The sequence below is a fragment of the Apteryx mantelli genome, chromosome 3 (genome assembly GCF_036417845.1).
Source record: "Apteryx mantelli isolate bAptMan1 chromosome 3, bAptMan1.hap1, whole genome shotgun sequence".
NCBI lineage: Eukaryota > Metazoa > Chordata > Aves > Apterygiformes > Apterygidae > Apteryx > Apteryx mantelli.
The window spans coordinates 70,508,281-70,651,134 of record NC_089980.1 but is presented as its reverse complement, the minus strand read 5'-3'; the positions used below and the strand labels follow the sequence as shown (position 1 = coordinate 70,651,134).

The 142,854-nt window shown below is 39.6% G+C and overlaps 2 protein-coding genes across 6 annotated transcripts; one reads left to right on the top strand and one right to left on the bottom strand.

Moving 5' to 3' along the window:
• Positions 1-21,823: 21,823 nt before the first annotated feature.
• Positions 21,824-56,321, top strand: SERAC1 (serine active site containing 1). 5 transcript variants are annotated; one of them, XM_067293608.1, is made up of 18 exons: positions 21,824-21,875; positions 24,058-24,242; positions 25,734-25,825; positions 27,370-27,406; positions 27,741-27,877; positions 29,548-29,637; positions 30,586-30,717; positions 33,024-33,145; positions 35,196-35,324; positions 37,176-37,289; positions 42,139-42,301; positions 46,191-46,341; positions 47,906-48,047; positions 49,221-49,321; positions 50,339-50,436; positions 51,001-51,183; positions 51,657-51,800; positions 53,805-56,321. In XM_067293608.1, exons 3-18 carry the CDS (start codon positions 25,735-25,737, stop codon positions 53,939-53,941), a joined length of 1,971 nt encoding a protein of 656 aa, XP_067149709.1. In that variant the 5' UTR covers positions 21,824-21,875; positions 24,058-24,242; position 25,734; the 3' UTR covers positions 53,942-56,321. The 5 variants fall into 5 exon arrangements, 4 of the variants coding, with proteins under 4 accessions (XP_067149709.1, XP_067149710.1, XP_067149708.1 ...); XM_067293609.1 differs by lacking the exon at positions 24,058-24,242 and having other exon boundaries at positions 21,850-21,875; XR_001294893.2 differs by lacking the exons at positions 21,824-21,875; positions 24,058-24,242 and having other exon boundaries at positions 25,714-25,825; positions 53,805-54,015; positions 54,609-56,321.
• Positions 56,322-61,102: 4,781 nt separating this feature from the next.
• On the bottom strand, positions 61,103-133,751 carry SYNJ2 (synaptojanin 2). Its single transcript, XM_067293606.1, has 27 exons — positions 133,141-133,751; positions 122,001-122,087; positions 112,800-113,070; positions 110,326-110,551; positions 101,263-101,346; positions 99,425-99,486; positions 96,512-96,608; positions 92,890-93,062; positions 92,418-92,499; positions 92,056-92,205; positions 91,787-91,952; positions 90,165-90,356; positions 87,887-87,971; positions 86,557-86,697; positions 83,436-83,628; positions 81,644-81,802; positions 81,244-81,400; positions 79,329-79,446; positions 77,047-77,265; positions 75,730-75,808; positions 74,294-74,462; positions 72,943-73,107; positions 70,169-70,303; positions 68,824-68,936; positions 67,961-68,069; positions 66,373-66,575; positions 61,103-63,061 (listed from the first exon to the last, which is right to left on the bottom strand). The coding sequence occupies exons 1-27, from the start codon at positions 133,259-133,261 to the stop codon at positions 62,246-62,248; spliced, it is 4,572 nt and encodes a 1,523-aa protein (XP_067149707.1). The 5' UTR covers positions 133,262-133,751; the 3' UTR covers positions 61,103-62,245.
• Positions 133,752-142,854: the final 9,103 nt, after the last annotated feature.

Below are 142,854 nucleotides of genomic sequence, written 5' to 3'. Positions count from 1 at the left end.
TATTGGAATATTCTGAATTTAAGGTCAAAGGCAATAAGACACATGCCTTTTCAAAAGGAACTCAGCTCTGTTCAGTTAAGTCATAGCCAGGGCTATGGCTGTATGTCTCATCCAGCTGCTACAGTAAGTAGCTCCTCCCAAATCTGTCCATTTCTATAAACCATTAATCCCATATTCACAGCCCTTCCTTCTAAGGAGTCACAGGCTGGCCTCTTTTCCAGGAAGATTTTCTTATAATACCTCACACTCTTTAAAGGCAGACACCTTTAAAGTAACTATGATGATTCAGGAAGGCAGATGATAAATCTCACTTGCCTATCGGCAATTACATGAACTATTTTTGAATGTGAAAATTTATTTCAAAAAAAAAAAAAAAATACAAGGAAACAATGTCCTCAACTCACCTTCCCTAGTCTGCCCAACCAGAACATCTATTTTTTTTTTCTGTCAGATAAGATATTCACTTTCTCTCTCTCGTTAAATATTCTCATTTCAGACACGGATTTTCTTTTCCATCTCATTTAACTTTTCTTAATTTCTTCCCTATTCACAAGCTCACTTTCTTCATGCTCTTTGATGCTCATTTATAGAACTTGGGTATCTTGAGGCAGAAACTAAAGCACAGGACCTTTACAGTATATGTAAAGTCAAGGGTTGTTTTTTTTTAATCATACAATCTCTTCCTAAAAGTGTTCTATATGCTCCACCAGAAAGGGGAAGCATACCCTGAAAATCAGTTGTAGCCATTAAGTTCCTTTTCAGTTCCTTAATTTAACTCAAAGCTCTTTTTTTTTTTTTTTTTTTTTAATATCTCTTTCCAGGATGTAGCTCTTCATGTTCAAACTCATCCCAAGGATAGTTTCGTTCAAAGGTGGAGATCTAGTAAATCCAGATACCTAAGGGTGGAAAAAAGCAAAACAAAACAAAGTTCTTGAGTTATCCAAGGGAAAAAAGTGACCCATTTCTACAGTAAAAAGTATTCCTACTTCTTGCAGCTGTAACTCAAAAGCAGGTAAGGGAAATAAGTTCAACATTGGCATGCAGTTAAGCCCACGCTCGCGCCTTGTTGTTATAAAAACTTATCAATAACTTTGAGTTGAACAAAATAACATGCCTAATTATTTGCAAGATTAAGGTCTTTGCCTTAAAAGTTTGATATGGCTTTCTGTAAATAGGATTAAAATGATGCATTTGTTAATAGGCAACACAAAAAATGACTTGACACTGTTTCAGTCTCGAACAGAGCTGCAAAGAGAAATTGTATTTGTACTTCTCATTGCTTTGATGCAATGCTTAAGACCTGCCTCCATCAGATCATGACAGCATTTTTTTTGTTGTTGGCCAATGACCTTTGGGAGAACTGCACTGATATTGCAGTTTTACAGCTCATGAGCTGGACTACCCAGTCCTTAGTAGAAAGGATATGGAAGGATGACTGAGCTTGGGGTAAGATTTTGATACGAGTTACTTGGAAACATAGGCCAAACACTGTAGAAAGTCAATTAATAATTACAGATTTCTGAGGGGGCAAAATTATCCTCTTTCGGCTGCCTAACCTGAAATGTCTCTGACAGGCAGTACTGGATGGGTTTCCTCTAATGTCCCACCCCTCCTAGCCATAGGGTCCAGGAGGAAATTCTGCTATGTTTGGGTAGAAATAGATTCCTTTTGAACTCGGAGTCCCTTCAGCGGTACTATTCTTCAAGGCATTGAAACTTAGCCTTTTCATTCAGTTTATTTCCATTACAAGCTGTTAAAATTAGTTAAATGGAACTAATAAAAATAATCAAGTAAAAATTTTTAAAGGCTTCCCAGTTCCACTAATCTGCTACGCTAACAACCAAGAAACCTTCACCTCAAGTTAAGGTACGCAATGATTCCACTATAGTTTTCCAGTCCTACAGAGGGTTTTTCAGCAAAGACAGTGAAACTGAGAAATACCAAGAATACCCCAAATTAAAAAAAAAAAAAAAAAAAAATTTCTAGATCATCTTTATAAAAGTAAGAAAGAACAAAAACAGTTCACTTCGCAGAACACTACCTCACAGGCCCTAAACTAGAATAGCCTATTTAAGTCTTGTGTCATTATAGGAAATCTGTTCTCATACATGCGTCCCTTATTCTATCTTCTTTCTTCATCTCTGTCTGCATTTCCAACAGACGACTGTCCTATTTTTAATGCACTGGAGAGTTTCACATGCAAACTTACTTTTTTTTATTTTTATTTTACGCATTCGTCCATTTTACTTCTGATGTACCTAACTCACAATTTTCCTCCACCACACAGAAATACATCAGAGGATGAGAAACAAGTCAGCCTGCCTGGCCTGATTCCCCAGAAGAGCAAAGACTTCCGCAGTAGCTGAGGAGACTAGCCAGGCTGAACAACACTTAACTGGGCCCTCAAGCTGACTGGCTGTTTGCTTCAGTGTCCTCCTGCCTCATTTTCTTTGTGAAAGCAGCTCCTATGTTCCACATACATCTTCCTTGTTCAAGGTGCTTAACGTATCCCGAACGGGGATCACAAAATGTCATCCCAGGTTACTGAAAGAACTGGCATGTTAGAAGCAGCAACTTTTTTTTTTTTTTTAATAAGTCCGCCAAACCTAAAATATATAAGAGAAGACATTGCACCTGTATTTAAGAATGGGGACAAAATAATGAGGGCATGTTCAGAGTTATTAATCTGTTGTGAATGGCACATAAGAAATTGAAAAAACATTTTGTAGGAAAGAACAAAGACACTGAGGTAAATGGGAAAATGGGTCAATATGCACTGCAAGCTGAATAGAAATGTATTAATTATTTGTATCTTTTCTTCATCAGATAACTGATCTGCTAAACAAGGGAAATATATTCAGTTATTCTTTTTTTGGACTTAGCACTTGAAATGGTGCCACATGAGAGATTAATTAAACTGAAGAGACGGAGATTAGTACAGATGGCAAGGGAAAGGAACTAATAAGGATGGCAGTGGATTGTGCTCAGAAGAAGATTATTAGACTAAAGAAATGTTATAAATCAGTCATGATACTGACCTTTTTTATATTTTTGTGAGTTGACCTTAGAACAAAAATATGAGTGTGCTAATAAAACTTGCTGATGACACAAACTTGAGAAGCAACAACACAGAGTAGAATCGTAATATCCATCATTCAGAAAAAAGTGGATGACCCACAGAAACAGATTCATAAAAAATGGGATGAACTATTATAGTATAAAGTTCAAGGTCATGAACTTAACAGCTTATAGATGTTCATTTAAAAATGGGGGCATCAATTGAAAAGAGAGGAGAAACATCTGGATCTGCCAGTCAAGAACAGAGTATCTATGAGTCATCAGGCTGATGAGATCATGAAAAAGGCCTAGGCAACCCAGGAGTTTTTTTCCCGATAGAGATCCGGAATATAAATACTGTTGCATTAGTACTGTGAAGATTGCACCTGGGATACTGTGTACAGTTGTGATCATTTACATTAAAAATGATAAATTCAACCTGAAACAGGCACAGAGAAGGGCCAGAAGAGACGGACATGATTCTGTCCTGATAGTTTTGCTACTCTGGAAAACCTATTCATGTAGGGTTTTGTTTTGTTTTGTTTTTCAATTTCATTTGCTAGATCAGGTTAGGTCCACTTCTTATATATGAGAAGTTTAGCATTATGAAATCCTAGTTCAAAGTGAGACCTTTGAATATGTCTACAATACAAAAAAAAGTAATTAATACAACTTTCTCCACAAAACCCACGGTATAATATTAAAAAAAATAGCAGCTGGTGAAAATACTTCCAAGATCCCTAGGCTTTTCAGACAAGTGCCTTAATGGCTGAGATAAAAATTTATCTTTTTTAGCTTAAATCTACAGAGACCCATGCCATATTTACAGATTCTTCAAAACCTCTTATCATTTCAAAGTGCAGTCTCAAGAGCAGTTCAAGCAAGAGGGCAGCATAGTAAAGCTCAAGCAATCCTTTTTTCCCCAAAATTCAATGGAGATAACACTCAAACACAAAAATAAATACAGAGCTGCTGAAAAATATGAAAGAATAAGAGATGAACCATCAAGTTATTCAAAGTTTTAAGCACCAGAATTGTAACGGCAGTTACAACCAGGGCCCCAAATGGGTGGGTTTTGTATTATCACTCTACATACTAGAAAATATAACAAAAATAAAGAGACTGTTGCAAATTCAAACATCTTCTATCAATCATCCAGAAATAAGTCTTAAGAAATAACATAATTACAGCATGACACCTGCATTTGCTGTGGATAGTCCTATAAAGGTACATGGTCAAATATTTAAGTCCTTTAACTGTACTGATAAAATAACTGTAACCTGTAGATCTAAAAGTAGGAAAATATACTCCATAAGATGTAAGGAATATGCTGAATCTGTTGCCTGATTTTTCTGTTTTTAGCAAAATACAATACAATGATAAAAATGCAGTTGTATGTACAAAGCAAGGAACTTCTTTTTTATGTATGCCTGATTAAGCATATCACTGATCATTTGTATCCTGTTTTTAGAGGGACACAATTTCTAAATGTGAAAGTTCTGGGTATCCTTTAGCACCCAATCTCCTATATTTGTTCCCTCTTGAGAACCCCACTGTCAGCTTGAAGCTTATTGGTGACTACTCAGCTGCAAGGATTGCAAAATCATTGCTTTCCTTCTGCAATTGTAAAGAAACATTATTGAGCAAGAAAGAGTATCCTTCTCCCAGGAGGTGAGCATACTGTATTTGTAGTGATTTTATACACACATGCACACAGTGTATTCAGTATATACTGTGTATACACTGTATGTGTATCCACACACCCAGTGGTGTTTATATAGGCATGCGCATATACACCCAGTGGTATTTATACACGTGTGCATGTGTGTATATACACATGCATAGTGTTTCTTATACATGGGTGTGTATCTATGTATGTTTTTATATACGTGTGTGTATAAACACACACAGAAAAATCACTGTATTCCTAAACTGTTACTCAGAATCATGGTTAGGTCAGAATGCGATGCTATGAATACCTAAGAATATCAGATTGACAACAATATTTATTATGCATGCATGTGAACTAGCATATTGGCATAGTAAGATCTCCTGCAACTGAATTCATATTGTCTTATGTATGTTAGAAAGTACCCCAACATTTATTTTTACCATGAGAAAGCTTTTATTTTAATAAGAACAGTGAGCAGGACAGACTTGCATAGTGCATTTTCTCTGTTTAGATAGAATACAAAAAAGGCCATGGTCCTGCTTTATCAAAGCAGGAGTAGGATCAGACTCAAAGATCCATATAGCACAGAAACAACCCACAGATAATCTCATTTGGGGGAGGGGGGGGAGAAAAACACTTAGGAAATACTTCAGTGATTTTCAATTCTTCAATTTTTCGCCCTCCAAAGGATTAAGACCCTTCTGAATAAGCAGCCTGTTTTTGTAAGTCTTAATGTACTTTGAGTATCCTTTTCAGTTCTTTTAATTACACTTGTGAGAAATGCTATTCATCAGCTAGATCCCAAACTACTTAACAAATAAGTACTCTTATCCCCATTTTACAGATGGGGAAATCTACACTATAGCAAAGTAAAGGTACCTGCTGAAGATCATAGAGCAAGGTAAGACTTTTCACTTCTCCACGAGATTATACCAGTTCACTTAAAGGTGAACCATTTTTTTATGTGGCAAAATATTCTCACCAAAATAATGTTGTTGACATCTTCCCCTCTCAAGAGAGGATTAATTTTCACAGCGCTAAAAGACACACAGACGTAAAAAAAGTTACCATTAAATGTAGTGCTGAGTATCACATATAATCAGGTCCTGAAAGCTAACAGAACAATTCAGAGTAGTAAGTTCACTGCACTTAGTAATAATTTCATATTTGCATGAACAAACCCTTAATTACTTTGCTAATAATATTTGTTTTGTATATTTATTAGACTGTTTAATGATTTTTCTTACCAACATCTGCAAGAGATTCGAACTAATGACTTGGTATTTTGTCTATGCTCTCAAAACTTGTTACATAATTTACATATTTTTAAATGGATGCATCATTAAAAAAGATCAATCATTTAGCACCAGAGATCATACTGAAAAGGAATTGCATTCAATACTTATTGATGCACACACAAGCTATTCTCATTTGTATTTTTACTTCTATAACATTTTTAGAAAGGAAGAAAATCAAATCTGTACATAACCCTTTTAACATAATTGTACACAATACATCATCATTATTTTACATAACACACCATCACAAGCATTACAAGTATGTGTGATTGTCATTATTACATACTGAGTGCCAAGCCAAAGCAGAAATGAAATCCTGTTAAGTATTTGTCATGTTTGGGTGTAGCAGTTTTGGGGACTGATTCTTGAAACATCCACAACCTGATGTCCCCTCTTCTCAGGAGGGTCAAATTTGCAGCAAATCTAGTTTATCATTATGCCCCATATGTCCCACGGCACCTGAGTAGCAGAAACTTGTAAGTTTTGGCACAAGTGATTAATCTCAAGCTGGAGCAAGGATGAAGCATTGCCAAAGTCTGACTACTAGTCTTGAACTCAGGACAATTTATATCACTCTTCTCACTTTGTTTCTACAGCTTGATTTGGTTATGTACTTCAAGTAACTATGACAATCATGGAAAATTCCAGTAGATTAAATCCTACTTTACTGCTTTCAATTTGAGAGGTGTAGTGGGCTGCTTCTTATACTTAGCAATTTGAATAATGTGGTTCTCTCCAGTCCTTTCATAGTTCCTTCTGTTATGTAGTACATTTAAAGAAATAAAGAAATAAGCTATAGTAACTCTGCATATTGAAAAGGCAGTTTCAGCCTGGTCTAGTTTTTAATAGCGGCATCAAACAACTTCAGCAACCCACTTTCTGAAACGGATACACTACACCCTCAGAATCCCTTTTTCTCACTCCTTACAGCTTCTTCTGACTCCTGCTGTCACTCTGCAGACTAAGCAGGCATAAATGGCTGTAAATGACAGAAAAAAGCTATGCAAAGCAGAAAAGGGAAACATTTACTAGTTCTCAGACTTTAGGTTCCCTCATCCTCCTGACAGATTTGTTCAAATGCTTAGTTTTGCCCTCTCCTCACCCTACCCTCCTGCTCCTCTCAACATCCGGATGCACATACCTTTGCCCAATGGCAACCTGGACAGCCACAAGATGCTCTCATAGTCCTCACCCATGCTGACCTTCCCATGGCTGTGCTTGACAATATTCATTTCAAATAGCCCTTGAGGAACCAGGCCTCTTTTTTTCATAAAATTTACACTGACTTCATAACTTTCCTGAAATTAAAAGATATAATTAGTCTCAACTTAGACCATCAGTAAGGAAGAATCAAATGCAGGGATCATGCTTCACATGACAGCTAAAGAGAGGTCTTTCTTTCACATCCTAATTCAAGCTGGTTGATGATACAAAAGGCTGTCATTATTTGAGGGTTATTCATCACTTCTGAATCTCTAAGCTTCTGCAATACCTATATACCCAATAATATACATACCACACACATACAAATCACATTTTATGCTCAATAAAACAGCCAATGTAGGAGAATCCAGAGATTAAAAGGAAGCAAAACTACACTATTGTTCCACATGGAAGAGCAGTCCCATCCAGGACAGAAGCAAAGTAAAATAATGGGCATAATTTTAAGAAAACTTGCTCTCCCAGTCCTTGCGACGTATTGACTCTGATGATAAACACAGGACGCAGTAAGCCAATGAAAGTCTAGTTAAATAAAGCTTTTTTTTCCTGGATGCAAAACTAAAATTAATTTTTGAATGCAATCTCTATCTTAACTTTGTTCTTATCCTCCTGGCAATCTTGTTCCTTAATTTCAGAATTAATAGGAAATGCTAGTTACAAGCCTTAAATACTCTTCCCCCTTTTTCCTACCCTTTCTCTTTCATCCTTCTCTCTCCCTCCCCCCCCCACCTATAGCTTCAAAACAGTGGGAAAACAACCAACAAAGTATTAAGAGATTAGAGAGGTTTGCTTAATATGTTTACCTGTCACTACTGGCAGGATAGCAGCTATGCCAATATTGCACAAATACGTAACATTTTCTTATCTGCAAGTGGTCTCTCCACAGCCTCAAAGGCACATATCATTCAGTGTGGCCTGTAATTTACAACGAGGCCCATCTTTCTTGTAATGAAAAAGTGCACAACTGCATAGCTCTGACAGCCAACTCCTTCAGATCTACAATCATCCAGCAACTTTGCTTTTTGTTCCTATCTTGAGACTAGTTTTAGGGCTAATCAATTGTCTGGGAGAGGTTTAGGTATTGTGTGGATTTTCTCTCCTGTGTTTGAGCATGTTCCTGCATATGTATTATAAATGTGCTTTTCTTTTAATAAAAGAATTATAATAATTTGAAAATGACTTTTCTTCCAGGAATCTTATATTTTCTGTTGTTACAGCAACACCTAGAATTGCTCAAGGGAAAAAGCTAAAAGGTAACAATATTCTAAATACTTTCATTTTTAAATTTGCTCATTGGACAGCACTTTTTAGTCTATTTCTATTCTGCAGTTAATCTGCTTTATTACTGTTACACAAAACCAGGAAAGAGGAAAAAAAAATTTTTTTTTGTATGGAAAACACAACTACTAAGGTTCAAGGTATTATTTTTTCCTCAGATTAAAATTTAGCTGAAAGATGTTGCTGTTAGAAGTTTCCTGTTTAGAGAACATGCTTAATTTTATCTTTATATACGGGTAAACCGGTAAAATTGTTCGCTTTTGGGGAGTAATCAGGGTAACATTTTTGGTGTCCCATTTCTGTGTACGACTAGCAACACTCCAGGAATACAGGTGCAGAAATCCCCAGTGCAGACTGAAATACAATAAAGTTGAACACAGCTCCTGCACATGCACTCCATACAGTACGGTACACATGCACAGAGGAACAGCTACCCTAAAACTGCATGTGTTCTATATGATCAAGAAATAACATGAAAAAAACCTTCATAGGAGTTATTTCTGACTGGAGCAACGTCTTCCTGTGATTTATTCTCACTAAAGAGGACACAACTAATTACAGAGCAACTCTTAAAGCAGGCAGTTGGTGTGGAGATGCTCAGACCTAGCAGTACCATCCAAAGGGAAGACCAAATTACACACACATCAATGTAACATAATAGGACTGTGCACCTAAACTTAGAAAGAAAACTCTGAATAACTAAACATCTAATAAATTTCAGAGTCAAAGATACTGCATTCTGAAATTTACTACTACAAATATCTTTCTAGAAGGATCATTTGAAGTAAAATTGTTCATCTCCAGATTAAAGCATATTCAGAAAGAAAGATATGAATGCTCCAAAGCCTGTTAAATCTGTGATCCACCATTGCCTATGTTGTAGCAATTTTTAAAAAGCAGTTTAAAATATTGGTAAGAGCTCCCCTTACTGGTTTGCCTTCAAATTGTTATGCCTTCAGTCCTGAATCTGTTCTGAAGTGAAAGATGGATAAAATATTAATTCTATTCCACATGAAAAGAAGAGCTCCACATCATATTTGAGGAGACCCTACATTTTAAATTTCTCAAAGGATATGCCTCATTTGTTGCTAAGTCATAAAACCAAAGATAATGACTCAGTTCAGGAGGGATTTGCTCTTCCATCATTATGAACTTCACCAACTTACCTGAATCCTTAATTTTGTAAAGCACATGTAAGCCTTGCCAAAGTCTGAATTATAAAACAGACTTGGAGACTCAATTCTGACACACTGAGTAACGCCTCATTTCACAGTAAGCCCCATTAGCTTTAACGAGATCATTTGTGGGATAATGAACTAGTCAGTATGGAAGGGGATCAGAATCTGCTGTGGACTGGTAAACGCAAAAAGATTTGCTATGAAAACTTACTATTTTTCTTTAATGACCTACGTCCTGGTTGGAAAAGCAAAATTCACCTCTCAACCTCTGTTGGTTTGTATGATTGAAGACTTGCTGATTATACCAGTACATTTATCTACCTACAAGATATTTGAAGCCCTATTTCTACAAGCTCAGCCCAGGGGCTGACTGAATTTGGACACTTTTTTGGCTGGCATCATCACCACAAAAGGTAAAATAGGCCATTTCAGTGACACAAGGAAATCCCATTACCTTCGGCTCACAGTAAACAAACCTGTTAATGCATAAAATACATTATTCTCTCATTTGTTCTTTCCTAGGTGAGGTGGCCCTGCAGAGTTAACATGAGCAAGAGGAAACAGTAATAGCTGTTGTTATGCCACATTAAAAAAAAGATTCAGAAGATATGCCCTGCAATTCTGGGAAGAAATTTTAAAATGGTGTCTCTTAATGTAGAGCAGCACTTAGAGAAGTTTTTGTCTATCACATCACATTGCAGCCTTCTAACTCTCTCAGTACTGTTCTATATGGGAGAAAAAAAAAAAACCCTATCATTATATGTGGAAGCACATTAAATCTCTAATAAAAGGTTTATAATTTTCCATTTCACACAGAGTCAGATGCATATAGTTTCTTGAAACAACACTGGCAGTTTAGCTACAAAGCCAAATCTGCTCAGGCAGGATACTCTCAGGTAAAATGGTGTCATTCCCAGAAGTATTCTCTCAGTTTTCTTTCAACATAGATTTGAGGCCACATCCATTCTCTCTGCTGGTTGTTGATTATCCCCTCCTTTCCTGCACTGGACAATTATTGTCCCTTAGCTAACTGTTGTATTAGAGAAAAGGGAAGGAGACTTATACATCAGTAACAAGCCAAGAAATTCATTACTATCCCTATGAGTTTACATGAAAGAGGAAACTCTGGGCCTTCTTCATTGTACAGCCAACCCCTACACTGAGGAAAAAAGGAAAAAAAAAATTACTCAGAGTCTCCAGAATAACCCCATCCCACAAACTCTGAAAGTATCTAAATACGTAATAGCATTTGAGGGGTATTGCTTTTGTGGTACAATGATCATATTACATAATTTTTCTTTGAAGACCATTAATAAACAAACTTGTTTTGAAAACAAGAGCTGAGGTTTGAACAAAAAATGTAACACCAAATAGTGTCATATTTTCAATAAAAATGATCAGGGGCTATTGCTTTATTTTAACAGGAAGCTCATTTTCGATTTCTGTCCCTCTTTTGCCGTATATAGAATACCATTGCTGGTATTGTTCAACTTTTTTTATATTGCTTTAGCTCTCATCTTTCTGTTGAGTATTACTGACTTCTGCATTTGGGTTAATGAAAGTCATATTTATAAACCTGTCCAAAGTTACAGTAACTACTCAAAAGCAACTGTTTACATCACAAGACGCAATCAAATGAGCTTAGAAGTTTATTTAGAGCTAAAAAGTACAAATAAATAGCAATAAAGAAGAATGAAGTTCAAACAAAAGTACTTCAGATGATTACTCTATCATGCTCTTCCTTCAGTGGGCTGGATGCTTTCAGCTCAGACTGAAAGCAAAAAATTAAGCAACAGCTCGACCCCTAACAGCAGAACACCATCAAGATAAAATTCGCTGCTTTACCCAAAGTAAGAGAAAAGTCTACCATTCAAGCTCTATTTTCAAGGTTCAAGCACAACCTGAGCAGAGTATAGTTCCTATCCTAGATACCAGCACAAAAGTGTCACCAGCTACAGTTCTAACCACAGTAACTCTATCAGGAAAACACATTTAAACACATTTATTAGCAAAACATATTTAAAGTTGACATTGATGTTTACTCTACACAATGACCTATTTAATGTAATTTAATGTCATTTAGTCCTTAGCCTTTTATTCTCAATTTCAAATCTGTTTCCAACTACTAAAGTTAAGAGATAACTCAATGTTCATTTATCAAGCTCTGTCCACTGACAATACTTCACTCCCAAATGAAAGCCAGCAAAAACACGCACAATCTGCAATTGTAAATGATAAGTTTCTCAAAGTGTTTTGAAAACACATTTTTAAAGCTAGCATCTATTTTTCCTCCCTCTGGACAATTTATACATTTTAAAAGCATACAACTTCCAGGATTATATATAAAAAGCCCAACAACCCACAGAAGAGTTTCTGGGGTCCAAGTTTATTCAGTCCCAGAGCCTTTTTTTTTTTTAATGCATTGCACATATATACATATATATAAGAGTTCTGAAGACTTATGGGACTTCCTTTACCATACCACATGAATTACTGGATCACATGAAAATGCTTATACAACCTAGAAAAAAAAAAGACTGCTCTTCCCCTTCCAAAGTATGTTTATATATATGTGTATATACCTACATGCATGCTAGCAAAATATATGATATAAAGACTTTACCAGTATAAGTTGAAGGGAAAACCCAAAGGGCAGGATTTAGTCCAAGATACCTAAATTAAGGTATCTACATGCAGGTTTTTACATATGCTCTAAGTGTCTTAAGCTCTCACTACAGTCATTGGAGATCTAGACCTCAATTCAGTTTTGCACACACAGGCACCTAGTAACATCTGAGATGCCACAGGATATCCAACATATCCACATGGGTTTCAGACATGGCATGACATACGACAGATCTGTGTCCTACAGAAGCAGAAGCTGAAAGCTGGACAGGATACCCCATGGCATCTCAAAGAGCATTAGACACCCATGTGGGGGCAACTAAATTGAGTCCTTAATCAATATAATCAATTGAAAGTGATTCAGCTGATCAGTCACTAGGCTGGTCTACATTAGGATAAGCTGAACATCTTTCTTCAGCTCCAGTGACCATAACAGGAACATAAACCCCTAGCTTCGGGGGTCTTAAATCTTGAATCTTGCCCCAAATAAGATCATTGCAAAGGAATGCTGAGAAGCTTTTATATTGTATATCATCGTGTGCTATATTTTAAAGGAAATTAATTTTGGCTTGGTTAGCACATATATAAAGTATATATCATCCTATGACCTACATTTGTATCATTCTATCTGTAAGACCAAGTGCTTTAGAGCTACATGCAACAGTACTTGAAGTCAGCAGTTTTTTCCACAGTTGAAAACATGCACCACGAAAACTGGTGAATTTATAAAAATCTAGCGTGTGATAAAAGAAAGAATACATATACCTGCATGTAGAAATTTGCTTTGCCAATAGGAAATGTAAAACAAAACAAGCTTCCCAGCTCAGATGCACAGCATGCCCCATGACTTCTGCAGTGAGAAGGAAAACTTTACCTGGTGAGAACAAAAACTAGCTGATGTCTCCATGATGTACATCTCTAATTACCTGCTTCCTAATTTTGAAGTAGTAAGTTTGATGGTACTCCTGACCACTATAAATTGGATAAAATAATTTGGCTGTTTCATCTCTTTGAAAACAAAAGCCAAAACCCTTTAGAACTTTACCACTCAAAAAAAACCTGCAAGCATTTGCAGTGAGCAAACTGATTGTGCACCTATGCAGCTGTACAATTCAGGATTGCAATGCCAGTTTGTAATGCAATACGTGGCACAACAGGGACAGAAATAATCTTACAGAATCCATTCTTAAGAACTCTTCCACCAAAGAACAGGGAAAGCTGTAACAGTATTCCTTTATCCGAATACTGCTGAAAATATCTTTTACTAGAGATTGCATTCTTTTTCAGTAGCTTATTACAAAAATGACAAAGAAATGATGAAGTAATTTTGGAATGTACAGGAATATCATGCATGAACATAGAAGCCAAGCCAAACTCTCCTTCCCTACATTTGGCAGGGGATATGAACTGGTGGAGGAGAGGGAGAGAAAATATAGAATTCTTTAAGAATATAGAAATCACAGCTGAAAATACTCTCACCAAAACACAGTCTTTCAATTATATTCATAAAGGAAAAGCTAATCACTTGTCCGCTGCATTCACCAAGAAAATACAGAAAGAAATTAACTTAATGTGCAGCATGGGAAACTTTAATTAGATATACCATTAGAAACATTAAAATTAACATAGCTAACTAGGGAGGTTGTGAAATCTCCTTTTACTGAAGGTTTTTAAGAACAGGCTAGATGTGCATCTCACAGGAAAATGCTGTTTCATGCCAGAAGAAGAAAAACCTATATAGTCACTTGGGGTCTTTTCAAACATTCTAAGTTTCTGTAATTAAAAAAAAAAAAAAAAGTATTTCACCCAGAAAGTATTACTAGCTCCACCAGTTAGGATGAGATGTCTCTGTGCAAGCCCAGTACTGACATCCTGAACAACTTCCATTATTCTGCTGAAAGAGCAATATAAAGAAAGGACAGATTAAAAAAAATAAAAAATGGAGAAAGTAGAAGCATACATGAAATATGACTGAGACAGAATGGAGGGGAATGACATAAGGAAAGAGCAATGGAAAGAGAAACAAGCAGAAAACAGTAAAGATGGGATTTACAATAGTAAAGATGGGATTAAAGAAAAAAAATCCTAACTTTCTTTTCCCCTGGTTTCCCCTGGTTGTAGGGTTGGTTTTTTTTTTTTTTGACAAAACAACAGGAATTTCTTCTAACAGTAACACAATGCTATCAATGTTTGATTCAAATGTGTACTTGTGTCCATGTCAAACCATATAAAGTCATAAGTGGACTCATAACAGCTCACAAAGGAGTAGTATATCAGGCTTCTCTATGTGAAATCAAACAGCACCCATCTAATTAGCATTCAATAACAAAAGCAGACTTTCCTATGTGTTTGTTCAGCATTTGCTTGGAAGCAAACACACGCTATCGTGCTGACAACAGCACCACAGGCAGAATACCTAGAAAACTTAAACAGAGTAGCCCTTAAATGTATACACCAGTTTTGTTCAGTTTATAAGCTGTTAACAAACATTACACTAAACATCAGAGTGACTTCCTTCTTTTCCCTGTAAAACACTATGTACTTCCACTGAGGCTGACATCAGATTACTACTAGGACTTACAAGTCAGAGTAGTCAAAGTATAAAATATCTGTCTTTACAAAACTAACAGATGCAACTATACCTGTTCCTGTGAGCTTTTAGCAGCAATATCAATAAGCATTCCTGCCAATAGTCTCTATCTACAATTTATTAGAGCTTTATCTTTACTGTATCTCTAAGTGGAATTTTTGTAACAGAGAAACTTGCATTTAAAAAAAAATCTTTGCTCAATTTAAACTCAAGAAAGCGTGCAGTATAGTATTTCAGTGCCATCACAAATTGCCTTAAATTCTTGCTAGCGTCTCTGCCCAAGTTCAAAAATTAATATATTTGCATATTGAGAGAGACTCCCAAGCAGAATGAAAAAAATCCAATAAAGCACAGAAGTGTGCAAACTACTGTCAGCTGTTTTCGTACGCTCAAATGTTCATTGTTCCCCAATAGCGGTGGCAAGAGCATAATAAAGTACCTGAGTATCCTGTAACGTTCATTAGTGAATTTATCAGCAACTCCTTTTCATCATAGACCAGTGATTCCCAAGCTCTTAGGATAATGCCAGTTATCTCTTCACTCTGCCTCTGTTGGGGTAGATTAGGTCTCAGGCCTAGATTTAGTTACTTATGGGTATCATCTCTATGACCGAGGTGTCTCACACAGAAAGAACTAGCAGTTCTGCTGCAATGAATGAAGGGTAATAAATACAAATTTACACTTAAAGCACATCTAGGAAACGTGTTCCATATGACTTTTTACTGGGCAAATTATGGGTCATAATCAAAAATCTTGTGCTATATGGTTGCTTCCTTGCATGCTGCCCTGCAAGAAACAGCCATATTAGTTTCTAGAACCTAACTCAGGTATTGGAAGTAGACTTTAACAAAGCAGACCTAAGATATGATTAAAGAGGCCTTTTCCCTAGAAACTACACTGGATTCAACTCCTTAGACCTCATGAAGAAAAAAGATGAATAAAAAAACAACTGAACAAGTTAACAACTTGTTTATCCTTCCAGTATAGAATGAGGTAAGCCTGGTCAGGTTGCAGGGAGGATCTTAGGCTTGACAGGCTTAGATTCAAATCCATAAATACTTGCTCTGCAAAGATTGAAGGCAGAAAGTATAATAAGGATGCACATATAACTGCTTAGTTTACAGTTTAGAGCTTCTATCCCTCTGTATTACATGAGTCATATATCACTGTAAATATATATGGAAATACTCTCTTAAACCCAGGTAATGCAACAATAAGGCTGTAGAATTACCCAGGAGAAAAAGATGAAAACTACAAAAAAATTTTCAAAGACTCAAAAGGAAAAAAAAAAAATCACAATGCACCTGTAACATTAGATCCACTAAACAGAGAAGGTGCAATTCTAACATGCCTTTCCAGAGACCACCACTTGAAGAGAGAGGGGAATTATTTACTTTTCAAAGTTCGGATGAAAAATACACTAGGATTACAAAGAAAGAATATAAGCCACTTAAATGAACTGCCTTCATCCATCACATAATTTTAAAATACATTACTTATCTCTTCATTAAAAGAACATCCAATAATCTCCTGCAAGATTACAGTTGCAAAGTCAATGTTTGAACATCTCAGTAAAGAGGTAAGAAACCAAAAATCATTATTACTCTCTATTCAATGGGACTTTCTCATTTACATAGGTACCAAAAGATTTCAACAGTTTATTTCAAATGAAGATGTGTGGCTGGATCTTGAGCTATGTGATTGTGGAAACATCCACTTGCAGAACTAAGGGACCAAACTATTTGGACCAAAGTATTTGTTCTGTACAAGCAGAGAGAAGCAGGGGGGAAGAAAACCTTCGAAAAAAACAAAACAAACAAAGAACTCCCCCCCCCCCCCAAACACACACAACTAAATTCCAAAGGATTATTTACTGATCCAGAAATTTATAAGCTTGAATACATGCAATTCTGCAGGACTTTTTTTTTTTGTTTGTTTGGGAAACAGCTACTCTTCAGGAGAAAATTTCACATTTCGGATCAAAAAGCTAACAAATAAAGTTAACTTGACATTTACTGACCAAGCAAGAAAGCAATGGTGGGAGAGTCAGTTAAAGGAAAACTGTTTCTTATAAAGCCATTTTTTATCTATTTACAATTGTTTTTCTAAAGATAAAAAGATGCCATCTCTCTGATGTCCGTTGGGGAAGAACTTTGGATAACAAAGAAAGAAAGGTTAATACATGTTATTTTTGTTTCTGTATTCTATATCTGCCATGTTTTTAAGATGGAAATCTTCACAAGTCTTGTCATTATATACTAGTGTACTTATTGCCCCAATGTGAGACAGTGAGTTACAAATGGAGAACTTTTCTTTATAAAGGGCAATAGGGGAGAAAGAGTTAAGCTGAAATAACAACAACAAAAATAAAAAGACAGCTTTCTTTTTCATAGGCAGAGCAAGCAGTCTTTCCCCCTTCCTGTTCACATACCTTATTGTGACTAGCTATTACCTGGCAGGGTGGGGGGGAAGAGGGAACATGACAAGCGGTCGTGTTTAAAGGATTAGTCTCCCATTAATGTTCTCCCTTTAATTTGCTACTGTTGATACTCAGACACATAGGTAAGTATTAAGGGGCATCTATAAAATGCTTGACCAAAGAAAAAAAAACTTTCATTATGGCGTATAAAAACAATTATGTTAAAGCGGCATCTGATTTCATCAGATCATGCTTTCAACTTACAGGGATGTTTCATCAAGCACAGACCATACTCTAACAGACATTCTTTACATTCTGTCAGTCACACGATAACCAGATTTAATCAATTCCACAGGAATATAACATGTCAGTAGAGTTCATATAGCATTCCAATACAGAAATACCACTCTAATTTTTGGGTCATACCATTTCACAAGAAAGATAAAAATCCTAAAGGAACACAGCATGCATCAAAAATCTTCTTGATGTATCATTTTAATAAAGATATAATCTTTCAAAGAGAATTAGAATCCAATTCAAGAACATTTCATCTATGAAAATGATCCATTTTCTAAAGTAGTCATTTTCACACAGAACTTGCTAACCACAGTATATCTATTAGAACAGTAACAACCCAATCTATTGAAATTCACTATTCCAAAACTCGCAGTCATCTCATTTCTCTAGTCTTTACTTCTGAGTAATAGGAAAGGAGTTCTGGTCCATTAACTCGCCCACTCTCTCCTGGAGGAAGTTAACCAACTCAGCTAATACAAAGACATGAGTTTCATCCAGGTCTTGTATGATGAACTTCTTCCCCAAGGCATTTGACTCATCCAAGTAGAGCAGAAACTGCTTCATAGCTGGGTCACTGTAGAAACAAATACGCATCAGATCCCACCTCATTGTAATACAATAAATTTAAGAACAAGTAAGCAAGCAAATAAGCAAACAAAAAAGTCTTTAAGGACATTTTCAATGTTGTTTGGGAAATAACATTAATTTCAAGAATGGCTTATAGTTCACAATCTAACAAAAGTTTATGAAGCTTTTTCAAAAGCTTCTCTTTAGAAATAATGACCCCTTGGAATAATTCACAGATTAAAATATAACTGATAAGAAAGTCCAAACAGAAGAGCTGGTTGCTTGATAGGCAGAGAAGTGCCAGTGTGCTGCTGTTAAAGAAGTAGCTTAAAGAATTTACTTTAACAAGGTGAGTTTAAACTTCCATTTCTATTTTCAGAAATGGCACCAAAAAAACATGTTTTCTTAAAGCATATTTTTGTTTAAGGGTAACCAAAACCCAAGAGAGCACACCCCTCGCTTGAAGTTATATAGCACAGGAAAAAAAATGGTCTTTTATGAACTGTACATTTTTCACATCATAACTGAATAGTCGCTTCTTTTTCATGTCAGCATGTAAATTAGAAGTAGAAACATTTTGAAGTATATAAATTACAGCATAACAGAAATGGCTGCATTCTATTAAGCAGCTAGATAGAGAGAGAGTAGTTTAAAAAATAGAAGCAGAGAACTCTGATTCACTGTAATTTTGAAGAAGTCAATATCAGTCCAACAACACTAGTTTTCACAAAACAGGAAAAGCAGGCTCTTTGGCAAAACTGAGTATTTGATTATGGCCACTGATGCAAGAATACATGCAGAAAATTGGAACTAGATGGCTCAAAATACTTTCAAAATGATGAATGCAGCTGGTTTGCCAACGTAGTAATCAGCAATAACATCTTAAAAAGAATTCTTGGAGTAATTCCTTTTAAATGATGCACAAGGACCAATTCTCCATTACCTAAAAGTACATATGGTGCAAAGGCACTCACTGTGAAACAAATCCCTTCTGCATACTCGCCCTGCAGGCGACACAAAAGTAATCCTTAATATTAGCCTCAAACCTGTAGAAGCATAACTGGAACAAGAAGATAAGTTTGCAAAGCACAAAATAATTTTGAGGCAAGAAGAATGGGAAAGCCTGTAAGCTATATCTTCTTCAGAGAAGCCATAGTTTACGTTCACATCAAGAGAGAAACAGACCACAAGAAGAGTTCGGAAAAAATCAGATACCAGAAATATGTGGTTCCCAACTCCTCCACATCCTGCTTTCCTTAGGGGCAGGGAAAAGTTCATTTTGGCTTGTTTCATTCAGCTGTACATTACTGACCCAAAGTAGTAGTACCAGATGGTATGATATATGGCCTAGCTGGTATGAGCAGCCTGTGTGATGTTAGGCATTACTCACAGACTAGTTTTCACACAGCTAGGATAACAGTGTCTCTGTACCCTTTCTTCTAGTATCATAACTGCTAGGAGCCTAGGAGAGTGAAACACAGGTGAGTGGAAGAACTGCAAATGTCTGCATGCAAACATCTATAAAGTACTCTGTTAATACTGAGTGGGATGTGGCCATGGAGCTGAAGGAGAAGAACACACAGATCTTGAGCAATTTACTTGCATATATGCAAGAAAATGTAAAATAAGTAGTTAAATAAGATGCAAAACACAACATTTTCCTAACTACCTGAGATTTCAGAACTTTCTACACTGTCAGTCACCAATTCTGTTCTCAATATGTTTAAATAATCACCTGCATCCAGACACTTTCTCATGCTTCAGAAGGTTTGTTAACATACCAGCAAGGAGCCAAAATTAAGTAGATAAGTTTTTGTTATAGCAGAATTCAGAGTCTGAGCTGCTCACGCATGGCTGTTAGACATCCGTACTTGAGCTGGCTCACATTCAGTCATCTCAGAACGCAGCCGTAGCAAGCACACAGCTGTATGCACTAAACAGACATGTCAATAAGAGGTTTAGGGTTTTTATGTTTGTGCAGTTATAATCTATGTTAGTAGGTTTACAATGTAAATGTACAGCAGAAAGCATATGCCATATAATGCCAGGCGATGACTCCACAAATCCTGACTGATGCTTCTCTTTACTTTGGAGTAACCAATTACTCCATCCTTAGTCTAGAGATTTCAGACTACATGTAAAAATGTCTACTACACATACACAAATAGCTTAGTTCTACAAATTGCAAGCACATTCTTTTTAGAGTATGAACTGCAAACAGACACATATGTCAGCCTTAACCAGAATTTGGACTGAAACTAATTAAAAAAAAAAAAAAAACTCATTTCCCTCTAGAACTAGTAAAGAAACATATTGCTCATGAACAACAAGAATTTGCAAACAATATAGATAACAAGAGGAAACATCTAACGGTTAAACATAAGTGGAAAGCAACAATATCTCGGAAGGGAAAAAGTGGTTTGGAATTAGGATTACCTAAAACTGCCTCTCTTTCTCCCCAAACCACGTAATGCTTTTCTTTGGTCTGGTTGTTTGGTTATGTATCACTGCTTCTCAGAGCAATTCCAGTTTTTGGTCTAAGCTCTTAAAGTACCTAGAATGTTTCTACCACTAAAGAAATCACCAGGGAGCCATGACGAATGATGTTACAATACTGACCATTCAATCAGAACACCTTTCAGAACATTCACCATCTTTTCGGTCTCTTACAAAGGCCAAAAAGAACAGGTAATAAGAAGTAGTCCTGATTTGGGTTACACCCGCAAACAGAGGAAATCTGGAAGAAAAACAAACAAAGCCTTGGTTGAACTGAGCGATCCTTCAAAACGACGCCAAGAAAAGCAAACAGAGGCCTAGAAACACTTAAACCTCACCATCAGAAAAGGCCTACCTTAGGGCCAGGTTTTAGACAGACCCCCACACCCAGACACCGGTACCACAGCCACGGGCCGGGGACCCTCTCCTCCCCCCCCCGCCCCGCAGGGCCCAACGACTCGCGCGGGGCAGCGGCAACAGCTGTCGAGGGCCGCGCGCAGGCGCCCGCGGCGCGCAGCCCCCGCCCCGTCGCGGCGGCCGGCGAGAAGCCAGGGCTGCCCGAGGCGGGCAGGGGGGGCCGCGGGCCGCACGAGCCGCTCTCCTCTCCCCCGGGCCCGCAGCGCTGCCCGGTTACCGGGCCAGCCGGCCGGAAGGGGCGCCCGGAGACGGGCGCGCAGGACCAGGCCAGGCAGCGGAGATTAAAGGCGCCTCCCTTCGCCGCACGCAGCGGCCAGGGCAGCCTCAGCCCACCCTCTGCCGGCCGCCGGAGCCGCCCAGCTCCCGCTGAGCTCCGCCACGGGCTGCAGCCGACCGGGGGCGAGCCGCGGCCTTGCGAAAGGCGGCCGAGGCGGGGGGCGGGAAACAAGCCCCAACCTGCGCCCGGGACGGCGAGCAGGCGGCTCCCGCCCAGCACGTCCCTCCGCGCGCGCCCGCCCGCCACCAACCAGCCGTTTCCCGGACGACGAACGCACTCCGCCCGCCGGCCACGCAGCCGCCGCCGCACCTGCCGCCGCCCGGGCCTCGCGCAGAGCGCATGCGCGGCCACCCTCCCTCTCGGCCCCGCCTCCTTGCCCTCGCCTCTGGATTGGCCGAGCCGCGTGAAGTGTGCCGGCGTCACGGGGGCGCGCTGGTGCCGGGCGCGGGGAGGCGAGGCGAGGCGAGGCGAGACGAGACGGAGGTGGGGAAGGTAGCGGCGGCGCGGCGCGGCGGCGGTAACGGCCGGGCGGGGGTCGCTCCGGCAGGCCGGCCTCAGCGGAGCGGAGGGGACGGGACGGGACCCCCAGCTCCGCCGTCACTGCGTGCTGAGGGGCGGCGTGTGCTTGTTTATGTCGAAGGGGCTTTTCCTGTTTTAACGCTGTTACTGTTATTAAGACTTTTTTAAGGCCTCGGCCGAGGAGCTCGGGGCCGGGCGCCCGCAGCGGCGGTGCGCTGCCGCCCCGGCTCGGCCCCCGGGCCTGGAGAGCCCCCCCGGGGGCGGCCAGCCCTCAGTGAAAAAAAATCCAGAAACAAAAACGGTGTTTGAGACGCTGCTTGCTCTGTGCGAGCGTATAAGAGGCAGCGAGCCCGGTTTTCCCTTTGGAAGGAAGCACAGGGTTATCCCCGCTTTGCCCTTTGGCCATTTAGATGTTGCATTGCAAAAGAACAGCCTATTTTTTTTTTGTTTTTTTTTATGGACACAAGTTGCGACGTAGCAGTATTTCTGCATCTATCCTTTCTGTTAGGGCCCTGCGCTGCTGTAGGGAAGGAAGCGTTAATACCGCGGTGTAGCCCAGTGCAGGAGTTTGTTGCAGACTTCAGCAGCTTGTTGAAGCAGTTGTGGAGTAGGGTGGAAAATGGGGCTTTTTGCGTTAGACTTGCATATACCTAAGCGTACTTGTTCTCAGGTCAGACCTGAACCGAGGTGTCTGATAACAAAGAAATGCTACTCACTTTGGCCCCTTGTGTTTTTGCATGGATGTTTTGAATTCAGGGAGTTGTGGTACTGCTGTTACTGTGTTACATGTTTACTAAAATTTTAGACTGTGGTTAAGCAGAATAAAAATCTTTTCGTAAGGAAGATTTGGCTGTATAATTATTTTCTAGGGATGAAAAAAGCAGGTGTTTTTATGCTGCAAAGCACTTTTGTCTGTGGTTATTACCTTTTTCTGAATGAAGATATTAAAGAAAAGACTGTGGGCTAAACAGGTTTTCCCATTTTTTTGAGCTTCTCAAGAGGGCTGATGATTAGTTTTAAGCATATTTCATTGTGTTGTATACTCTATTGAAATGAATGGATAATCACAATGCTGAAATCTCGGATGCCAAAAAGTTACATTAGTGGCAGTGCTGAGTTAATGCTGATATTTTTTCCAAAATCTCCTGACCACAAGCAGGAAAGCAGGAGAAATCAAAACTTTGGGGGAAAGAGGAAAAGCAAGAAGGCATATTAATGGAAGGAAGCAAAAACATATCCCCTGTCTGAGGAACTGGACACTGACAGTAACAGCAATATATGGTCCTTTTCTTTTCTTTTCTTTTCTTTTCTTTTCTTTTCTTTTCTTTTCTTTTCTTTTCTTTTCTTTTCTTTTCTTTTCTTTTCTTTTCTTTTCAAGAGATCACCTTAAATTCAAGGAGAATACTGGGGACTCCGTATTTCAAAATCAATCACTTTCAGAGTATATATCTATTTTGTATTTACACACAGGATATTTTATGATTTGGAATTAATTGTCATTGTGGTGATATGGTGACGTAATTTGACATTTTTAATTAAAAATGACTGTTTCCAGTACAATCATTTGTTAAATGTGATGGTGATGTATTTTTAAATATATTTAAATAAATTAACTTAAGTAACTCAATATTTCTGTCAGCATAGCTGCACACATTGAAACTTCAGCTATCATAAAATATGAATTTCATGTTACTTCTACAATGTATGCAGCAACAGATTTTTGTGTGTATTTTACGATTGTTATAAATGTGTAATATTCTTTCTGGGATGGATTCAGCATAATCATTGCACTTAAAATACTGCATGTATCTATTAAGAATTGAGGTGAAGCCTTCAGCAGAAGGAATGGTCATAATTGACTGTTCATGTGGGTTGCCAGAGTTGCATTATATATTTTCCTAACTTTAGGTAAGTTTTTTTTAAAAATATAAATAAAAGGTAAAGGGAATAACATCTGCTAATATGTAAATGCCTTGTGAGTTAAGTGGAGAAATGAGTAGGGAGAATGTAAACAAATTCTTTCAAAATGTAGTGGTTTTGGCATAACTTATTTAGTGTAGCATCCTGAAGCTTGTGCACATTTCTCACCCCATCAGTTACATGCAGCTGTGCTTGCAGTTTGTTACCATCTTTTTTTCCCCAATAGTGTTTTAAGAGCAATGGAGCTGGGGAGCAGCTGCTCATCTACTGGTGAATTTCCATGTAGGGATGTGGCCGTAGATTAACTCTGCTATAAGTGGTGTTACATTTCCTGTGCAACTTGTGTATATCAAGAAAGCAGAAGTGTTCATAACGATTCAACAAAGAGGAAAAGAAAATTATTGCTGGGAGGTAAAAGAATTTAGTAATTTTTAAAAGCAATGTATAGATTGCATGCATGGAAAAATGGTGTTTTTATACTAAATAAACTAGTCTGGGCCAGAGAAGATGCATGGTTCTGGATGTACATCTCTTGTTATCCTGCACAAATAGCTTACAATACATCTGTGCAGCATGATGTAGTGGTTTGAATGAGCTAGTGTGAGCAGTAGAAACAGGAATTGGTGTTTTGCCTGGCCTAAAGAGCCTGGGGTTTTCAGGCTTGACTAATTCAGCTGTACTTTCTTTGAACCTTGTTGTGCAGAGATTAAGATGCAGCCTTAATCAGTGAGGTATAGAATATGATGCCTTTACAGTCCTTCCTGAAGAGTCTCAGTTAATGTTAAAAGATGCAAGGTAATACCTAGACTGTATAAGGAAGTTGCAGCATGTCTTCTTTCAACTCAGTTTCCCATCCCTAAAATGGAGAAAAGTCACTGCCTTGCATCATAGGTATATCAGAAAAATAAATGCTTTAATATTTCTGAAGCACTCTGATACTACCATCATGGAAACCATATTGCTGTTGAGAAGACTAGTAATTGTCTTAGGTTGCAAATTTGCCTACATGTTCAAAACTTTGATAGTTCTAAAATATGTGTTGTGGGTTTGTTTGTGACTGCGTTTTGAACAATTTTCTATTTTTCCTCATGTTTGATTTCAGTGTTTGATTAATGCAGTGCAATTAAGTCTGCCAATATACTGCCTTTGTAATGTTGAATTGCTCTGGTCTTAATTTTAGAAAATTTTCTCCTCTTAATGGCTATTTCTAGGTTTCTCTTCTACACATTTAAGAATTTTTCTAGGATGATATGTGCCCTTTATGTGTAAGCATGCCCTATGAGTTTCACCAGCCCGTGGAGTCGGAGCATTTTAGAACAATACTTATTAACTGTAGAGTTTTTTGCATTCTTGAATTTTAACTCTTTCAGCAGAAGAAACTTACAAATGTTAGTCTGATTTGCTTTTAAAAGATAAAAATATGTATTAGTTCTTGGAGCCCAGTTAATCAAAATAACAGGCTTATTTCATAACACAGAATCAATTATGAACTTTCAAAGTAGTTGGTTACTAAGCTGTACTAAAGCATGTGTGATATTGAGTGACGTCTTGATGAAGATGTGACCACGTCTGATATTTAAGGGAGAATTACCAAGAAATGAGAAAGGGGACTTAAAAGCAGAGAAGTTAATTGGAGGTACATACTCACTGAAAATCAACAGTAACATGTAACTGTATGAAACACTGCTTTAAACTTTTGTTGTAATTGAAATGTAGACTATTGTGTTCAGTAGTTGACAGACTTTTTGAAGTAGAGCTTTAATATAGAATATTAAAATGATACAAAAAGTGTTTATCATGACCTTTGTTGTGAAAAGACAGGGGGAAAAAAACCTGCTACAGGTTATCTGTTATCTTTTGCAAATCAATAATTAACTTTTTCTTTTTTCTTTGAATGTACAGAATGTCAGTGGCTGCTTACTGTATATTTTGCTGTAGAAAAATAGGAACCTCTGGTCCAGCCACAAAAAGCCACCTACCCTGGAATGATATCAGTAAGTGTAGTTCTTGTAGTTCCATAAAGATCAATCTGAGGTCTTAATAAAAAAAAAATTATTGGTATGACACCTTGCATAATTAACTGATACAAAAAGATCCAAGTCCCTGAATATTTTCTGATCGAAAGCTTTTATATTTTCCTGCAGTGTATGCCTGTCTCTGACCATGCTTAGCATAGTGAAAAGTAAGATGACCTTAGCAGGTTTCATTGTCAACATGTCACTGTTGTGAACTGGGTATTTCACATCTCTCGGATGAATACCCTCGCACTGATTTACAGTTGGTTCATGTTCTGGAGTTTATGTTCATGCCTGTTGGAGACTTGCTTCTGGGAAAAAGGGGCGGATAAAAATACAAGATAAGAATCCCCCCAAAGTACAATCTCATTAAGCTATCATAAACTCAGTCAATTTTGTAACTTTTTCCCCCCTACAGCCATAAATGAATTGCACCCATAAAACCTTAATGCCCAGGACAGCTCTTTATTAAACTTCGTTTTTATTGTTTCTTCCTCCTTGTTTACTGTTTGTAGTTCTGCCATCTTCCCTGCTTAGTTTCTGCTTTCCTTGGCTCCTTCTGTATAGAATGAATATTCTTAGGATTCTAAGGTTTAATTTCCAGCATTAAAAGACAGGATATTTCCATTTCTGCTATGCAGTGAGCATTGCATTTCTTGCCTTTTTACCTTCTCTGCAAGTTATTTCTTCAGCATGTAGCTGCCTCTTGTCTCCATGCCAGAATTCTTCAAGTCCCGCAAAGGCAGAACTAGTGGCAGTGGGTGTGAGGCAAATCTCCAATTCTTGCTGAGAAAAAGGAATTATTCATGGTAGAGTGAGATGCGTTCCGTTGGGTTTGCTGCTACTAGTAATAACAGACTTTCTCTGTGTTGAGATCTTTACATCCAGGTGATCATCTCAACTTTGTCCAGGCAAAAAAGCTCAAATCTGACAAAAATCCTTAGACTTAAAAGGGGAAGCAGTATATGTAATGTGTTATTCCAGATATTTGCCTTAACAAATTAGATTTGATAGAATTACTTTAAAAAAAAAAAGTATTTTCTTAAGGACCTCCTGCAGGACTTGACAAAGAACATATATTCTGCTGTGTGTGTTCATATACCTTGAAGAAATATCCAAGTCATATAAGAAAAAGTTAACTCCTTAAAATAGTATGGAGTTCCAAGTGAATGCTAATGATATAGACAGAATAAGTGATTCTTGCTGCTGAGCAATGAATATAATTGATAGCATAGCAATATTACCCCTGCCTCCCCAAAAAGAAAAAAAGTATCACTGGCAGGATAATGTTTTATTGTCTTGCTTAGGAGAGCAGGAAATTATGATTGAATGCCATTTTCTCTGTTGGAAATCTAGGTTTTGATTTCCTGAAAATCAAAGAGTAGTAGAAAAATAAATGCTAAAAGGCTTAATTTTAATTGCTGAAATTCTTATTATCTTTGGTAATCAAATGCTAACTCTGTTTATATTGAGATGATGCGCACAACCTTTTTTTTTTTTGATTTTTTTTTTTTTTTTTAAAGGAAAAATTGCAAAAGTAACTGGATCACTCGTATTAGGGTAAGTTGTAACTAAGAAGCATACATATAACTTACATATACAGTTAAAATTTTAAGTCATGTAACTTTCCAAAGATGTGATGACATTAAGGGACCTTTAGACATGATAGAACATACTTTTGAAGCATATTTTCTTGTAGTTATTACTTATTTTAACTATTTTAAATTCTTTTCTTTGCTGTGCTAAATTGAAAGAATCTGCAGGCTATTATATATTTGGTAAAATCTGGTATTTACAAACAAAGGCTGATTTATACCAAAATGATTGTTAACAAATATTTGTCATCTTCTTTATATTTTAATGATATTCATGCACAATTTTCTTTTATTTAAAGAGGTTTTGTATTCATTACATATGAAGTTCTGTCCTTAAAGAAGTTACTGAAAATTGATACTCAAGCTATACATCAAGAAAAGCTTAAATCCTATGTGTATGTACGTACAACTTCTCTGGATCCAAGTGAATATCAAGGTAAGATGTATAATTCTTCTGATGCTAAAAATAAAAGCTTAAGAAAACAGCGTTTCAAATATATTGGGAGGATAAAAAAGAACCAGATAATATCAGTAGCAAACATACTAGTTTACCAGACATAGCTGGATATTCTCCCAGTGGTGTGCAGCTCCCTTTCTGTCATGCTAGGCACTTTAATCCACCCTCTGCCATTTCCATTGCAGGCTTGTTTGGAAACTCAGGTAATTTGACGGCCTTGTGACCTGCGTGACTTGCAGCATTCTCTGTAATCAAATTCCCGGGCCCTAGTGCAGTGTGGGATCTCGGCATCCAGCCACACTGCAATTCTGCCCTTCCACACTTCTCCCTATGGTGTGCCCCTGCACGGTCCTCTATCCCTTAACGCCATGAGTGGTCCTTAGAGGAGAACCTTGTCTCTGTCTGCCATAATGTCTTCACCAGAATATTGCTCCTCTGCTTCAATGCAATACTTTCAAGTTATGCTGCTTTAGCTTTTGTACTTTGCATGGCCTGGAGTGACATGAAATTTTTGTCCTTTTTTTGAAATGCAACTATTAGACTTGAGTAGCATAAAGTATGTGTAGTACACTTTCAACTTTCCATCCTTCAAAAGCAAATGGTAAAGGAAATACTGATTTTTATTATATTTTGTTTTAAAGTAATATGAGATGTGAGGTAATTGATTATCGTGTAAACTACTTGTTTCATGAATCCTTGCATACAATCCCATTTTATCGTTCTCACTTGGCAACATGACTAGATTTGACATTTGTTTACAGGGTTGCTTCATCTGTCACTAGTCTCAGCAAACCTGTATGGATCAAGAAGCATAACAAACCCTTTTTATTTCATTAGCCTTGCACCCAAATTTATCTGCCAGTACATGTCTAATGCTTCATTAGAAACGCACTGAAGTTAGATTATTACAACATTTTATATGTTAATTTAGCTTTCAGTTTACTTTCATCTAATAGATGAAATAATGTATAAAGACCCAAATCAAAACTGTGCATCTTTAAAGGAAGCATTTTTCTTATATTAACAGCTTATGAGACTTACTGTTTCTGAATACATAGACCATGATGTGAACAATTGTTTAGGATGGTCCCCTATTATCTGACATTATAGTTTGTGAAAATACTTCCTGAGAAGGGGAAAAAAACCACAATATGTTCTCTTTAGAGTTATATTTCTAGAATTATAGTTTATTATTCTTTTACAAATGTGTGTAGCCCTTGTCTTCTCAATGAATACCAAAACCTTTTACAGTTTGCATAGTCATAGCAGTGCTGTTTAATAGGCAACTTGAGCATTGTCTGCCTCCAAGCAATATATATCATGCAGTGTATAGGGGCAGTATAGAGAAAATCCTGGTTAGAAACCCCTCGTCTCATGAAAAGTGTCAGAAAGTCTGTGGCATATAGGTTGGCCTGCAAATCCGCATTTAAGACCTCTCCTAAGTTTGCACAAATATTTTGATGTTTCTTGAAGTTACTCTTATATCAAGAAAGATGTATTTCCTGAGCTCTATTCGGAAAAAAAAGTACTCAACACTGTTGCAGAATTTATTTTAAGATGGTGGCCTTTTGTTGTTTAAGCCATTCTAGGATGTAATAATGTAAGAACTTGTCCTTCAAACTTTAAATTATCTAAAAATACTCTTTTAGGGATCACATACCAAGCTAGAAGAGAAATCCATAGAGTGGTGAGGAAAATTCTAGAAACAGAAGCTAAAATTCTCTGGAGGCCTTTTAATGGTAGGTAAAAGCATGGCTTTATCTGTGATTAATATTTTGAATAGTAAAATATTAGTCTTTTAGGAAGTAAAATTTTTTCTTACAAACTTAATATCTTCTTTTTTGTTTCAAACAGTGGTGGGAATATTACTTAGTAGCATTTCATGGAATCTTCTGTACTAATACAGAATATTAATATATTTTCTGTGTATGAAACACATTTCTTAAAGTAAGTAGTAGAAGTAATGCTTAAGTATGAGTGTGTGAGTGGAATCTGTGTTTCCTTTCAGAAGAGGTTTGGAGATTCATATATGAAGTTAGAATTTGATACCAAAGTTAAAATTTGATACCCAGCATTTGGTATACCAAAGCTGTTTTTTGGAATGAAATACTAAAAAAAAAATCATTTTAGAAAGTATGTTGTGCTTTCATCAGAATTGCCCATATTAACTGAAAGCAGCCTGGTCTTTTTGAGTGTCACTGCTTTTTAGACTAATTTAAAATAAGAATTTGAATTCATATTAAGAGACTGCATTCCCTGATGTAATGTTTGAGGCAAATTACTATCTGTTCTCATCTAACTATCAGTTAAATGTTTATAACAATATGTACCTTCACAGAAGAGCTATGAAATTAGTTGTTCAATGTCTGAGCCTCAAAGTTGCTAATCATTTCTAGCTCTTGGTGAAACCTGGCAATTCTGGTTGGTAAGTACCAGCCAGTATATGTGTAATGCAAATAACAAAACCCTCAATATATGGGATATTGACTTGGTGCCACTGAAATGAATCAAAAAATTCCTATTAATTTAAGGACCAGCATTTTACTAATGTCATTTTTTCATTGCTTATTCTACTAATTTAATATTAAAATACTACAGTCCAAATTGCTATTAACAGCTAATATTGCTGTAATAATGTTAAAATGCACCTTAATTTTAACTTGAGTTTTATTTCTTTTCTGGTAAAGAACACTTCAGCACATTTGATGGAGAAGATCATGAATGTGCCTTATGGCTCCTTTTAAAGAGAAGCCAGTCAGAGGACAAAGAGGTCCGACTGCAGGCTGTCCAAGACCTCGCAAAGAACAGTCACTGGCATGGTAATGTATGCTGGTGTATCCCAATTCATCTCAAATGCGACAAGGTCTCAGTTAGTTGCTGCAAATCTGCTAACATGGAAAAATGCTAATTGCTGCAAGGAGTGTAAATACAGTCTGAAATTTGGTCTAAAATCTCTTTTTAATTGCATCTCAAGCAACTATTTGCTCATAATACCCTGATACAGAGTGTGTGTCTGCAGTGTTTGCCCACCTCTCTACTTCCCCACCGGCGAATCACAACCACCAGTTAGAATGACATTGCCTCAGTGGAGGAGAGCACTTCATATTCATTAGTTCCTTGGCCTTACTGTTGTGTCTGCCAACAGGATCACCAGTTCTGGCAATGATTTTTGTAAGGCTCTGTAAGAATAGGATTATGGCCATGATTCAGTTAATAAAAATTGGTTAGGAGCTGATAAGTAGTAACAGCTTAAAGTTCCTACCAATTTGAAATAACAAACTAGAGGTAGAGCACTTATATTTGGAAGTATTATTTGTAAGCCATTTTTCCATCCTAGTTATTACTTATATAAAATTACTTATATATTGGATATATGTGTATTACTTATATAAAATAAATTTAAAAAAATGCCTTTCTTTTCTATCCTTTTCCCCCCTGTTATCCACCTTCCTATCATGTAAACCACCCTCTAAAGCCTGGTGTCAAACTTAAGGTTCTTGAGTCTCCCTATTCCAATATCCATGAAACACCAGGTAAAGGCATGTGTGCCTGTGTGTAGTGCGTGTATGTGCCTCATCCCCACCTCCATTATTAGTCTATATAAACCAGATGACATTCTAATCTTGACCCTGGTTATTCTGGTAGTCCAATCGGTTGAGGAGCTCTTACTCTTCCAGTGCAATTCCACATGATGGGATTTATGTTGTTTCAGATTTTCCTCTTTAAAATTCTAATAAATTACCCCAACCAGTTTACATCAAAAAGCATGTTTGAAAACATTGGAAAGCTAGGATATAACAAAACTGAAGTTATGTGTACTAATTTAGTGTAACCTCCTTGTGTTCATGAGAGACTGCTGCCTGTTAGCAGATGATCTCAGGATCCTTTCTCTAGAGGTCTTCTGTCTCATTTCAGCGCATAGGATGAGCAGTCCTCAGGAAGCAAGTTGCTCTTTGTTTTCTCCTTTTCTCTGTATTCTGTTCACTATGGTGCTCATTGTTGTTGTATTTGGGTGCTTTACAAACATTAATTTTTTTTGCCAACAACCTCATAAGGGAAATGGGCTTTTTTTTTTTTTTTTTTTTTTTTTTTTTTTTTTTAATCCTGTTTTCCCCAAACTGAGCCCTAGGAAGATTAAGGCTGAAAGTACGTTCTAGCTTTTGACAGCTAGGAGTGAATTGTTAAGCATAAATGTTATCATAAATATAATATTTTGCTTGTCCAAAGTACAGCTTCACTGACTTCAGTTTGCAGCTGTCATCTGCACCAAAGAAAGATACCCAATCTGTGAATGTTGGTGAAAAGTGTGTTTTAAACGGCTTAACAGTTTTGTTTGACAATTATGTTACAGTAACAAGGCTAGAAAATATTAAACTTTTTCTAAAAAAAAAAAAAAAAAAAAAAATTGTTTATTATCTCTTCCTCCAGTTTCCCACTTGATTTTTACTACGTACCTTTCAATTTCTTCAGCTAAAAAGTAGGGGCGTTTTGGAAAGGAACAGCAGTCACTATTTAAGCCTGACTTCCCTTCAGTTGGGTGACTGAAGGTCTATCCTGTATGTTCAGTAAGGAAGGGCTACTTAACTGTGCTGTGATGCAATCCTGCCTTTTCTAAGGTTACTTGGTTTTATGACTTTAATAACATTATTGAAACATAGCTTTCTGTATCATTTAAAATTAGGTGTCTATGCAAGTCTTGGCAACATTTGGATTTAAGGCTCAAGTTTTTTTAATACTGTACATAGAAAAACATTTTTAGATGTCTTCCAAATTTCGACTCAAGCCCAGGGGGTTAAGCTTGGTTTTGCAGTCCTTGTTTTCCTTTCACAGTGGCAGTACTGAATGTTTGCTTTCATATGTTTTCAGCTGATATCTGAGGCTGTTTATCAAACTGATCTATGATGAACAATTAGTGCCCTGCAGGTATATTTCATTTCAGTGTAGTGCTGGTCTAACAACTGCTGTTTTTCCCTTTTGGAATTTGAGACTACAAATTCAGAGCTAATTTTGGAGAGATTTTTCTGTGTTCAAGTGCATTTATGGAGTAGATCAGAAACTACGTTTAAGACCAATTTAAATACTTAAGATTAGTTTTAACCCTAACACTAAAGTTCTTGTGCTGCAGATTATCAATACAGTACAGTTGCTCAAGCCTGTGATCAAAGAACTGCTATAGGTTTGGCTCGGTCCAAAGATATCGACCTTCGATTTTTCCTGCCTCCACCACCGTTGCCAAAAATAATGGATGTAAGTAAATGAAAAATAGGTATTAGCTGATTGTTGCTTGTTTATTTTTTTTAGTACTTTCATTGTTAGTAACCACACTAAACTGGAGTTCTAAAGCAACTAATGAGTTGTAAAATAAAGACCAAAATATGAAACTTTATTATAGCAATACAGCCATGGGGTACATCTGCAGTGGTGAATAGCATATTGCAAACAAGTAAGGACTGGGGTTTAATACACTATTGTTCTAGGATTAGAACAGTAGTGTCCACGTTACATGATTACCAACATTGCTGTTTGTGCCCATCGCTGGTCTGAATTACACACTGCCTGTCTGTACCTAATAGGTAATGCAAAGCAGATTTACATACAGTCATCCTAGTTTGCCTTCTCATTATTGACAGAATCCCACAAGTAGAGAGCACTGCTGGAGGATGTTGCAACCACACTGCTAGTGTGGTGCCATAGATAAAAGCTGGCACAAAGCTTTTATCTTGATTATATACATAGGGAAGACAATTTGAGTGTGCCATAGGACTCCCAACTGTAGATGCAAGGCAAATTTTAGCTGCTTGGAAAAACTCCAATGTGCTGAATCACTAATGTAGACACACACACACTGTCTTTCAGAGTTTGTGATGTAGTACCACAAATTCTGCTGTCCTACTTTTGACATCTTTATCTGCTTATTTTTGATTTTAGCAGGCATAGAAAGGGTTTGGAGATGAGCTTTACTGTTATTACTATAAACTAAATTTTAATTTACTTCAGTTACAACAGTACTTCTTAGATTTAATTGAATAATATTCCAATGGAAACTTCATTAAGTGGGATTTTAGCTGCTGAAATGCATTACACCTTGATGCAGTGACTAAGAATTAATCAGATAAGCAAATATTTAACATCTAGAACAGCTTCAAGTACTATGTCTTAAATTCCTAAATGCCTTCAGAGATTCTGAAGGTGAGATGTGGCTCTCCCCATCCTTTCTACTTACAGTAAAATTTACCAGCCTGGTTTTCTCAATGTCTAGGCATGCTGTATGACCATCTCTTTATCCCAGGCTTTTGGGTAAGAACAAATATCTGTTGGATAGATTTGACTTTGCTTTGTTTTTGTATTAAATAAGTATCTATACATGACAGTGTGAGCAATCCTTTCATCGTATCAGTTTCTTTGATACACAGAATTGGCGCTCAAAGCATAATATATGACTTTCATAATGCTGACAGCATAAATGCTGGAAGAAGACCCTGTCATAGAATACGTGTACATTTTGGCCAACAAAACTTTGAAATCCAGCTTTTATTGGTAGTTATCACTTTTGGGTTTCTCATCTTTGTAACATTATCTTCTACCTGTCAGCCTGGAGGTATTCAGGTTATACTAGTGTGTGGTTATGCATATATTTTACTATTACAGCAATATGATTGCTGGATATTTGAAGCTAAGAGTTTCCAGTCTGCTACTTAGAAAGTTGAAGCAAATCATCCTAACAGCAACTGTTGCTCTGCACATCAGATACATCTCTATCTGCCTATAGCAAGGATTACAACAACTGCAAGCTCTATGATTGTGGGCAAATAACACGACTTTGTTGAATCTGTTTTCCTGTCACCTACCTTGGATTTTTAAATGAACATCTATATGAATACTTTGAGGATAAAAATCTAAAGGAAATGTCTGTATTTTTTACTAGTAATTTATAGGTTCGTTTTAATGCTGCTGCACTAAAATTATCATGTAGCTGAGGGTGAACTTTTAAGCTTCATGTTCCAAGAGGAACCTTTCTTTTGCCATTCTAGACTTGTTGGAATAAGGCTACTAAAGCAAGAAGTTTAAAGCCTACTTTTCATCATTCTACTGGCTGATTTTAGAATTTTACATGCCCAAAGTCTTTACAGGAGTTACTATTAAAGTTACGTTTCAGAGCACTAAAGTCCAGACTTTCTGTTTTACAACTTTATTAATGTAGCTGCTTCCATTGCTTCAGATGTTCCTTTTCTTTTATATTGTGTTTTGCTTCATGCTGTGGACTGAATTAAGAGTTATTTGTGCTCGCTTGTCGCAGGATTATCCCATAGAAGATGAACTTCGTTTGTTGTTAGTATCCTTACCTCAGACCGGTCTTGATCCATGTGTCCAGTACTTTACATCTCTCGCATTACGTGAAAGTAGTCAGACTCTCGCTGCAAAAAGGGTGAGTTCCCACCTGCAGAATAGAGGTATTTGGGTTCTTTGTTCCTGCAGAGCTCAAAGATAAAAATCTATTTCCTATATATCCAAAGATATAAATCTATTTATGAGCATTCTAAGAGTGAGAGAAATACAGAGACTTTGGAGCCTTACAACTTAAGTAAAATCACTTCTACATACAGTCTGTGTGCTTAAAATCTTTTTTTGTCTTTCCCAGCTGCACTAGATAGTGAGAGATAATATTTCCACTTACAAGCCTTCCCATAAACCTGGTATTTCAACATTTTACCCAGAACCATAAAGTGATTTGTCACATTTCATCTTACTGATGTTTGTTTTTTACTGCTCAAATGATTAAAACTCTGTTAAGTCTTACTAACAAACTAAGTGACAAGTTGTTTGCACCTCTGAAAAAGTAAGCTCTGTTTAGATATCACATGGAAATGCCTGCCTGTAACAGGCCAGTACTGCCAAAACGGGATTTGGAATAGTCTAGTGGTCTGTATGGCCTTGGAAGCTAGGAATTCTTCGACTCTGCCTGCCCAATGACTTCTTAAGCAACTTTGGGGATGTCATTTGAAGTGCCATTATTTCTAGAAAAAATTTGTAATGCTAGTTAAAAAATGTATGTATGCATATGAGCCATATACCCTGAAATCAGTAATAAAAGGAAGTGTTTACTGATTTTTTACTTCAATATAGTACTATAGAATTAAAATAATTAAAGGAGATCCAATTGTGTCCATAGTCCATGGTACATAGTTTCTTCAGTAGAACTTCTAACTCATTTCCAGTTTTGCAAACTTACTATACAATAGGTATACATTGTATTTTATAATCCAGAAAGAACATGATTTGATCCCTGCCTCCAGGGTGCATTTTTAGGAGTAAATGTACAAGAGATTGGAGGTTAAAAGGGAATGAACTATATACAACCAAGTGTGTTTAAATTAAAGTGACTGAAAGAGAATAATATGAAACTGTTAGGGACAGCTTTCAGAGTAAGAACCACACTTCTAACATGTTTGTCACAGTTTTCTTCTCTATAAATTGGGATAATACTTACCTGGATAGTAGTATTGCTAATGCAGAATGTTGTCCACTCTCTTGTGCATTTTATTTTTTTTTTATAAAAAAGTTGTGACTTTTGTAATGAGATATAATGATAAAAATGACTGTCTTTTAACTATGATACCTAACAGGCTTTATTTAGAGATTTCAGAGTGCAAGAGCCCTTTATTGCCTATGATACAATTATGTATAATATTTTTACTCAAGGACTCTATTTCCACAGCCGGAGCTCTTGCTACAGAAGGAGCTGTAGTAAGACACCACACTTGGAAGCATTTTGACTAATCACAGTATTCTAGAAAACTCTTCTTTCTCCAGGTTATGTCGGTCTTTCTCCTGCATGACTGAGACAGACTGGTCTTCAGAGACTATGCTAAGTGCTGAAAGCCTTGTTTTCTCCTCTCTCATTTTTGAGACTATATAAGTCTAGAAGCAATCTGATTATCGCTTTCTTATGCTTAGGCAAACAATTTTAAAATAAAACACATATTAACCTAAATGAAAATCCTACATTTCCCCCCACACACCCTTTATTGTATGTTTTGAAGTTAATAGACTATGAAGACTACTGATCCAAAATGCTATTTAATATTTTCGGTTAAGAATGGTGGATATTTTTATGGTGTACTGTTATGTAATTTGTACAATTTAAAAAGCATATACATACTGAGCACTGTCTATAGCAACTTCTACAGATCGGTACACACTTAAAATAAGCATTTCTAAATCAAAGTGTTATGTAGCCATTTGGAATGTGGTATAATTTTGTTGATTCTCATTTCAGGGAGGCTTATGGTGTTTTGGAGGAAATGGGCTTCCATATTGTGAGACACTGAGTAAAATTCCTTCAGAGACAGTAGAACTCTTCTGCTTGCAAGCATTAGTGCAACATTCTAAGGTAATCTGTCTTTTAAACTGTAATTAAAAAGCTGCATTTTTAAGCATTTCTTTCTAATGCTCTCTCATATATTGGGAAGGAGTTACCATTTCCTTGTCTCCTACCCCACACCCCTTTTGTAAGAATGTCAAGACAACTGAGACTCGTGTGAATGGGAGGACAGCAGTAACAAATTCATTTTTCTGGTGGAAGCGTCCATAAGATCTATTGTTAGGTATTGTAGGTATTGTTTCTAATTAGCCCGTGTAAGTTCCCCTGTAATGTATCTGCTTGTGTCTTTTAAGAAGTTGCCCAGGGCAACTCTGGCAGAGGCAAGCGGGAGGGAGTGACTGAAGTCAGGGTGGCTTTACCAAGTTAATCTGTGCAGGGCCACTTCCCACTAGCATGGCCAAATGGTGAGAGATAGATTTTTATGAGGAGATGCTTAGTGTTTCCACTCTGCAGCTTCTCAGTAAGCAAGATACTGATGACATGAAATTCTCAGTGCAAAGTGTGTGTGGATTTGTGTGAGTTTGTGTACATCAGTCCAGAAAGCTTACAAGTGGTCTCTTGTTATGGCTCTTAATCTAACTCTACAGCCAGGTTGCTAGCGAGCAAAGTAGCCTCTTGAATTCACTCTAATCAGAAGTCAAGACAGATTATAGACTTACAGCTATCCACAAAAGTCCCTCTCTAAGGATCACTGCCTTTGGGCAGAGCATTGCACAGCACACAGCTAATACAGTGCGTCTTCCCAGGACCAGTCTGTTCTTTGCAGACACAGATGAGGAACATGAAAGACTTTGTGTAGCAGTGATATGTTGTGATTCCTATTGCTGCACTCTTCTGTGTGCAATTATTGGTCAGAAGCCTTGAACATTGAGAAATAGCATTGAGAATACCAAATTATTATTGGTAATAGGGATGGATAAAGTTCAGTTTGCCAGTACTCTTTTCACAGAATCACAGAATGGTTGAGGTTGGAAGGGACCTCTGGAGATCATCTAGTCCAACCCCCCTGCTCAAGCAGGGTCACCTAGAGCATATTGCACAGGATCGCGTCCAGGTGGGTTTTGAATATCTCCAGAGAAGGAGACTCCGCAACCTCTCTGGGCAACCTGTTCCAGTGCACTGTCACCCTCACAAGTAAAGAAGTTTTTCCTCATGTTCAGGTGGAACTGTCTGTGTTTCAGTTTGTGCCCGTTGCCTCACGTCCTGTCGCTGGGCACCACTGAAAAGAGTCTGGTCCCATCCTCTTGACACCCTCCCTTAAGATACTTGTACACATTAATAAGATCCCCTCTCAGCCTTCTCTTCTCTAGGCTAAACAGGCCCAGCTCTCTCAGTCTTTCCTCATAAGAGAGATGCTCCAGTCCCCTAATCATCTTTGTAGCCCTTTGCTGGACTTGCTCCAGTAGTGCCACATCCCTCTTGTACTGGGGAGCCCAGAACTGGGCACAGTACTCCAGATGTGGCCTCACCAGGGCTGAGTAGAGGGGGAGGATCACCTCCCTCGACCTGCTGGCAACACTCTTCCTGATGCACCCCAGGATCCCATTGGCCTTCTTGGCCACAAGGGCACATTGCTGCCTCATGGTCAACTTGGTGTCCACCAGCACTCCCAGGTCCTTCTCAGCAGAGCTGCTTTCCAGCAGGTCAGCCCCCAACCTGTACTGGTGCATGGGGTTATTCCTCCCCAGGTGCAGGACCCTGCACTTGCCTTTGCTGAATTTCATGAGGTTCCTCTCCGCCCACCTCTCCAGCCTGTCCAGGTCTCTCTGAATGGCAGCACAGCCCTCTGGTGTATCAGCCACTCCTCCCAGTTTTGTATCCTCAGCAAACTTGCTGAGGGTGCCCTCTGTCCCTTCATCCAGGTCATTGATGAAGAAGTTGAACAAGACTGGACCCAGTACTGACCCCTGGGGGACACCGCTAGCTACAGGCCTCCAACTAGACTCTGCGCCGCTGATCACAACCCTCTGAGCTCTGCCATTCAGCCAGTTCTCAATCCACTTCACTGTCCACTCATCTAACCCACACTTCCTGAGCTCGTCTATGACGATGTTATGGGAGACAGTGTCAAAAGCCTTGCTGAAGTCAAGGTAGACAACATCCACTGCTCTCCCCTCAACTACCTAGCCAGTCATTCCATCATAGAAGGCTATCAGATTGGTTAAGCATGACTTCCCCTTGGTGAAGCCATGCTGGCTACTCCTGATCACCTTCTTGTCCTCCACATGCTTGGAGATGGCCTCCAGGATGAGCTGCTCCATCACCTTTCCAGGGATGGTGGTGAGGCTGACTGGCCTGTAGTTCCCCGGGTCCTCCTTCTTGCCCTTTTTGAAGACTGGGGTGACATTGGCTTTCTTCCAGTCTTCAGGCACCTCTCCTGTTCTCCATGACCTTTCCAAGATGATGGAGAGTGGCTTAGCAATAACATCTGCCAGCTCCCTCAGCACTCGTGGGTGCATCCCATCGGGGCCCATGGATTTGTGGGTGTCAAGTTTGCTTAAATGATCTCTAACCCGATCCTCCTCGACCAAGGGAAAGTCTTCCTTTCTCCAGACTTTCTCTCTTGCCTCCAGGGTCTGGGGTTCCTGAGGGCTGGCCTGAGCAGTGAAGACTGAAGCAAAGAAGGCATTCAGTAACTCTGCCTTCTCTGCATCCTTTGTCACCAGGGCACCCACCCCATTCAGCAAAGGGCCCACATTTTCCCTAGTCTTCCTCTTGCTACTGATGTATTTGAAGAAGCCCTTCTTGTTGTCCTTGACATCTCTTGCCAGATTTAATTCCAAACGGGCCTTAGCCTTCCTCGTCGCATCCTGCATACTCTGACAACGTTCCTATATTCCTCCCAAGTGGCCTGTCCCCCTTTCCTCTTTCTGTGTACTTTCTTCTTCTGGTTGAGTTTTGCCAGGAGCTCCTTGCTCATCCATGCAGGTCTCCTATCTCCTTTGCTTGACTTCCTACTCATAGGGATGCACCGCTCTTGAGCCTGGAGGAGGTGATGTTTGAATATTAGCCAGCTCTCTTGAACACCCCTTCCTTCTAGGGCCCTAACCCATGGGATTCCTCCAAGTAGGTCCCTGAAGAGGCCAAAGTTTGCTCTCCTGAAGTCCAGGGTTGTGATCCTATTCAGTGCCCTGCCTCCTCCTCGCAGGATCCTGAACTCCACCATCTCGTGGTCACTGCAGCCAAGGCTGCCCTCCGACCTTCACATCTTCAGCCAGTCCTTCTTTGTTTGTTAGTACGAGGTCCAGCAGCACACCTCTCCTCGTTGGCTCCTCCGCCACCTGTGTCAAAAAGTTATCATCAATGCTCTGCAGGAACCTCCGGGACTGTTTGTGCCTAGCTGTGTTGTCTCTCCAGCAGATATCAGGGTGGTTAAAGTCTCCCATGAGAATCATGGGCCTGAGATCGTGAGGCTACTTCCAGCTGTCTGTAGAAGGCCTCATCGACTTCCTCTTCCTGACTGGCCTGTAGTAAACATCCACAGCAGTGTCACCCATGTTAACCTGCCCTTTAATCCTTACCCATAAGCTCTCGACTTGCTCTTCATCCACCCCTAGGCAGAGCTCGATACATTCCAGTTGTTCTCTCACACAAAAAGCAACTCCACCACCTCGCTTTCCTGGCCTGTCTTTCCTAAAAAGCACATAGCCATCCATGACAGCATTCCAGTCATGCAAGCTATCCTGCCACGTCTCTGTAATTGCAATGAGATCATGGCCCTGTGACTGCACACACATCTCTAATTCTTCCTGTTTATTCCCCATGTTGTATGCATTGGTGTACAGGCATTTGAGAGAGGTGATAGAGCCTGCAGATTTCCCAAGAGGGGTAAAAGAGGATCCTCCATAGCCACATCCCATGCGCACTTCCCTGGCTGCATTCACCTGCTGGAGGCATCCCGACTTGAGCTGTCTTTTGCCAACTACCCTGGCACTATAACTCTCCCCTTCCCCCGTCTTTCCTAGTTTAAAGCCCTCCTTACCAAGTTGGCCAACCTGTTGGCAAAGACACATGTGCCCTGCTTCGTGAGGTGGATCCCATCTCTCCCCAGCAGTTGTCGATCTTCAAACAGGGTCCCATGGTCGTAGAAACCAAAACCCTGTTGCCAACACCAGCGGCGCAGCCTCCTTATACATAGAAATACTGACTTAGTCTAGAGTTTGTTATATTCAAGATTTTCCATTTGAACAAGTTATGACTGTACTCATACAGAATGTGTGTCTGTCTATGTTGAAAGCCAAAAACTTGAGGACATCAGCAATTCCACACCTACAATACATCCTTAAGCAGTGTATATTAAATGTTCAAGTCACAAGCATTTGCCCAGAATCCATGGTTGACACTACAGCTGGACCAGATTCTGCTTGGACTAGATTCTGTTGTTGCCCTTAAGATCAATAATGATTGCAGTACTGTTTGGAAAGTAGAAATACCCTTGTGCTTCAAAGAAAGGGATTATAACAGTTGAATTTTAAGTGGTGGACAGGAAGACAAGTAGCTCCATGCTTTCACAAATACAGACAATTGTCCTGTTCAGACTCTTGAACTTCACTTGAAATTTGATCATGCCGAGTGGAGAACAATCGCACCTCCCACAGACATGGATGAGAGTGAAGTGAAGATACTCAACGTCTTTTCAGTTGTCAATCCATAGGAATCGACTATTTAATATATTAAATTATTTATTCCCTTTCCAATTGTATGGCATAACAAATTCTAGATGAAGTAAGAATTTATATGTAGTAGGTGCTTTTGTATCGTATCAGCTCCTTAAAGTTCCCTACTCTGTGCATTAACAGCATCTCAAAGAACCTTCTGCAGAACATCAACTTACATTGTATTTTCTGTATAATGCTAGGTTTCTTCTCACTGTGATAAAATTGAAGCAAAAGGAGGCCTGCAGCTACTACAGAGGATATACCAGCTACGTAAAGATTCTGCAAAAATACAAAGGAATATAATTCGCATTATTGGAAATATGGCTTTGGATGAACGTCTTCATTCATCCATAGTACGTGCAGGTAAAAGGAAAGCAAGTGAAAGTAGTCTGAGTGCCAGATTTCTATTCAAAAATTTTCAGTGGATTTGGTGCTTTTGTAAAATGTATAGAGGTAGAGGTGTATCTTTTTTTTAAGTACAAAAAATATAGACAGTTTAGACAGTGGTGGTTTAAAAACTTCTGTATTCTGTCTAGCCGATATATGTCAATGCCTCAGAGGCACTGTAAGTCTTTAATGGATGGTGAGAATTTGGCCATGATTAGTGTCCGGTTCAGGTTACTGGAAAAGATTTTTTTGAGTTTCCTTTTCTCACAGATAGGCTGCCTTGTAGATTAGAATTTTTCTTATTGACTGTATTTTAGTCTTGTAAAGGAACAGAGCAGCTTGCAGTCCTTACCTTTCAAAATAAACTGAAACATACCCTCATACCCTCCTTTGTTTCATATGAAGCTAGGAACTTCTGTTAAGCCTTCCTCTGCTGCACCTTTTTTCATATCCCTTAAAGACCACTGTTAAATTCTTCCTTCTAGTTTTAGTGACAAACAAATAATTCCCAATGTTTTATTAGGAAACGAATAAAGGCCAAAATAGGAAATACCAATGTGCTATTGTATACCTCCATGGTGGTGTTTACCTCTTAAATACTGTGTGCATTTTTAATCTTCCCATCTCACAAAGGAGAAATAACAAAGGTACAGAGAAAGACCATGAGGGTGATTAAGGCTTGAAATGGCTCTGGTACAAACAAACTAAACTAAGACTTTTCCTGGAAAAAGCAACTAAAGGAAAATATGATGGAGATCTATAAAATCATCACTGACCTGGAGAAGGGGAGGAGACTATCTGCTGTTTCTTTATAATACCAGATCAAAGGTTCTTGTACATTAAATTATCAAGAGGCAGAACAAAAAAAAATACAATGCATAACTAAAGTAAAACTTGCTAGAGAATATTGTGAACGTTGAAGTCTTTAAGTTCAAAAAGTGATTAGACGTATTCATGGAAAGAAAAATCCATAAAGCTGTATGCACAGATGCCATCTCTTTCTCAGAAAATCCCAAATTGATTGCAGGAAGCTGAGAGGGTGGAGGGGGGAAACAGCACTACATACTTGCCCTTCGTTCTTTTATTGTTCTCCAGTTTTCCTTACTGCCCACTTCTGGAGAAAGACTGCTAGACAGCAAAGGCCTTTGGTCTGAGTTCCAGGACCGTTCTTTCATTCTTGTGACTGCTAAAACCACACATATGGAGGAAGAGATTGTAAAAGAAGAGTTAGCAGCTCTTTAAGGCAAAGCTGATCAAGAGTTGATGAGCAGCTGGATTCTGCTGATCAAGAGTTGATGAGAACAGTTCCCTTCTGTTACTGGAAGATGCACATAAGAAGGAACCTCTGAGGCTCTTTTGCAACATCTGCTGGCACAGGAAGAGAAAGAATGAATGATAAACCGTGTAGCGGCTGTGATGTGGTGTCTAGGGGCAGAAGGATTCTCAACGCATTGTTTTTGGCCCTTTATCTTGATTCATTTGAGAGAGGAAAAAGAACATAGACCCCGCTACTTTTAATCATGCTAGTTTGGCATTGTATTTGGAGAACTGAAAATAAATTTTTAATAGTGTTCTTCTTAAGAAGTTGGACATTGGTTAACATGTATTCTACTTAGAAATATAATTTGAGTTAATCATTCTTAAAAAATGTCACTTTTCCAGTTATCAAAGGTACTTACATTTAAACAAAAACCACATCAATCCATTCTTTTCATTACTCTGCAGTGAGCTATCTTGAATTAGCAACTTACTCGTTATACTAGTAGCAAAGTACTATGAAATCACAACTCTTGTGATGAGGACTTAACTACCAAATCTAGTAGAAAGGAAAAGTTTGGTTGGTCAGAACAACATCTATTTTCAAATTCCAATAAAACTGAAAAAGATTTTGGAACAGTGCTCACTAATTAAATTCTGTTTCTTCTTTTTCAAATCAGCCTCAATTTGAAAATCTTCAGTCATTCCAGGTTCTGTTTATGAAATTGATTTTAACATGCTTGTGATTTATAGACCATTGTAGCTAGCAGCAACATGGATTATGCAGAATTTTAAAGAAATAACACACATAATAATAATCTCCTGAGAGGACTTTTTAATCTTTTCTGTTTGGAGTTTGCTTATTTTTCTATTCCATTTAAGTACACTTTTCTTTTTTTGGCTTGTGTGAACCAAAATACTAGTGATTTGAAAAGTCTTGAGAAGTTTGGGAGGTTCAAATCCTCATTGTTTGGGGGAGGTGGAGACGTCTGGTACAAAACAGATAATGTGTAAGCAATGTGTAGATCTGCTTTAAAAATACTGGAAGTTTGAAACTGTATCATGGACACTCTCGGTGTATTCTGGTGTTCATTCTTAAACTTTTCTTTTTGAATACGTTCGCTTGTGATATGCTCTAGAAAACGAATTCTCAAACATTTTAAATGTATTTTCTGCTCCTTTCCTCTCCTTAGTTGAACGGTTTCTGCAGAAGGTCTCACAATGGCCAGGGCATCTCAGAACACCTTGCCAGGAGCATGAGCTGGGTAGGGCCTGGCGTGGTGCTAAGAGGGCACCAGCATGGGGAGAGAGCACAGAGAGCAAGAGCAGAGGAACCCAGGGGCAGCCAGGAGCCGTGTTGCTCTTCTTCTGCAAGTTAGTTGGAGCCTCAGAAACCAGGACAGTCGCGGTGACGGGAGACGCAGAGGAGCATGTGTAACTCCTGGTGGCTGAGGACTCCCTGGCGTCCCACTGTGCGTTGCTCAGGCATCACATTCTCACTGCTCTTCTGTCCAGCCTGACCCCTCCCTAGCCATCTCCTCCTGAGGGCGTTTCCCACCCAATCCTTAGCAACGCTTAAAATATTTCTCAGTCCACTCTGAGATCAAGCTTATGTTTGATTTGAGAAGTTTTTCTGCATGAAAGATTTTTACTTCAAAGTCACCGTGTGTGTGTGCGCGCGCGCATGTGTGTGTGCGTGCATGCTTGTGCCCACCCACTCTAAATGCCCTTTTGGTTTTTATCTGCTTGAATTTTAGTGAGGGATTTTTTTAATCGTCACAGACTCATGCAGTCTGACTTAGTTTTCTTTAAAGCATTTAAAGGCCATGTTTGTGTGTATGTGGTTAAAAAAAAGTACTCCTTTGTGTTTCTTGGTAGTCTACACAGATCCCCATTGATGTCTAGTAAGTTAGATTTTACATTTTAGGCAAGGTATTATAAAGCGTCTGTTTTTTCTTGAGGTAGCTATGACTTAAAATTGAAGAGTATTTTAAAGAGGCTTCCATTATTAATTCTGTTATATTTCTTAAGTATAAATAGCATATTATTTTTAGAATAATGAGGACATTTTAATTTCTTAAAGTTTTTCACATGCTAGATTTTAAAATTAGAAATGGTTGTATTCTTACAAGCATCAATTTTCCCACCTGTCATTACTGCTGCTTTTTTAACTTTTGTATACCCTTCCTATGCTAGAAGCCTTGCTTCCTTTCCTGCATACTGTAATGAGGACGTTGCTCTTTGTCTTTCTAATGACTTGCCTGCAGAAACAGACTGGACATCTGTTCCCTCTCTGACCACTGCAGTGACCTATGGATACACTTTCTCTTCCCTCTGAGAAGGGGTCCTCCTTCAGATCATAAGTTGAATAATAGCAAAATACATTGCCTTCTCACCATTCTGGATTTTTCGTTTTCAGTTTTGGAGATTCCTCTCTTCTACCATTGGCTTTCCTTGGGTAAAGAGAAGTGGATCTGTTTTGATGTCACCATTTTATGTTCTAACATTTATTTTCACAAGTATCACTTTGAAAGATGGTGTTTCTGAATTCTCTCGTTTGGATGATATTCCTAATTACTTAATTAGCCACTTTATTTTTGCAATGTAGGTTGGGTTTCTGTACTTGCTGAAGTAATGAAATCTCCACATGTCATTCAGTCTTCTCACGCATCCAGAGCTTTGGCTAACCTGGACAGGGACACAGTGCATGAGAAGTATCCAGATGGTGTTTATGTTTTGCATCCACAGTATCGTAGCAGGTAAAGCAGAAGGATCACACCATACTTTGTGCTACTGGCTATACTGTTCACTTAAAAACTACATAAAAGTGAAGTCTGGGTGCTGCTGTACTCATGTAACCTGCTTTTCCTATTCTTTGATGGGTTGAAGGGACGGGGTTTAGATTCTTAAATATGAGAACAACAGAAATGCTCAGAGCAGTCCATAGCCATGAAAGGAATACTACTGTATTGTATGGAAAAATCCAAATATAAACTGTGAAATGAATTATTGCTTTGCATACATTGCAACCATGTAGCATTTGCACCAGCTCTTGTAGGATACAGTGCCTTGTAATCATTCTGTTGGGAGCAGCACATGTTGGTCTAAGCTGCGGTTAATTTATGGTTGAGAAATCCCATTAAACCCTGTCAGCTTCTTTTAATTGTGATTGTATATCTGGGAATGAAGCAGTTTCCGGTGTGATGTCATTTAGTAGCAGCTATATTCCTTGGCTTACTGGTGTTAGTCAGGTTACAGCAAAGGTTTAATTTGATGATATAGCTGGAATCATCAGACTGTATTAATAGTAGGTGGAGAGAGTGGTATTTTTCATTATAGAAGAATATGACGTATGACTTCCAGTACTTCCAATACAAACCCTTCCAATACAGGGTTTCACCTAAAGTTGGTTGTGCTGCATTTGAAACAGCACTGTGCCTGTGCACTTCCTATTTTCAGCTTCTCTTGCAAAATCTTGACAAACCTTCGTACTGAAAACGTGCAGGTTTCTCTCTCTGACCCATCTAGCTTCACTTCTTCTGCATAGCAGTAAAATTTTCTCACTGAATTATCTTTGAAATATATTCAGTAATTATTCCTACAATAATTCCTGTTGTCATCTGGTTAGTGCCAGCATCTCTTACCCTGTGTTAATACAGTAACAGGACCACCTTTTTCTGTAGAGGTGGATTGCATACAAAATCAGCCAAATATTAACTTGAATGACTAAAAAGAAATGTTATCACTGGAGGGGTCGGGTTCAGTGACAGGATCTAGGATCTTTTCTCATTATCTGTGGGGTCTTTCTTCAATGTTTCTTACATGTTAGTAGTGTTGTTGGGAACTTCTGGACAAATCAATATGCTTTTCAGTGTTTTGGGATAGTGAATGTCTCATGAAAATACCAGCCTTCCTTCCTTTGAATGTAGCAGGAGTGGGATGGTTGGTCTAGTTTCCAAGCCATTTTATAAGTTAAAAATGTATCTTTTTCACAAATCGTATTACTATTAACTTCTTTGATCTACACATTTCAAATCACAGCAGTTGCTGCCAAAAAGTTGGGGTGCATATGTAGTTGCCCTACCGGTAGTACTTAGGCCCCCATGTCCTTTTTCTCTGCCTCTCTCTCTGCTGGATGGATCCCTGATTCTCATCTTGATACGAGTGTCCTCTTTGCAATATCTTGTCCTCCATAAGATAAGGAATCACATATAGTGTTAAAACTAGCATTTTGGCATCCCTTACGGTGAAAGTTCTATGTAAACTGTAATTTGCTAAAAAAATATGTACCATTCATCTCTCAAAAATTCCTTTCTGTATCAGTCAGCCCATCAAAGCAGACATCCTTTTTGTTCATGGTCTTTTGGGAGCAGCATTTAAAACCTGGCGACAACAAGATATAGACCGGCCTTTGGATCAAAAGGCTTCAGAAGGGGAAGAGAACTACAGCCAATGCTGGCCAAAGGTAAGAAGACAATAACATTTTCGCTCAAGACTGCTGTTTTCTCATTAAAGACAGCTGTCCAGAGGTTCTAGAATTAAGCTGTTTGGAAGTTGCCTATTTGGAATCTAAATACCTTTTAATCTGATTATACAAGTAGCACTTTCTGAGTTTCTGGTACACTTTTGTTAGCAAGTTGAAATTTTGAGCAGGCTGTTCTTGCAAAGTAACATCCCTGCTAAATTTAATGCTCTCACACCATTCTTCTACTAGTAAAAGAGGAGGCAATGTCTGCTTTCCCCTTAAACTTTTTGATGGAATGCGATAGCTTAGAAAAAGTAACTAAAACTACGTTTTATAAAAGTTAAGTATATTTTCATACATGGGTGTCTGAGTACCTGAGTTCTTGCAGATTTCTGCACAAATATTATTGGTAAATAAGTAATTACTGCTTTAATCAAGTTGTATTTGTATAACCAGTAAAGTACCTCTTTAAAAATATATAATATATGTAAAAATACTGATCGGTCCCCATTGGTAATCTTAGTAATCCTCCTATCACCCAGGAGAGGGAGCCAGGAATGCATGAGTGATTAATCCATCTCCAGCTTTTGCCTGCTTTGTGGCTGGGGAAGAGGCTAAAGAGTTTGCTGACATGTAATACAAGAATAATAGTCTAGGTGTAAGATGTATTTGGGGATTAACTAAAGAGCAGAAATCTTCCTTGTTCCCAGAATAACAGCTTTGCTTCATTGCTGGTAAAGTGCTTGCAAGAATTTAAGTACTTCAATTATAAGCTCAAAAGGTAGATTCTCTAATTGCCAATCTAATGTATTTAAAATCAGGTTTTAAGTCATTACCAGTAATAAAATTCTTAAAATCAGAATTTAGCAGTTTATTTCTCTATAACTTTGTCCACAGTATAATATGCTGACAGTAGTGGAAAAGATTTGGTGGGGGGAGGATCATTTTCAAGAAAGCACCTGCTTTAAAGACACACTAGGAACATGCTTTTGGAAAAGGCATCATTTCTTACATAGCTCATTTGAACAGTCTGTAAAATGTAAGGTGGAATTATTTTCCAAAAAAATTAGTATCAAGCTTAAAAGTATATTACTAGTCTTGAGTATGATGTCTGAGAACAAATGGCTGTGGATCAAATTCACTTACACTTTTTTTTTTTTTTAATTAATTTAGACATGGTTGGCGTCAGACTGCCCTGCCCTTAGAATTATATCTGTGGAGTATGACACCCATCTAAGTGACTGGAAAGCAAAATGTCCTGTTGAGGCTCACAGGTAGCAAATGAAGTGCAATCTGGGGAGAGGGGCAGAAGGAGGGAGACCTGTAAAGCTAATCCTTCAGGTTACTTGGTGTGAAACAGTCAACTTACTTTTCTTGCTGCATATGAAAATCAAGTTTAGAAAAACCTTGGATACAATCATGGTATGCTTGAGGAACCAATAGTGATAAAGTAAATTAGACTTTTGCACAGTGGTTGCCTGTTTCCATTGATCATTTAATTCTACAAATTGTTACATTATCCAGGGGTCTTCTATGTTTAATTCTTGTTACATTGCAAAGAGTAATGATGTTGAGCTTTCAAGCTTAGACTGGGAACTGGCATCAGTTTTGTGTTTGGTTCTACCACAGATTCATTTTCGGCCTTTAACATGTAGCTCATCCTTTCTGGACCTCAGTCTCTTCATTTAGAAAATGAAAACTGTTATGATTTTATACTGTTCTCGTGCAAAGTATTTGGAGATTATTGTTTGGAAAGTATAACAGAAGAGAAAAAATTATCTTTTGTTTTTGAATGTATTGGTTGATCATGCACTTAGTTATTCGTTTCCTGTGCCTTGCTGCACAATTTGAGCGTTGTTTAGCAAAGCACATGTTTGTCAGACTTTAGGTATATTCTTGTTTCAGGGTACAGAGTTCATTATGCATTGATGACACTTCCCAAAATAAAAAGATAGTTTTTTAACAATATGTAAATTAAGTTATTCAAAAACCCATAAAGAGATGTGCAGAACTAATGCTAAAGGAAATGACTGGTGAGTGAAATTGAAAGATCACTTTCTAGCAAGACTGAGAAACTGAATTTAGTTCAGTTCCTATTGTCCTTGTGAACCCAAAATTACAAAAGTTTTTGAGATCTTCAATTTTCAGTGTACTAACAGTAATTAAGCATGGTCAGAAGATACATGTACCTAATTCCCTTTCATAAACACTCAGCACTGAAAATTCATTCTGTTTTAACACTGTCATTTAACCTGTCATGATTCATCTTGCTTGTGTTTGTTCTTTTACAGAAAGTCTATTGCTTATAGGAGCAATGAGCTTCTTGACAAGCTCAGAGCTGCTGGCATTGGAGATAGACCTCTAGTGTGGGTCTCGCATAGCATGGGTGGTAAGCAAATTGCCTGTTTGATATAACGTATTTATCTGCTGTTGTATTTCGGAGTAAGCTGTTAATCAAATTCAGTCTGAAATGCTATTATTCAGCATAGTTTATCTCAAAAATTTAGAGAGATCTAAAAATGCAAAATATATTTCTGCTTTTTTAATGCATTATATTCAATAGTGCATACATTTTGAAAGGATTTTTATTGCTGATTTTTATTTTTGTTTGTACTGTGTTGATTAAAAACACAAAATCAATGAGTTGAAATTCACACAATTGGGAATCCAGGGGCTAAATTTTCTTCATGACTGGACATATAGTAAGTGTCATTAGAAGTACTTAAGGCAAACGGAATAAGTTTGGAGAATTGGATTTGCACCATTCATTGACATTTTATTTTAATGGCTCCTCTTTTTTTTTTTTTTTTTCAACTTAATCTTACATATTTGACAAAACAAAGGCTAATTGACCAAAGCAAGAATATGGTTTAGTTGCTTCATGGATAATATAGCATGATGATTATTTTCACAGTGGTTTAAATCCCTGTATTAATTCAGTTTCTGCTGCCAGGTCTTCTCGTCAAAAAGATGCTTGTGGATGCTTCCAAGAATCCAGAAATGGATAAAATTGTAAACAACACCAGAGGAATCATATTTTATAGCGTACCTCACCATGGTTCCCAGCTGGCTGAATATTCTATAAATGCCAGATATCTTCTCTTTCCATCTGTGGAGGTTAAAGAACTCAGCAAGGGTATGCTCGCTTTGTAACCATTTAGCAGCAGGAATCTGTCTGTTCTTTTTGATTTGTTTTTTTTTTTTAATCATGATCTCAGAAAATGCTTGATAAAAAACAACAACCCTCCTTTTATGTTTAGGGTTGTGTGTTGAATTGACAGAATAAATATTATGTTTGACTGCAGAGGGAGAAAAAAGAGTGAGACTGAGTTTATAAAAGAATAGTTTGGGCCATTTAGCAGTGTAATAACTCAACGTGTGCTGAAATTCACAAACTGAATCTTGCAATTAAATTCCATGCTATACAGAAAGAAATGTTGAAGTGTTGCTTACGATTACCTGAAGAAAGGGACTACAAACAAAATATTACTCCTCTTGCTGGGGTTTCTAATTATTCCAAAACATTTCTTTGGGAATGCAATCTTTCAGATAAATTCTATAATCTATGTTTCAAGATAACACTGCAAAAATTATGTTACTCTTTCTCAGATTCTCCAGCCCTTAAAGAGCTGAATGATGACTTTCTGTCTTTTGCCAAAGAAAAGAAATTTCCAGTGCTGAGTTTTGCAGAAACCTTACCAACACACATAGGCAGCATGATAAAACTGCACGTCGTACCTCTGGAATCAGCAAGTATGTCAAATAGCCATTTATTTTTATTTAATTTTGCAAATATTCATGTAGGCATTGACAGAGGGGGAAGGGTTGTGAAAACTATGGTAGAAAGACCTAGAAAAATACATCTGTGTTTTTTCTTTTGTTTAAACTTTTGACTGAGTTTAAACTACAGTCTTCCTGCTGAGATCAGAGGGAGCTATGTTTATATCTTAGTACAGCAATTGTTTGTTTTGATTTTTCCAAATGCCAGTATTATTCACTTATTAAAAAGAACAGGGTAGGCCCAGATCTAATGTTGTGTTGTTGTAGTCCTTTTGTTTGTAATTATGAGTAACTGTCCTCCATCTGTGTGTAGGTATGCTGAACAGTGTTTCAGAAGCTCCCACAAATGCCAGCTATTTCCTCCTTTTAAAAAGAAGAAAGAAAATTAGTGAGCTGCTTAGTAAAAATAATGGATCACAAAACTATTTTTCAGTGTTAAGAATCCTTTATCTTTCATATCTCAGGCAGTCAAGAAACTTAAATTCAAGCAATACATTTTAAAAGAGAGTTCACCTCCTGAAGAGTTCTCTTGATCTTTTTGCCTTTTGTAGGAGAAGAGAAAAACAGGCAGTTCTTTCTCTTGCTTTGTTTATGGGTATTCAGCTTAGAATTTTTTTTTTTTTTAAGTCTGATATTCTCAGGTTTTACCTGAGCCAGACCCTCTTCTGCACTGCCCAAGGTTCCTGTAAAGCCTCAAACAGAAACCATTGCTTCATTGGGCTTTAGATCAGGTTTTCTGCCAGCTAAATCTGCTGGGTTAAATGCAAGGTTGGCTACTCTGAAGAAGGCTGACTATACATTCCTGTTTTCCTTGAGTGAATAATTAGTGGTATTTTTCAGTCTCTCTTCTCAAGAAGCAGATTTTTGTCAAAATGTTACTGATGCAATTTTATTGGTGAGGACTGAAAAACTAGGTACTAATTTTTGCTGGTTTAGCAACACACACACACACACATGCACACACACAAAAAAAAGACTGGATAACTGAGTGCACAAATAAGCATCATGCACTTAAAATTTTATAGTATAGTCCTCTTCTCTTCTAGAGATGATATGCAATGCAGCATGTGAGTGTTTTCAGTATGGTTCACCTATGGTTCAGTGACACCCCACCCATTTTGCTCAAATGTCAGGCTGACAAGCAGTGCACTCGCTCTTTCTTACACATTTGTTTGCACACATGATGCAAGCCTTCATCCTGCTCTAGTGTCATTTTATGTGGCTAAAGATACAAAGTTCCAAGCAGAATGCGTGATTTCACAGGATGCCGAGTGAATGCATAATAATTGGAACGCGGCAGTCACAGCATAACCTAAACTGGAATGTTCAGTAGTAGTAATAGCTGTCAGGAAAATGTAAATGCTGTGGTGTGTCCTCAAATCAGTAGCTGAAAACAGAACACCTGTATTCTGCAAATACGCAATGGATTCTTTTTCATTTACCAGGAAAGGTGTTTAGTGATTTGTTGTATATTTAAGGTCCACGTTAGTCTGTTTTTTAATCTCCACTTCAAAGTATTTTATAAGGAATATGAACAATTAATAGTGGTGTGAAAACCCTACATACATTTAGACTTTTTCAGAATGCAGATACCTTGGATTAAACCATGTCCCTGTTCAAGTCAATGCTTAAACTTCAGTACAGTCAGGACTTTGCTCTCAGTTGGGTGCCTGTAAATGAAGTTCTGATTATTCAAAGGAATCTGTATGGAGAAATGTACATTTGTGAATGCCCAACTAAGACAGTTAGAACTCTAGGCCTAAGGGTTTACCAAGGTGAGTTCTGCAACAATATGTAGCTCTGAGTGTTAGTAGAATGTATTGGTCACAGCTTAGCACATTAAAAAAATTACCTGATGTAAGACGAAATAACTGAACAGAAGACAGGAAATGAGTGAAAAATTGCTAATGCTAGATGTGCATCTCATCTTACTTTACTGAACTTTGGTATTTTTTTCTTCTTCTTTCCTTTTCCCAGATTTGGGTATTGGAGACCTTATTCCAGTGGATGTTAATCATCTAAATATTTGTAAGCCAAAGAAGAAGGATGCTTTCCTGTACCAACATACGTTGAAGTTCATTCAGGAGGTTTTAGCCAGAGAACTTGGAAATTGAGTTTTTGCCACCATTGCTTGCTTATTTCATCCTTGCGGTGTAACACAGAAGAGTTCTTCCCCGAAACTTAAGAGGTCTGCAGAACTGCAAAGATGCTATGTGAATAGTATCTGCTGCTAAAATAGTGTTCAGTACTCCAACTCGGAGAACTCCATATCTTATTTCTGAAATGCATTCAAAATAAGTACAGACTGAAACACAGTACTGTAACTTGGTAAAAAGAAAAAGAATGTTGGCTTCAAGTGACAAAGGTTTATTGACAAAGTGTGTGTAATTTCTCCAGCAATTTGGCAGGGAGGGGATGGGGATTCAGTTGAACAGCAGCTTCACTTGGTAGTCTACAGGAATCCCATTGGAGCAGCACCGCTAGGCTATGGAGGGTGCCCAGTGCATCTCCTTTTTAGCCTAGAAAGGTTCCTGTGAAGGTAGTTGTTTTCATTAAGGTGGAACTAAAGTCTTACAGGGAGGATTAGAAACAGCTAACTGAGATGATTATCTGTTGTGTCAAAGGGGAAAAGAAGCGTGTGGCTGTCCTAAAGCATTGGTTTCTGCCCATGCTAGGGAGTCTGACAGAAGCCTGAGGGAATTTATCCAAGTGACTGAAGATAGCATTTGGATCAGTGGCCTTGTTGCAGGAGTTTTTGTAATTTGCCTTTTTGTTTAACAGATCCACCCAGACTTGTTAGCAAATGCAACATCTGTTTTCTGCTTGAGAAGGAGGTAACAGCTTTGCTGAGTTCTGATAGGATGTCTTGTGTAAACAACTGTAGTTGTTTTAACCTGTTTGTACATATTAAAAAAAAAAAACAGAAAAAAAACTTTCATGTTTTTGTACATTTCTGTTTTAATCCTACCAACTTTTGAGATTGCTTTCTTTGAGACAGTTTGTGTCTGGTCAGACTCAGGACAGTTCTGTGCACTATCACATGGAAGATACAGAACAGAGGCCTCACTGTTAATGTTCATGTTCAGCTTCACTCTTGGGACATACTGAGAAGATGGTACACTTCATTCCCTGGCTCATATTACTCATTTAAAAGCTCGTTAGCTGATTTAAAGAATAGCATTGAAAATGTCCAAATGGAATAAGACATCTGCAGGTCCTGACAAGAAAGCTGATGCTTAGAGTGTGAAGCTCAGGGAGAAAATAAGCAAAGCAGGAGAAAATGCAGGTTGCATAAGGTCTCACGAGAAATGCAGAAGATCCCAGGCATTTTGGTTTCTTGAGGCCCAAGTGTACTTATTCGTGTAGGTAAAGAGGAAAAACAGCACTTTTGTCTTACGTAAGTTTTATCATTATGTCTCTTTTGCTAGAGGTCATAAGGACACCTTAACAGTACTGATGAGAAATAAGTATTCTTCAGAAAAAATGGCAGTTTTCAGACTTTTTTTAAAGTCTTAAATAATTTGCAGCATAGTTCAGGGCAGCCTAGTTACAGTCTTACTGTGGTCTCTTTCCTTTCTTTCCGCCTCCAACTCTCTCTGAAGACAAATATAGGCTATGGTTAGGCTGTACTTCCCTATCCGACTATTTGTCAAATAAGGCTTTTATTGATGACAGGAAAATCAGTAGAGAAGGCTTAAGAGGTCTCTCACCGTTGCTTATGTGAACTGGATCTAGTATTACTGGCCTTAAAATTATGGCTATAAAAGCCACCAAACAGGTGGGATGCACCTTGCAGTTCTGCGTGGGCTCAGTGCAGATGTCAGTGGTGGCTGCAGTCCTGCTGGCTCTTGAGGCCACCTCAACTGTTCCTGCCTTAGAGCACTCCAGTCCAGGAGGAAACTTAAGTCTGAAAAAGCACTTTTGGAAGTTCAGCCTCAACCTTGCACGTTAAAATTCACAACCCACAGCAGTACAGAGAATGTACAGCACTACACAAACAGAGCGTTTTTTTTTTCCTCTGTAACCAAGATGTAGGTAAGAATATTGGATGCCACTATTCCAGATAGAAAATGTAACAGAACCTTTAAAGGAGTTTATCCTGTTTACACTGTGCTTAAACTTCAGAGTGTAAATATTTTAGAATACTTTGTATTCACAGAGAAGAGGGTATGTGGAATTCAGTTTGAATAGATAAGACTTCCAATAATGGAATATGTGTAGTGTGACAAAGCCCATATTGACTTTAATAGACTAAAAGGATTCAGATCAATGACATTACACTGTAATCTTATTCAGTAAATGCTTCTATGTTTTCTTGCTATAACTGGAGCTCTTGAGGCAACTTTCTCCTTTTTGTAACTGTATGTATACATGGTGTAGCTTTTAAAACTAATATTTTGAGTTGTATGTATTTTTTTTGTTTGGAAGATAGTGTATTTTTAAAAATGTATTAGATATGTCACAAAATGTATTAAAGGTGAATGATCTGCTAAATGAATGTACTTGATCATATTCTCTTTTGTTAAAGACCTGTGGGATTTTTAGTGATTGTCTTATGCTGGAAGAAAGCAATGTTTAACCTTCACCTGAAGTAAGAATAACAGGCACTTGTAAGCACCAGAGGCACCGTACTGGGAGCATGGCTGGTCATCAGTGTTTTGCCAAACCAAACAATCACCAGTTGTGCTTTTTAGGTTTTGTTTTCTCTAAAAGTGTCTCCTAAACCATGTACAGACATTGGTTCTAGGGCCAAAGGGTGTGTCGTGTGGTATAAATGTCTGCTTCCCATTAAAAACTTTTAAACTCTTGTGCTTCCCTGGTGTCCCATTAATCCAGAACAGAGCCTTTATGTAAAATTGTTAGGACTCAAACTATGTCCTTAATTCACTAATCCCATCTAGCTATGAACCCAGCCACAGATGTGGCTAGTAGGTGTGTTGTACTTGTGCTGTGCATCTGAGAAGATGGTGTTTCATCTGCATTGTGGCATCCAAGAGTAACATAGCCAGGCACAAAGGGAACACTAATAGGAATTTGTCAATCATCATCTTCCCTGTGATTGTCCAGCCCTCTTGTGCAACTAGATTGGTATTTCTGGTAGCTATGGTCATCAAGCCTTTAACTAACTGCTGTGATTACAGTAGTGCAGACAGGCTTTCACTGTGATTCGTATTTCACTGTGCTAAGCACTGTAGCTAGCTAGAGAGCAGAAATTTTCATTCTGGTGAAAATGTTGGTATCTTTCTTTTCAAACTTTCGATTTTTGGACAAAAACGTGAAAGCCAAAATTTTGGGGGGCAGAATAGAAATTATGGAATATATTGATTTTCATTCTCTTTTTTGTTTCAGTGATTACCCACCTAGAAAAACTGATCAGTCTATAGGGAGGAATTGATGCAACTGGCAAGCTGCAATTTGATTTTTTTGAAGGGAAGTTGTGAAAGGTGGGTTTTTTTTCATTAAAAATATGCTAAAGGAAAATTCTGTTCCCACCTCATCTTATTAGTGTACTATTGGATAGTAAAACACTGCTCTTGCTGCAAAGTATATGATGTCTAAATAGTCAAGACAGACCAACAGTGTAACAAGCTCAAGTACATCTCTGCAGGTTGCAGTCAGAGCAGTGATTGTAGTTCATTGTATATCATGATAGTTACTGAAAATGTCACAAGTAACATCAGTGAGCTTTAGTCAGGTTTTTTTTGTTGTTGTTGTTGTTGTTCTCCATCTCCTGCTTCCCTTTACCTTCCTAAACTTTCTGTGCATGGCTGTGCTGTTGGAGATTTTTTTATTCTTCATATCTTTTATAAAAATCATCTTTCTTATTGTACTGCCTACACAAAAGGAGTTATTTCTCAGAAATCACTAGCCCTATGGAAGTAGCACTTCTGTAGTGTGACGTGAGCAGGAAGTTGACGAAAACCAATCTTGACAGAAGAAAAGAGGAAAAGATACAGAACTGCCACAATGTCCTATTCTTTAATTGTAGTTTGCTTTCGGGAACCTGCTTTAAAGTGCCAAGTGGTGGTGTTTATTTAGGTTAATCTAAATGAGTGATACCGAACAGTCAGAAAGTAGGGTTTTTTTGTCTTTCTCCTATAGAGCCCCTTCAGACACTTGCAGCTCCCTGGCCTGAAATGATGCTTGTGTAGCTTCATACAGCAATGGGTGAAGGAGAACTGGCATCCTCCTTTGGCCCTGCTCTGCCTGGCCCCAGGACCGCCTGCCATGGGTTACGCTTGTCACCCCAAGAGCCATCAAGGAGGTGCCCCAGGCCTGCCAGTGAATTGTGGAATGCTGTGTGAGGCCCACCAAAAAAAAAAAAAAAAAAAAAAAAAAAAAAAAGTCAAAAGAGATAATATGCTGAAGTGTTATAGTTCTTTCTTGCTTTGTTGTGGGAATTGATGGGAGAGGGGTGTGCAAATGCCAGAAGGTAACTAACTGGGGTCCAGCTGGTGCTTTGGAAGCAGAGGTCTGTTGTGAGTCTATGGGAGGAAAGTAAGAGAGGCTGACCTCCTCTCCTGTCTTCCCTTCTCATCAGCATGCATGAAGGAAGGACAGAGAAAGCTGGAGGGAGGTTTCCTGACTGGCTGGGCTCTGCTCTTTTGGGGAAACGGTGGAAGAGGAGGGGAAATTCCAGGAATGAGTTTATTTTTTGGCTAGTTGTAAGAAGAAGAAGAGGGCAAGTCCTCCATCTGCAAGCACAGCAAGACAGGGGAGGAATGGGAGGTTATGAAGAGTAGCTGTGCTTTGCCTAGTGATCAAATGAGGATGAAGGTGATACTGAGAAATTTTTCCCTAGGAGAGTTTCAAAGTATTGCTCTGATTTACCTCTGCAGTCAGGCAGTTGAGGAGAACCACTTACCAGAAGGTCCCCCCCCAGCAAACATGAACACAGCTGAGCAACTGAGTGTCTGTAGCAACTTGAAGTTGATAACTTCTGGGTCTTGGGCAGACTCACACAGTATTACTCTGTTGCAGCAGTCTCTCCCATTAAATAAACACACAGACACATATATAGTTGCAGCTGGTAAATCATTCATACCTGGGTTTACAGCCAGGGTCAAAGAACAATTTTGAGATTTCCAGTTGCTGGATTCCCAACCTGACATATCTAAAGAGCAGGGGAGGAGCCTCCACGATGTTTTCCAAGTTGGACACTTGGGGATTTGAGGCCCTCAAGATTGACAGTCATCACCGAGAATGTTGTTTCCATTGATGGTACATCAGTGAGACTGGGCAGAAGAGCTGTAGGGAGGTCAAGGCCACGCTGTGGGTTCCTGTTTTGGACATCACCTGAATGATGGTTCTGGTTACTTAGCTTCTCTTCGCATTGTGGTGGGGGCCTGGCTTAATCCTGAGCAAGAAGGACCAAATCACCACTTCTTGCAGTCTGAATTTTCTGTAATGGTTCCCCAAGCACAGAGCAGGTCTGGCTGTGCTTAGCTTGTACTGGACAATAAAACTAATACCCAGGTCACAGAGCATGTCTTTGAAAAACACTAGCTGGGGTATTAGACCCAACTATGAAGGATAATAAATTGAGACAGCAGATTCCTCATTCTTTGCTGTAACCTTTTCAGCTGGACTGTCATCTGTTCCTTCCCTTGATTTGTTGGGCTTGAACAGTATATGCTGTCACTGATGGTATAAAGCAGCTGGCTGCAGGGATTCAAACTTTAATGGGTAGCTTGCCACACTAGGCCAGATACTTCTCTTTCTTATTCAAGTAGAGTAATGAGGCAACTTTTATTTGACTTATATAAATCCATTTTAATTGGCTTTCCTGATAACAGTTTAATTAACATGTAAATTAGCTGTCCTAGAGCTGTTAATCATCTTTGCACAGAATGCTGGATATGGTCATATAACATACTCTCTTTTTCCTGCTCTTAATGCTTTATACTGAAATGTGCCCATAAATATCCACTATTTTATATATTTTATATATTTTATTATTTAAGAGGAACAAGATGAGGCTCTGTGTCATCCTGTAGGGAAACAACTATCTTGCTTCAGCATGATTCACCAGTCTTCTATCATGTTAAACTGCTACGCACATAACAAACAAGCTTAGCACTGGGTTTTATTGGTTTGGCTTTTGAGTTGGGTTTTTTTTTCTTTCTTTTTTTTTAAGACTATCTGCAAAACAAGGGAGCAGAGGAGGATGGCAGGTGCTCAGATAACAGCAGTAGCCTCTCTTACAGAATGTCTTGTGTCCAAAATTTGGTAACGACAATGAGAGCGCTAGGTAGTAATAGTAAGAAAGTGACTGAATTTCCACTTTCTAAGCAGTTGAGAATAAAGCAATTATTAGTTTTCCTAGGGAAAAGAATGAACTTGCCACATTTATCACTACAGATATCCTTACCTTAATCTTGGGCTTTTGAGAAGCAGGACTGCTGGCTTGCTAATAGATGAGAGGACTTCATTGTGAAGGCCAAGTCTGCTTGAGCGGAGCAGCAATATTTCATGAGCGCTCCATGGTAAGTAAGTAAAAGTGACCTATAATCTTGCCTTAAACAGTTGCCCTATAGACTCTGATGGACTACTTGGTAAATATAAGGGGAAAGCAAAGCAGGCAGGCAGGAATATTTGCCTGCAGTTTCTATAGTTGTAACTGGGGGGGGGGGGGGGGTGCTCCCCTCCTGCTATTATTTTGAGCCCTAAAGCATGATCTTTTTAACCCTTTTGTTTGCAAGAACCTGCACAGAGCAGATTATTGCTGTTGCTTCCCTGTTAGTGGGTGCATTGTTATTGCCTCCTACATGTGCTCCCTGGACTGAGGCACAGAGCACCTGCGCAACAGCTTTATTTATGTAAGTCCACATGCTTTGTAAATTTGTCTGTAGTTGTAAATGTGGTTGCCCAAATTTCCAGCTCCATTTCTAGGCTTCCCAGCCCATGTTCAGTTACTGCATTGTTCCTCAGGTCTACCTGGCCCTCTGCTGCAGCATGACCTTAACACCTCGTCTGAGGTTAATGGGAAGCACAAAGCAGAGCCTTCCCTGGTACAAAATGAATAGTCTGGGTGGTTGATGATTAGCAGAAATTAACAGCAAACGCAAATGCTCTACTTCCTCCCTCCCTCCGCCTGACCAGTTCTGTGCCCAAGCTGATCTTTACAGGGAGTGGGTAAACTCGTTGGTAAGCTGTAAGCGACCATCCCTTTCTGCAGGATGGGTCTGCCATCCCCAGTCATGCTCCTGAGTCTTAGTTTCAGGACATATCAGCCTTCATTCCACTTGTGTAAAGGTAAGTTTCAAGACCAGCTCTTTCCTCATCTGCATTTAATACACGTGAGCATCATATGGCATTTTCTTACCAAGAAGCAGAATGGGAACAGAGATACAGCTAATGAATTATTAAATTTCCTTTAGCATAATGCATTAATATGCTAATGTCCTCTATAATGAGCTGGCCTCAACTAATCACCATATTTCCAAAGTATTTGCATACACACAGCATGTACAAGCCAACTGCACAGTCTCTTCCAAAAGGGACTGTCATGGTCAACGTGCTCTGTGATTGGAGAGCGCGATGTTTAGAGAAGAATGGCCCTGAACAAAACCAAGATGTTGTTTGGAAAGGTGGCAGAGAACCAACTAGAGATGCCTTTGATCTCCGTGCAAAGCAGAATCATATTTTGAGACAATACCTAATCCTTTAGAATAACTGTCTTAGACACGTTGCCAGTAACAGCATAGCACTTAGAATGGGGTCTGTTGTAATATGGGGGTTCACTTGCCTGGTCTGGAGTAAAAACAGGTATTTCTTACAAAATGGGCAATACCCAATTCCTAATGTTTCTGCTTTACATCCTCACAGTACACACCTTTTATTTTACTTTATAGACAGAGATGACAGTTTAACAACACAAATAATAGGGATCTCCAGGCCTGCAGCTATGTTAAGAGTTAAAAGAAGATTTGTTTATTTCCACAGTGGAAACTTACTTGCAGAACCTTAACACCATAATGATACTGCTGCAGTTATACTGGTATATATTCCCTTTATGGGTGTTTTAAGATAAGGGTGCTTTAAGATAAGGATGCTTTATTTTAAATGACAGAAATTGGTTGATAAGCAATTTTCACAGGAAAATGTTTTTCTTAAGTTTTTTTTTCCATACATTACATGCTCTTACATATGATTTGTACCTGAAATAAAACATTTTAAGACAGATTAATCAAAAGAAATAATTTAAAATAGAGAACTTTTCAAACAAGCTGTAGACAATGTTAGATTGTATATATTCAGTATACTTCCCTCCAGGGGCAGTACCTTTGTTTTTAAACATGAAAATGAAATGTAGTGTTACCTGATGATACACTTCCTGAAATACAGGTCTTTGTGCAAAAAAATTATTATAATTTGCATCCTAATTATGATTTCTACAGGAACACTAAGGAGGAATTTTACAGTTCTGAATTAGCATTTGTGTTCATCAAGGTATTTTTGTTTTGTTCTAAGACAAGCAGTTTGTTGAACCCCTCTGACAATGCACCATTGTCTTCATCATCACTAAATGTAACCCAGTGACTGAAATCTTTTGAGCTGAGGAGTTTTAAATCTTCTGGAGTGTGTGCTGGAGAAGTAGTTGATGCTGCCTCTATGGAAAGAGGGCAGGAAAAATCTGTGTCCAGGTCCAAAAGACTGGTGTTCCCTGCAAAGGAGCTGGTATCTGAGAGCTGTGGGTGCTGGTCCTCACGTGCAGGAGGGCCCTGAAGGTTAGCAATCAAGTCCAAGGCATTTGGAGCCAGCTGCTTAGCTGTGTTATTCTCTGGGCTGGCAGAAGATGTAGGAGCTAAGAGAGTAGACTGGGGGGGGGGACCAGGAAGGCCATCAGAGTCCTGAGTCTGGGCGCAGAGCCCAGGATTGTTGTTGTTGTTGGAGTTGAACATTAACCCTCTAAAAAGTGGGTTGTCACTGCTCTGGAGAACTTGAAGATGAAGAGCTGCAGGAGCTGACTTCTTTCTTCGTGGTGGCACCTTTGGGGCAAAGGAAGTATTCTGGGGAGGCAGCGCGCTGGCCTCAGCCATGCTGAGTGATGGGGGCTGCCTTTCACTGCTTCTTCTGCTCTCCTGAGGCTTCCCAGGCTGTGATGTTCTGGGTTTAGGGAGTGGAGTAATCCTGGTGGGACTAAGAATAGCTCTGGCTTCTGGCCAGAGTTCTGGCAAGCCAAAAGGAGAATGCACTGTCTGCTGGTCAAACTGCTCTTCTGTAGACATGGCCTGAGGGGGAAAAGGAACGAGAGATGAAAACAAAAATGGTACCTTAAACTAAGAGTCAGTTCTAGTGTGAATTTTATTGATGGCATTATTGAGAAAAGCTGAAAGTACCAGAAGAAAAATAAAGCAGCAAAAAGAGGAGACTTGACAGCATGGTTTTAAACCACACCTGCTTAGTTCTGTTTTTAGACATCATGCCTTGGACCAGTGTTCATTTACAGGGTGTAGTATAGGGACAAGGATCCTAGAGGCTGTTCACTCCCTGCGTGAAAAATGCATCTCTTTCTGACCATCTCTCTTTCATATTAGGATTTTGCTCAGGGCCAAATCAACATAGTTCTGAAGAGTTATTTATTTGTTACATCTCTCTGCTGACTGTAATATAATTTAAGCAAGAAGGCATAGGGAAGGCTAAATTAATGGGGCCATTAGCACGTGCCTTTGGGTATCTTGTGATATGTAAGGTTGAAGGACAATTAGATTAAGCTAAACCCAAGAAATGTATTAATGGCTCTGTCCTGTCTCACTGATGCTAGGGATTGAAGCTAAAAAATAATTTCTAAGTGGAATTCAGCATATATCAGCATATATATAGCATATATAAAAATACATAAATAACTGGAGCCCAGATTAGTCCAAGAGGGTAGGGACTGCTTCAGATTTTTCACTCTGAGTTGCTGAATGAAAGCATTTTAATTCTTATTGGTCTGCTGTAGTATTAAAGGATAATATACAGCCTTCTAAATTTAGTTAATATTTCATAATAACATATCCTCTGCTGTTTCTGTCTATATGCTGTTCTTAAGTTGCCTAAATTTGATTGCATGCCTTTTTCAAGGAGAGAGGTGGATTGGATAGAGGTTTTGAAGTACACAACTCCCATCTAAACTCACTCAGATGGAGGAAGGAGTGGAAGACTGAAAGAGTCAAACTGAAATAGATAAATTTGTGCAGATGATTTCATATAGCTGACACCCAAATGTCAGTCCCTCTCAGCAACTTCCAGGAGTGCCCTGGGCATGGATACATGATAAAAATGAAATAAACTGACCATTTCTTGTTATTGAAAGTTTAAGGAAAGGGCACACACTGTATTGTTTGTTATTTTTTCTTTTGTGATTCTGCTAAGTAGAGATTGCACAGACTCCAGGATAGAGAGGGTGAATGCCTTTACAGAGCAAGGTAAAACAGTAGTCCTAATGACTTAGAGGAGAGCTTTCTAGAAGAAGTTCTAACAAAGGAAGAATTTAAAAGGTTGTATTTGCCCCTCTCATACTTAAAACTGCTTCCACCATTAAATCATCATTTCAGCAGCTCTAGGAAGTGAAGAGTTATTATCTCCATGGTAGAAACCTGACGCAGAGACAGATTAAAAATACAACACCTACAGGTTGGTATTTTTAAGCACTTGCACTTGAGTAGAATCCAAAGCCCTAAGTGAAAGGTAGAATCCCATTATAAAGTGCATGAAAAAAGTTAGATGTCTCTGAACAGGACCCAAATCAGCATACCAATCAAGAAGCTGCCTCAAATCAATAGAGCAAAGTACTCATCATGTGGACAAAAGAAAACATTGTGGTGAAAAAGGGATGAATCTTAAATCCTGAACATCAGATGCCCCTGTCTACCTGGGATTAATGGCAGAACTCTTTCCTGAAGAGGTGCACCTCTGCTCAGCCTTTTAGATAAAGCAGCTGGGCTCAGTACATCAATACTCAGGCAGTCAAGGAGTGCTGGTGGTGACAAAGTCAGGGGTTTAAACAGTCAGTGCATTCTCTTGAGAAGCTGAACAAATTTGATTTCCTCCTTAGCATGACACCTCACACTTTGAACCTACATGACAACACGTGTGCCTCCCCTCTCCTTGAAGCTATAGGCTATGCTAGGTGGCTGATGCTCTCCATCTTTCCAGGTGAAGTTGGATCACTGTTCAGATAATAAATTCAGAACTGAGCCACAGAGAACACACAAGAAGGAACTCTTTTCTGCAAGTTAGTGGTTCAGGCACTTGTGTTTGGAAAGGTGTTTTCATGGGTCCTTATTTGAGAATATTGGTGTATTTGACTTTGTGACCATTTAATTTTAAAAGGTGACGAGTACCTCCACTGGTCATGGAAGTCAAATTACAAGCTGAGAGAAGGTGAAGGTCAAACTCTGAGGCCTGTGGAGTTTGGATATCTTTGAAGTAGGGGGCAGCTGAATGGAGATTTACAGCATTGCAGTTTAGGACTCAAGCCTAAAAGCATAAAAAGAAAGGCTTAGGCAGCATTAGATACATGTGTGACTGACTTACCCCTGGCCAGCACAAATATCTGTGGCTGAGAAGGAAGCTGAACCTGCATTTCCAATTAAAATCATAATGGGTAGTACAGTCTTCCTCTCTGGAAAGCCTTTTCTAGTCTGTGTTATTATTTTGGAAGCAAGTAGTATTTTGTTTTGGTTTTCAGATCTCTCGCCCATCAGTATTATAAATTTGTAATTTAAATGGTGAATTGTGCATGAAGAGTCTATATCTCAGGCTTTGGTGGGTCAGGAACTCTCCTCTGAATTAGCAAAATCATTCCATTTTGACTCATGTAGATTTTTGATTTTAAGAGAAGTATTTTTTTAAGATAGAAATTTTGTTGCAACTGATTTTGTTTCTAAGTAATTTTGTCTCCAGGTTGAACTACAGCTTTTGGATAGATGTAAGACCAAAAAAAGAAAAACAAAACCGTTGAGCTTGACTGAAACACTAATTTTTTGTCTAGCAAGAGAAAGTCTTTCTTCTTGATTTTCCTAAGAAAATCTAGATATTGCTGATGTGGAGATGGTTCTGATGCTTCATAGTCAACAGAGCAGAAATACAGAAAGATGAAAAGCAGTGGGGAGGGTGGCTCCCAAATGAGACAGCAATTTATGGCGACTTCCTCCTAGGTGAAATTGATTCAGAGATACAGAAGCAGCAGAATATCAGAGACAAGACAGTTCCACATATCTTGACAAGGTTTAGACAAACCAGAAGAGCAGCAACAAAACCTAAGAGGATGGATGGACAAACAGAAAAGCTAAATAAGGGTGACTCAATTTAGTGACAACTTTGTTGAAGTACATAATAATGATGTACAAACCATTTGCTTTCCTTTTCTGGTTTCTTAGTATGTTTTTATGCCTTGATGACTGCAATACAAAAAACCATTTCAGTGCCTGTTGATTAAGAACTAGGTAGAGTGTAAGTGATAGGACTTCACATGAACTGTTTAACAGCCCACCCCTTTTGCCAGTGTTCACACAGTGTAGTGAGGTCTGGATGCATTTTGCTGCAACTATCTTACGTTTTCCACCTTGATTCCAGTCCTTTGCAGGGGTACTGGCTTCTTTGTAGTTGGAACTTTGGGTGGCGGGCGATGGGGCACAAGCACTGGTCCTACCTGCAGCCCTTGGCAGGATGGTGATTTTGTGATGCTGGGAAGAGGTTCAGGTTTAGTGAACATTTGGTTTCTGGCTGGAGCAGGCTTTAGTGCATCTTCCTGTAATCCTGAAAAGTAAAAACAATCAGTGTCTCATCTTGATTAGAAATGTAGCAAAGACCAATTTCTTTTATGATCGTGTTTTCCAAAATGTGCATGCCTAAAGGGAATACTGTTCAGGCCAGGAATGCAGGTTTTAGAAATAACCACAGATCTCTGCTATCCTGTCACCAGAATGTTTACATTTCTAAAAGGCAGTTAGTGAAAAATTTCCCTGTCTGAAGTACTACATACTAAAACAGCAATGTGCCACCATTTGACCCAGTGAATAAAACACTGACTGGGGGTACAGGAGTACTGGACTCAAGTCCGGAGTCTCCTTTTGCCCTGGTTGCCTCATCTGGATAAAGCAAATAATGATACTAAGCTCCTTCTGCAGGGTAGTTTGGAAAGAACTGTAAATGCCAACTGGTAGTATAGTGTAAGGGTTTGAAAGTGAACCTGACCAGACTAATTTCCTTACCCAAACTGAGTGAAATGCGTAATGTGGGTTTCAAAATTAAGGGAAAGTATATCTGATTTCAAAAATAAGTGTACTATGCTCTCTGAGGAACAAACGTCAATCAAAATGTTTTAAATGATATTTTATGATATTTACCTTACCTATTCCAGACTACATTTGCTCTATTTACAAATGAAAAGAGATGTTTTTCTCCTGAACTGAGAGGCTTGCAAACTCAGGAAGGAATCTGAGTCTTACTGCATTCTCTCTCATTTACACAGCATCAGCGAAAGACTACCTGCAACCCTGGAGGGTATATTCACACTGCCTAAGTTTCAGTACCTAAGCTAGTTTCCTGCTCTAACCTGTCCTTGCAAGAACCCCTCCTCTCCAGGGACTAGATGGAGAGCCTATGCAGGGAGTAGCCTTTTAGCTTAGATATTTAAGGTTAAGTGGTCTGAACTCCTATCTAAGTAACAACTGTAGTTGCTGTATAAATCTGAACAGAATCCAGGTTATTTTCCCCACAGCTGTATGGCTCTGCAGTTCTGCTTGGAGTAGTGAGCATTCACTAAACAGAGCAGAAAATATCCTTTACGCAAATGTAAGCAGATACAACTCTGAGGTAACACAGACAATATCAGTTGAGGAAGACCCCATCTGTATCTTGTAATTTTTCAGACTAAATCTGGACATAAATAACCCAAGGTGCTCCTAGTAACTGGTTCTACAGCAAAATATACAACTAAAGTCATCTTGAAACAAAAAGGCTAATATTATCAAAACTGACAGAAAACACTAAGTATAATCTTGCAAGAATGTGCACGTCAGTGTTTAGCTGAGCTTTTGAATAGAAATAAGTGCATCTGGGCTATGACAGGGGAAGGATGAATACACCAGCAGTTTTCTTTAAATAAAGATTTTAAAAGTCCATTAGAAAGCTATGCTCACCTCCTTTAGCTTCCATAAGACATCTAATAGCTTCTTCTGCTTCCTCAGCTGTGGTGGTTTTGATCTGCTTGACATTATAAGGTTTACTTATTCCAGTTCGGACTTTAGGCTTTAAAAAAAAAAGTATGAGAATGAGTAATCTTGAGACAACTTTTCTCTTGTATACCTATAATCTTACAGCTAAGCTCACACACCATTCAAGTAATATTCCGGTTTTGTTGGTGGCTATTCAACAATCTACAAATAATGCAGAAACGGTGGTGAGGAGAGACTTTTGGCAGCTATTAGATCTTTGCTTCCAGCTGAGACAACAAGCCAATGGCTCACTGCCATGGCTGGGCCCTTAGCCATCCCCCTTCGTTCAATACATTAGAGATCTCATCTAAGAAGACAGGAGAGGGGGAGATATTTCCATGTTCAGGTCTTTGTTTCCCAGCTGAGATGGCTGGTAGCCTTACTAGCAATGTTCAAGACCTTTCCTGTATGCTGGGCACTGGTGTGGCCATGAAGAAAAGTAGAGAAAAGAATTAAACCACTTTCTCACAGTTCTGAAAATTCAAGTTAGCATCCATCAAAAAGCAACACATGAAATAAACCAATAATGTCTTGGTCTTGCTGCATTCTTTCTCTGCCTCTTTGGCCTTTCTAGTTCCTGGCAATTTAGTACTAAGTTTTCTGGAGCCCAGCTCGCCCTACAGTCTACTATTACAGCACAATGCATTGAGCTTAGCATTTTCAGCTCAGGCATGTAGCAGGCTTCCTTCCTTGAATGATGGGCACATCACATACATGATGTTCAGAGCCTATGTGGGTGGGGGAGGCCAGGAATATACCAAGTGACCACACTGAGCAGCAGGACTCACTGGTTGCTGAGGGGCTCCGGGTAGCAGCTTTGCTGTTGCCAGGATGGAGCAGGCAGGCTGGCTTCCTGGAGAGAGGGAACCATCTGAAGGGGACTTTTTGCCCGATGTTCCAGCTGAAAGGGAAACAAAACCGGCTTTTTACCTTAAAGAGCTGGTATAACATTTTACCTACAATGGAGCAAAACTGATACCCTGTGAAAGTGCTTGTGATTAACAAAAGAGGCAGTCTCACCCTCTCTGCTCCTCAGGGGGATGGGCACATTATACAGGACCTTCCTGTGGGACGCCAGGGATCCTGAGTCCCCTCTGCCTGGGTGCTGAGGACAAGGCAATTGGATTTAGGTGTGTTGGAGTGGACTGTTACTGGTCTGGTCTAAGGTCCCCCCTTTTTGGTGACAAAATCTCAGTGCAGAATAAAATGATGAAACTGTTTCAGGAAGCAGTTTCCTAGTTTGTCTTTTTAAATTAATGTAATAATCTCAGCTGAGTATTAACATTGCATTCCAGGCACAGAAATACAGATGTCAGGGTTGTCGTTTCTGGGCAACAGACTCAAAAATGAGTGGGAATAATGCTGAAGAGCTCATCTTCCAGCAGTGAGTCTGATGGAACCTTTAAGTTATGACTGGAAAATATATAGACAAGAGATATTTTTGCCTGTGACAAAAATGTGCTGCATGGCTTGTGTCATACAGAAGGCCAAAATGATTATGCTGGTCTAGCAAACACCATTAGTCCAGAAGTAGCCATAAAAATAGGAGCAGAAGAGCACTGATGGCCTCTCAGGTGAGTAGAGCTTAAGTAAACAGCATCACTTCCCCTTGGTACCTCACTGAAAATCATAAGCCACTTTGCAGTTCTTTCCTAAACACAGAAGCAAGCAAGAATTGCTTACAAAGTAGAAAAGCACAAACGACTGTCCAGAACAAGTATTTTGTCAAAGCTTTTAAAAGGAAGATTACAATTAAGTCAGAAACAAAGAAACCATAAGCAACGCTCAGTGACTTTGAAAGTCAACAGGCATAAACATGGGTAATTTATTTTTCATTGTCACATTGCTAGCCTGAGCGATGAGTAGAAACATATGGACCATTACATCCTCACGAAAGCACAGGGCATTCCTTCATGAAGTACCTGTCACCCTAAAGACAAACTTCCCCCATGGCTAACTGCAGCCACAGTCAGACTGAAACAGGCTGGGAAGCGAATACAAATACATCAATAGCCTGACATTTCAGAGCAAGGTACTACTTTCTTTGTCACCTAGAAACAGGGGGGCAAAGGAGAACAGTGGAAAACTATGTTCAGCTGGGGCCAACACAACATTAAAGAAAGTTAAACTCACCAGGAGGAGGAGGCCTCTGTGGAGGCTGGAGTGGCCGAGGTCTATTAGGAATGGACAGAGATCTGCTTGGAGACCGCCGGTGGCATTCCCTGCTTGCTTCCAGCTCCCGCTTCAAATCAGCCAGGTCTGTGTCATCTAGAGGAATTTTAGAAAGTATCTGTATTAGGTAATCACTGAAGGAGATGGCGTGAAGCTGGGCAGTCAGGAGAGAGGCAACTATGAATGGTAAACCTGAACCAGACGTCTCAGAGCAATGACATGTGGTTCCTTTCATACTGTTTGCTCTCACTGAATGTCTCCCTGTTACCACTCCAGGAAACATCTGCCCTCTTGTCAAACACCACTCTCTCTCCTTTTCCAGCATTTATTAATTGTTCATGAAACACAGACTGCCTGCATCTGATTCCAGGGTTACTAGTCACCTTGTTAGACTATGAACTTTGCACAGAGAGACGTGGCAGCAACCTGTTATCAATCAAACTATGACGTGACAACCACAAGGAGGCTAATCATGGTCAATCCCTTGTTCTTCCTTCCTGAACACAGAAATTGCCTCAGAGGATTAGCCAATTTTCCTTGCTCACAAGGACTGTTTTTATGCTGGGAGTCTAGCTGAATAGCTCACTCATCACATCTCTGCTTTCCAGTGATGCCTTTAATCTGGTAGTCCTGGGCTGCACCTTAAAAGAGTAGACTATACCATCTTTCACTCTGTCTAACCTTCTCTGACAGTTGCAGAGGTGAGGAGCGGGGATTGCTTTAGTCTCCCAGGGAACAATCTGCTAAGGTGAGGGCTTTCACTTCAGTTCTCTCACTTCCCTGCACTGCCCAGCCACGCAGCTATGTTCTTCTAGACTTCAAATCCATTCGATTTAGTCTTGTCCTTGTGATTTGGAGAGGATGGGGAAGGAATTAAGTAGCAGCGGTCTCTCATATTTTAGGCATTTTTACACAAGTTCCTGCTTTCCTGAAAGCTGTGCTCTGCAGGGAAGACTGAGCTGCCTTGCAATTTCCTACTCCCACTCAGCACCGGAGGGTAGCCTCAAAGAGACAGACTGCGATCTACCCAGTCCTCCCCACCCTTCTCTCTGCATTTTCAGTACTTCTAAGCTATAGATATGGCTCATCAGTAGGAAACAGGGAGTCACACAGGCACCCAAAGACATGGCTTGAACTTCTGGCAGCAGCACTGAAGACAAGACAAAAATCAACCACCACCCTCTATCCATTCTCCTAACAGACTGCTCGTTTTTGGCAATGGCTCCCAGGGACATCAGTTTTACAAGGACTATGCCCTTCTGTGATCTCAAAAACACCATTGTGCTCCCGTCCTTGGTTTCCATCTGTGTCCAACACCAGCCATACAATCATACCCTCAATTAGGAGTTACTCAGGCAGAATTGAAAGCTTATGGAAGCATCTGAAATTGCAGGGACTTTCAAGATGGGCTGAATATATCATATTTTGGCTTGTGGGAGATCATGACCCCACCTTGACCTACTCCAAACTATACTTTATAGCCTCTATTTACTGTATGATTTTTTTGCGGAGAAGAGTTAGTGTGGGTGAAAAGAATCACTGCAATTCTCTGTAGCTTAATGAATCATCACATAGTAGGCCAGAGGTGTTTGGAGAGCAAGACATCCTATAATACAAAGTGATTGGTTTCACAGTATTTAATAATGACAGACTACTCTGTGGCTCAGGGCTAGTTTTCTAGGTCTGGCCAAGCTGCACTCAGCATGGGACTTAAGGTAGGTAAGAAAGCTGTATATCACAATGGTTGTTTGGAAAATCTGTCTGCGTAACTTATGAATTTCATTTAATCTTTATGAACTCAACTTCTGACTCAACCTTTGAAGGTATTAAAGTTTTCATTTTTATGCCAGAAGACAAAGCACTTCTGAGAGAGTACCATCAACAAATGAATAGCAGAAAGACAGCTACTGAATCACTTGCTGTGACAATGAAGTTTTTAATACATGACCCAGCCTGTCTATGCTTGGTCACTGAAGCATGTCCTGATCATATCCCATCCCATATAATAAGACCACAGGCTTGGTTAGTTTATGATATAGTTTATATCATATTATGTTCACAGCTTTATCTTCTGTTTACAGAGTCATTTCACAATAATGTGCAAACATGCCAGGTGACCAGGAAAATGGTAACACATTTACGAAGCACTAAAAGAATGAATATATATCTAGTGTGACCCTCAACTTCTTCAGAAATAGATAGAATAGAAGCAAAGGAGATACTTCAGGCTTCGTTTGAATTCTTTTGAATCCAACTTCCTGGACAGTCCACCTTACTCCACACTGCCACAACTATTGCTTAAAGGGCAAGAACCAAGTCCATCACTGAATCAATGGGAATCCTTCAGTTTAATTTTCACTCTGGCCCTCACTGGTAAGAAAATTAAGTGAGGACAATTTTTTGTTTTATGCCTTTGTGCTGAACAAATGGATAAAAAGACTTAATTTCTCACAACTATAAAAGGAAACGAGCATTTCTAAGCAGCACCCTGCCCTGGGCTGAAGACAAGAAAAGGAAGATCTAAGTTTTATTATTTGTATTGCTATTGTGCCTGAGGGCCTCAGTTATAGTCACAGACTCAATAGGAGTTGAGCACTGTATGAACATGTATCCAAAAGACGATCCCTATCTTTGAAGGACCCACAATCAAAATATAAACAAACAAGGAAATACAGACAAAGGGAGAACAAACAAAAAGCCTTCAAGTCTTACTTTAAGAAATGTACACGATCTACCTTTATACTGCCGTGGTTTTTGTCCAGTAAGCAATGGAGATTTGTTTGAAGGTGTTATGGATGGAAAACGCCCAGAGTCCTCAGGCAAATCGTCTGTTGTGTTTGCTACTAGGTGCTGACACAAAGCATCATCTAAATAGTCATCCTCATCCTCCATTATATCACCTGAAATAAAATATTAGATAACAAAGACTTTGTGAGCAAATGCATTCTCTTCATTTTCACAGAATCACACAGAATCACAGAATGGTTGAGATTGGAAGGGACCTCTGGAGATCATCTAGTCCAACCCCCCTGCTCAAGCAGGGTCACCTAGAGCACGTTGCAGGGTCACCTAGAGCACGTTGCACAGGATTGCATCCAGGAGGGTTTTGAATATCTCCAGAGAAGGAGACTCCACAACCTCTCTGGGCAACCTGTTCCAGTGTTCGGTCACCCTCACAGTGAAGAAGTTTTTCCTCATGTTCAGGTGGAACTGTCTGTGTTTCAGTTTGTGCCCGTTGCCTCACGTCCTGTCACTGGGCACCACTGAAAAGAGTCTGGCTCCATCCTCTTGACACCCTCCCTTAAGATACTTGTACACATTAATAAGATCCCCTCTCAGCCTTCTCTTCTCTAGGCTAAACAGGCCCAGCTCTCAGTCTTTCCTCATAAGAGAGATGCTCCAGTCCCCTAATCATCTTTGTAGCCCTTCACTGGACTTGCTCCAGTAGTGCCACATCCCTCTTGTACTGGGGAGCCCAGAACTGGACACAGTACTCCAGATGTGGCCTCACCAGGGCTGAGTAGAGGGGCAGGATCACCTCCCTCGACCTGCTGGCAACACTCTTCCTGATGCACCCCAGGATCCCATTGGCCTTCTTGGCCACAAGGGCACACTGCTGCCTCATGGTCAACTTGGTGTCCACCAGCACTCCCAGGTCCTTCTCAGCAGAGCTGCTTTCCAGCAGGTCAGCCCCCAACCTGTACTGGTGCATGGGGTTATGCCTCCCTAGGTGCAGGACCCTGCACTCTGCACTTTTCCTACAACCAGTGAAAGAATGTACTATACAGGCTGGGCAAGCTTCTTGTGTAATCTGTGTTTTCATTACGGTTTGTATATATACAGATAACTGTAACATGCATTGGATTTGCTAACATATTTTGTAACTCTAAATTGATATAATAATCTAATCAATAGTTCTCTGCACAGGCACAGTACTGGGTCAGGGCTTTAGTTACAATCCTCTTTCTAAGAAGTGTGGTTTCATTATAAACTAAGGTATGAATCACACTCATATTGTGCCTTCTCTGTGCAACCAAAGTCAGCGAAGCAATTTCTCACAGCTTGGCTTAGAAACCTGCTGCTCACCTTCTGAGTCATAGTCCAAACTTGAGAAGTCAAAATTTTCTTCCAGCAGACAGGAGTTTGCTGTGGGTGACATGGGGGCAATGCTATCCCGTTTTCGAGCAATTTCCTCCTGAAGGCCCTTCAGCCAGTCCTTGGTCTTGGGACGGATCTTCACTGTTCTGCCTCTGACCTAACACCAAGAAAGAATTATTTTCCCTTTGCCAAGCAACTTCATCAAAATGAGAATACCTCAGCAGAATAAGCAAGTGCTGCCAGTCTACAGTGCAACTGCTTCAGAAACTGATGTAACTAAAGCTTCATTTCAGAAGTTAAAGGAAAAGGAAGCACACTTCCTACCTCCACAACCTAAATCAGAATCAAGTCTTCAGATTGTAACAATATTCTGGAAAGAAAGTTAGCTTCACAGCTCAGAAGCCCTGCTGCTACATTTAGGAATTACTTGAGAAGTATGCTGAAACATTAAATATCATCAAAATGATATTGTGATCGTAACAATGGGGTGAGAAGGGCCCAGTATGAGTCAGAGGCTTTTTTAAAAACACACAGGAACTTACTACTTGCTGCCATCTGTAAGGAAGCCCTCTGCTCAGATAATCCCAATCAAATATGATTGTTGATCTATATGAGAAGTATATTATTGAACAGATTAGGACCACTGCTGCTTATATATGTTGCTCTGTGACATTTCAGGTGAGATGTATGAAAGACAGCAGCTTTGGCAATAAAGTCAGAGTTCCTGACCCTAGTTCCCAGTCCCTTCAATTGTGCCCATACAACTGTGCTTGGGTCTGTGCTAAAATTAGATCAATGAAATGAGGCAAACTAAAAGATAAAACTCCAAACACAAAAGAAGTGCAGGGGTTTAATCCTTTACTCCTGTGTTGTTTACAGTGCAGCCGCACAAACAGTTTTGTCAGCATAAATGAGGAGGTTGATGAATTGTAGTGTATGTGTGTGGGAAAGAGAAACAGGGGAGGGGAAGGCAAAAGCCTACTTCTAATGCTGAGTTTGCCATGGAAGCCAATGAATCATGCTGTTCCAGCTTGGTAGAAGGAGTTTATTTGGTACATTTAAGAAAAACAAAAAACTCTAAACAACAATTGTGAGGATGCTTTGGCAACAGTATAAAGTCATGCATAGTCTCTAGAGAACCGCTTGAAGTGTCAGGACAATGACCAAGCGTGTGTATCCTGCAGTGATATCTCAAGGCCAGGTCCTGAGCACTGCCTAGTAGCTCCAAGAAAAGTCAGCTCCTGCCCTCCTGAAACTGAAAAACATTAAAAGCCGCAAAGGTTGTGAGAGCTAAGGACTTTGTGAGCAGACTTTCTTTGAAATAATGCTACTGATTTAGCTAGAAACTTGAGTATCCCATTTTAAGGAACCACTTTTGAGAAATTCGGTATGAAATTACTAAAATAGATTTGAAATAGTCTTACCTTGATACCATCTATATCCATAACACGAAGAGCTGACTTGCTGTCTGCAAATGTCACCAGCATTTGACCTCCACTGATCCTAGTAAAAACAGGCAGAGGAAAGAAAACTTCATTTTACTCTGCAAGTGAATAAAAGGCCTAAAGGTGACCACAGTAGTTTTGTACAGCTCCATATTTGGTTTTCTGTGTTTTTCTCACAACTGTATATTCTGGGGAGGAACAGGTGGTCTAAGAATCGCAGCTGGGCTCTCCTTCTCCACCTATCCCCCTTTATGTGACTCCAGCACCATGCCCATTAATGGGTTGTCCCCAAAGCCCCAGTACAAACATCTCAGCAGTGCTTTACAGGATATCTAGTCTGTCATCCATACTCCCTCTGCACTGATTTCCTTGACTATGCATATCCCCTGCCTCAAAGGACAGCAAACCTCCCGAAAGATTATGATACCATTGAGCTCAATACAAAAAAACAAACAAACAACAAAAAAAAACACCCACAAAGCATCTTCTTTTCTTGCTCCTTTGCTTCACATGCGAGGTGGTACTAGTGTTCCTGTAGGGCTGCTTTTGAACCCTTGACTTGCATTTGGTACTTCATAATACCACACAACAACAGGTCATCTGCTTTCCTCATCAATAGATGCATTAAATACAACATAATCAATCTTCTGGTCTTGTTTCCCAGGTCGCAAGTGTTGTCATCAGTCAGGCCTTGCCCAGTTTTCCCTGTATTTCTCAAAACAGAAGTCTCATAGCTATGCTGGAGCCCCCTACAGAATCAACCAGAAAGAAACTGAACTGCTCTGCCAGAAAATATAATCACACCCTCCCTCTCAAACTCAGTAGGTGTTTGAACTGCAGGAAGTCATATTCTTCAAAAATAAGCAAAAGGATTCCCAAAAGAAATGAGAGCCAGACAGGAAATCCTACTGAGTGTGAAAGAGCATTGGAAGAGAGCAGACCTCCTCAGAGGAAGTGAAGCAGGGCCTGAGGAACTGCCAGCAGAAGCAATACACATAAATGAGGCCTGAATCTAAAGATGATGATTTACCCTGAAACCTCTGCTCTCTGGTCCTGGACTGAATAAAATTCTCCTCCACTCAGCCTGGAGAGCTGTTAGACTGTTTCTTTAATGAGGTGATAAGAGGTAAAAGATATTCAAAACACATGTATTCAATTTCTAATGAAGAATTCAACATGCAATAGAGGCATTCAACATACTACTTTCAAATATAAAATTAACTCTGTGGGTACAAAAAGGGAATCTCTAGTCCATATTTGTAAACAGATGACATGCATCTCAGATTCCACATTTACCTGACCAGAACAACAGTGCCATAATCCTCAAACATTTGCATAAGCTCTGTACGCAAGTCCTCAGGAAATTCATTTTTCTCTTCAGGCACGGGTGACAGCAGATTTACCACTACTGTGGCATCAAGTGGTCCCTGGAAAGATGACACTTCCTGGAAAACACTCTCACGGGCAGCTTCATCGACTTCCTGAACCTCTACTTCTACAATAGCTAACACAGGTCTGCATAAAACAAAGGAGAAATGCTTATTTAAAATAAAAAATAACATCATGCAATAGGAAATGCTTATTTAAAACTAAAATCAATGTCAAACAATAGGATAGGTAAGAATTTAGTTCTATGAGGGACAAACATTATATTGTTAAACTCTGTATATCTGTAGTCACTTTTAACTCCATGATGTCAAAGCTCATTGCAAATGTTTTAATTAAGCCTGATACACCTTAGAAGGAGGTGATTATTATACATTCTATGTAGAAAGAGAAGTTGAGCAAATTGCTTAAGGTCTCACAGCAAGGAAGCACTGTGGCTGGTAATACAACTCAGAAGTTCTCACTCTGATGGATTGTTTCATTTTTCCTGCAGTGGAAGATCATGCCTTGAGCACTATCAATTATATTTACCACTCCTGCACTAGCTGGATGTAACAGTGAGGACACACCATAGAGGAATTCAAATAACAATTGTGTGTAGCACTTCTGACAAAACTGCAATCTAAAGGTACCAGAATGCTTCACTCATTATTAAACAGCTGTCTCCCAAATCTCCTATACAGCAGGAAGGCACTATATTATTTTCTGTTAGATGTAATTCAAGGCTACATAAGATGTCTTTCTTCCAAACACTAAGGACAAACACTAAGGTGTTCTAAGTGCATAATGTAGTTAGGTAGCAAACATACATCAATCCGTAACATTATAAGCAACATTGAAAACCTGCTTCTTGAGCCATTTCTTACAGATTACCTCCTTGTGTGTTAGATCTAAATACAACTGGGAAAGCTGTCTGAAAGAGCAAAGCTTGTATTGTCTCTGTGGATGCAATCTACATGCTCAGAATTCTACCTGCAAATATATGCAGAGCAGTAACTGGGATGGCTGCTCTGCTAACTACTTCAAAATTGCTGCCTCCCACTTGCAATAGAGCAGGCTTTGGAATATGCATTACCAGAAGATATTAATGCAACAACAGCTAAACTAGAAAGGAACAGTAGGAAAAAAAAGACCAAAAACAACTTCGTATAGGAAATGTTAACTATTTCTACAAGCACTGTAAATCATAATGCATTTCCATGTCAGAAAAATCCAGCTAAGCCCCTTTTCCAGCACAAACCTTGGGAAAGCAAACCCACTGACTGTAATTAAAAAGCAGTTTTTGCAGTCGAGTTTGCTGAAATTGAAAACCAATGTACAACAGCCATGTTTCACAGGCTGCATCCTCAGGGTCCTTTATATAATGAGTACGCTTTGTGGAACACAGCAATGTCAAAGCCTTGACACAGAGAAATTGCTTGCAAGAGGCATGTTCTTCTATTGCTGGAGGACTACAGAACAGTTCTTATGTGTACGAGTACCATGAGAAGCACAGGGCCAGCTGCTGTGATTCACTGAGCTCTGCTATGAGGAACAATACTGTAGCATTTCCAGAGGGCATGCAAGGGGTGTGACAAAGAATTCTAAATGCAAGGGAGCTTCCATGGGGTATTTATTACAGAATTTGTTTCAGAGAAGTGAGACAGTGACAAAAACTTAACAAAGAAAAGTCACTCATATCCCCTAAAGAGAAGTTAATGATATAGACCAGCCAGAGGCACTGGTCTTTGTTTTTTCTTCCTCCTCCCACCTTTGTTTCTAAGAAAAGCCTAGCAGCTTAACACTTTACTACTCTGAAGAGGTCACATCTGGCCCTATGTACATGATTTACTCCTCTTCAAGCCACATAGTCCCTCCTTCCTCCTCTCTCACAGCAAGCTGAGTGGGAGTCTGTCAGAGCAGCTTGTTTGGGTACCAGAGCTTTCCAAAAACAAGCAACAGAAAGCTCTCAGTTTGCTGCAACTTATCCGACCCTTGCTGAGGTCACAGTGCAGCAGAAATCTGTACAGGACTATAGATGCTTGCCACCCTGATATAAAACCCATTATGAAAGAAACACCAAGAAACTGAATGGAGAATTAGCCCATAATGCTTGTTACTATCAGACTCAATTTCTCACTCTGAAGGTGCAGTTCTGTTTGACACATTCTAACCTAGAGGTAATTTCTCTGATTATTTGCTTAGGACTTTACCTGTGGTCAGATGCCTGCAGCTCTGCTCTCCCGTAATACATCAGGGCTCCAGGGGTCCAGGTGTGCCTGACTTTAGTTTCGGCATTCAGATCACTGTCTAGAAGATTGATCTCTCCAGCTATGCAGTACAAAACATCATTTAAAACTCACTCTTACTAATAGTTAAAAGCTATTTTATTATGATGCAGTTCACAGAACGCTACTAGTGAGAGGAGGTTTTTTAAATTGTTCCCGTCTATACCATTTAAAGAACAGCTTGTATCCTAAAACATGTAGGAGTTAGGGGACAGGAAACAAAACATGGAGTGTGGGAGAACAACAGACACAGCTGATCACTAGAATAAGACAGATGCAAAATGGTAACCTGAAGGTCACTCAATCAATGATCTACACAGTCTGGGGTGAGAGTCATATTAATATTTTTTCTCCTGCCTCATTACTCAGACACAGTACTTGTGAAATAAATTGCATTTCTGAATAAAACACAGGGAGTGAAGAAATAAAAAAAAGGCAGTCCCATGCAACTCCAACCTCCAAATGCTTTCTTTGCAATACATTAAGGTAACAGTAATCAATCCAGACTTTATGCTAGAGTAAGATATTATATTGCCATCAGTATCAGGAAAATTTCTAGGCCACTGTCTGGGCTAACGAATAATACAATTTCTTGCCCATGGAGTTGAAAATGAGTTAACACGGAATACAGCATTTCTCCCTAAACACTCACACTGGGGCTACACTTTCTTCTTAGAAAGCAAATGGTCCTCTAGCCTATACCTGCAAAAAAGGAGCAAGGGAAAAGAGTTAGAGCTGAGAGGCTGAAAAGCTTTGCTGTCAGCAGAAAAGGAGAGAAACTCTGGTGGCATTAGAAAACCTCTGCAGTGTTGGGAAGGTAGGTGGACAGACAAGTGGTCAGTCATATACCCACATGGACTAGCTGTGGGAGGCGCAGAATGCTAAATAAAGGAACCTGCCTACAGAGAGTGGGCTCTTGCAGGTCAGCTAGATGGGCGCTACATTCTGTGTGTGCTCCATCAACTAAAGTCTTCCCAGGGGCTAAGCCTTGCCATTTGAAATAAGGAATATGCTGGAAAACTTTTTGAAAATGTTGGAGTATTTTCTTTCTCCTAAAATGAAAACAGCCAGCACAGGAGGGAAGTTCACTTACTGTTATAACTTCCTTATTACATCTCCCACAGTTTTATTTCTTTCCCAGATTACATCTCTATCAGTGGTTTAAGCGCCTCATTTTACTTCATTTTTGATTCCTTAAATAAGCATGCATAACTCTGTATCACACTGATATGTACTCTCTGATTACCCTAGTTTTGCTTCATAGTTTTACACTTAGTCTGTTCATAGTATGACTTGGATTCCAAGCAGTAGTTCTGAGGCCTGAGAAAATCACATCTGCAGCCCAAACAAAATTACTTCTCTAGTGATTACACCTATAATATGAACTTGTGCAGATTTTATAAATACTGGGGAGAGATACACCTGCAGACTGCAAGCATGGTTATAAAAACCTGTCTCTGATTACACAAAGAAACATTTTTTTTATTTTGTTATTGTTAACTTTCAAAGAACAAACACAAATTGTATACGGCACTTCTGCGGTGGTCGCCACTCATGGTCTCAAAGTACTTTACAAGCACTAATTAAAGAAATCTTCCACCATTCCAGAAGCTAGCAGAAATGTTCCCAGACATTACCAAGGCAGAAGAAGTTACAAAAAAGTGCTTACATTTCTACTGAGGTCAACAGAAACAGTCAATCTAGCCTTTATAACACGGAACTTCACATAGAACTCACAAACTCCCTTTCTCTCCGTTCACTAGATTAAATCTCCTTCTGTGGGTTCTGTATGAAAAATGAAATAATATTCAAATAAAGAGGAGGGAAAGACCATACACACCTGTTTTTTCAAATGGAAGTTTTTTTCTCCACCAAAGCACTCGGTCAGTCCAGGCTGGGGTTCTGCACTTATCACTTGTATCGTAAGCCTCTGAGCCAACATCATATTTATATGTTGGTCCAAAATTAATAGTCCCTTCATGAAAGTCTTTAAAAATCTACGAAAGAAATACCATCTCTTTGATTAAGTTACGGATGATGAAGATGCCATTGTGACATACCAGCCTTCTTGAGCACGAATAACATTCTGATTTTTAAACAAATTAATACATTTATATACCGCAAATACTGATCTGAAAATGCCTGTTTTCACTCTCTCAAGGAACTAGACCAAGCCAACATGCAGGTATTCAGGAAAATGATGACCTTAAAGCATAAGAGAATGGGAAAAACTGCCTTACTTTTCCACTGGATTTTTGCTGTTGTAATTGATCAAATTCCAGAAGTGTTTTCCAATCTTGCCGTTTAAGAAAATAAAAGACTTCCTCATATGTTAGATCGATCCGATAGTTAAAATCGCCACACCAGAAGACATAGTCATGTGAGAACACATTCCGCCCCTAGTTGGAGGTACACAATACTATTTTAAATCACATTCAAACACCCAAATTTTAAATGCACGAAAATGTACAACTTAGTTTCTCTGAAATTCTGAGTACTGGACTTACCTGCCATATTCTGTTTGTTAAAATCCAACTCATGCTAAAAAGAAATGGTTTCTTCACTGTCTTTCACATCCCACTGAGCTGAATTTTGTAAACAAAATTAACAGACTCTAGCCCCTGTTTTCTGAAGGTATGTATAAACTGGGACTACAGTTTTAAATTCACAATTTGGCCATCATGAATATTTAAAAAACTTTATTTTCCTAACACATTTCACAAACAAATATTTAAATATTCTAAATACAACACAAAATGTTCCTGGTACCAAGGCACATTCAGCAGCAAAGGTCTTGAGTAACATCAAGCTAAGATTTGCTTTTATGTGCACATGTCATAGTTCTGTAAATGTACTGAAATAAAATGTCAGTAAAAATTCAATCCACTGCTAAGTTTAACATGCTACACTCTAACCAGTCATTTTTTTTTCAGTCAAGCTATAAACCTCTAAAACCCAGGGATTCATGAAAAAAATGCTGCAGAGCTGTAGCTATCACAGCACTAGAGGGCACTCTTTATACGTATTACACACACACACACGCACACAGTACATCTAGCTATTACAAATGTTGAAGACATAAAATAGTTAATGAGGTATTAGAAGGAAAGACTACCATAAGTACGACTTTATGGCCATTTAGAACACATATTCTATGCAGGACTTCCAGACTGTCAGCATTATTTCTTACATAAAACACAACTGATTAATATGCTGCATGTGTCAGGCCTCTAAACCTTGCAAACAACAGGGAGTTAAATTTTATGCTTTGCAACCCGAATGCCATTTTTTGCTGACTAAACAGAATACACAAACTGGTCCATTCCCTCCCTGGTTTAGGACCTCTCCAGGGAGGTCTAAGAAGGAGCAGCTACACAAATTAAAGCAACCAACAATTATTAAGGGAAGCAAAAAAGCACAGCCACCAAACCCCACAGGCTACCTGCTGGCCTGAGGAGACAGGTATAAAATAAAACACTAGGGCAATTGATTTGATATTGTTCAGGGGAAAAGTTATTCATATGGACCAATAGTCTGTACTTGCTACATTGAGAAAAGCCAACTGTTCCTTGACAGTGACACTCTCATGTGGACAAAACGAAGGGAACAAAAGTTACAATAGCTGTGACCAGGAATGATTCATCATACCTGAGCAGGAACAGCTAAAGCGCTGATGCACTGTGAGTTGCAGGGATGGTCTTTTAGGAACCCTTACTAACTAGTGTCAGCAAGAGCTATCAGTATGTTCTCTAGTTGTAACACCAGTCACCTAGATCTCATCCATGAGGCCTTAATGTATTTAATATGTCAATTAAGGAGCACCACAGTGTCATCTGGTTTCCTGTGACACATTTTCCATTTTGTTTTGTTTCCATTTGGTTTACTACTTCTTTCTTTTATGCTCCTTCTCCATGGCACTGAGCTGACTCCTTTGATGACCCATCAGCACAGACAGCCTAGGACCAATTTTCACAATGCACAGCCTTTACCTCCCATTAGCAATGTTTCTAGCTTACGTACATCCTTGCTTACCATTGGAAAGCTGAGTTTCTGTGTGATTTCTTTATAATCTTCATTTCTCTCTTTCACCTGGGTCTGCCCAGCTGTTAAGTGACTGCATATAAAGCAGAAACTGGTACTATAGAACTGAAAACGGATGCTCACTGCCCCTTTATTTCCAGCTTTTCCTCCCATTCCCGTCTTCACTGTGTCTATTGCTACATCCCTGTATAAAAAAGAAAAAAGAGAGAGAAGAGAGTAAAGGGCTGCAGGGACAAACATTTAATTGACTTTGACTGCAATACAGAAAGGAAAATCTTGTTATTTACAGTGCCATGTCCCCTCTCCTCCATGAACTGATGCATGGACAGAGAGCTTACTGTTGTTAAGCACATCATCTAGGCTGTGAAGTTTCTTGATAATGTCCATGTACATATATTTCATGTGAAGTATAATACAATAATAAAGAATTAAAACCATCCAAAATTATTTTTCCTCTCTTCTTGTCCCTCCCAAACAATACAAGTAAGGCATTATTTCTGAAATATTGGGAATTTCTACAGGATATACGTTTCAAGTTTACCATGATCTTTAAAATAGTGACAATAATTAATTTTACTGTTACATTCCCTTTTACTTTTGACCATACAGGGATCTATTTTTCAGATAGTTATCAATTTAAGTGGTGCTACTGTGTCTTGAAACTCAAGTTCATATTGAGGAAATTTTACTTTCCAGACAGAAGACAAGTAGATCTGGACTAGAATATTACTGGCTCTAAGCAAGGGGCAGGGAGAAAAACACTAAGTCTTTGGCTTCGTGTCAGGTGCTGACAATCCAAGCACGACTGGAAGATGTTCCAAGCTGTGCTATTTTCCTCTCTTTTGCTGACTGCAGAAAATCACCAGAAAAGACGCCCTCAATTGCAAAGGCAGGCAAAGGGGACCATCAATGTGTATCATGAAAAGACAAGTTTCAACTGCTCTGAAAGAAGCATGTGGTCTGTCTTTTCACTTTAAGGAGTTCTCCCTTCCTGCTGCCTGTCTATCCAATTGCTCACTGGTATTTATCTGATTTCCATCCATGGGATAGGTTATGTTGAGATAAACCACTGTACATTCAACTGCTTGTATTTCCTTGCTCCTTCATTCTCTCATTTTATTTCTCATCTCTAACTTCTGCCCTAATCTCTTTAATCTCTGTAAATATAGAATTATTTCTGCACTTCTGATAATTTTCATTTTCATTTTCTAGACATGGCGAAAACTACACAGGCATGCAGGCTAGATTTGGTTGTGTTCACATAATACGTAGCAGCACATTAGCATTAAATAATGAAACTCAGTCACTATAATCTAACCCTTCCCTTTTTCTCTGAGTTTCAAAGGGCTACAGTTTGACAGCTGCAACAGAGCCACTGTGCTGTGCTGCTTCTGCTTTTGATCTCCATTTAACCAAGCACCTCCTGCCAGATTACTCAAATTTCTTGGTCATGAATCTTGTAATCCAGGTGAAAAGTCAACTACTGACAGATACACTCCTCCTCTGTACTGTTTTATACCATCAAAAAAATGTAATTTTTAAAATCCCTTTGAAGAAAGATTACTAAGAATGCAACAACTCAAGACTACCTGGGTTACCTGGATTGCATTACTCTGGCTACAGCACTCGATGTTGCACAAGCTCTGCACTGATCTTCTCAGTAGATATGAGCTCACTGAGAAGGAGGAGGCAACTTTTGATACTGTGATCACAAAAGGTAGTTAGTGGCTGAGCAGCGTCTCTAATATGGACTGGAGGGCACCATTATGATTGTTTTGGCTAATTACTTATTTCCTACCCATTCACAATGCACAATTCTTGCCCATGGCAAAGGCATTTTAATGTGCAGATCCCTGTGACTCTGTTCTTTTATCTTTCCTCTTTAATACAAATGAGAATCTTCTGGGGGCAAGACGAGTTTGATCAGGCTCCAGTAACACTGGTGCTAGTAAACTGAGGACACACAGCTCTGCATCCTCCCAACTAGAGACACAGTTCTGGTTCTCTTAACATCTGGTAGAGACAAACACTTAAGGGGTCCTCACAGCCCCTCAGTTCTGTAAAATGTCAGGGGACAAAACTCTCTCCAGCCCTCTTCCTCCATCCCACTTCCACCTTTTGCACCATTCTTCTCAGGTCTGGAACAAGTGACTTCCATGTTATATTACTACTACTTTCTCTATAGGATGCTATTCTTGAAAAAAATCTCCAACACTGTTGCTTATACCAACCAGTTTCACTATCTGCCTGAAAGTGTTAGCCCCAGAGAACATATTATATCTGTTCTGTGACAGCTGTGTTAACTATTTATTTTGGGCTGTGGAGGAAGATGCTGACACGTGTCTCAGAGTAGGCCTGAGCTGGTTGGACAGAGATACAGCCTTTCTCCTTCTGTGCTACCAGAGTTACTGCAAATGCTCTCTTCAGAGCAGTCCTTGGAGTCATTCCTGGAGGGGAAATTCTGTCCCACTCTTGGAATTTACAGGAGGTCATTATAATATTCCAGAGCAGCCAACATTGCTATAATATAATCCCCAAATATTTAATAAATTTTTCTCATAAAGCATTAGGAGAAGAGAAAGAAAAATCTCCAAAAGGTACTTAAGGCTCTGCCTTGCAATAAGGTACCCTACAGCTTCATGCCATGAAGGTGTCCAAGACGGACAATGTTTGGGGAGAGCTACGCTACAAGAACTGGATTCACAGATGCCGCATTTCTATAGAGAAACAGTATATGGTTAGAAAGTAAACCCTGCCCTTCAGGCAGAGATGGGCACTTGCTCAACCACTCAGACTTACTAAGACAGGTCATTCCTTTCCCACAAAGACAGCACCCAAACAAGGTGCTACACCTGAATACCTCAGGAGGCCTGGCTTCTCTGCTGAACTGGAGGCAAGGTACTGGGGCTGCCTGGCCCTTGGGCTACCCAGGAGGATAGTCTCCCAGCTACTGCTGCCTGGAGATGTGTCTCGCCTGCACTGAGCAGGGAATCCAGGTTTGCACGAATCTCACCAAGCTGAAAAATCACTCCCATCTTCTCTGGACACATTTCAACAGCAGCTGTTACTGAAGATAAAGGTTTTTTTTTTTTTTTTTTTTTTTTTTTTTTACCTGATGAAGGGGACGTGATAAGGCCGAACAAAGATGAAAAGACAAACACCAACGAGCTGTGCTGATGTCAGCTGAATGTAGCGATGAGTCCTTGAAATAGCTTTTTGAAGCTGCTCTCCCCACATCTTCCTATTTGTTGTGCTGGAACAAACACAAAAATCATTTAATGGAATCAAAAGAAACTACATACAATCAATACAATGACCAGATTAACTGTGTCTTAGGTTTACAGACATCCCATTAGGCTCTGCACATGCTGACTCCAGAACTGGAGTGCTGTGGGAGGCAAAGCAGAGGCAGCTAATATCTTCTTGTGAGCCAGCCCAGAGCACGCAGGGTCAGTGAGCCCAGGCACAGTGCACAAACGCAGTTATCCCACCTCTGGATATGAGGATTGTGTCAGCCAGGCTTAGAGTGATCTGGGTTTGATACCCTCATCCACTGGGTGTAACTGGGAGCTGACTGTAGCAATCATAACCTTAAAACCATAAATCTGTGTCAAATCTTGTGACTTACAAGATTTCTTTTGCTTACAGTGAGGATGAGATAAAATGGATCTTCTCTGACTGGGAGGTGACTGGCTACACCCCAGGTGCATTAACTGTTGGCTGCTCTCAGCTGAAGGCTTGTGGGTGGGTGCAGATACCTCCTTTTCTGCAGACCTGGCTTCTTCTCATCTCCAAAGTCAATGGATATATGCAGGTATACAGCCAGTCCAGCAGCCATGCTACTGTAACTTGTCATTCCCAAAACAGGCAACTAACTGCTCAGCCTAAAGAATCAGTACGCGAAACATTATCTTCACGGTTCTCCATCCCAACTTCTCCTTCAGATTCAAACACACTGGAATGTACCACAACCTACTGTATAGGCTGACAAGCCAAGCTCAGGCTTTGCCTTTAACTCCTTCTCTAGCAACAATTTTCACAAACACAGACAATTAGCCACAGAGACGTTTTGTTCATTTTAGAATTCCCCCATGAATACCAATTATGTTTACAGTCACTGAACACATCTTTTCAACATCAAGCAGGGATTTAAGGACCAGCATTAAAACAATGTCAACCATCAGAATCCTTCTCTGTCAACACAAAGACTCAAAAGGCTTAGAAAACTCTGTGTATTCTACTGTACAGAAGTTCATGTAGAAACAGCACTTTCAGCACAGTCTGAGTGCCAATAATGGCAAACATATTTCCAGCTATGATTACAAGCAATAGACTTGGAAGGAGGTGTTCCATACATCTGAGTATACAAAGGAGAGCTCTGGAGGATTTTTGGTTGGTTGGTTTTGGGAGGCAGGGGTAAGGGGAGTATTTTCTTAACCTACCTGGCATTCACAATATTCCCTGCACTTAGTTCAACCATCTCTTCAAATCCCACTGCAAATATGTCAGGAGGGCAGTTATCATCATCTATTGGGAAGAGGGAGAAATGCATACAAGAGTTACTACTTTGTTGTTTCTTCTAACGACCTGTATTGTAATTTCTGCCAAAGAACATTCCTATAGTTCTATCTTGGGTATCATCACCTGCCAAGCTAAACATATTCATAGCTCCTTTAATCTAATCTCACAAAACAACCCCTGCAGTTCCTCTGGAATTTTTTCCTGCTTTTCTCCTAGCAGTTGGTCTCCATCTCTCTTGCAGGAAGCAGTTCAGAACACAGCATTATATTGTAGCAATGTTAAAATGAGAAAATAGTCAGTGTCCTCCCTCTCTCACCTAGATGTATCACCAGAGCCACCAGAGCCGTTGCTCACCATCTTACCACCGTTTGTCATCTTACACTGGTTACCTAACACCCTTACCTTCTTCCTTTTCTTTTCTGACACTGATCCCTATGTAACTGAAACTACTGTCCATACACCAGCATGTCCCTTCCCTCTCTCAATGCCTTTAGTAAATTTATCTGCTACTTTAAAGAAGCCTTGGAAGTTTCTTCTTGTCTTCTTTCTTCCCAGCCCCTGCCTTCTTAGATCACCTGCACTATAAGCTTAGGTCACCCTAGAGCACTGAGACTCTCCCTTCCCTTGCCGAGACCTGTGGATACCACCCCAGTGAATCACTGAAGATCAAATGCTCTCATATAATAGTATGAAGCACATCTATTGACACATCAGGTTTGTCCATCGTCTAAAGGGATTTTCTTTTTTTTTTTTTTTTAACTGTTGTATGCCCTAGGTAACAGTAACTTACCTCAGCATGAAGACCTGAAAGTAGAAGACCACAGGAACCTCAGTCAGACCCACCCCACAAAATAAGAAAAAAAATAAAGAATAAAATATGAAGCTCCTCACTGCAGACAAAAGGGCCAAGCTAAGGCATGACAGCTAGCCTCCCTTATGGGCTTAACATGATAGACACTAGTCACATGTTAACTGTGTATTTCCCATTCTTTGTAAACTTACCCATTCACGTAGACACTGCACTAATGTTACTATCAATACAGACATTGCATGGTCATGCCCTAGCTCTGACGATTCACATAGCCCAGCTTCATTACAGAAGCTGTTTAGACATATCACATTATGACTGCCCATACTAATTAGCTGTGCTGCCCTCCCCTGCCCCCCACTCAGTTCTCTCAGGGGAAGGCCTGGCAGGGCTAGCACATGACTGGCTCTTGACAAATTTTAGTATCATGAGCACAGGCATGTGTTAACACATAGAAACTGTTTCTGAAACAGACTGGACTGAGCATCCACCCAAGCAGCTCAGAGTAGAGCTGTCTGCACCTGATCACATATCCATGCACTCAAGTAGTAAGGGTTCAAAAGGGACAACTCATGTTAGCAGACCAAGGATTTGAGGAACAAATTCCTGAACTTGAAGGGTATGCATAGGAACACCCCTGCAATGCCTGCAGGAGGCTAAATGTTCTACTGTAACAACAAAAGCACAGGTTCTACAATAGTTTTAGAACAACTCAATTTTAAGATGACAGTGTTCACTTTTCATTTTCCTTAACAAAATCTGTAAATCAATTAAAATACCTGGCCTTGTTCTGTAAATGAGAAATTCAGCAGCCAATTTAAGCAAGCCACAAGCACAAGAGGTTTCTATACTACTGAACAAGGGAAATTGCCTTCAACAAATGTAATAATAAATCTCTTTGTCTGAGGTTTTGATAGTAACGTTTCCAGACAAGCTCAGTCTAGATTGTACAGATACATTTAGCTGCAGATAAAGACCAAGTAGACATTTTGAGGGCACCTAAGCACATAACTCCCACTCACAATGAAGAAAAAAGGAGGGAGGAGTCAAGGAGTAAAACCCAATATGAGACGTGAAATAGGAAGATACACCCCACAATGGAGTGAAAGGGACCTATAGATTCTGAACTGCTGCAGGTCCAAAACAGTATCACTTGGTAACAACCCAAGAGCTGCTCTGTCAGCAGCCTCTACATGCCACCTCACTGCTGAGGGGAGGCAGCACAAAGCTAAATGGGGCAAAATACATCCCTTAGAATTAACAGAAAATGCCCTCAGAGATAATGCACTGACTTTGAAAGGAACAGCTGGTCAAAACTGGTGTCTAAATTTGCTGCTGTCCCTGCAGACGCCAGGAAATATTGCTTATACATTTTGACTTCAAGGTCTTACCCTGAAATTCAGAAACTCCAGAGAGCTTGGGAGAATCCAGCAGCCAGTCTGTTAGCTCACTGGTACCAAGGATGTTGCTTCGAAACTGCTTGCCTCCGTTCACGTTCCAGGTCCCCATGGCAACACGAACACGCTTGAAGCTTGTGAATTCAAATTGACGCTCTGACATGGCCTTCAAAATACTTGGAGTTACTGATAGAGGTGGGGGGAGGGAGAGAGAAGGGGAGAGAGAGAGAGAGAGAATATGTTAAAAAAAAAAAAAAAGTGCTATAATAGGATAAAAAGAATACAGACAGCAGTGGCACAGAGTTACTGTTAAATAATGACATTACCGTAGTGGCAATGACACAAAAAGAATAGCTCCAACAGTAACAGCAATAACTACAAGATAACTGGGGTTGACACTGTCAGTTTCTCTTCAGAAAATCAGGCACTCTTTGAAAGTAGCTCTACTTTTACACATGGAGGTGAACAGATTGGTCAGGAGGAGAAAAGTCAGAGTTTTAAAAGCAACAAATTGGAAAGGATTCAACTCGCTTTTAACATTTTACATACATTTTCCAGCACTTCAAGTAATAATTGACCAAATTCTTTTTTCCTTCCTTAATCTTTTCAGTTTAGTTTACAGAGATTGGACATATCACAAATTAAGACTTAAATCTAAGCCCTAAGAAATTTAGAGTGTGGGGGGAAAGGCAGTGAGCAGCACAGTCTCTCACATTAGCTCTCCAAAACTAGCACTGTTATGAAGCACTATTCTAATCAGAACTCCTCACAAGAAAATGCCATATTCATTATTTCTAATGGGTACAGAAAATTAGGAGTGTGCTTGTGTGTCCATCATTAGTTGGAAGAGCAACTGAGATGACCTTAATCTTCAAGTACCTTATTTAACTCTGCAATCAGACATAGAGGAGGTATCTGTGCTTTCCCTGTGGCTGCCCTCAGGGGATAAACCCAGGATTGAAGTGGTGCTGAATGAATGTCTATCCTACTAAGGGCCAACCGTTCTCTGGAGCAAACTGACCACCTGATACTGCTTGTGGGAGCAGATTATCCTGTGTTTTGCACACAAGTTTCTTCTCAGAGGGAGCTAGGTTGGTTTACTCTAGATGGGTACAAATGAATGTGTATATGCTGTGGATTAGCAGGGCCCTGAAGTAAAGCAGAGAATGAAACAAAATAACAGCATAAACATGCCTTTAGAGACCCAAAAGGCTAAAAGGATCTGCAAACTGCAGGTCAAAAATAAAGACATCAAAATCTGAGCTCAAGAGACGTGTTTAAGTCTGACTCATTTAGGACCAAACTGGGAATAAAGCCCTAAAATTTTTCCTCCAGTTTAACTCCCCTAAACTGTCAGAAGAGATTGTCATCAACAAGCAGATAAACACACTCAGAAGTCCAATACAAAATATGAGAATTAAGCACAGAGGAATAAAAATACACAGAGATGTGTTATGGTAACTTGAAAGTAGTGTTTTAAACAACATATTTGTGCAAAAGTGGCTTAATAATTATTTTTCCAAAAGGATGCAATTGGTCATATCTGACAGCTGAACTCCCCCTCCCCCCCCAAAAATAAACAAAAAAGAAAAGTAAAGGGTTTACACTGGCCTTACCTAGCAGAGCAGTGTGGTCCATAAGCATCTTGCCTTTGTCTGCATACTCCTCACTGAAGAAGTCACCCAAGAGCAGCAAATTGATGGCTTCCTGCTTTACTGCATCAAAAAAATTTGACTGAATCGTGCGCGACACAGAACGGGCTCCATCCTTGAGCTTCCCAACCTGCTTTAGACATGAATCATCAGCACAAATAACACTGAAGAGTAATTCTGACAACTTTCTTTACTGTCACTTGCAAATAAGCAGCTCTGTCATTTTCCTTTACCTTGTGCTTCCCCTCGAGGGCACGACTGCCAGTAAATACTCTGCTCAGATTATGACCGTTGAGAGTCCACATTGCTTTGTAGGATTCCACAAAGCGCTCAATTATAGATTTAGAGTTCAGCCCAAGACTTTCTAACTGAGCAAGCAGGATCTAGATTGGAACAGAAAGAGAAAAAAAACCTGTTCTTAAATATGTTTCTTTTTATTCTCCATTTAAGTATTCCAGCCAGTATCATTCTGTATCACAGAGCTGGCAAGAAAGACTTATGTCACTGAGGCTTATGTCCTCTTTCCCATCTTTCCCACAGAACACACAATGTATGCTAGTAGCGGCATCTATGAAAGGTCCTTTGACAAACTCACCTCTAGCGCAACGAAGGACTGTACACTATTAGTACGATCCAGGCAGTCCAAACAATTCATTCGAAAAGCACCTGTCTGCAGACTTTGGTAACCAAACACAAGAGGAGAGGGAGAAAAAGGTATATTTTAAAATGACATCTAATCATGGGTTTACTGAGCAAGACCACCAAATGTTCAGCCTGAATATACCAACCCGCATTCTGCCAGTGCAAGCACATTGCGCACAACGTATTCCATCACACATCTAATTACTTGATGATGTCTGCAACACCACATTAGCAAATCCATGCACTACTAATTTTCCAGATTCCAAACAATGGAGATGCAGTTAAGCCAAAATAGTCAATTAACCCCAAGACTGCACTTTATCTCAAAATCAGTTAAGTTCTTGGTCCTGATACAGTGATGAACCTGTGAAGGTCAGAAGGCATGGTGCCTGGCTATATGGGATCCATCAGGTCGGGACACTCACCGTGGACTTACATTCTTGCCCTTTGTGAAGATTCCAAAGTCTTCCCAGTGCAACTTTAGTTGAGGCCTCAGTAAGTTTTCCAGCTTCTCAGTTTTCCCACCTTTGGCAAATTGGTGGTAGTCAAAGTTTATCATGGGAGTGTCTTCTGCGTGGGAAGAGGCCCATAGCAATTTCTGTTTAGAAAGAGAAAGAAGGAAACAAGTCCTGCTCAAGTCATAGCCTACGGACTGATATCAGCATGCTTTTCATCGTTAGTAAAATTGGACAGTTTATCACAATTTTAACTTCGAGAAGTTCAGAGGAAATTTTGAAATGCCAGACATGAAAAAAGCAACAAAAGTTCTCTATTTGTTTCCTTTCCAAAAGTAAACTGGGTTGTTAGAGCCCAACTTTCTATGTGGAAACTTAAGCTGTAGCTGCAAGACAGAGCTACAAAACTTCTGCTGCCTCCTCAGCAGCTGTGCACTCCCTTAGCTTTGGCTCATGGCAGCCCTGCAGCAGGTGGCCTGCCAGCCCTGCATGGGAGCGTGTACGACAGCAGTGATGCTCTGGGCAGACTACCTGAGACTCTCTGCATCCCTAGAGATACTGTCAGCTGAAACCAGACACAGGACTGGGACCCTCATGGGTAAGTATGTCCAGAGCTGTTTACGGTACCTGAACATAACAGGGCATGGTATTTTGTAACCATTCCTGAAGTGCCCAGATATGGGAAAACAGGGCCCTAACTTTAGATGGATGGTGGTAGAAGAGAAAGTAAAAAAAGAAATTATGTCCCAGAAAGCATATTACAAAATGTTTGTGGTGAACCACATAAGTGAAAGAAGTGGTCAAACACCTTGAGTGATTCATCTCCCAATTCCATGACCTCCCATGCACTTTCATAATCACCACAAATTTCATTAGCATATCTGTAATATATACAACATAACAGTATATTCTGCTCTCCATAGCAAAACCAAATAGAATTTTTATATTAGCTCTAATTATGTAAGCCTTTGTCTATTCCCTCCCTTCCTGTACATTCTCATCTCAAGAGACGGATGCTTTTTTCCACTTAGATTGTGACACAAACTGAACAAAAACAACTGTGATATTACAATAAAAGTGTACATAAAGCAGTTACACCAGTATAATTGTATCAGGTTAGCCATTAAGCCTTCCATGCAGAGACAAATTTAAAGGTGTTGCACAGTGCTTGGAGAAGGAGCGCAAAATATATTTCATTACACTGTAACAAAAGTCAAAACACTTGGTATCTGCTTCTTAGCTGTCAGCACCTCAACCTACCTTTACAGCTGCTGGCACTGGTAACACACTTGAAAACAACATTTACCCACCACTGCCTTGGTGTAAATCATTGTCAGAATGTTGGTAACTCTACACTATGGCATTGCTTTTACTGTAAAGATAATTATATCTGTTATAGCGGATGCTTGCGAGAGGAACAGCATTCTGGGAAGAATATTGATTTTTGGTCTTCTGATAAGAGGTAATAGCAGAAGTTAAGATAGCAATTTACTTTTTTTTTTTTTCCTTTTGCATAAAGTAATGGTTGTGGAGACATTCTGATCCAAGGAATCTGGTAGCCGTGGCAGCAATTACAAGAATATTTTGAACCAACTCAGATAAGACTTGTAAAAATTGCAGCAAGTAGAATGAGAAGAGGAAAGAATGCAAGCAGGCAAGGGAAGATGGAGAAACAGTGAGATAAACATGGCAGAAAAGGAGAAAAATTTTCACTGCTAATCACTCCCTTATGATTTAGTTTAATTTTGAGCCCTTAAAAATCCATTAAAGTAAAATCTGATTATATATTCCTTCTAATCATCCATTTATTAAAAAACAAAGGTAAAGAAAAGATCAAGAGGTTGTTGTTTTGAATGGGTAGGAAATTTCAGTTTCCAATGCTGTCAGTCTAAATTCTTTCAGCTCACAAGGCACTCTCACAATTTTCCTAGAATAGGGATGATGTTTAACAATAAAAGTAAAGGGATATTTAATCAAAAGAAATGAATGAATGCAAGGTTTTTATTCTAGACATGACATATTTCTGACTTAATTTCTGGTTCTGTGATCATAACAGAAACAAGAGGTTGAACACAAATAACTTTCCAGAGAAAGAAAAGTCAAGTACCATACAACATCCATGAAGATAAATTGGCAGTTACTGGCCAGAACTGTGCCTTCAAGAACATGTTTGGTAAAAATATTAATATTAAATTCACAAGACATTTCAGATTTGTATTCTCATAGTTCCCTGAACACTTCCAAACTGATCATCTCTTATCCCTAAATTTCAACTTAAAAAAAAAAAAAAAAAAAACCCTACAGAAGTTCTATTTTAAAGATAGGGAAAACAAGAGGTTATAGAGGCTTAGCTATGTCATGCAGAAATTCAGTTTAAAGCTGAAAACAGAAGCCAGGATCAGACTTCATTACTGTACTTTCTTCACCAACTTGCAAGTTTTAGTTACAACCACTATCTGTGGCTATGCTCTATATGGGGGAGACTTTCACTCGCATTTTCCACTGTTCCTACAACGATCCCCCAGCTCTTTCAGAGAACGAGGAAATGGCTGCACAGAAAGACTATTAAAATGCTGCTTATCTCAAGCACATTATTCTGATAGAGAGGGAACAAATCAATAACTATGTATTATTTAACTGCAATTTTCATTTTGCTTAATTTCACATGGTAAACATTTGAACTCAGAACTGTTTTATCATTCTGTAATGCTAAATATGTTACACCTACTATAGTACTGTACTTAAAACATCCTTCATATTATTCTTCATAAGATATACTCCAAAGTACCTAAGTCTGATTTCCAAAGTGACAGCCACTTAGGAGACAGACTTCCATCAACCCCCATTTGGAGTGAGGCAGTGAGGCACTTCCGAAAATCCCACTCAGCGCCAATCTGCACTGCCAAGTCTGTACTTGTTACAGTATTAGTATTAGTTTGAAAAATCTGGCCTTGAGAATCCTATATTGAACTAATACTCAGTGCAGCTTTAATTCTTCAATGCCTGACATCCTGAAAACACAACACAGATGCTTTCAGATATCAGTTGTGCCTAGGGATGTTTAGGGGTTAGAAATGCATATCTCTTCACACACCAGATTGTCAGCAGGTACTCAGGCAGTTAAATTCCATTACACTCTGCACAAGACAGCTAATTCCCATTACAATCAGTGCAAGATAGCTTACTTTTAGTGAGCTAGGGTCAGGGCCTGAACCCAAAGCAATTCTGACAATCCCACAAGGCACCTGACTGTAGACAGTCAATGCATAGGTGACTGAATATTGTGGCAAAGCAGAACAATTCTTATTTGCAAATAGGACCTACATACTCTCAAGAGATTTAGGGCAATTTTTTAAGGTCTGGTTAAAGTGCATATAGGTGTGAGGAAATAAGCAAGAAGTCAGTGCTCAAATCAAGCCACCAGACTATGAAGAGACCATCTCTCTGTATGCAACATTTAGTGAAGAGATAATGTTTCTTTAGATCCAACATTCAACACCTGACTTGGAAAGATTTCCCTTCCTCCAGAAGGGAAACAGAACATGGAGGCTCAGAGGAAGTCAGCAGTTTAATACAGAATCATTGCTTTTACCTTGAAAGCTCTGTTGAGCACCTCCTCTCCTCCTCTGCTTCCCAACAGGTTAACGATCACTTGTTTTCCATACTGCTCTTTCAGAAGCATCATATGCCTATATCAAAAGCAACCATAACATGGTTTTGTTCAGTACCTATTACATTGCCTACTATCTTTTCCAAAATACATGAAGCGGCATTTACTGGTTGTTCCACCTAGCAGAAGATTTCAACCATAGCAACTACAGAAATTTTCCTCACTTTCCTTGCAATCAATTATTAAAATAAAAATTGTGCAAGCGTGCAATTAACAAAAAAAGTGCTTTGAACTGAACATAAAAAAGGAAGAAGCTGAGGAAACAGGCCACAGAACTCTTATGTCACTGTTAGTTTTTATATTGCCCTTTGTATGCTCCCACCTCTGCCTGGAAGCTGCACAGGAAAGACAAGAGAAGACAACATATTACACTTCAACAGAAATTGCCCAGCATCTTGCAAGAGTGAGCCAACAGTCAGTGGCAGCAATGGGGCCTCGGGCTCCAATCCCAAGGCCAGAGAGTCATGGACAAATATATGTCATCAACCACAGAGTTCAAACATTTCTGAGCTACTACAACATTGACATGTTCACTCTCAACTTACTTTAATTAAGCGGGAAGGTTGGTAAACATAAGAACTCCCATGCTGAATGAGACCAAAGGTCCTTCTAGCCTAGTGGTCTCACCCAGACAGTGGCAGATTCCTCAGAATGAAATATAAAAATAGGGCAAGTATAAAGTGATCTTTCTTAAGGCATATGTTCCCAGCCTCTCAGAATCTGAGATCTAGGGATTCACGTGTCAGAGTTTTTAGCCAGATGAAGAAACACCTATTCTCCCCTCAATACATTCCAACTTATAAAGAAAATGTATGTGCTACAGGACTTGTACAAGCTCACCAAGAAACAATTAAATCTTAAAGTCACACGACATCATATGCTAACAACATTGTAGTGGTATTTAAGAGTAAGTTGTGTAGAAAAAGAAAAGAAAAATAAAGTGACCGCTCCCACTAATGAAAAGTTATTACATGCTGCAAAGTGACATGCCCTGACAGAGTATCAGAGAACCAGCACAAGTCTCAGGGCATGCACTTGTAAATCCTATAAACAGGAATAAGCCACATAGAAAACTATGAAGAGGGGCCAAGAAAAGAAAGTTGACAGCTTGGCCTTAAAGAAACGTTGCAATAGATATTTTCTGGTGCTATGTATGGTCCTGATTCTGCAGCCAGTTCTCTGTATGCCAACTCTTCCAATATATATGCACCCCTCCGACCCCAGCATCAAGGCCCTACTTTTCCATCAATTTTGCTTCCTAACAACAAAACCACTGAAGCTCAGGTTGTCTGCTTGAGCACTGCACTTGGATTTCTCGGGGGGGGGGGGGGGGGTAAGAAAAAAGATCCATTAACAAGGAGATTACCATTCGCTTCTCTTAGTGCCTTCTCAAAACATTAATTCTCAAGTGTGAAAATTTAACAGGCTAAACCCACTTTAAAACACACAGAAAAGCTGCAGCAAGTCATTTCATTTCAGTGACCATTCCCATAAAAACAGCTGATTGCTCCTTGCCCATTTCCAAAAGACTGTCTTTTGCAGTTCTGTAAGCAGGGGGATCCCTAATTTCATCTAACTTAGAAGCTTTACTGTGCACAAGGGAAAGAAGGAATACTGCAAGTTGATCCTCATGTTCATGTTTCTTATGAGAAGGCCATTCACTGTTTGCATCGGGGTCAGAAAGAACAGGTTCTCTGGGCTAGATGATGTAACAGTTGTTCCTTGCCTGAAGTACTTTCAGTTTCTTGGGAAGTGCAAGAGGAGACTGATCAATTCAGTGTTTTCTTCTTACATGATTATCTCTGCTGTGGAACATAAGCTTCCAAGATGAAGATGATGAATTTCAAAGTAATTTTGAATTCAGTGTGATTTAGCAGTCTTAAAAACCTTTGAGAATCTGGACTGGGTCCCACTGGAGCCCGGACTGCTACAGTGCATAGTTCCTTTAAATTCTAATCCCTTCAGTGTTGCAAAACTACTAACAGTCACCATTGCCGTCTTTCTTAACAGCTGCCGTAAACGAAACCAAGAAACTAAGAGGCCTTACCTAAAATGAGTTTTAGCTTGGACATAAGCTCTGATTTGCCAGAAACAAAACAAAACAGAAATGAATCACTTGACCTCACATTCACAATTTGGAAATTTCCCACAGGCCAAATCTTTCATTTCCATTTCAGGCAACCTTCTCACTGATGTCAATTGGAGTTTGCCCTTAAAAGGACAGCACTTCCTAGTCAGCCTTTCAAAGGAATCAAGCTAATGTATGGATTGTTTATGGTTTCCAGTTGACAAGCAGAGTCTAATGGTTTAAAAAGGGCTTATAAATCAGTCTTCGAGTAAAGCAGAAGAGCATTAGCATTCTATAATCACACAGCAGTGATTATAGAACAAGTTGCTGTTACTTCTGTATGGAGGTAAAATAATGAGGAGCAAGGTGAATTCAGAATGGAGAGGAAGCAGCATTTAATTATTAATTGCCTGGGATACAAGGGTAAAGAAGATGCTCTCTATACCTTAAGTGTAAATTAACATTTGTTTACTCAAAAAGGCTTACACAGGCTTTCTTTTTGCATACCACTCAGCAAATTTTAGCTTTTTCAGAAACAAGCCAGAGACCAGATTAATTTAATTACCATTGAAACCAGAAATGAAAATGCACAAAAATAAGTGAATAAACAAAGTAAACCCACCTAATAATTTTGCAAAACCTGGGGGATTGGCTACATCACCTGAGAGATGCTTCACATCTAACAATTTATTGGGAAGGCATAAAGTTGTGGAATCTGGTTGAAATGCCAGATTGCTGTGTTACTGCCAAAGTCAAATGAAGCTTACCTGTCAAATGCAGGGGCATTAGCTTCCAGACCTCTGTTAAGCCTTAGATGATGAGAACCCACCTAAAATAAAATATTGGAAGGGAAACAAAGAGAAATAATTCTCTAAGCTGCTAGACTCCTAAATCACTAGATGTCTCCCTCCTTCCTTCAGAGAAAACATCTCTTTAACAGCACCAGACACGCCTAACAGACTCTACGCACCCACACACATAATATCTATCCTTAATACAAAAGCCAGAGCTTTTATTAGACAACAACATTTACAAGTGGAAACATGATCATCATTAAGCAATAGGATACCTACACATCTTTTTATACCAAATGAATCATGTCCACTAGCCAATTTCCTTCAGCAAATATCCCACACAGCATCACACAAATATGCTGCATGCCTAGCTTCTTCCTGCCCTTCACTTGGCCAAAAAGGCTGCAGTTATGACAGTTCCATGGATTGTGTGTCCTAACTTGCTTCGTCTTTCATTATTTACACAGACTAAAAAGTATCAGAACTGTCCTTTGAAAATGTGAAGAATGAAATCCTGTGCCACTGAGCTAATGGGAGTTTTAATACAAATGTCAACAGTAGCCTCAAGCTCCTTTTGAATGCTAGATACCCCTATTACTACTCAATGCAGAGGGCTTCTTTCCTCTTCAAAAACTACATTGCTAATCATTTATAAGATCATGCACTGTTTCCTGTACATCATCATCTTTATTTTTTTTTCATGAGGTTGGCTTATGCAATCCTTTCTAGCACTGGTGTCAGCAGTGCTCACATCCAAGGAATAATAATTTTAAAAAAGTTTTAAGTATTCACCAACACGAATGAAGGCTGCATAATGTAATCCAGATTAAGCAAAAATTCAGACCATGTCCCTTATAAAAAAATGAAAATTCTGTTTAACTAAACATGCTGCCCACTAGTCAAAAATACTTAACTCAGGGGAAAAGCTCTATGGCTTTTGAACATACAGAACAACAGTGCTGGATACAGCTACACCATGGGTAGGAAGCGTGCAAACCATACGGCCAGAGCGGCTTTATAACAAGAAGAAACTACTGCTCTGGATGATGCTAACAGAGGTCATCTTCCTTTTGCACTAAATCCAGCACTTCTGGATGGCACCTTGATGCTAGATTTAATGATAAAACAACATATCAAATAACCTTTAACAAATATAAAATACATGTATATTACATGTCTTCTATTTTATGCATATATGTGCATATTCATTCCAGTTACTTATCTCTCTGTTCAGAGAATGTGAAGAGTACTAGATTCACATTTGTAATCATATATAAACTGTAACTCACAGATCATATGTAACATGGTAGGCTTGATGAAATAATCTCCTGATGAAACCCTACATTTCTGCTTTGCGGATCAGATTAGAACACCATCATATTCCCTTTTTTACTGAAATCTAGCAGACCCACTATCTGGACATTATATTTTGTTTGAAGGACATCAAGCCAACTTGGCATTGCAGAAGAAAAGGTTGTTCCAAGTCAAATCAAAAATGTTATAAAGATATTGCTGTAAACCTCACTTCAAACATCAGGACAGAGATCCACACAAAGACTTTCCTGCAGATGCACACGAACACATGAAAATATTAAACTTCAGGAAGTATAGCCATTTGCCAGTTTTTGATGTGCGATTTTTTTTTTTAACATGCAAAATGACCTACAAGACAAACCTGAAATGAAAGAGCTCAGCAGTTTCATAGCAGGAGGTCATCAGCTCATTCAAAAAATTATTTAATTTTATGAAGCTTCTAAATTATAAGTAGCAAGAGAGACAAATAAGGTAGGCTTTTTTGTTTGTTTATTTACCTGAAGTCCTGGTTGCTCCCAAAACAGTGGAACAGAACCTCTGATCTGCACAAAGGAAGAGACGTCATCATCCAAGTAAATGGTCTGAAACAGTAAAATAAAGGGAAAGAGTTCTCCAGTCAGGCATGCCAGTCTGTGACTCCTCGATCAGATGACAGTTTAAGACACTGAACTCAAAGGGTGACAAAAGTAAACAATGAAACTCAGTGTATCTCCTTACTGCTCAGTCATTTTTCCATAGGCTCACAAGCAGGGAAACAAAGCATAGCATATTCGCTTTCATGCCATCACAGCAGATCCAGTTCACTACTCACCAGAAATACGAGAATTTAAACCACCACCACTGGTAAGATAAAAGGAATCTTTCATCCACAATGAAGATGGATTTGATCTACTTGTGGAGAGACTCAGGAAGACCAGCCATATACTCTCCCTCTGTCTCTCTCATAAAACTTTACTGGGCAAAATGTCATTGCTCCTTGTGACCGATGATGGGTAATGTCAGGTGTGGGATAAGCTTATCTCTTGCTTTATTTACTATTTCTTATTTCATTGCACGTTGTGCCTTGTCAGAGCATCCAAATAAATCTCAGCAAAACCAGCAGCTTCACCACTCCCATTCTGAGATACAGTGAACAGTACGTGATCTATTTCCTTTCCAAGAGCTTCACAGCGAGAGGCTCCAAACTCTCCACTTCATTCCCTAACCAGACCTCAAACTCTCCCTTCATATTTGTTGTTATGAAAGCTGTTAACAAACTGATTTTGAGTCAAAGCTACGTGAAGAACAAAGGCTCATTTCCCCCTTTGCTTTTGCCCTCCACCAGCCCCCGAGCAAAGCGTTGCACTATATGTGAACATGGCACAAAAGGTACTATCTTCACACAGAGCGACTGTGCAAAGCCAGGCTCGCTCCCCTGGCCTATACTTAGCAGCGGAATCTGGCTGTTTTCCATGTGCGCTATATGATACGCATCGCTGTTATCTCATGCTTCACAATGAGTCTTCAGCAGCCCTGAGGAGGAATGGTATCCATACAGGTCATCCAGGTAGCTTCTCTTCTAACCACATCATATCATTTAGCACAGCAGTTGCCAGCTGGCTAGTAGTCCTCAAAATAGAAAATAACATGAAAACAGGTTACCACACAGCTTTAGTGTGGTTTGTACTTTTGGATTTGTCACTAGACATACCGCTTGGATGGCTCAGGAGAAGTGCCATTTATCTGAACCTCGGCCTCTCATCTTTACAGTTACCACCAATGTAAGATTTTTAGAGCTACGCGTGTGAATAGAAGTATACCTACAGCAGAGGAATAGGCATTTAAATACTCTGTCACCAATTTCATCTAATTAATTCCTACAATATTTTTGGAGGCCACTTACAATTATTCCTACTTCATTAAGAATGAAAGGTTTAAGTGGCTTTATTAAGGACACAAAGAAAGTCAGTGTTAGAATGGCAGTTAGCCCAGATGTGCTGCAAAACTACACTTTTCAATGTTTTTAGCATCACACCAATTAATTAAGACTCCTTCTACGTTACACCTCCTCCTAGTGCAACTCCTGGAAGAGAGGGCAGGTGTTCCATATTAAGTTGTTGCTTGGAGAAGCTTCCTAGCAAGGCCTACTGCCCAGCTTGAGAAATGCAGGTCCAGAACATGCTCCCCAGTAAGGTTTTTGGAAACCTTGCCGTAGGGGAGTGCAGGAGTTAGTTACCATGGCAACACAACGGTGCACCTTTCCTTGCGTTGCTCTCCTCAGAGGAGCTCGTCATACAGTTGGACTATAAGAGAAGTGAGAAGGCCCTTCATCTTCCTCTTTATCATATCCTCACTGAGGCAGGTTGTCACAAGATGAGTCAGTGACTTCAAAACACTGAATCATCTTTTCACACACAGTCACCAAGCCAGAGGAGCCAATTCTAACGGAGGGCAAATCTGTGCAGCTCCACTGACAGCCGCAGAATTATCCTGACTCATACTAAACGAGAATCTGGTCTTGAATCTGAGCAAAGACAAGTCAGAATTGGCTCACTTCAAAATTTAAGAAGAATAATTACCTCAGTGATAAGTGAGATAGTTGAAATTAAATGTTAATGCGTAATCATGAGAATTACAGACAAAGCTTCCACCCAGAGAAATCAGATTTGTCCAATATCACATATAAAGTACACTCTGGCCACTTAGCTTACTGCGGAGGACCAGTTCTCTAACTAAATACATCAGGTTTCTTACAATCTTCTGGAACTTCCCATTTTCCCTAACTAACTGAAAAGTTGACAGTTCAAGCGTCTTTTTCACCAGCTCTTTTAAAACTTTTAGCTGCAAAATCTGATTTAAACAAACCATAATTCTCATTATAATACCTGCAGTTTAACATCTTCCTGAGCTATGGTATACATAGAAAGCATTTCATCACAGTTTTAGACCATCAATATATATCCTGTTTTCTTTATGTCAAATACAGAAGAAAAATACTGACCATTTCTGCCTTTCTGCACTAACAGATGCTCATATTTCCATTTATTTAGTGATTCAACACTGTCAGAGTTGATAGATGTTTGTCCCTACTATCATTCACATTTTCTGTTCACTGGTTTTCACCTGTTACCTCTTTTAACTATTTGCTACTCTATTAAGTTGCCCATTTGGAGAACTGAATAAAAAAAAAATTAAAACTATTTGCAGACCGTTCCTGTAATCTAATCAGGATGCCTGAATCAAAGCAAACATTTATTTTTTGTTCTGTGATCAATTCCCCTCCAACTGTCATGATGATGTCTGATACAGTACTCTCCTATGATGAAACAACATTTTAGAGAAATTGATGTTTTTATACACATCATGTAACTTTTAGAAATTCAGAGGACATTTCTGGGAGGATGGCGTCTTCTGTATAGGTCACTCATAAGAACGTTCTCCACATTAGCACATTTTTTCTCTCCTTTTACTTACAGGGCTCATCATCCTGTTCTCTAGAGCAACTCTGTGGTCTTTCACAGTCCTCTCACCTCATTCTTGTGACCCAGAAGAATCCAAAACTATTTTCTTCAAAGCTGCCAGTGAGTTGGAAAAGTATTTCTGAAATGAGTGGGAGTTTTTGCCAGTCAGTGCTTCCTAAACAGACTGTAACCATTTGTTAAAACATTACAGTTGTGCAAATCTCTGGGATTCAGCAGAGAAACTGCTTCATTCCCACCAAATCCTCAAAATCCTTACGGACTTCTTCATCTACCTCAAAGGGTCTGGCCCATAGAGCAATCCGGTCCACATAGCTGGATGGATTTTCAGACTCATTTCCTGAAGTTTCCCCTCAGACAACATAATAGCAACAGGACACTTCAACACATGTGCAGGACCTCTTAGCCTTGATAATAGATTGCCTGTCCTGTGACCTCTGGTGTTAAAAGTTACCATGCATCCATTTTGACTCCTGCTGCCCTAGACTCTTCTGGTGGTCTCGCCAGTTTGAGGATCGAGGGTGATAGTGCTGACAGTTCAAGAGAACAAGTTTCTCACCCTTTCTCTTCTGATCCATAGTGCCAGACCTTATCTCTTTGATCCATGGATCTTTCCTGATAGCACAGCCAAAGCTTGTGTTTCATGCATAGGTAGCTCTCCCCAGCTTTGAGCAAGAAACAAACATCTCTGTCATCCAGTTGGTGTCCTAATGCAGGCCCTCACAGTAACAAGTGCCAAACTGCACCTAAAAGTAAATCCCAGCGTGCTGCTCTGATTCATTGCTCAGAATGATTTATTCACTAATCTCTATCGCTTAGCTCTGTTAGAAGGAAATAATTATCCTGTCACAACTTCAAACAGCAGAATTCATCACAGACTCAAGGGCCACAGCCATACAGTCCATGATGAGATAGATACTCACACAGCTTGTTCTGGGATCCCCAGCTCTGACACACAACCCACAAAGAGCATGGACAGCAGATGGCCTAAACATACCATTCTGTGAGCTCCTTCAACTCAGACCACAGGATCCAAGGATACATTTGCCAAAACAGTCCTCTGCCATGCCTGGGGCCATACTAAGACCTGATCCAGAAAATAAACTAACCACATGATTGCATCCATTCCTGTCCTAGAGAGCCATCCAACACAGTCTAAGAGTTACTGTGAAAAAAGGATTACTTTTCTTAATCAGTGTCCAACACTTAAATTGGAAAAAGGGAAGGTTAATCCAAATTCACGGCATTTCCTTTTAATTCCTCATAAAGGCTTCCATTTTAGATGCTTCACCAAAAAGTTCTGCAAGGGAGAAAACAATGGAAATCATTTATTTATCTTTGGTAAATTAGAGTTGTTCCCCATAAGTCATATAGGACCATATACCACCACTCTTTGGAGAATTACTGGGGGAGAAGCTGAAAAGAAAACAGTGACAGACACATACATTAAACGAGGAAAGCATGCTTGTCTCTCATCACTATCAGGAGAAAGAATGAAAAGAATGTGACAGATACCCAACTTCAGGAGATTGCTAGGGAAAGAAGGAAGGGTGAAGGGAAAAGAGAAACCCCTGACAAAGCAAACTGTATTCTCAGTGGAGAGCTCTCAAACAGATGTGAACAAGGCAAAAATATATCATTTAAGCTACCAGCAGAAACAGAGGCTGATTTTAAAACTTTACTTGAGGATTATCTGCAGCCCTGCAAGCAGGAAGGGCTGCCCTCCCGGTACAAAATACTGGCAGCAAACCTGGAAGTATACTTTTTAGAGGTTTTTTCAAAGAAGCTCTTTTTTCCCCTTCATATTTTGTTTTTGCTTAAATCTTTCCTACCATTTTTTCTTTTTTCTTTGTAAAGATGCAAACCAAATGATCAAACATCCAAAAGATCATTTAGTAGTTTTATTCTGAAAAGCAGAAGTGAAGCGAGATATTTAACTTTTTCCCTCTTCTCAAACACAATGAGTCACAGCAGTTAAGTAAGCCCACAAGAAGTGACTCATTGCGGAGCTAAAATGCCACAAGGCTAACTCAGTGGGAGACAAAAGAATACCATCTATGCATAAAAGAGCTGCCTGCAGATAAGACTAATTGTTTCTTCCTCTTCTAAAAAACAGAAAAATGTTAGAAGTAATTCATTATAAAGGGGGGAAAAGTCCTGCCTTTTCAGAATCCTAGGGTGCTATTTATCCATGAAAGCACACAGCCAGCATGCCATTATACTGTACAGGCTACAGCAAATGGAAACAAAATGTTATTCAGCCAAGATATTACCTCATAGGTGATTAGTCAGTAGTCTACTATGAAAGCAGGAGAGAGTTTATTCTAGGACTTTTACTTCCTAATGGTAAGTGGATGCCAGCTTGAACTGGATCTCAGGCATCCCAGTGGTTAGCCCAACTTTGCTTTCTTAGGACATTGTTTGGTAAAACTACTGTTTATCACCACTAGCAACAGCAACTTCATTTTCTTCTTTAAAAACAAAACAAAACAAAACAAAACACCACACTATTCTTTAAACTGCAAATCCTTGTCATAATTTTCAATCTACTTGAGCTTTTTACCGTATAACCATTTCACTCTGGCCCTTTTGCTTACCCAGTTGCAAAACACTCAAAAGCCTTTAGTCCTCCTGCTTCGCAGCGGCTCCTGGCTGCACAGGAACAAAGCGCAGCAGTTCCCATGAAGAACCTGCCCCAGGCCCAGCTATTGGGAGCATTAGCGACCAAGTACTGCTTTGCCATTCACCAGGGGCCAACCCCCAGCTTTTCTGATGTGATGCAAAAGCCTTCTTATTTTTCATACTAATCATTTACAACATAATGTACTCCAAGAATATAATTAAATACAATGAGTTACTTCCAACCCAAGCAGTGAGCAGGGTAGCAAAAGTATTTCCTACAGTTAGACAACTACTAACTATAGTGTCACAAATTTGAGGCTGATCTGAAGAAAGCTGACTACTCTTTTCAACATTTTCTTTCCTTTGCATTTCAGCAAACGAACATTCTTCAAATCCTAAGTAACATACTCTGCCAGTGAGAAGGCACTCAACTAAAACAGCAGACTGTACCAAGTTATTACTTAAAGTGGCACATGTCCCTTCTTCTGTTCCCAAGTCCCATGGGAAAATTTCACTTTTTGGTGAGTAAATCTATCTGTATTTCCCAATGCACTGACAGATTTCCTAGAAATGTTTAGGTGTTGCAGGACTTGACTTGCAGTCGCTCTGGAACAGAGGCATAAAAGAAAATTATCATTAGCAGAGAATTTACAAGCTGACAATACAGACTCAAGCACTGCAGGGGAAGAGTTTGGTATCTAGCAAAGAGAATTTGCAGATGCCTGAATACTAAGCAGAAAGCTGCCAGGACAGCCTACTGGAAATGCAGTCAAACTAGGAAAAGAAGGGACACAAGCAAAAAGTCTCTCACATCCCAGGTGAGACTTTGACCATGGGGCAGAAGGTCACATGTGACATTTGCACATGCTTCGAGCATGCCTACAGTATCAAACCCAACAGGTAGACTGGGGAGTATCTGTCTGTGACTCCCCAGGCCTTTTGCGTGTGAAATGAGCTGAGCAATGCAGCACTGTCAAGTCTTAAGATACTTCTACATGTGTCATTAGCAGAACCAGGTGAAGCGCTTGAGGCTGTATCATCAAGGCAACATCTTAAGGGAAATTTTTAAAGTGCTCAAACCTTGCTGGATTTTGGGCAAACAGGTGCCTGAAGGCATTCCTACGTCATGCTGTGGGGTAACAGAGAAGACAGCACCAAGCGACCTGCTACACTCACACAATGCCATGAGGAAATACTGGTGCTAATATATGGACACTTTTGAGGCAGGATGCTACCCTTGGCAGAAGCAAACTACTCAGGCACAGTCCTGCAGTGATGGAGCTATATTTCTTCTGGAACAAATAATGACACAGATAGCTTAAGTATCTCTGCGCCACACTCAACTGTGTCACATAGAAAGGTCTCACCACCCTCCCCTTATGAGCATCACCTAAACAATCCACCTCATTGTATGTGCACTGCATGGAATGTGTGTGTATATCACAGAATCACAGAATCGCTGAGGTTGGAAGGGACTTCTGGAGATCATCTAGTCCAACCCCCCTGCTCAAGCAGGGTCACCTAGAGCATATTGCACAGGATTGCATCCAGGCGTGTTTTGAATATCTCCAGAGAAGGAGACTCCACAACCTCTCTGGGCAACCTGTTCCAGTGCTCTGTCACCCTCACAGTGAAGAAGTTTTTCCTCATGTTCAGGTGGAACTGTCTGTGTTTCAGTTTGTGCCCGTTGCCTCGCGTCCTGTCGCTGGGCACCACTGAAAAGAGTCTGGTCCCATCCTCTCGACACCCTCCCTTCAGATACTTGTACACGTTGATAAGATCTCCTCTCAGCCTTCTCTTCTCCAGGCTAAACAGGCCCAGCTCTCTCAGCCTTTCCTCATAAGAGAGAAACACAGAAACACATACACACACATATATAAAAATACATTCTACACTACATTCAGTTTTGTAGACCTGCCCTGAAAACACTCAAAACAACTGAGTTTTAGGAACAGATCCTTGTCCTTTGCTGAAAACTACTACCTGCCAATTTACCTATTCTGCTAGTAATTTCTATTTCTATTCAAAAAGGAAAGGGTGGTTACACATGAATAAGAAAGCACTCATTTCAGCTGGCACAGAAGATTTCAGATTCTTGAGGATCCAGTGGTTTTAATCCATTTTCAAGGTAGTAAGTTAAGCCACGTGTAATAAAAACAACCGACTGCGCTGTTATTTTGTTTGGCTATGTCAATCAAGGGAGCCTGCTGAATGCATTTTACCCATGTGCTTGCTCTCAGTATCAGCTGGAACTAAGGTTTCTACAAATATGTAGAAAAACTGTGTCATACCACCTCCTACTGGTGTAAATGCGCTCCTTAGAAATGAAAGTCCCTTCCCAAATGAGTTGCACTGGAATTTGCCTGACTATGAGAAGATGGTGGCTTTTCTCTGTGTTTTGATTACTAGCCTTTTGACTTCCAACTGCCACAGTTCCTTTCCTGGGCAGCTTCCACCTAACTAATACGATATATTCAAGCACTGGGAGTTCCTCTTCACCATAATACAGCAACTACTACAGTACCTAGCTTCTATAAATGTTGTCCTCACTGCTCTGCAAAAGTACTGTGAGGCAGGAAGTTAATGTTCACCCTCATTTAGGAGCTGAAAAGCTTACTGTACAAAAGTAAAGGCTTCAACCCAATAAGGCAGACAGGAGTAACTTTACACTTGAATATTTATGGTCATAAGAATTTATATGATTCTAGGTGACTTCCTTAGAACCAAAAGCAAATCTCAACTCAAGTCTTTGCTGAAAAACACTCCCAGAATCCTTAGTCAAAACTCTTTTACATGAGAGTAGACACAGCTATGCCGCTGTAGTACAGGGGATTCTAAAGTCAATCCCAGCAAACCTTGTAGCATGGACTAAGAGAGATACTTAAAACAAATGAAAGAAGGAAATAAAAGGTAGAGATCATCACTTTATGAAAAGCCTTTCAAACAAGTTTTTCTCCAATGTTCTATAGCATGGGAAACAGGATGAATTTTAGGAAATAATGTACTTGAAAATGTATGCAAAAAGTATAAAATAAATATGACATTTTCTGAAACATATTTAAAACAACCCTTTAACGTGGGCCTTATTACTGAAAATTCTAACTAAGTTTTGCGCAGCTGAGACCCTTCTGGTTATACATGTTGATTACAAATGAATTAAGACACAGAACTCTAAATAGTTTAAAAATCTATGTTTATGATTTCACCACAATACCAAACAGCCAGGACTTTCACATTCAGGAAAAAAATTAAAAGCATTAATGAAAAACATGTGCATGGAGAAGCCGGAAATACAGAAAAAGAACAGACTGCAAACAAATGCATAACGGGCAAGAACAAATAGATCTGTCATGTGCAGTAGTATCTTAAATATTCTTGGAAAAAGCACCTGGTGAACTCCTCTAATTTTTGCTGGAAACTTTGCCCCAATTAAATTAGAGTGGACTGAATTATTCAAAGCTATTGGACACATTCGCTTACCTGCTCTGTCTCAACAAAGTTAGACACGTGTCCATCATCATCGACCCCTCGAATGTGAAACCGGGCACCAGCTCGCTCACAACTGATCCGAGATATGAGGCAGGCTTTTGCCTTCTGGTGAGAAGCATAAACAGTGCGAATGTCCACAACACCACAGATCACTTTCAGCAACCAGTCAGAGCAGTTCACCTGGTAGTGTTTGAAGGGTCCATGCAGCAGCTGGTTCCTGCAAGGGTCAACAATGTACAGATGTATTACTTAATAAAATGAGACAGACAGAAACAGGCCCCATCCCACAATGATCACTAATTTAAGCAATTAATGTTATGTGATCCCTCTTCTGCTGTAGCTTTACTTTATCTGAAACCCAGATTGATCAGGAGAAAGTTATTGTAAATTACTACGGTGGACAGAACATGGCAAATTTTAATAGCATAGCTACCACCAAGCAGTTTTCCATATACCTTGTACCTCTGCTTTTTAAATTCAGGTGCAAATGTCCCCTCTTTTAGCTCAAGAAATGCATTTATACTTAACAATATCTTTTTTAAATTACAGTACTGTTAAGCTAATTACTTTTCAAACAGTACTGCCTGGACCTTAATATATACTACCAGGTGAAAAGTGATTTTAAAACCCACCGGGATTTTCAGGAAAACTCTCCAAACAGAGACTGGACCTGTGAATCAATGGCAATATCACAAAAAGTTCTACTAAAATTAAGGGGAAATGACTGTTTTAACCTTCAATTTATTTTCAGATCAACAACCCAAGAAACTTATCATGTCTCGTTAACAGTGACATCAGTCTCTTCTATTCTGATTTTCTTCCCATTTCACTTTTCAAAATTGCCTTTAGTCACAGATGAGAGCCAAGAAAATCCCTTTTATGATCATTCATTGCTCAACAGCAGATCTGTACAAGTTATTATACCTATGGAAACCCCCAAAGAACTGTGTTCTTCAGGACAGCATTTCTCTGAAATAGATGCAAGTTAATTTTACCTTTTCTTAAGTAAATGAGTAACTAAAAGAGTATGTTGCAGCCCTTCATCCAAGTTCCAAACCAGATAAAAAGGTGGAACCTCTCCATGGGCTACTGTTGGATTAGCCAGAGACAGCAAAGTGATACAGAAAGTAGAAATTTTCAAATATTTATTTCCCCAAGAGGAAAAGTTTAAAAAGACAGTCTAGGTAAGAGGCAGTACAGGTAAGAAGAATTGTTTAAAAGATTGTTTCTTTATTAAGAGATACCTCTACCTTAGATGTTTCATCACTGGAACACAGCTTGTTTGATCCACATGTCATACTTGACATGTTTGGAGAGTTCTTTAAGAAGGAGGGATAATTAGCATGGCTGAAAGCAAGTTTTGTATTTCACTCTTCTTACTTGGAACGCTAGATCTTATCAGTCAAAATCACATCCAGTTCATTCTGGATAAATAATATGACAATATATTATATATATATAAAATAGTTATATATAACTATATTATTTATCCAGAATAAACTGCTCTCTCATATTTATTTATCATCTGCTGTGAACTTTTTTGCCTACTTAATATTCACCTACTTTGGGCCAGAAGATATATCACGCATTCTAGCAGCATGCCCAGGTATAACTCTGACAGTTACCTGCCACCTACATTATATAATCCTTATTTATTTCCAGGACAGCTGTGTTTCCTGTGTTTAAAAAGCAAAAGAGGAAGGTATAGGAATCCAAGCATTCTGCCAGAACTGGTAGAGCAAAAAGAATTACCTTAACAGTGAACTCACCCAGGGGAGACAAAACTCAGCTTCTATGTGTTTTCCTTTCCCCTCAACCAAACTTTGCCACAAGAAGAAATATTTTTACTTTGTTTTATAAGCAGAAAAAAGTAAGAAGCTCAGAGAAATGTATCACAGGAGTTTCCTTGTATTCAACATACCTTTACGCTGAGCTGCAAACATGTTAACATTAATGTTTTCAAAATAAAAAGTAGGGCACATTATTGAAATACTTAACTACAGACTTTAAACTCATATACTTTTAAGAAATATAAGATACTTTAGTATATGTGATGTGATTTATTAACAATTTCAGTGGAGGTTATGCTACACTTGGATAACTTTTAAAGTAAATTATTAAAAAGAACTGAAAGGGAAACTGTTCATTACATAAAAAGAAATTTTTTGTAGTATGAACAATAGATCTTGTATTTTCTTTTTAAAAACACAAAACTTCCAGTTATCAGAATTGCATTTCACAGGCAGATTAATTTTAATTAAACAGAAGTTACTTGTTTGACCCTGTTTTACCATGAAATTACACCATGAGTTTACACCACTGAGGCCACGTGTCCTGTAAAATGACATGTTAACAAAATGAAAGGTGGCACACCTGAAATACACATTCGTTCTCTCTGAGGATGTCTGACCACAAAGATGCAGATGGGGATGACAGAAGACTTTGATATAACATGCAGTACTAACCAGAAGAACGAGTTACCGGATTCATAGTGGTTATCACCCTGCTTCTGAGCCCGGACAGTCAAGTCTAAGTTTGAGCCTGCATTAGGCCAGGAGAAATAGAACATCCCAGAGTTCAATATTTTCTTCAAGGCAGTAACACGCTCCTCTTCCTTGGTTTCTTCCTGGAGAGGACAGAAATCTGTTGCAGTAATTTTGTAAACTTCAGCGTCCAGGATTTTTCCCACCGACGAACAGCCTGTCACCAGGACCAGAAAGTGCAGCTGCGTGTTACCTAGAAGGTGACAGTTACAAAAGGGTTACAGGTGGACACAGGCAATGCCATTTCAAACCAGTCCTGTCACCTGTAATGTTGACAGGACTCCAGCAGAGGCCAGTATCTCTGCTTCAGAAGAAAACAAATATGAACCACAAGCACATGGCCAAAGTTCATTTACGTTACCTACAGTCAAAAGGAATTCAGAAAGCGAGTGCAATTGCATAATACTCCACAGTATTTATATCTTCCTATCCTTTGCTGCATTAGAGTTCAGTTTCCCACTTAGTGTCTGAAGTGCAATGACCTTGGTGTTGGATCACTGCTTAAAATAAAGTTTCACTGCCCTGGAGAGCATACGGTTTTCACTGGATTTGATTCAAGTGAAAGATAAACACTGGTCATTTATATTACAGTTCTCAGCTAAATCAAAGAAATGGACATTTATCTATCTCATCAGAAATTACTCAGGTTGAAATTGCATTTCAGCTAAAGCAAATATGCTTAAGTCGTCATAGACATAAGTATATTCCCCTCTGGATTTTTCAATTGATTTTTGAATTTTAAAGATATTAAGCATTCAAACCTATTACTGACTTCAGCTGAAGCCAGGTATGTTCAGGCATTCAAAAAGTTTCAGTATTACCAGTTCCTGAGACTTTACTCTTTGTGTCACAAAGTAGAGTGTGCATGACTGTACAACAACCTCAAGCACCATTAAAAAAATTCTAGCTCTCACAGTTGCAAAGAAAAGCATAAAATCATGAGGCAGTTGAACTCCAGGGCCCCAAAACTAAAAGACAAATTTTGAAGCTTGAGAACAACTCTGTAACCAGATCATTAGTACATAGTAGATTTCAGCCTCTACTCATTTGCTCTGAAATGATAAAGTAATTAAGGAACAGTAGAATGAGTGTTCCAAAACCACTGTTTTTGTTAGAAAGAGTTCAGCTGTTTGATTCACTTAAATTGTCCTGTAATGGAGACAACGTCATCCTACTCACTCCAGTTAGTAATAAAAGACGGAAGTGTGCCAAGATTTATAGCTCCAGCACAACAGAAACCACAGTTGACTTGCCAATATCAAGTTATTTAGCTAAGGGCACAATGACAATCTCAAACAGCAAGCTTTCAGGCAATAATAGGGAACAGTTTCTAGGACCTCTCCTCAACCCTCCACAGTGGCATACTGTCCAAAAATGGGGATGCAACAATTAGGGCTTCTGAAACATGAGCAGAAAGGGCCTTTGCTTCTAGATCACGTCAGCTAAAGAAACTTGGCTGAGGGGTGGTTTTCAGCAAGGCCAGAATATTTGTGTAGGCACATGGGGCTGGAATGGCGGGACAAGGTGGGATATTAGATCTTATTTGTTCTGTTCTGCTGACTTCAGTTTTGCATAAAGGCCAGTGTAGGTGGTATTTATTAAGAAGTTCTGCTCATAGCATTTCTTTCTGTAACAAGGGTATGCTGTGTTCTCCTTCAAGAGTGTTTTCAAAGTATTTTTCTAGCTGGTACTGTGGCTGAAGGTTAGAAATACTTATAACCTGACAGTTCATTCCTCCTTCACAAATGATAGAGCATAATTATAAAGGATTAAGAGTAGGACATTACATCAGTTATCACCTTGATAGTTCATACCTGAATAAATACTGCCTTGCAACCTCTAGAAGGGGTTCGGGGTTAGCTATCAATCACGAAAGCTCATAGCTTCTGTGACTTTTGTGAAACAAGGCAAAACTGATCAGCCCAAAGTAAAAACTCATGGGAACTTGGAAGCAATGTAAAGAAACACCGTTAATGTGCTTTACAGTCAAGCCAGTTTCAGGGCCAGAAAGCCAGCAGTGACTGATTCAGAGAGCTCTGGCTGAGAGGCTGAGACAAAGAGCACAAATACTTTCATTGGCTTCAGTGACCTTAAACTTTCTTAGAAGGCTCAGAGAAGATCAAATGGCGAAGTCAACATTAAGATAGCCAAAAAGAACTAAAATTTAATAGCAGTGGGCTTGTTATCTGTAGCTCTGTTCTTCAAGGAGCTTGTAACCAGAGGAAAATAACTGGATCTAAACAAAGTAGTTCTTCAGTTTATGAAGGCTGAGTTGGAATAAAGCACAGCGTGACAGAAAAGTCAATCAAATCTATACACAGTTTTGCCTTACTTAGAAGCTTCCTACCCCTTAGCAGAGACTCTAGGCTCTTTTTACTGCCTTCTCCAATCAACTACTCACCCCCAGAAAGGAAGTCACATTCATACAGGCATAAGTCCTGCAACTCTGTTCCCCCAAACCACTAGCTAATAAGCTCAGAAATAGAAATCACAGCTAAGAAGCTGTTGCAATGTCCCAAAAGTGTCAGGAAACTGATGGCTTTCTGAAGCTGTGTTACTCTTTCCTGCCTTTGCACAGTAACAACTTGCATCCACAGGATAAATCCCCTTACAATAATCAGAAAGGAATAACAAATTATTATGGAACAGTCTAAATCCTTCCTGTACTTTTCATAATACCCTTAAACAGAGGCAGGCTGGCAAAGGAGCTCACACTGTTATGCCTTCCAGGACAGGAGGCATACAGCCCACACACAGCCCAGGACATAAAAAAGAGCTGATGGATTTAAGCTATAAACTAGCTGGCTGTGTCTTCATGGACTGCTCTATAAGTTGAGACTGTCCTCAAATCAACTCCAACCTCTCAGATTTGTTCCAGCTACTCAGGATATGCTATAAGACGGGCAGACTGCAGAAACCCTATGACACCACAGCCCCAGCTTAACACAAATCTCTGACCCTGAGCCTCGGGAACAGCCCCAAACCCTATTCACAGATTATCACCTACACCCTATGTCATATTTGCACAGCGTCCTTGGGAATCAGTCCCAGGCCGGCTGTGCACTGTATGGGCTAGGAAGATCCCTGTCTGATGGGTCTGCAACTCTTGGCTGGTCTGGGCCAAAACCATGCCAGGGAGCATGCTAACCATGATATCCTACTGACAGTGCTCAAGTCTGTGCCTTACCCCAGTTTTATTCACAGCACAGATGTATCCATAGGATCCTGAGCAGAGGTAGGGCTCCTGTCAATCCTTCACCTTTTTAGAACCTCGCACAGTAAAATTAACACTACCAAAACACTGTTTAGCTATTCATCTGTTAATCATGTCTCCATCCAGGTCTACAATCAGGCATGTTCTCAAAACCAACAAGAGCTAACTCAAAGACAGAAGCACCACGCTCTCTACCATTTGGAAATGCTTCTCTACAAAGTGCGAGCTGTGATGGGTACTCAGCAGTGCAGTGTCATGGAGATAATAGTTAAAAAAAAAAATCACTAAACTATACACAATTAAACACAGTTTTCCCCATGTTCCCTTCTTTGCCAACATCAGTTTATGTCTGGAAATCTCTTCTTTCAATCCTAAACTTTTTTCTTATGCTGTCTTGCTCCTGTGTCTTTCCTTTCAGTCCAGACTGTCAATGTTTATTTGCCAGTCACAGAAAGTCTGATTATTATCATTGATACACTGAAGTATAAATTCAATCCATTTACTTCTAAATTTAAACTTCAAAAAGTCAATATGATTTCTGTTCTGGTATGTAAACTCCAATGAACAATAATCTTTCCCATTGTAAATAGCTACTTAAATATGAAAACAGCTGTATCAACTACAACCCTACCTATAATGCACTTAAATTTAAGGGTAGAAATTGATTCATTAAATCCTCATCAAGACAGATGCTGTCGCTCCATGCTTCATTTTTATTATCTAGTAAATCTCACAAAAGAATGCAAGAAGCTGCATTCCTGGTTTCCTGAAAACTCCCTCACAAAAAAACCCTGGGTCCCAACACAGCATAGAAATTCCTAAGGTAGGTGGATTTGTGAGGCCATGGCGTATGAAAGAGATGATTTTTTTTTTAGATAAAACTGTTGTGCTGTGCCAACTGTGAAAATATCACAATTTTAATAAAATAAGTAAAACTGAAACACCCACACATTCCTTAAAGCTCGTAGAAAGCTATTCCATTAAGCCCTGAAGCCTTAACTTTTCACAACTGCAGCTCACTATCATTTCTATTTCTGTAATTATATTAAAAATACTGCTCCTTTTAAGTTTCCAGTGATTTTTTTTTTAATGCAAGTAGCACTTTAAGTACTATACTAACATCAGTCACAACAGAAATACATCATACGGTTCAGTTATACCCATCCAGCAGCATCACTATGGACCACATTTTACAGGTTTACAACCCTTGAAAGGAGCTAAACACTATTCAGGACACTTTTGTTTGTTCTGCCAAGACATAAACAACAAAATAGAAAAAAAAATCTAAAGTCATGGAATAGGCAGTCACCTTTTAATCAAGTGTAACCCAAATTAAACAAGTAAGTCAGTTAAGTTTTAGAATGCTGGAAGTACATCTTCAGGATCAAAAGTAAAATGAACACCGATTCAACTCCCCGAACTCAACAGCCCTGCCAGCACTCTCACTGTGGCCAGCCTACCTAGGCTCCTGCACTGAGGAACTCCCTGCATACTTGGAATAGAAGACAGGCTAAACTCCAGTCTTATTTCTTCAAACAGGAGCCCACAATTCTTATCACAAAAAAGTAATTAATGGAAATAAGCTGGGAGGAAAAAAATGGTAATTTTCCTTGATGTCCATGTCTAGCACAGTAGCAGAAACCATGTTACATTCAGCTGACACAGCTGCAAAGTGCCTGATAAATGATAAATGGGGCCAGCACTAAAGCTAGTGAAAAGCAACCTGGAAAAGGGAAAACTTTTTCCTCTGAAGTGATCAAGGCTCCAGGTCTGACTCTACACTTTACTTTGTACCCACAACCATGTCAGCAGCAAACTATTTACAGGGCCCCTCACCTTAGAAACCAGATTTTTTTTTTTTTTTAACTTTTCCAAGTAGTTTAATATACAATCCTTCTTCACTTAGCCTTCCTAAACTTTACGCACAAATAAAAGTGATTTAGGAACATCAGAACTGCAACAGAGGATCAGAACTATAGAAATGTCCCTCATTTCCTAGGGATACAATCTGGGATGTTTTAAAAGGAGCTATGAAATAATATCAGAGCAAAAAGTGAAGTGCTCCTTACCGGTCATGCTTACTAGAGCAACACATCTATGAAAAAGCAAAACCTACTGACGGTACTAAAGAAAAATAAAATATTCTTTCAAAGCCTATGGACCAAATTTTGATCTCAGACACAGAGATATAAATGTTGACATACTGTCAATCATCATAAATCACCACAATTAGCTCTAAAGAACACTTTCAAAGGAATGTGAGAAATGACCTGTTCACAGCAGTATGTGCTGAATGGCCTCTTACCAGGTTGCACACTGGAGGCAGAGGATAAAGAATATTTGGCATGGAAACAAGACAAAAATAACTTTACCCATTTTTTTAAAAGCTCTTACGAAGCCAACTGCCTCAATCAAAGTTTAGCAAGGCCACTACAGGAAGCAAAGTTCTGGTACGTCACACCCAACAATAAGCTGCAGTTACTATATTTAATCTGCCTGCATGACTCAAGGCACTTGTTTCCCCTGAAGCTATGGGATGATTTCAGAGCTGCCTATCATGAGCTACAACGAAAAATTGGCAATTGCCAATGCTTATTTTGCCCTTCTTAGCTGCAAACATTTCATTCAAGACTGCCTTTTCCTCTTAAAAATTAATTCACTCGTTTTTGCTCTCTCTCCATTCTAATACAATCATGCCATCGCCTGATGTTCACTTAGTTTGTTCTATCTCACCTGCATTCTACAGCACAGCAATACTTCAAATGGAAACTTGGATCACTTGTTCAATGCAATCCTGCATTTTTTGGAACTTTGATCCGTGTTATTATAACCAGTAAATTTTTGTTTCTTTTCAAAATTGGTGTTGTGGATCAGGCTGCACTGACCATATTTACAGCTGCTTTCCAAATTGCACAGATCTACCAGCCTCCATTTCCATGGGTATCAGATTTGAGTTTTTTTTTTAAATGGAAACCTTTCACTTACACATCCATGTATCACTCTAGCAATTGAGCATCCTAGAAGAATTAATAAGCATGAATGTCTGGGAAGTATTTTCACCCTCACTTTATAGCCCAAAGGGCCACAGCCAAATTCTCAAATATGGTTTTCAAATGGCCCTTCAAAATCAGCTGGATTTCAGCACCAGAACAGAGAAGAGGATCTGATTCTAAGCAATTAGTAGAAAATATCTGAGGAAATCAACAGCAGAATCATGAAAAGACCAAGATTTCCCAGACCATGGTTTTAGCCTCAAAAATACTCTTTCTCTCTTCCAAATACAATTACATATTAGGAAATTTTCAAAAGGAATAAGAAACAGGCACTTGGTTGTCCTTTACGTTTGAAAATTCTTCCTTTAGATTACCACACACACTATATATATAAGAGCAAGAGTATATACACAGTCAAATGAATTGAGCGTCTCACCAGATACCGCAGCTGTATTAAACTAAACAACCTACATTGTTGATGGTATGAAAATACTACTTTATATATGTACCCTTCCTGACATCGCAGTGTCTAAACCAAACACTGCAAATCCAGCTCTTAATGCATTGCTTAAAATGTATTTGCCACTGCAAGATCTTCTTTGGCTGCAAAATCTTGGCTGAGATACAGCTCAGAAACACTGTACGATTCATTCTGCTGCCATCCATCTCACAAAAGAAAGCAGGAGAACTTAGTGAGTCATGTTAATAGACATAAGTACATAGAAGTGAATGTTATTACTGCTGGGAAACATTAACTTTGTATGTCAGCTTAACATATTTCATCTACTTTCTTGTGAAAAGCACGATCTACTCTGGCAGGCATACAATGTGTTTTATTTGGATTCCTAAGTAGCAATATTTACAGATTAATTAAAGTTCTCAGAGACATCTTTCATGTTTCCCCTTCTGCTCTACAAATATACTCTTTTAATATCCCAGTGGAATATACTTTTAAAAATATTTTCTGTTAATTTAGTGCTTTTGGTCTGCAGGTCTCCACCAGTGAGAAAACAATAGTGAGACTCCTGAACAAGATCCAACTCATTATGATGCTGAGCAAAGAACTGGCGAATTATGTCCTTGTTTGCAGCTGCTAGAATGCATTAGTAAAAAAAAAAAAAAAAAAAGGCAAAGAAGTTACATTACATTCTTTCCTAATGCTAATCTATTATGTAAGCAATAGCTAATGGGATGGAATGTACTTGCACCTAAAATGAAAGATCTGAGACTGTGAAAAGATATGAGCCACCTCTTTACTGGTGAGACAGCAGGCAGGCAATCACCTTTGCTTTTTTAAACATGGTCAGCAGTGGAAACTGTTTGCTTACCTTTGCTTACCATACAGCATGACCCTCCTGACTTTTCATTCAATCACAACTAGCAGTTGGCCCGTATTACTAAACTTTCTTTATCAAATTACCAATAATTTTTAACAATCCTTTCCAAAGGAGGTCCTGTACCAAGACATGCACAAGACAGAGGTGCAGTGACAGAGCTTAAAGAGGAAAAATTCACACTTTGCGGGCACTGAAATTAAGCAGGTTTTGTTCAAAAAGAAGTAAGAACATGGAGAACACAGTAATAAAGGAAAAAAAGAAAAGATAAGTAGTAAGGCTGAGTATATTTCATACCCCATTTGAAATAATTCGTATTTTTAATACGCGCACTAGAAAAGGAGTTATTTAGAGCCCATCATGTACAAGAAACTACCTTCATCTGCAGCTTGAACAGCTTGAATTCAATAGCTGCATTCCTTCACTGTTACAACAGGATTAATTAAACTCCTATGTGGAAAAACAGGTCCAAGTGCCAAAAAAAACCAACCACAAGCCCTCCATTTTTAATTACATTAACAAATTGATAATAATCTCCATAGAAATGCCTAATTATTCCACAAGAAACAAAACAAACAAAAAGCCCACATTAATTTTAAATGACTAGGTGTATCTACAGTTTTAAATTAGGAAACAGAAATCTGTCTGGTTGCAGCCACCACTTCAAATCAACCCCAAGTCGTATTACTCAATTCACAGGATGGTAGGTGGACCATAAAAATGTAAGTTTACATGTACTGGTCTAAATACGGCAGTGCTCACACCACCACTGCTTTTGGCAGATCCCTTGACCAAGCACTAATTTATATGGAAAGCACAGTACTGTCATTTCTCCCAGTCAAAGCCAAGGCTTATTGTCAGAAGACCATGGGAACAAGGCGTATAGTGTTTTCTTTAATGAACGCAGATAATGTCAAGGTTTGAAGTGTGCCATGTTTTAATATCACTTTGTCTTGATGTATCTTTTTCACCAATGAATTGCAGTCTGAACTACCTTCAAATCAATGACTGCAGTCCTGTTCCTATAACACACCATTTCAATTAACATTCCTCCCGTAGACTGTGTAATAAAAAATCAAGATTCCCAGACTGTACAGAAGTTTATAGCTATGACAATAAATATTTCGTACTATACTAGCTGAAGTTAAAGGTCTGTTTCTGCGAATCCTTATCGATATGAATTACCCATTTAGAGGAAATTGAGCATTATAGCAAGGACTGGGAATCAGTAGGACTGCAGTCTCAGGCAGCCATGATCAATCACTGTTTGGACATAATCCTTCAAAACAAAAGGGGGAATCAGTGTTTGGCTTGGACAAATATGGTAAAAAAAAAAATTACAATTATTTTCAGGCAGCTAAGAATGTTAGACAAAACAAAAGTGGAAAAAAAAACCAAAACCACTTGGCAGCATGCTTTTGACACAACATAGAAAAAGAAACAGACCTTTCCCAAACTGTATATAACAAGGTCCAATTAGTTTTCAAAAGTTAAGGAACCAGACAACTTTAGCTATTTGGCACTACAGAGTACCAGCATGTCTGAGCATTTTATAATCTCGCTCATACAGTTAGTCACTTACCACATTTAAGTTGAAGTTCCCCTAAGCAGCCATAAGCATCCAAGAGTTTTTCATATTGTCCTTTAATTGCATCCTTTTCTTCTGGAGCTGAGAAACAAAATAAAAGGCAGCAAACCTTAGTTTTCCAGCTCTTACCAAGTTTTCAGATTGCTATAGTCTATACCAATCCCCCTCGGGTAATTTCACGCAATAAACAAAACAACTACAGTACACACATAGGTTTATATTGCTTTAAGAACACAGTCATAAAGTGGTGGGGCTGCTCTATGGGAGTGAACTGCCTCTGCCCTAGAAGAAAGAGGGGCACTAATGAGGTTTCCTAACATCATGATCGTAAGCAATGTTATTATTCTACTGTGCAAATGTTAGCAGATGCCACATCAGTATAAGAATATGCAAAGGCACATACTGACACACACAACTTTACACTTCTAAAATAAAAACCAAAAAACCCCCCCGTAACTGGCCATAGGCTAAAACGTAATTATCTTTTCTTGACATACAAGAAAAGATGGTTTCCATTTCCAGATTTGCATAGTCTAATTTCAGACAAAATCAGAAACATGTATTCAAGATAACATGATTTGACATAGACAGCATGTCAGAAGTTGATTTCAAGAAGAACTAAACAATATATTTTTAGTGAAGCAAGAATTTGCTGATTAAAAATAAATAAATAATAGGGCCAGATGTAGATTAGTTTATCTCTGCAATAACTGACTAGGGGAGCTATTAAGAGTCCCACAAACTGAATATTTAGATATGAAGCCAGAACATGGCCCCAACTTGTCACTGGCTACATTAAAGCAAAAATAAGTTACTTCCTAAACTAGTAAGTCTGCATTTTGTATATATTTCCAAATGAGGAAGTACAGTTCTCAAATGTCCATTTACTTCTTGAACAGCAGATAAACAAAAACATTATACTTCTAGAGGTTAGCCAACACTCTAGAATCTTATGCTCCTATTAAACTTCAACAGTTAAAAAAAAGCTGAAACCCCCTGGCATAAAAAGGACGAACTGAACTGCCTGCAATGGATGATGAAACAGAAAACAAAGAAACAGACCTCTTTTCATAAACTTAAGAAGCAAGCAGCTCAGTGAGAAGCATGGAAAACAATTAAAAATCTCATCTGTCTTTGACATTTTGAAGTGAAAGGAAGAATAATTCCACTCGCATAATTCTTCTTAAGTCCTTAGCAGAGGCAACCTCCAAAGGAAACAAAGACATATTTTGTCTCAGTTTTTGTATCTGTGATGATTAAAGAGGACGAGATTATTTTTTCTTAATTTTTTCTAACATCAGACTTGCACAATTTATCTACTTCGCTTTCCTAGAAACACTGAATGGATGACGAGAAGCTAGTAAAATGCTGATACCACACATACCAGTGAGATAAAACATAAGCAACAGAAAGAGGATAAAGGGATCTTTACTCGGTAATGTAAACCTCTCAGCAACAACAGTTTAAATATTCAGTAGCAGCACCTCTTATGAGCTGAGATTCTGGAAGCTCAGTTCTCTGGCCCTTAAAAGAAAACTTCAGCAAAAACTTTTTATATAGTATCTAAAAATGTTTCATATTAAAAAAACCCTTGCTCTGTTGGCCCTTCTTTATATATATATTTTTAAGAGGTTAAAAAAAGTGATGTTTCTCTTTCTGTGTCATCTTTAGCAACTAAAGAAATATAGCAACAACACACTGATACTTTTCTCTCATTTGCTCTCTGTCTTAAAAGCTTATCCTCATCCCCTTTAAAAGAAAAAAGCAAAAAAAACCCCGAAATTCTTGTTCCACACATTCCACCTGTATGAAGAAAGAGCATGACAGAAATAGCAAAGAAATTCAGATCCCAGACTGATGTGGGGGTTGGCAAACTGGCAGGCTAGACATAACCTGAAAGCATTCAAAAGGCATCCAGAAAGCACAGTGATACTCTTCAAAATAAAATTATGGGTTGGAAAACTGGCTTCTAATGTGACTGTTAAGAGCATGATCCAAAAGAATAGAATTTATATCAGCGTGGAATTAAGCAACACAAAACTCATGCAGCTAATGGCAAGAGGCAGTTGACACTGGTGCCCCTCAGGAACCACCAAAGCTTCCCAGCTGGAGCCAGCAGCATCGCATGCACAACGGTCAGCTCCTGGCATGCGACTCGCAAAAGGCACCAAACCAATAGCTGGGTTTGCTGATAGTGGTGCAGAAAACCCTTTCCCTCTGCGCAGACCTTTAGACAGAACATCTGCAACACAGTAGGATCAGTCAGGGCATCAGCCTCAGCAGAGCTACCTGAAGGAGTCAGCTCCTAATGCAAGCTCCAAGAGGGTCCTGGGCTGTGTTGCCACTCTTTCAGGCTGGCTAACAGCTTGCCAACAGCAACTATTGTATGGAAGATTCTGTTATTTATTCTACGGTCCATTCTGTTCCCTGAAGCACTTTAGATTCAGAAACCAAAAAAAGTGAACAAGTGATCTTTCCTTGACCACCTCCATGCATTCTTGGAAAAGACACCATGCTTGTAAGACCTCACGTGTGAATAAAGCATGAGGGAATGTGTCGTACAGACATAACTGTTGGCCTATGGTTCATGCAGATGCAGGGGCCAGAAAATTTTAGCCTGTAGAGACCAGATTTTGCAGGAGGAATGTTATAGCTACTGATGGACTTGGAAGACTCTTGCCCTGTTGCAATCCTAAGATGCATTTCAAAAACCACCATTTCCCAATAGGGTTCTGGCCACGGGTGGACCAGGGACCAGGCCTCACGCAGAAGAGGCCAGGCAGGCGTTCTCCGCCCTGCACAACCTCTATAAAAACCAGTCATGATTCAGGGGCGTTACTCGCTCTTTCCTCACACCCTGCAGCACAGTGATGTCTCACTCTGCGCCCAGCCTGTGCACAAGTAACAACAGGGCTGCATTCCCTCTGAGTACTGGGAAGCTCTATTGCATTCTAACATAGCCCAGCCAGTTTTTATTTTCTTTGGAGGGGGTGAGGGAGAAGGAATCCCCAACAACCACCATTATGAAAAGCAATACATACAAAGGATGACCAGCCAAAGCATGATCCCAAAAGGACATTGCAGAAGGCTTGAGCCAACTTCATATCTTATTATTAAAAAGAAATACTTACAAATCTTAATAAATTGTATTATTAAATCTCAAGTAAGTGGTATCAAAACCTGTTCTGAAACATCTCTGGGAATATTTGCTATTTGCATATCATGCTAGCACAGAAGAACCAGAACCAGAAGGTGAATGCCTAGAAATAGTCAAACAAAACTAACATATGTGCTATCGCCTATGCTGGATGAAGAGTTAAAGGGAAAAAATGCAACAGAACTCTGAAGTGTTGTAGTTGTAAAACATTATGGAGTTATGAAGTAACACGAGGAAGAGTTCTTACTCTTTACATATATTTGCCCTGAAAACAACCTTTTAAGTACCAGATTTTTCTTTCTTTTCCTAGATTGCCTAGCCACTTAGAATACTGTACTTCCCGCTCCCTCTTTTACAGACTCTTTTCCTCTAAGGAGACAGCTGATGACTTTGGAAACAGCCGCAGCATTTTAAGAAGTTACTGCCTTTCTGCTAGGGGCTGCTGCACCCACAACTGAGCCACACTGACGGATCACGTGCTCAGCCCTAATCTGCTTCATTGCACAAATCAAAGAGTTTTGAATAATTTCAGCACCGTTTTAACTAATCCATTTGACTTCTCGCTACAGCAAATTAAAACTGTTGCACAGTTGCTTAACATTAGTCTGTGGGTGGTAACACACAGGCAAGCAAAGAAAGGGAGATGGGAATTACAGAATTAATTTTTCCTCTTTAGAAGATTTAATAGAAGAACACTGAAGTAATTTTCATGATACTAACTAAAATTATTCCAGCTAGATTCAAAGAACTTAGCCTATGGTCTAACAATATGGGAAATGGAACTAAAAAAATTTTTAATCCTGTTTTAGCTACAACATTTGACAGCTAGATGGGTCCAAAGATACAGCACTTTTCCAATCAGTAGCATGAAAATAACTTCCGTGATTTTCTGTTAAAGGTTCCAAAAAGAAAGTTTTTATTCTGTAATGGCTTTCACAAAAGCTCTGAAATGCACAGGTAGCACGAGCTGTCTGCTTGAAAACCTAGGAAGACAACTGGATGTTTAACTGTACCCTGCTCACATGTAGAATCCTTTATTTTCAAGCGAGAGAAATATATATCATTAATGAAAGTAGGCGCTACAGAAGTTGATGAAACTCACCTGAAAGATTCCTACTTAGGGAACAAGTCGAGTTTTTCAAATATATAGTGCATTTGTTTATTGTTTAATAATGGCTATAGGTACTAAAGAGTACACATAGCAATTACCAAGCCCCACTGAAACTTCCCACTAATATTTTTTAGTAATCTTTCCTTCCACTAAGCATGTACTTGAGTATCCACCCTTCTGCACTAATTACCACAACTGTGTTGTGTGTTCTTAATAGGTTTGCAGATCTGCACAATATGTGCTTTCCTCAAGCATCAATTATTTAAAAGCTCCTGATGTAAATTATATGTAAGGTTGGCATGTTAGCTCAAGATTTTAACCCTTGCAAAACAAGACGCACACATTAATTCAATGAAATCAAACTATAATAAACCCAGTTAAAAGTGACCTTTTCCCAAAGCGTAAAATATTTCACAACCAAAGAAAAACACCATGAAGAAGCATATACATCTGAAGCCCAACATGGACTATCCAAGCACAACTTCTCACTTATAAACTGCATGGCTTGCAGGAACCTTCCAGATTTAGGCAGTTTCCTTAATTCAACCCTTCCTTAGGGCTGATTCAACTCCCACAGACTTCTGCAGGAGCCCACATGGCTCTTCAAATATATGGTGCCCAGAAGTTCAGTGACAGGAGGAAGAGGGCAGAAGGTACCACAGTTCCAAATCCAACATTAAGGATAGAGGCAGTAACACCTGCAACAGTCAGGTGAAACAGAAAAAAGAGCTCTTTAAGAAAAGAGTCTGGGACAAGGTTACAGATTCTGGCTCTCTCCTCTACTTCTTAAGCCTGGTTCTGTAAATATTTAGACATCTGCTTAGCTGTAAGTACCACTATATATATATATTTATATATATTCTGCAGCGTTTTTAAGTATTTGTAGAACCGTAGGTTTGACGTGATTTTTGCCTCAATAACTTGTTTCCATTATTTGCGCTTCTTTTAGCATTTGGGGAAAGGGGTATGAATTTCTCCCAGAAAAAGCAATACATAACCAGACAGAAATTTCATACACAAGAACGCATATGAGAATGACGATTAACTTGCCTCCAAATTTTGTTTTCTGTCATCCTCAGAAAGGCCTAAAGCACTTTGTTTTATTTTCATTTACGTTCATTATCTTTCCTCATTAAAACCTTCTCTTTCACATTCAATGTAAGCCACGCAGGCATTACACAAGTCAGGCTGTATTCTGTAATACCATACAGGTCAAGCAATACAGGGCTGGGAAGAGGTCTGTGGGCAGAGTTACAGTTAAGAATGGCTGTTCAAAATGTTAAATAATGTATTTACCCATTTTCTAGAAAGCAACATTTCTGGTTGAAAATACAACAAACCAAAAAAGCAGCATTTTGGAAAAGTCAGTTCACTGGATTTCTATATTATATTGGTAACATTCTGATTCCAGCGAGAGATTATGTTTTCATATACAGTATAACCTGTATGTGTATATATGAATATATATTCACTCACAACAGAAGAAGAATGGACTCATGAAAACACCAGGTTTCCAGTGCCTTTTCCTGTAGTCTGAATCAGTCATCTCAAGAACATAAAGATAAAAGAGAAGTCCCACCTGTGGAGCTTGACCATTACCTTTATGTGATTCCTATCACACATTGCACATATTAATACAGAAACTGACAGTTACTACCTACAGACATAATCCAACAAGCAAAATTTACACCTCACAACTAAGAGTTTCCTAGGATAGACAGAATATGAATCTTATAATTTACACTCTACACTTATACCAATACATCTTCCCTGTTTCATGTACCCAATCTGCATGTCAACAACAGCAAAAGAATTATAACACACACTGTTGCTCCTATAACCTGTAGCAGTGAATTTCAGCCTGAGAATCCAGTTTGCAACTGCTCCTTGCAAGTGTAATTGAGCAAAGCAAGGCTACTGCCAAGTGGATTACTTCTACTACAAGATTTGTAGGGTTGCCCAAATGCAAAAAAATTGACCACAAATAGACTACAGAAAAAGGAAGTTCTAGGAAAGTTTTAAAACAAGAAGTTTTAGGAATGCAAACTGAATACTGAGATTAGCTATATCAATACCCCAACATAAGAGTGAAATGAATCATGCTCATTGTTTTGGACAGCATATAGAAATAGTGTATACAAATACATTCACAATATGTCAGTCATTTCACATACACGAGTTTGCACAATACTGATGTTTGATTTCCATAGCCCCTCTCAGTGACATATTTATACACATAAATACAAAACTAAAACTAATTATAAACAGGTACAGACAGCACAGAGATTGCATTCTGTACAAAAAAAGTACCTAGGTAAATAAGTGCCACTTCCTGGTTTTACAACCCTCTCCCTGCAAGGCTATTCGCAGACTTCACTCAGAGTATTAGTACAGCCCCATCACAGAGCCACCACACAAATTCTACCCACAACTGAAGCTGCAGAGCAGCCGCAGAGCTGCTCTGCGGACTGTACACCACTTAACTATACGCAAATTTGTCTCCGGTAAAGGCTTACTTCCCGGATCTGGGAGGGTTTTTTTTTTTCCTGGAGAAAAAATATTCAGTCTTATTTGCAAAAACCTGCACTTGATCATCATTGTATCTCAGTACTTTCAAAAGACCGCAGTAGTTTAGGATCTGCTATGATATGTGTTGTAAAAACCTTTAATAACACTAACTCCAGAATCAAAGTGCTTACAAAAAAGAATTGTGCACCCTTTAGCTCTGCCCTTGCAAAAACACACATACTGTGCTGAACTTCTCTAGCAAAACACTCTGGTTGACAGTTCACTGAGACTACCTACCGTAATGAAGTTAACTAACTATAAAAAAAATTTTTAGCACTAGAGTCTCAGCATGCAGTTCATTTCATATATAAAGCATTAAAACTGTAATGTGCTAGAAGTAGGAACTGCATTTATATCTATATTCACTACTGTGCAAGCAAAAGCTTTTAAATCAATGACAATTTTTCCTCATCCTTCATTCCTGTAAGTTTCTTTGGGAGCATAAGCTAACTAGTGATGTTCAAGTCCAGAGAATCCCTGGAAGGATTGTTTCAGGCTCTCTCACCCGCCCTTCTAGGCGGGACTAAAACTTAAGGGTTGCTAATGGCAAAAAAGGCCTCTTGCAAAATGTACTGTTAAATTCTAAACAGTAAGTTTTACCCTCCCCTCTACAGTGACATCATGAGAAGAATAAAACTCACTGTTTTTAAAAATACTGTTTAATTTATAATAGAACAGCAAATTGTGTGGCTACCCTGTTACAACATTATACAGAAAAGTTAAGGGGCTTGGGGTCCTGTAGCCAGACTCCCCTCTATGTTTTTTGTTTCCTCGATTCTTTCAAGAGCTTCTTAGGTTAAACTTCAGTTATTGCCTGAGTACCCTTATTTTATAAACTGCTGAATTCCTGGGCAGTTAAAGATCTCCAAAATACTTTCTCAGTACTGAGATATCAAATGCACAACTATTCTTCAAGTTAAAAGTATAAAATTACTGGATGCTGAAATTCTGAACTGTAACCAATTTACAACTAAAATCATCATGATTTTACATCCTCCTGAGGGAGGAAAAAAGTCTTCTATTCACAACATAATACCAATTTTTTGTTTTACATATATGAAAAGATTTTATTAATTATGGGTTTGCCAGAAGTCTATGGCCTGTGTAGACACTGTGCTCCTACAAGTGTATGTTTTCTAGATTACTTGCTTGTAACATTTCTTCTTCTAGGATGGTTCTCACTCCATTCTGCCATTTGAACTAGGTAATAAGAAGGGAGGTAATTCAACTGAAAACATTTAAGTCTCTTCTGGTACAAAAATATTATAGAAGCAACGGAAGTTTCAAAAAAATGTAGATGTCATATACCTGTTCAAGAGCAAAGTGATGTGTGGTAATTATGGGAAACTAATAATGATCAAGGAATAAATTTGTTTTCAGTCCTTGACTGTCCATCCATGATTATTCCTTTCTACAGTTCTATTCACAAGAGGCTGCTGTTGCAGAACTGTATAAAACTGTTGTACCACCCGAGTGCTCCAGGTACATGTATTTGCTTTTATACAGAGTGTGGAAGCTTGCATAAGGCACAGGTATGCAATTTTTAAGACTGTATTTTAGGGATGGAAAATTAGGCCAAAATTAATATAATCCTAAGGCTAGTATATCTGAAACACACATATACAAAGTGTTAACCTTCCACTGAAATTTGTTACGGTCAGTACGAACCTAAAGTCTAGTAAACCAAAACAAAGTGAATGTTCTGTCTGGTATCACCCTGGCTGTGGAGTTTCGTCTCCACAATCCTTGTAAATATACCATCACAGTGCCTATTGTTGGTTTTTCCCTCCTTTTCTGGTCCTTTGCTTCACAAACAACAGAAGAAGCCAACTAAACAGGCTCAGCTGGATCAACTAGCTTTTCCTAGAATATAGGAACTAACCCAGGCAGGGAAAGAGAAATCAAACAAATTAAAATGATAAAGCTATTAACACGGAGTGGGCTGGACGCCAATGCATGAATGATCACAACTTTCTCAAGAGGTGACATTTGACTTTCAAAGGCATAGGAAACATGCCACTACACAGACCACTACTCAAAAATGTTTGCAGAAAATTAATACACATTTTAAGAGAGTCTACAAAAAATTCTTTATCTCTTTTAGTTATAGCCATTCAAAATGGGGGATAGTAACACTGGGGGAGAGAAAGCTATTGTAATTAGTTACATTGCAAAAAATCTTACCAACTACTGCTGATACAAATGGCTCAGTCACTAGATGAGCACTTGTCTCTCAGTTTTATCTATGCGCATTTGCTTTAGATAGTGGAGCTGCTTTGGATTTTCATCAAAATAACAAAAGCTTGATCAAAACCCACTGATGCCAATGGAGAGCTGTAATGCCAACAAGTTTTTGGATCTGGGAAAGTGGCTAAAATGTCAATACTGCCAGACTTTTTATTTTGTAGAATTTGCACATCACTTTATTAAAAACTGACAAAAAAAACCCTAGAAAAATATTACACTTTTTTTCTGCACATTAAGGTCTAGTATAACCAATGAATTCAACAAGAAACAAAAGCCACAAAGTATTATGCAATCTAAAATTAAAACAAAATAAAAAAAAAAAGACTATGACAGTAACGGCTCTTTATCAGGAGCAGTCAACATTTTTTTCACTATCAGAACTGTTTTCATGAAAATCATCTGCCACCTGTAGACTATTTTTGGGCTTTCTTCATCCATAAAAACCCCAACATCTGAAAATGAAGCATTTTAGTCTGGATGCCTTGCTATAGTGTAACAGGGAAGACTCAGCTCAGCTTCTTCATGCCCCCCTCTCTCTCCTCTGTGGGCCCAGATTCAGCACTCACATTGTGACTGGCATTGTACAAAGCACAAAATACACACAGTTCTTACTGCAAAGAGTTTACAGTTTAAATCTTCCCCCGTTCCTTTGAGCTACTAGAATACAAACTCCTATCACACTGTAAACCATAGCATGATTGCAGGAACAGGACTTTCATTACACACAAAACTATTTAATAACACAGCACAAGCACAACATGTTTCCCTGCAATGCTTATTGTACCTTACATTCTCAATCACCTGTTTTTTCTGTGACTGTCTAAACATTAGCATTGCATTAACTCATGGGCAGCAAGTATCAAAACGCAAGATGAGACACCGTTGAGCATGTTTGTGACTTCACTGCCCCAGGTGAGAACTGAGCTCCTTCATTAACAGCCAAACACTCAGTTAACTACTATACACAGCACAACCACAAGGGCAGGAACGGCGCCGCAGCAAGGAGTTGTGTTTTCTTTACAGGACATTAATCTCAAGTAAGTCATCCAGTGCAATCTCTGCCGTGAGCTGCACGTCTGCATGGATGGCTGGGACCTGATGTAGCTAAACAGAAGTTTCTTCAAGAGACACCAGGTCCTGTCCCTGTATCTGGAGCTTCCTCTGCAGTAAGGCTTGCACAAGACTCGCACAGTAAAGATGCTCTGCACCAAGGCACCATGGACACCAAGGCAGGCAGGTGGCCTCTCCTGCTTCTCCCAGCTTGGCTCCTGGTGAGAGAGCTAAGGGCATCCAGAGCAGAGAAAAAGCCAGTGAGGGGCAGACCCGGCCTGGGGTCACACAGGGAAATGCCGGCCGAGGCAGAGCACAGGGGTCACCCCATAGCTTCAGCTAGCGGGCAGGCCCCAAGGGCCATGCTAGACACCGGGTTTAAAGCAAGGGAGATGACTGCCCTACAGTCGGTGCCCTGCACATTTTGCACAGGGCCAGGTCCCCGCACTCCCTTTCCTCTCCACCCGACAAGGAAGAGTGCCTCTTACCTCCCAGGGATCGGCCACTGCCACCACACCCCAGCACCCAGCTGCTGCCCATAAGTGTCCAAACCCCACAGATATCCCACTCACACCCCATGCATCCCAGACACCACACGCACACCCCACAGACACAATGTACGTCCCACAGGCGTAAAATATGTCCCAGACACACTCACACCACATGCACCCCACAGATGCAACGTATGTCCCACAGACACTACTTGTATCCCACAGATGCACAACATCCCACAGACACCATACTCACACCACACGCACCCCACAGACACCACACACGTCCCCCAGATGTGTATCCCACAGGCACCCTACTCACACCCTCGACACCACACGCGTCCCACCGATACCCCGCTCACACAACCCAGACACACGTGTCCCACCGACACCCCCCGCACACCCCAGGCACTCCGAGCCCCCCCCCCCCCCGCACCCACACCCGCCACAACCGCCTCCGCCCGGCCAGGCCCAGCGCGGGAAGCCGCCGCCCGGCGCGGAGGCACTTACTGAGCGCCGCCACGGTGCCGGCCTCCAGCAGCAGGCAGTCCTGGCGGCCGCGCGCCTCCAGCAGGGCGCTGGGGCCCGGCTCCTGCTTCCAGAGCAGCCGCAGCCCTTTGCTCAGAGCCATGGGAGCCGCTGGCCACAGGCGGCAAAGCGCGGGCGGCGCGGGCCAGGGGCAGCCGCGCTCTCCAGAAGTGAGCGAAACCTGGGCAGGTCCCCGCGCCCGCGGGGGAGGCGGCGCAGCCGCTCGGGGGGCCGCCGTCAGCCCCCTGTGCCCCTGCGGCGGGGGCGCGCTGGGCGACCCGGTCCTAGCAGCCCCCTTGCGCAGCAAGGAGGGCGCCGAGGGAGGCGGCGAAGGGGCACGGCAGCGCTGCCCCGGAGCCGGCCGCCTCAGCGGGACCCCGGCGCGGAGAGCCTGCGGCTGCCGCTTCTCCCCCTCCCCTAGCGCCCCAGAGCACGGCTGAGGCGCCGGGGCGAGCGGTCCCCGACAGCCTTTCTGCCCGAGCTCCCGCGGGCGGCCGAGCGCGCTGGATTTCCGGCGGGGCGGGAGCGCCGTCCCCCGCTCCTCCTTCCCTCTCTCTTCCCACCCACGGGCCCTGATAAACTTTCGAGAGTTGACTTTGTTCCTCTGGCTCGCCGGCGGCGGCGCCTCCTCCTCCTCCGGCGCAGGTACGAGCCGCCGGGCGCCGCCGCCCGCGCGCCCGCCCTGCCCTGGCAGAAGGAGGGGCCGCGGCCGCCCCGCAACGGCCGCCCCGCAACGGGAGCTTTCCGTAGCCCTTCGCGCTGCTCGCGGGCTCCCCGCGCCGCCCGGGCCTGCCCTGCCAGGGGGCTGCGGTGACTCACATGTACAAAATTAGATAGTGCGGTTCCTTGCGCAACGTAGTTTTTCTCCGAGTTCACGAGGCGTTTCGAACATGCCTAGAAAACTTGCTCCCGCCTGTCGCGTATAAAGTATTTTGAGTTAAATGGGCATTCTAGTACACATGAAAATGCTCTTCTTTCTCTAACATTGCAGAATTCCCATCATAATCTGCTGTGAAGGCTGTACAGGGTGAAGTGTTAGGTTCTTCCAGAGTTCAGCCATAGGGAATAAATGAACAAGGTAGGTTCCAGGTACACAAATATACTCAGATGAGAGAAAACTTGCTGTGATTCCTAGCAGAAAGACTGGCGCTGTTTATACGTAGGTAAAGTAAACGTGATTCTAATTTTATTAATATGAAGGAACACTACTTTACGTTTGCACGTAGAGAAAACTGCAAAATTCAAATACCTGAAACACCATCTGTTGTTATTGCCTTGGGTTAATGTTGAGTACATCAGGCAAGGCTGTGCTCTGCCAGGTGGAATTTAACAGTTTCTGCCCCCATTGGACTTGTTGCAAACAAACTGAAAAGCAAACACCTTTTCCCCATCTCCTGCACCTCCTTTTTAGTTATTTTATAGCTCGTAAGACTAATTAAAAAGACGATTAATTTTATAATATGTTTATGGTGCCTTTTTAAAACAGATCGCATTCTGAAAAGATCTGGCAGGGAAAGTGGAGTTGGTGATTACAAAGGGCGTTTTTTTTTCTGGATCCTTATCTTCAATGCAGTTTGTAAGGTGAGGTAAACAGTGATGGGCAGCTTAAAAGAAATGATCCAGAAAAGTGACCACAATGAAAAAATAAGCACATAGCTCAAAGTTCAGGGGTTTTAGAGAATGTTGCTTTAGAGTCCTCCTTAAACTTCACTAATACATCACGAGAGTGAACTGTCACTTGGAGGATGCTGAACGCTGTCACTTTATTGCCTGTACTTGTAATTCATTTGTACCTGTCATTAGTAGTTTTCATCATTAGTGCTTTTCACAGCAAATTACAAGAACGCAGCTGTTAGGATTATTGATAAAAGTTCAGTTTCAGAACTGTTGAACAAAATACTAGAGAAAGCACTGGTGCACCTAGGATAATTTTTTTTCAGCACCTCAAATCCATTTGAGGAGACAAAGATGTAAGAGGGAAACTCAGATGAAAGTAGAAAGCTTCAAACCTTTAGTAGTGTGTATGACAAAGGACTGCTTCCACAGGTGAGGCACAGGTGACTCTTTTAGTGAGTCCCTTTTTACCTGTTATGGTTGGACATGAACCTTTTCAGGGAGTTCCAGTTCCAAAGCATTCCCCCATTAATACATTCTCATACTGGAGAGATGCATTTTTAAAGGCGCAATGTCATGATTACTGAAAAAGCAGTAAGTCAGTTAATTAGGCTTTGTGTCACGGGTCAGCTACCTTAGAAACATGTAAGAGTGAGAAAGCAACAATCAGAAAATGGCTGAAAGAGTGGTGAAAAAGCCAGACAATTTACAATCCTCCTTTGAACAAAAACATTTCCAAAGTGAGGGCTCAGATAGAAACCTTGCTTGGTATGTTAGTGGGGTATGCAAAAGTCTTCTTTGCCTTATTGCAGCCAAGATCTCTTCATCTAACCAAACCCACTGTAAGTCAATGCATGAAAATCCATTTTTAATGGAGAATGTTGAGACTGGAAGCTCATCTTTTAGGTGACATCTGCAGTTGAGCTGTCTTTTGCTGTGGAGCATTTATATATGACTGCTATAGAAACTGATTGCTTCCCATAGTCATTTGAGAAGTCCCCCAGGTAAAAGCATTCCCTTCTCCATGACATCTGTTTTCACCCAGGCCACATACCCTCTTTACTCCTTAGTGTTCATTTCATCCTCCGTTCTTAGTGGACTTTACCATTCTTTTTCAATAGTTGCCTCACATTAGCTTCTTTGCTCTTCCTAACACTCCTGTCTTTGGTTCTTTATCACTTTTTCTACCTCTGAGCAGCCACATATATTTTGCATCACCTTCTGAGTGTTCCCACAGCTAACTAGGGGGAGGCAATCTTCTGATGTCCCTGCTGCCTCCAGCTGAGAGAAGCAACTGGTCAGTGGACCTTCTCTACTGTTCTGCATGCAGGGAGTAGTGGGAGTATTCTGGAGGATTGAATATCTCTGTCAGCAACAGTGCTCCTTCCCTTTCCTTCTCTCCTTGCAACTGCTTTTCCAAACCCAGTCTTCAGAAGAGGGGGAGGGAAATCTTTCTACCCTGCCCAGCAGAAAGGGAAGAATCCTCAATGTTTGCTGACCACAGAACTATGTGAAATGCAGTTCAAACAAAACTGCAGCACTGATCTGTTAGAGGGCCAGCCTCCATGGTAAGAAGTAACATTCAACTAATGAGTAAACTTTGGTACCTGTTAACTTACCTGTGCTATAAATTGTGTTGAAGATAATGTCCACACTGCATTTATACTTTATACTATATTTTTAAGCACAGTTCTTTTGCTATCTACTGATAGCAATAGAACAGTAGATAGCAGTAGATAGCAAAAGAAAATTCAGCTGTTATTTTACCTGCAAAAGCAAAGTTGCCTATGGGAAGTTGTAATTTTAGAGTGCTTCTTTGTTCTGAGTCATTAATCACTTTGGTTCACATCTCCAACCCCTTCCCTTCCTGACCCCTCTGTTTACCTCTGAAACATGCTGTGCTTTATAATGACTCCCACTCCCAGGTCTCTGGTAGTGGGTGTTTACAGCATCTGGATAACTGCCTTACTCAAAAAGAGTCCTGCATGCTGACTGTAGCAGGTGGCACTGTGCATCAATTCAGAGGTGCATTAGAAAGGTGCAGAAGAGGAACAGTAGGGGTGCTGCAAAAGAGAGTTAGCAGAGCTGGGGAGAGCAGGATGCCTTGGGCTTAGAGTGCTACCTGCCTGACAGAGCTATGTGCACCCCATATCCTGGGCTTTGGGGAGTAGAATGGGTGAGTGTCTCTGCAGCATTACTTGACTTTTGATGTGCTATTGAATAGTCTTTGCAAACACTGGGACACAAAAAATGCTTTTGTGATATTTTTAGTCTGTTTGTTTCTAGTGTGTATTTGTGTGCATCCAGCATTATGCAACTAGAAGCAATGGTAATTTAAAAAAACTCTGAATCTAAATATCAAAGATTACTTGCAAGGGCACTGCCTGGAGATTTATGGCCACTTGCACATAGCCTCAGTGGTCACAAATTCCTCAGGAAATGTGTGTGCCCACAAAGTCATTGAAAACATTTTGTTTTTCTGCCTTTTCCCAGAAACTTTTGATTTCAGTAAGTAAGGAAGAAATGGGGGAAATGCCTGAGTGCAGCTTTTCCTGCACATGACATTCAAAAGAATTAGTAACTGCTGTTAATATGCAAAACCTTTTATTGTTTTCACATTTTCTAGTTAATATTAGAATAACTTGTATTTAAAGCTGAATTTGCCACAGAGAAGCATTTGCAACATTTGTAGGCTAAAATGCTAAAAGTGTTGCTCTGAAAGTAGCTGTGAGTTTTTAATGCCACCTCTTATATACTCAGTGAAATTGAGAGAAGCGGTTTCTATTCTAGTTGGTTACACTTGTCTTGACTGTGCAAAGAACTTTGTGTGCAAAAAAAGTGTTATTTTGTTACAGAGACAGTCTGATATACTTGGAGCTAGGTCACTGTTTCTCAACAAAAAGTCAGTGACATTTCCTTTAAAGTTACTCTGAAAAGAATAAGAAGCACAAGTGATAAATTAGTATGCAAGGGAGAGGGGTGGGTTAATAAAACAGACTGAGATCCCAGTTCAGCAAGACACTAAAACATATCCCTAACTTTAAATAGTAGACTCAATCTCACAGCTCCTTACTGGGGTGAGACTTCTCAAGTGAATAAACAGTGCAGGTTCAGCTGCTAAAGGGGGCTGGACTGGAAGCCAACTGGCTCCAGATGTAGACTGAATAAGGGCCTATCTGGCTGCAGGCTCTAGCTGCAGATTGGCAGAAGATTGGTCTGTAAATTCAAGCTCAAATTGCAACAGAAGTGGCTGAGAGATGCTATGGGGGAGTGCTAACTGTTTTATAAATGCTGCTAATGAAAAATTGTGTTTCAAGTGTTGTTGGGAGGCCAGTGGAATTTCTCGCCTCTTCCACGTATATTTTAACTGTGTGCATGGTAATCGAAAGTGATCTCTCTAGAGAGGCAGATTGACTCCACTCACAGGTACTAGCCTTTTCTTATTAAGAGACTATTTTCAGTAACAGCAGCTGTTTTAAAGCTTAACTTTCTTCATCCCAAAACTATGTGCAGATGAGTAGCATTAGTCAGACAGCATTTATTTAGGCAGTAATAGTGACCAGACAACCAGATACAATTTTTATTCTTACTTCCAGACTGACATGCTTATGATTAGTTGTAGGTATGCCTCTCTCATGTTCAAAGCACTAGGAAGACACAAAATTTTCCACTCTTTCTTGCCTAGTTTTCTGGAACTCCTTATAGGAAAACCAAAATGCTTTGTAAAATGAAAACTTCAGATTTAAAGTGAACATGTTAATATCCACACAGGCAAAGACACAGCATGCAAGTTGGTACCTTTATTCAGTGAGTCTTTGCCTTTTCTTATCTTCTGACAGACTGGGTACACCTGTCACACTGTGGCACACTGTGCACGCAGCTGATTAAACATCAACCGTGAAAGCAGAATTTCATCATTGCCCCGTATCCAGCTATATGGTTTTGCTGAGGTGGAAGAGGCCGTCCTCCTGTCTATAAATCAACTATGAAGAAAACTCTAGATAGAGGCAATCCCAGATTGCCTACTGTGGCATTTCTCTAGTGTATGGTACTGCCGCTGTCCTAGATAGGGTACTGGAAGAGTCAAACCATTGGCCCAATACACCAAAGTCAATCCTAATTTCATTCTTAAATAAAAATTGAACTATTCTATTGACTCTCCATACCTGTAAGAAGAGAGATAAACGTGGTTGTTCGGAATCCATGAGTTTCATTTTAGGTTGAGATGTTTTAGTTAGCCAGACAGAAAGAGAAGAAAGTGAGGGTGGAAATTGCAAGAATACAGCAGGAAGCAAATTATGATACAGAGGATGTACCTAAAATGTAAATAATTAAAAAGAATAGGAAATGGCCTTGTATCTTTTAGATTGAGTCATAAAAAATTTGGAAAGTTGAGGAGAAAATGCAGAGGATCAAGTCACAGCAGGGTTTCCTATATATTTGGATAATTTTCAAGGTGAAGTACATTTTATTTCTTGAGAAAATATTTGCTTCTGATCCCTCTTAATATGATTCATTTGTAATGAATTCTGTTAACACAAGACTCTTTGGTTCTTTTGTCCCATTGAATAATACAGACTCCACATCAGAAAAGAGGAGCATATGGAACAGATGAGTCCTACAATGAGGCACGTAAAATTGAGAGAGGTGGGAGGAGAGGTCAGGAAGAATTGAGTTGCTGTGCCCAGTACATAAGTCTAATTAGTGTTAATTTATTTAAAGCTCATTGAACTAGAGTTTGCCCTCAGTGTGATCAGACATTCAGGGGAGAGTATCTCCTATGGAATTTCAGTGTGTAAGCATTAGTAGAAGTTGTTTGAACACCCATGAGGATAATGAACTCCGTTAACATGCTCTGTTTTCAGTGTTGGCTGTTTAGAGTTGTAGTATTTTCTAATAGGCTTTTCTTAGTTAGCTGAGCACAAGCTCCTTGTGTTTGCAGAAATGAATATGTAAAAGTAATGGAGACTGATATTTCTTAAATATTCTCTCTTTCCAACTCTCTCTTCTTGCGCATATAGCACAAAGCTGAAGCAAAACTAAGGATTTTTTTGTGAACAGAGGACACAACCAGTCTGTAAAAAATTCTGATTTGTTCAGGTATTTGAACAAAAAAAGAGGGAAAAAAAGAGTGGTCTGTCTGGACAATATCACTTTTAAAAATCAAATCATGGCATAAATAGATTTTTAGAAACTAAGTGCTTACCTGGAAACATGAATTCATCCTAAAGAGCAAATGAGATCAATGCTTTCCAAGAAAAGGTAACTTTGGAGAATACAAGGGTAAAAAGTCTCAGTCGCTATTCTTTGACTCTTATTTGATCTTGGATAAATTAATACATTACCAACCTTTTACTTTTTCAGTACTGCTCTTCAGAAAGATGTCACAGCTCTTTAAAACCACTTTAAACACAGTGTGTGACAGCACTGATCTGTGTCAGCAGCATGGTGGAACACGACAGCTATCTAGCAACCAGTACCACAACTACTGAGAAAAGGAGCCTTATATTTCTGTGACTAGTGAGCTAGTATTTCTCCCAAATCTTGAATATAACTGAAAACTGCAGTTCTCATATGCAGGTTCCATGGGAAACATTTCTGAGGTTCAGGATTTATTTGCTGCATCTTCCTTAAGGTGTGGATTTTCTAGCTAGTGCCTTTAGTAATAGGCCACTGGTTGTATGCCAGATAATAACCCACATAGGAAAATGCCACGTATTCAGTCACCATCTCAAAGCAACCCAAACTCTTGCACACACAGCTTCTCTCTTCTAGAATCATGTCAACATTTTTTCCATTTTACCTGTTTCCCGTAAAACATATATGGTGCTTTTAAATTCAAGTCAGGCCCGTTTCTCTCATTCCATATTATAAAGAGATCCTGTGCAGTATTTAAATCTCCTGATGTTTTAGAAAGCCCTGTCCATGAATTTTCAGATGTAGGAGGGGTTTCAGACCAAAAAGCAAGGGGAGCAAGGGGTAGTGGAATAACACATTCACATGAAGGAAGGAGAACATATTAGTTTTACCAGAAAGATGGAAGTTTTTCTTTTATTAACTATGTTTTCTGTAAATTTGAAAAAGCTTGTAAAAATGGCATAGGGCAATAAATATCAGGTATTCCTTTCCCTCTCAGCAGCTTTATGACAAGCAGACTTTAACCAAATAGTTTGAAGGAACAATGAATATGAGCTAGTTTAAGTCAGAATACTTAATGGTGTTCCTCAATACCACGCCAGCCGTAAATTGGAAAAGGATTAGCCTATGTAAGAGAAAGAAAAGCTAAAGCAGTAACATAAAGCAAAATGGAGGGGGGGCGGTCAAGCTATTCCACTGCCCCATAATTTCTTTGAATCTATATGGTGAATGCAAAGTAAATGACATACGATTTTCTTGAAGGGAAAGGAAGACAAGATAACACTATGGAAAGAGGTGTTATCTCTGTCAGTTCTGCTGTAAAAAGGCAGCTGACTAAATAGCACAGAGTGTGAAGGAGGGGAACAGGCCAGAAAAGAGAACTGAGGAAGTACCATGGGTCAATGTTATTTGGACAACTGTTTTGACTTTTTAAATTATACCTAATGCGCCAATGAAATCCATGGACTATGTGTATGTACAAGTAAACATAGATAGGCTTTCATTCTTGCTAGTCAATATTTGATTCTTGACAGTTTGACCTGTTTACGTGTGTCATTCTCCTCCACTAAAATAAGATTTTGCATTGCCATCTTTTCTAGTCTACACTCTGTTCCTAGGATGCTGTCTCACTTTTGGTCCCAGCCACCATTTGGGGCTTACTGATATCCCAGTAGTACCAGTGACCTGGGCAGGCTGGTGTGTTTGGGCAGGGGTGGGCACAAAGTGTGGGCAGGTTGCATTAATCTCAGTATTGGTAAAGCAGGGGTGGGGGGAGACTACATGTGAATATGTCTGGATAAACTCTGCAAAACGGGGATTTGGTGGGGAACCAGCTCCTAGGGTGTGAGAATTACAGTGTCATGTGTTTACATTGGAGGGGGCAGGGGAGGCTGGAGTGCCACACCAGTGTTCTCATTTTCCCCTCTGTTTGACTATTACTTTCAATCACAAGCCAAAACTAACAGCCCTGCTTTTGTCAGGCAGCCAGTCCATCATCGTTCACCTCATGCAGTGGCTGTTTGCTGCTGTTTTCATGATCTGTACTTCATTAGCTCTTCAGATTACCTTCCTTGCTACCCTAGGCACCAATTTCATTTTCTGTTCCTTACCCTGCCATCGCCCTTCCTCTTCTGTGTCCCTACCCTTCCCATATCCGTGCTTCATTCACTACTGCTTTTTCAGTGGCTCTGCTGATCATTGGTTTCTGTTCTTAGTGATTCTGATACAGTAGGAGAGTACTTGGTCATTCCTGCAATCGCTTCATGTGTCTTTAATAATAATAAAAAAAAATAATAAAAATTTTTGATTCAATGGCAGCTTTCCTGTGCTCTTTTTACAGAGTAGCTATCTTGGATAGGATTCTCTGCATATTTCAGTAGGAGTTCAGCTGAAGTCTCTCTTCAGTCCGTCCAGAAATTTGAGGTAAACTTCAGCTGTCCTGGAGATTTATTGCAAACTACATGGAAGGGCCAGTACTGGTGCAGATCATTTCCACATGGAAACCCTGATTCACAAATTTCATAGCTTGCCTGAATAAAAGCAGGGATGCTCTATGAGCCTTAAATTGCCTCCAAAAAGCGAGAACAGCTAAGCTTCGTTCAGTCCTAGAAATCTTCTCTCAGAAGGCATACCCTGATAAAAGTAGTAGTCCTGGGTAGGCCAGGATACAACATAGTACAGATAAGCTATTATAAAATGACTACCCTTAAGCAACCTAAGGGACTACTCTTAAGCAACTTAAAGAGGCAGATCTATGCATGTTCAATGGAGTTAATTAAGATATATATATTTTTTCATCATCATCTGGTCTTGACCCCTTGCCTAGTGCTGGCTATTGGGTTCCACCTAGTGATGGCTGGAGTTGCACAGGAGAAAACACTCAGTTATCCTGGGGCAGATTTCCAGGGCTGTTTACTAACTGTGCCAGAAACAGCACTGCACGCA

Coding starts and splice junctions, on each gene's coding strand:
- SYNJ2 (XM_067293606.1), bottom strand. CDS start 133,261: ATGGCTCTGAGCAAAGGGCTGCGGCTGCTCTGGAAGCAGGAGCCGGGC. Junction 66,576..67,960: donor TCTTATGGAAGCTAAAGGAG/GTGAGCATAGCT, acceptor TTTACTTTTCAG/GATTACAGGAAGATGCACTA. Junction 63,062..66,372: donor CTGGAATCAAGGTGGAAAAC/GTAAGATAGTTG, acceptor TTTCCCCCTCAG/GCCATGTCTACAGAAGAGCA.
- SERAC1 (XM_067293607.1), top strand. CDS start 25,726: ATGTACAGAATGTCAGTGGCTGCTTACTGTATATTTTGCTGTAGAAAA. Junction 33,146..35,195: donor CGTTGCCAAAAATAATGGAT/GTAAGTAAATGA, acceptor CGCTTGTCGCAG/GATTATCCCATAGAAGATGA. Junction 51,184..51,656: donor GGTTAAAGAACTCAGCAAGG/GTATGCTCGCTT, acceptor ACTCTTTCTCAG/ATTCTCCAGCCCTTAAAGAG.